We start from the raw sequence: 130328 nt of genomic DNA, 5'->3' as shown, positions 1-130328 counted from the left end.
GGAAGATTTAATCAGAATTATAAGCAATTTTTATATCACTTAATACATATTTCGAACAGTTTTTGTGAATTTTATTGAATAATTTCAGCCAAAATTAACAAAGTTAGGCTGTGATATCCGCTGAAGATTGTGAGTATAGTTCTCCAATTGCGTGCAGTGCAGCCATTCCGATTTTCATCTGAAATCAAAAAGATTTTGATTTTACATTAATAGCTTATTTTCTAAGAATATGAAGCTCAGTGCAGGTGAAAATAATGAATATTAATATGTCTGCAGGCGTTGGAACAATTTACTTCGATTTTCAGGATAGTTTTTCTCTAGTTAAGCAAAGAAAAATACCCTTGAAACCATGATATGATCTCACACGGTGGTTCAAATATATCATAATTTTATAAAGAATCATTCTACCAAATTTCATAATGATCGGTTCCGTACTTTTTGAGTTAGATTGCACGCAAATGTCAAAAAAGTCATTTCGAGATGAACGCCTTTGAAACATAAATTCTCGGAAACCAGAAATTCAAGGAAGTTAACAATAATGTAAAATGCTTTCCGAGCACTCTGCGATTCCAGCAGCAAATAGTAAACCTTACTCTTCCTCACATGCTTCGTTTTGCTCTAGCAGCTCTTCTTTCCGAGTTTTCTGACTTCTTTCGATTCCAATCAACTAAGTGTAAAATACGATGACCCCATAAAAATGCACCTATTCCTTTACTTGAGATATGTGCGTGAAAATGTACTGATGGGAAGAGCAATGCGGGACGGTAATAACTTTTCAGCGTGACTTTCGTACTGGAAATGGTGTGGATTCCTACAGCACAGAGCATTAGACGATGGAACGAACAATTGCGAGAAACAGGTTGCTTCCGTAAAGGCAAATCATCGGGACATCTGCGAGTGTCTGACACAAACGTCGAACGCATCCGCCACAGTTTCACAAGGAGGCCGCAGAAATCCGTTCGCCGTGCAGGCCGACAGCTCAACATGCCTCCGATGTCCGTCTGGCGTGTGTTGCGTAGACGTTTACACGTGAAATCGTACTTAATTGAGCCACTGCAAGCTCTTCGTGAAGGTGACAAACAACAACGTGTGTTCTGTAATTTCGTTGTCAGCGAGATGGAGGGTGACAGTTTTCTTCCACCCATAGTGTTAAGTGACGACGCAACATTCTATTTAAAGGAAAGGTGGACCGTAATGCTGCGAGAGTATGGGGTACGGAACAAAGACATGAAGTTGCACAACATGAGAGGGATTCTCGAAATTTTAATGTGTTTTGTGCAGTTAGACGGTAAAAAATGTACGGTCCATTTCGCTTTGCCGAGAACACTGTTACAGGAAGCACAAGCCTCGATATGTTTGTGAGCGATCCTATCCCACAGTTGGAGACTGGATTCGAACGACTTCGTTTACCAACAGGATGGGGCACCACCACACTGGCATCTGGAAGTGCGGGAATTTTTAAATCGAAGGACTACTGAACGATGGATCGATCGCAATGGACCAAATGATTCACCCTTACATTACTGGCATCCAGGTGTACGGTCCTGGCTGTATGTGATTATTTCTTATGGGGGTTTATAAAAGACTGTGTTTATTTGCCTCCATTACAAAGAACAATGAGGGAACTGAGACATCGCATGACAGCAGCTGTGGAGGCTGTAACTCAGGACATGCTAGCTGCAGTGAAGAACAGTTTGAATACCGGATTGACATTTGCCATTCATGTCAAGGAAAGCATATTGAACACCTACGAAAAGGTATGAAAAAGAAAGTTTTTCAGTTTCCCGTTAATGAAAAAAGGATATTCATTGTACGAGGTTCACTGAGTAAGTAATGTTCCACTTTTTTTTTTTTTTGGAAAATGCATTAATGTACAAAGACAAATATCCTTGTTGATGCTTCACATTTTATGTCTGTTATGTGCCCGGTGAAGTTTCGAACTGTTCTGGCAGATGGCAGAGCCGTAGTACAGCGTCAACATGGCGTCTACATACGACTAACGTTACAAGCAGCGTGCTGTTATTGAATTGTTGTGTGCGGAAAGACGAACTGGGGTGAACATCCATAAAATTTTGCGTACAGTCTATGGCGATGGTGCAGTTGATAGGAGTACAGTTGGTCGATGGGTAAAGAAAGTTACAGCCTCAGGAATTTCAGAAACAGAACTCCATGTTTAGCCATGCTCGGTACGTCCTGTCACAGCCACTGCTCCAGGCATGCTGAGTCGTGCGGAAGCCATTATTCGTGCCGACCGGCGCATCACAACTCAACAATTGCCTCGACAGTTGTCGGCCAGCATTGGAACTGCGTCTGCAGTGATCGAGACTCACGGATATGCAAAGAGGTGCTGACGATTGGTTGCACGAATGCTCTCAGCGGACCACAAGATTCAAAGAAAAGCCATTTCATCTGAAGTTTTGAGACCGAGGGACGGACCTTTCTGTCACGGATCGTTGCCAGTGACGAAAGCAGGGTTCGCCACTTGGCGCCGGAAACAAAAAGGCTGTCGATGGAGTGACATCATCCTCATTCACTACAAAAGAAGAAATTCAAGACAACCCCCTCTGATAGCAGTATTCTGGGATTGTGATGGCGTCATTCTGGTAGATGTGATGCCAAGGGAGTCAACCATCAATTCATTGACATACCTGAAGACTCTGAATAAAGAACCGCTTCCGACATGTCCGATCGGACAAGAATCCAGATCTTGGTCCTACACGATAATGCACGCCCGCACACAAGTGTGGGTACCCGGGAACACATCGCCAAACTGGGTTGTACATCATTGCGGCATCCATCCTGCCGTCCAGACCTGCCCCCCCCCCCCCCCACTTCCATCTCTTTGCGCCGCTTGAAGATTCTCTACGGGGAACACTGATGATGACGAAAGTGTCAATTATGCACTGAAAACGTGGCTACGCCCGCAGGACAAGAGCTTTTACCAGCGGGGAGTACATGCTCTTCCACAACATTGGGGTACAGCCAAAGATCGTGAGGGAGATTACGTAGAAAAATAGGACATGAACAAGACATGTTGATGTATATTGTCACAAAATTCTGAGTCTTAACAATATATACGTTCTGAGGAAAAAATGTAGGGTATTACTTAATGGACCAACCTCCTATATCTTTGTTAGTTTCAAAAATGTAGACGTGCCAAATCGGATGATTCTTTTTCATACACCCTGTATAATGAAAACGGCGATATAATTTGACGAGAACTGTATATTAAACATATCATAAAACTAGCATTTACGTCTTTTTCCTCATGTGCAGCGCCCTTCTTCGCAGTTTGTTTGTTGCTCAGCTGCTCTGGTGAGTAATTACTTCTCAGAAAAGAAAAAATAAACCTTGATAGCGACTGCTGGCGGTCGAGGGCAGTGGTTCACAAGCGATATGCGGCGCCTCGCCTTCGCTAAGTCGGCGGCTCCCTGCGTCACACCGACAACGCGCGGTGCACTCGAGAGGCTGTTTCAGTTCACAGAGTTACAACATGGCGAGCGAGGCAGGAACGTAGTGGAACCCATCCTCCCCCCACCACCTCCAGTGTTTGTGACATGACGTAAAAAATTTAAAAAGATTAGATTATTCAAACATATGTTCATTTTGTACTGCGCATCTTTCTCAAGGGTTTGATGAATAAAATATATATGTTCGAGGATTTGTAAGACAAGTTATTCGGTCTTACGTATGCCAAACTGGAGTGCCACGCTTCTTCACACAGCATTCGTCTATCACACGTCACTGTACTTTGCTCTGTGGAATTCGATCGTGTATATTTTGCAGTGGAAGGCATCAAACGTATATTCAGGGCAGTGGAATTTAAATTGTCCTGTAGTGTCTTTCCTGCTCCTAGTCATTCGGTTTCACATCCTGCCTCCTCCTAAGGAAGAAAAAAAAAACAGTAAAAACAAGAGACCATCAAAACAATACACATCTCTTTAATCCTTAGGTCCCAGAATTTTTTTGTGTCTAATCTTGCTACAGATTTCCATGGTGTGCCTTCCTTACTGTGAAAGAATCTACTACCTCATCAAAGTCCGTCAAACGGTCCGCTATATGCAAAATCAACATGTCGTCTTCTAATACTGTAAAAACTGTTAATACGCGTAGTACTCAAGACTTGTGTGGTTTTTCGACTTGATTATGTCTATTTTTCCACTGTCTGCTAGATAAAATGAACTGGCCTTCCTAATATTGCTGCAATTGTAACACACACCAAATAAGTGAGTCCGTTTTCGCACAAATGATCATTTTCATTTACGTCGCTTACGTAAGTAACATGACAGCATAACTCACGAAGTATCAATCTCAAATGCCTATTAGGCGTACTATAAGCAGAAAGTTTTATATTAAGAAATAGTATCACGTTTCGTTCATGAGATCGAAAAATAGTAGTACCAAATCCTTTATATAAATTTGCAGTCGTCATATTCTTCCACATAATTTGTGTGGCGTCGCCGTTTCCTCTCCTTCCTCGTTCTAACAAGAATCTTTTCATCAAATATTCTGTAAGTATTCCCTCCATTGTGAAAGCTTATTCCCTGCTTAATTTCAGTAACCCTGCCAGCACCACAGGTTCAATTATCGCGCGTTTATTCCCCGTTCAGGCGTCATTACGTATTCGTACGACTCGTTTTCCGCTCTCTACCGAGAACAGACCTTAATGCGACTGCTAACCGGGGAGTGTACAACTGGTAATGTAGCGATCTGGTAAAAATTTTCTGTCAAAATTTCCTTTTATTGGATAAGCGCAGAAATATAATATGTAATCCGTCTTACCAGTTATTTCCACTCTGATAGTCTGAATTTATGGAATTAACTAATAAAATAACGCTGATAATTCGCACTGCCAATCAACCACATAAACAAACTGCAAATAGCATTCACCCGTTCGGGTTTATTCGGCTCAGCTCGTATAGCACCGTCCTCTGTTTTTATTTCTAGACGCGAGGGAATTCCCTGGTAGAGATATCACTTAGACTATGTATACATGCGAAAACAACTTATGATTCTTTCAGATACCAACTTAGAATGTGTTCAAAAATATCCAGAAAACAACTTAGATGCATTTCAAAATCATATGAATTATTGATAGACAACATGTACTGGATGCTCAGGAGACATGTGAAACAAGGTTTCTTTTTTCAAGAATATGTACTTGGCGCCCTGTGAAATTGCCGCTCTGGGCAGACACTCCTGTCTGCCCCCCCCCCCCCCCCCAAATCCGGGCCTGAACTATTCTCGTCGAGCAGTCCTCAGGTGCGTGCAGTGTATGTTGATATTTTTCACGTTAGGTTCAAATGGTTCAAATGGCTATGATCACTATGGGACTTAACATCAGAGGTCATCAGTCCCCTAGAACTTAGAACTACTTAAACCTAACTAACCTAAGGATATCACACACATCCATGCCCGAGGCAGGATTCGAACCTGCGACCGTAACGGTCGCGCGGCTCCAGACTGTAGCGCCTAGGACCGCTCGGCCACTCTGACCGGCTTTCACGTTAGGTCGTTCGTAGTCATGTGAATTAACGAGTTTTATGAGGCTATTAACCTTGATTTTTTTCAAACGGCGTTGTCATTGGTAGGGTGTGTGAATCATGTTCTGGTTTTAGTTCTATTCTTGTCCTTCCTTTTGTTTGATGGATCAGAGCTGGCAATCTGAAGGTTATGTCACCTCAGGTTGTCTTTTGAAGATAACGCGGAGAAAAGGACTGTTCTTACTGTCAATGGCGTGCTGTTGAAAATTACAATGGCAGGAAGATGAAGAACAGCGCTGAATCCTGAACAAGAAGGACCTGTTTATCGTAGGTCGCATGGAGCAACCAAGCGTAGCTAGCGACTGAAAAGAAGCGCAGGCATTTTCATTTCGAAGAAGGTTCATAAGACCGAGGTAAATAATAATACGCCTGTATCGTTGACATCAACCAAGAATTACGGAATATGAACTACGCTCACGGAAGCCTACTGTATAAAAATCAACATGGATTCCATGTATAGAGATCTTGGGACACTCAGCTCGCTGTGTTCTTCCATGAGGGCCACTACGGTGTATACACCGGTGGCCATGTTTGTGACGTTTTCCTTGACTTCAGGGAAGCATCCGACACAGCTTCGCACTGCCGTTAGTGATAAAGCAAAATCGACGCTGTTATTGTGGGAGACCGAACACTTCTAATCTCAGACTGCACGCGCGTCTTTATAGCATCTGAAGTGAGCTGCTGAGCATTGTCATGAAGAGGGTCACTGCCCAATGCCAGGGTTCCTCTTCGCTTGTTCTGGACTGCCCCTTAAGGTCGATTTTCTCGAATAGCCTTATCCAACCAGTGAACAAGGACGTCGGCTGTCATTCGCTTCCTTCCCTGACCGCCTGAATCATGGACATACTGCTTCAAAGATCTTGCAGGACTTCCACTCTTTGCTATCACACCTGACGGCTGTGTTACATGGGCCGCATGAGATCAGGCTGAATCCCTCAGCATAAAGAGATCGAACTGCGGCACACACTTCTCACCTGGAGCGTGTCTCTATTGCTCACGCCACCAGCAGCTCTGCTCACTTTGTGCTCAGAGCTGGAAAGTGCGACGAGGCGCGACCAGAGACACTGCACAGCACAGCAAAGTTGCCTGGAGTCCATTTGACAGTGAAATCCAACAAATAACCAGCATTTCTCCGGAAATATGCGCAACCACCGTTGTGATCCTAAACAGCAGCGAACGAAAAAAAGGAAAAATAAAACCAAGTGCAGAAAAATCGTCCAAAGAAATCTTAAAGCGATTTTGTACAAGCTTCAATTATTACTGCTTACATTGATCAAAATTATGTTTGCTTCTAGATTTACGGCAGTATCAGGCCTAGGATGTATAGTTGCTGTTTCGTCCGTACGTTGGCCGTGAAATGCACTCTCCAACATTTGGTTTTCAACACAGCTTGGAACGCACAAATTGGTGTTACACTTTTTCCAGTGTGATAAACTCGGCGTTACAATATATCAGGACGGTTTTAGCGAGAGGAAAAACATCTGCGAAAGTATGTCGAATGAGGGAAACTAACATCTTGAATCGTGTTTTCAAATCCATGTGCAGAATTACAGGCTTCATCGTTCTACTTATCTAGAGCTACATTGTCGTTGAAAAGTGAAGCTAACTGTCTGCTATATGAGGATTTCACCAAACGATATGCTGTACTGCACCACACGGCTCATGCTCAAGGCATTCGTTTGTTTAATTTCTCCTATAGAGCTCAAGTGAATTAGGTTCCGGTGGAATGGAAGGAACTAGACCATTTAAAGTGAGGAAACTATTACTGCACTTACCTCTGACAAGACTAGCAACAGCACTGAATTCAGATGATGAGCGAAACGGTGACCCAACATTGCATTAGAAAACGTGTCCACACAAATAACCGATAATAACTGCAGCTCCGTCGTAGCTCTGAGAATGTTCATTACCTTTAAAAAAAATCTTTGTTCGACTTCAGCTACAGCTGTGACCTAGCGAAGTATTGGGAAGACTACAAGAAAAACTAAGGCAAAATTCGATTCACATATCCCTTTCTGTATTTTATGCGTGAGCGTCTCTGAAACAGAAGTATTCGGTTCATTCTGTGTTACATTTTACACTCCTCCAGGCACACATAAAAGCTCCTAAATTTTGCTTAAGCTGTTTATTTGTTGTATTCACAGAAAAGAAATTCAACAGTCCAGCGTTAAACCAGCTTCTTTATAGTAGAACAGTTTGAAAGCCTCTTGCGATATATGATTCAGGTGTAGGTTACTCAGTGTTATGTTCTTCTCCTGTTGCGAACTGCGGGCACAAAAACTGTGCCGCAGAGTCCCACGCACATACTAGTTAGTGCAGCCCTGCTTGAGGTTCCAAGGTTTCACCGCCTAGTTGTGGCTGCGCGGGGTAGCTGCGCGGTCAACGGGGGCGCGTTTCTACGGTTCGGGCAGTTACCCCCGTCGGAGGTTCGAGCCCTCTCATGGGCGTGGGTGTGTTTTTCTTAGCGTAACTTACTTTAAGTTAGGTTAAGTAGTGCGTAAGCCTAGGGACCATTGACCTCAGCAGTTTGGTCCCATAGGAACCTACCACCACCACCGCTTGCCTGTCCTCCTGTGAATCGGTGCTTAGTTACTATTTTTTCTAAGAATCATAAAGAAAACAGCATTTATTGAAATCTATTGTATAACATCGAATGTGATTTTACCGAATATTATGTCTGCCCCCTGTAGCTCAATGATCAGCGCGGAAAAAGGGCAATACGAAAGGCCCGGGTTCGATTCCCGGTGGAGTCGGAGATTTTTCTCCGCTCGGGGACTGGGTTTTGTGTTGTCCTAATCATCCCTATTTCATCCCCATCAACTCGCAGGTCGCCGAAGTGGTGTCAGCTCGAAAGACCAGCATCCAGCGAACAGTCTACCCGACGGGAAGCCCTAGCCACACGACATTTATAAGGAATATTATGTTATTCAGTATGTATAGCGAGCAAGCAGTAAAGCAAACGAAAGAAAAATTCGGAGTAGGAATTAAAATCCATGGAGAAGAAATAAAGACATTGAGGTTCGCCGATGACATTGTAGTTCTGTCAGAGACAGCATAGTAACAGGAAGAGCAGCTGAACGGAATGGACAGTGTCTTGAAAGGAGGATATAAACTGAGCATCAACAATAGCAAAACGAAGGTATTGGAATGTAGTCGAATTAAATCAGGTGATGCTGAGGGAATTATATTAGGAAATGAGACACTTAAAGTAGTCCGCCGGTCGTTGTGGCCGTGCGGTTCTAGGTGCTTCAGTCTGGAATGACCGCTACGGTCGCAGGTTCGAATCCTCCCTCGGGCATGGATGTGTGTGATGTCCTTATGTTAGTTAGGTTTAATTAGTTCTACGTTCTAGGGGACTGATGATCACAGAAGATAAGTCCTATAGTGCTCAGAGCCATTTGAACCATTTAAAGTAGTCCATGAGTTTTTCTATTATGGAGGCAAAATAACTGATGATGGCCCAAGCAAAGAGGATATAAAATCTAGACTTTCAATAGCAAGGAAAGCGTTTCTGAAGAGGAGAAATTTGTTAACATCGAGTATAGAATTAGTCTCGTGAAGCCTTTCCTGAAAGTAGTTGTATGGAGTGTAGCTATGTATGGAAGTGAAACATGGACGAAAAATAGTTTGGACTAGCAGAGAATAGAAGCTTTCAAAATATGGTGCTACAGAAGAATGCTGAAGATTAGATGGATAGATCACGTAACTAATGAGGAGGTACTGAATAGAATAGGAGAGAAGAGTAATTTGTTCCATAAGTTGACTAGCAGAAGTGATCGGTTGGTAGGCCATGTTCTGAGCCATGAAGGGATCATGAATTTAGTATTTGATGGCAGAGTGGAGGGTAAAAGTCGTAGAGGGAGACCATGAGATAAATACACTAAGCTGATTCAGAAGGCTGTGGGTTGCTGTAGGCACTAGGAGATGAAGAAGGTTGTACAGGAGAGAGTAGCACGGAGACCCACATCAACCCAGTCACTGGACTGAAGATCACAACAATAACAACAATACCGAATTTGTTAAACTATCTAAGGAGTGATATTAAATTCTAATTTTCGTTTTGGCTTCACCTTTGTTCAGAGTTTTAAGGTGATGGGGTGGTGGTAAGTTCCTTTGGGATCAAACTGTTGATGTCATCGGTCCCTAATTTTACACACTACTTAACCTAAGTTACACTAACTTACGCTATGGACAACACACCCACCCATGCCCGAGGGAGGACACGAACCTCCGACGGGGGGGGGGGGGGGGGGGGGGGGGAGCCGCGCGGACCGTGACTAAACGCCTGAGACCGCGCGGTGTAGCAGCCTCTCCAAGGTCCATACCTTATGTCACTTACAGAGTTAATTATGTGTGTTCCTTGTCATATTGCTTACCGTCAACAACTATTTTGTTAATTGCTGTTCTTCCTGGTGTAGCGATTTTAGAGGAAGGCAGTCAATATACCGAAGCAGAAGTTGCCTTGCCATCTGGGCAAGCGAGAACATGGTTACTGTGCATCGAGTATACTTTTCACCTAAAACAAGTTAGCCATAATAAGCATTGCCAAAACTGGGGTTTAATGTCTCTTGCATCAGGGAGAGAGGGCCGTATCTAATTCAGTGGGCAGGCTGTAGAGCTGAACTTAACAACGACCTGCAATAAACCCTAGTGCCAACGGCCTCGCCACAGTGGTAACACCGGTTCCCGTCAGATCACTGAAGTTGAGCACTGCCGGGCTGGGCTAGCACTTGGATAGGTGACCATTCGATCGGCTGATTGGTGTTGTCAAGGGGGCTCCACTCAGGCCTTGTGAGGCAAACTGAGGAGCTACTTGACTGAGAAGTAGCAGCTCCAGTCTCGTAAACTGACATACGGTCGGGAGAGCTGTGTGCTGACCACATGCCCCTCCATGTCCGTATTCAGTGACGCATGTTGGCTTACGGTGACACGGCGGCCGGTCGTTACAGTTGGACCTTCATGGCCTGTTCGGACGGAGTACAGTTTTAGTTTATAAGAATTCCTATTGTGTGTCGAGGGAACATAGATGTGTGGAGAGTATATACATACTTCATTAAATATTTTGTCGTCTTTTGACGCTGCAGGATCAGGAAGAAAAGCTATTAACAAAATATTACTAGTTGTCTTCACTTTTCTGAGCGCCTGCAGCTTTGTTGAAATGTGTGTGAAATCTTATGGGACTTTACTGCTAAAGTCATCAGTCCCTAAGCTTGCACACTATGTAACCTATATTATCCTAAGGATAAAGACACACACACACACACACACACACACACACACACTTCCATGCTCGAGGGAGGACTCAAACCTCAACTGGTACCAGCCGCACAGTCCATGACTGCAGCGCCTTAGACCGCTCGGCTAATCCCGCGCGGCCCCTGCAGCTTTGCTGTATAGTTAAATAATGAGGGCACACTGTCAGGTAAAATGTTATGGAGGTATGGTAGTCCTCAATGAGGATCTCTGGGCGGGGGAAACTCGGGAGGATGTCATCAACAGAAAAAAAAAACGAAACTGGCGTTCTAGAGGTCACAGAGGGGAATATGTTAGCCGTTTAAGTTGGTTAGAGAATTTAAAAAGAAAATGAACAGGTTCAGTTTATTTGCAGTGGGAGTAGTGAAGTGTGGTAGGACGAAGGATAGGACTTCTGGGGAAGTCAATATAGGTTTACCAATACAAAGTCAAATGGGGTAATGTACGAGGTGTGGCTAGAAAAAAACCGGACTAGTACTGGTGAAACAATAAAACGAATGCAATAAGGCTGAAAGTCGCGTGGCCTGTCACGTGACTCTCGCTCCGCCTACTGCTCGAGTTTCATCTGCCTCCTGCACTCAGTCTGCCCGTGGCGTCTGTTTTAAGTAGTTGACGTTTTGTCTGTGCGTCGGAAAATGTTGAGTGTACAGAAAGAACAGCGTGTTAACATCAAATTTTGTTTCAAACTAGGAAAATCTGCAAGTGAAACGTTTGTAATGTTACAACAAGTGTACGGCGATGATTGTTTATCGCGAACACAAGTGTTTGAGTGGTTTAAACGATTTAAAGATGGCCGCGAAGACACCAGTGATGACACTCGCACTGGCAGACCATTGTCAGCAAAAACTCATGCAAACATTGAAAAAATCGGTAAAATTGTTCGACAAGATCGCCGTTTAACAATCAGAGCAGTGTCTGAGTTAACAGAAGTTGACAAGGAAACTTGTCGAACAAGTTTACCGATTTTTTCAATGTTTGCATCAGTTTTTGCTGACAATGGTCTGCCAGTGCGAGTGTCATCACTGGTGTCTTCGCGGCCATCTTTAAATCGTTTAAACCACTCAAACACTTGTGTTCGCGATAAACAATCATCGCCGTACACTTGTTGTAACATTACAAACGTTTCACTTGCAGATTTTCCTAGTTTGAAACAAAATTTGATGTTAACACGCTGTTCTTTCTGTATACTCAACATTTTCCGACGCACAGACAAAACGTCAACTACTTAAAACAGACGCCACGGGCAGACTGAGTGCAGGAGGCAGATGAAACTCGAGCAGTAGGCGGAGCGAGAGTAACGTGACAGGCCACGCGACTTTCAGCCTTATTGCATTCGTTTTATTGTTTCACCAGTACTAGTCCGGTTTTTTTCTAGCCACACCTCGTAGATGCAGGTCTAAGAATGAAGAAGAAAACGGAAACGTGGCTAACGCACTGTAAACAGCGCAGAGAATGCATTATCATGGCGAAGATAAACAGGAAGCTAAAACCAACCAGAGCAGTACAAGTTTTATACGTCAACCAACTTCGCAAATGATACATAAAATGAAACAATTTAATATGAAACAATAGAAATTATTCATAAGTTAACGGAAAGCAAAATTTAATATTGGTAGAGGACTGGTATTCGAGTGTAGGAAAAGGAAGGGAAAAAAAATTCGCAATGTGATCAAAAGTACCCGGACACCAGCAAAAACATATGTTTTTGGTATTAGCTGCATTGTGCTGCAACGTACTACCAGGTCCTCCATACCAGAAACCACAGTAGTCATTAACCATCGTGAGAGAGCAGAATGGGGCGCTCTGCCGAACTCACAGACTACGAATGTGGTCAGGTGATTGGGGTGTCACTTGTGTCATACGTCTGTACGCTAGATTTCCCCATACCTAAACATCCCTAGGTCCACTGTTATGGATTTGATAGTGAAGTGGAAACGAGGAGGGAGACGTACAGCAGAAGAGCGTACAGGCCGACCTTTTGACTGACAGAGAGCGCCAACAGTTGAAGAGGGTCAAAATGTGTAATAGCCAGACGTTCATCCAGACCATCACACAGGAATTCCAAACTGCATCAAGATCGACTGAAAGTACTACGACAGGTATATGAGAGGTGACTGAAACTTGGATTTTGTGGTCGAGCGGCTGCTCATTAGCCACACATCACGCCGGTAAATACCAAACGACGATTCGCTTCCTGTAAGGAGCGTAAACACTCGACGATTGAACAATGGAAAAACGCTGTGTGGAGTGACGAATCACAGTACACAGTTTGGCAATCCGATGGAAGGGTGTGGTATATCGAATGCGAAGTGAACGTCTTTTTCCAGCGTGTGTCGTGCCAACAGTAAAATTCAGAGGGCCAACAGTAAACTTCTACACGTGTTAGTTGTAAATAAGCTGGAAAACAGTAACACTAGACAGAACGGTGGACGAGTATACTCCCATATCTTGTTAAGCTGGTTTCTCAGACCCCAGCTTCCATACCTCAAATTGTTCAGTGGAGCAATCTCTATGTCCTGTTGAATTTTTGTTCGGCCTTACGGAAACACCCGGTAAGTAATGTTAACAGTATCGGTCCTTCGACACGTCCTTCTGATGCGAATGAAATCACCTTTCCACTTGACGATGTAGTTCCTTTACGAGCAGCGTGCTGAATTCTGGCCGCAGGGAAGGCTTGAGCCTGGTTCCCTGACCGGCGACGTCTTGTTTCCTCAGCAAACGGAGAGCCTGCACTGTCCCAAGTGACTTCCTGAAGTCAGTAAACTAGGAGGAATCAAGCTGGCCGCCGATGTCTACAGCGCTGTGACACTCAAGGAGAGTATGTGATACGTGAGCATAAAACTTGTTCCATAACTCAACAGCAGTTTGACGTCAGCAACGATTGCTTCTAATTTAATTCTTGGAAAATGTCATGACTTGTGCTTTTTTCATTTACTTCGTTGCTCCACTTGTTCTTGTTTTAAAGCTGTTCTTTTGGTTTTTTCCATTCGAATTTTCATTAGAACGGCAACAAGAAATAAACTCTCCTTTACTTCGTGTTATCTGGTCGCAAAACGGCACGCTCTGGTGAAGACGAGGCCAGCGCTATCGCTGGCGACCCCTACGCTGTTGACCCGCGACGAGTCCAGGGAGCGCCTGAGTGTTTTCCTGGTGGACAGTCACTCATCAGTGCAGCTGGCCAGTGGTTTCAAGCAAGCTGCGAAACCACAACTAAATAATTCGACTGTCATTCTACGACGAAAGGAGTTCCACCAAACTTTCAAAAATAATTGTATCTTAATGTCTGATGATGTGTTCATTGCACTGGTATGATTTCACGTTGTTACATTTCATCTCTCTCATTCTATTAAGTCCATTCATTTCAGATAATTTATTTTACTCAAATATGATCTATTATATTTATTTTTCTCATATTAATTGAAAATATATATGGGTTTTGGGAAGATCAGCTATTAACATTACCATATCTACAGCATTTATTGCAAAATTACAAAAAGTCTTAATTGCATCATATATCCTCTAGGAGCTGAAGATACTGGTACTCCTGCATATTTTCATAGAGGGCCCCAGTGAACACGCAGAAGTGCCACAACTCGATGTGTCATGGACTCCACTATTGTCTGAAGTAGTGCTAGAGGGAGCTGACCCCATGAATCCGGCAGAGCTGTCCATAAATCCGTAAGGGTACGAACGGGTGGAAAGTTTTTCTGAACAGCACACTGCAAGGCATCCCACATATGCTCAGTAATGTTCATGTCTTGGTAGTTTAGTGGCCAGCGGAAGTGTTTACACTCAGAAGAGTGTTCCTGCAGCCACTCTGTAGCAATTCTGGACGTGTGGTGGTGTCGCATTGTCCTGCTAGAAATGCCCAAGTGCGTCAGAATGCACAATGGACAGAAATGAATGCAGGTGATCATACAAGATGCTTACATACGTGTCACTTGTCAGAGTCGTATCTATACATATCAGGAGTCCCATATCACTCCAACAGCACACGCCCCACACCATTATAGAACAGTGAACAGACCTCCTCTGACATGCAGGCCGCATGGATTCATGAGGCGGCGTCTAGACGCTAGATACAATTTCAAACGTGACTCTTCCGACCAGTCAACATGTTTCCAGTCATCAACAGTCAATATCAGTGTTGACAGGCCCAGGCGAAACATCCTCAGACCACTGGAAGAATGTGAGAGTTCCTATTTCACATAATGCAGATGCTCACAAGTGAAATTTCTACAGACTCACAAATTTAGTGAGGTACAGTCGCCATATGTTCAGACGAACTATTTACGGAAGAATGGAAAAAGTGACAAAAAACCCATGTCGGGGGAGATAAGCATATGCTCCAAGGAAATGCAGGCATACACCAGGCTGCACTTACCCTGCAACTTTCTCTAGAACAGAAAGGCAAACATTTTTTATAGCGTTTGTAGATTTAGGGAAATTTTTTGACAATGTTGATTGAAATACCTCTTCGAGTTCTCAAAGACACTGAGATGAAATATACACTCTGTGATCCAACATATCCGGACGTCCCCAAAAACGTGCGTTTTTCATATTAAGTGCATTGTGCTGTCACCTACTGCCAGGTACTCCATACCTTCGACCTCAATAGTCATTAGACATCGTGAGAGAGCAGACGGGGGGGCTCCGTGGAACTTACGAACTTCGAATGTGGTCAGGTGATAGCGTGTCACTTGTGTCACACGTCTGTACTCGAGATTTCCACGCACCTAAACGTCCCTAGGTCCACTGTTTCCCATGTGATACTGTAGTGGAAGCGTGAAGGGACTCGTAAAGCACAAAAGCGTACAGGCCGACCTCGTCTGTTGAGTTACAAAGACTGACGACAGTTTAAGAGGGTCGTAATGTGTAATAGGCAGACATTTATCCAGACCATCACACAGGGATTCCAAACTGCATCAGGATCCACTTCAAGTACTATGATAGTTAGCCGGGAGGTGAGAAAACTTGGATTTCAGGGTCGAGCGGCTGCTCGTAAGACACACATCACGCCAGTAAACGACTAACGACGCCTAGCTTGGTTTAAGGAGCGTAAACATTGAATAGTGGGAAAACGCTGTGTGGAGTGACGAATCACCGTACACAATGTGAAGATCCGATGGCAGGGTGTGGGAATGGCGAATGCCCAGTGAACGACATCTGCCAGCATGTGTAGTGTGGTGGTGTTGCGGAGTGATGGTGTTTTTCTTGGAGGGGGCTTGCACCCCTAGTTGTTTTGCGTGGCACTATCACAGCACAGGACTAAATTGATGTTTTAAGCACCGTCTTGCTTCCCACTGTTGAAGACCAATTCGGGATGTTGATTGCATCCTTGAACAAGATCGAGTAGCCGTTCATAATTGACGGCCTGTGGCGGATTGGTTACACGACAAGAACCGGGATGAACTGGCTTGCACATAGCCCTGTCCTGAATCCTATAGAACACCGTCGAGATGTTTTGGAACGCCGACTTCGTACGAGGCCTCAGCGATCGACATCGACCCCTCTCCTCGGTGCAGCACTCTGTGAAGTATGAACTGCTGTTCCCCAAGAAACCTTCTAGCACCTAACTGAAGGTATGCCCGCGAAAGTGTAAGCTGTCATCAAGGCTAAGGGGGGGCCAACACCAAAAGGAATTCCAGCATTACCGATGGAGGGCGCCGCGAACTTGTAAGTCATTATGAACCGGGTGTCTGGATAGTTTTGATCAGATACTGTTGTGATATTATTGGATTTCAGACATTTTGCATATGATAAAAGGACAGCCACCAAGTTGTAGTTTGCAGTGATATTAAGCATGACAACACGAGAGTAAAAAAAAAAAAAAAAAAACGAAATCTGTTTATAACGTTCGCCTACACCAAGACGCGCGGCCAGCGTTTAAAAGGTACTTTTAAATACTATGACTCGCTGGGCGCAGATATTTAAAATCATTGCCGCAGCGCTTGATAGCAAGAAGCTGCGAAACAGAAGAAAGAACAATTTATCATTTGTTAGGAAAATTCTAGAGTCTTTGTAGTTGGTTGTACTTCTGGTCGCCGATATGTTAACATGTACTTCATTACCTTTGATGTTTGGTTGCCGACTTGTTAAGACGTGTTGTGTAGCACCGCTACAAGTTATATTTCATTTAGTGTGAAAAACCACGTTATCATCAAGAAAGAAAACGCTTTTGTAAACCTAGTGACGATAAAAAATACTTACGCGCACGCCAGGACATTTAATTTTTACAAAATATCACACATACAAAAGCAGCGATTGTTGGACTGCTCCATGTATGAGAAAAACATAAAAATGTAAGTTTTGTATTCATTGTAAATTTGGTAATGTTTATAGTTTAACGCCTTTCTTCTTTGAGAATATACTTTTCCTCCACTGTACAGAAAATCTATGCTTATTCTTTTCTTTAAATTAACCACAAATAATGTTTATGTTTAAATGAACTTTGTTACAGGTTCGCTCTTTATCGCGGTGTGTCGATTATATTTGGGAGACCATTAACGTGTTCAATTTACGATCTGACAACTTTTTTTTTACAAAATTTCACTGTTTTGCATTCATTTCCAATTTTTTTTATTATTCAAATAGGTCCCTTAGGTAATTTCATTGAAGAGTCTGATTGCGTGAAAGCAATCCGGGTTAAGAGGTCATTTGAGAAATTATTTTCACGCAATCAATCCGTACGTCTCCCAAACACAATCGAGAACCGACGCATCATCGATCATTCATTAATTTTTCTCTTTTTCCAAGTCGTACCAAGAAACGGCCAAGGAGAACTGCCGTGAGTACGCAATCTAGTGTTAAAAGGTTGCATTCTTTATCTTGTCGGCAAACATTGCCATGAATTATCAACATCAATGTTATATTTGGTTAAATGTGAAAAGCCCTAAAAACCTTTTAACGCTAGATGTGGCGCCCGAACAGGGACCTAACTAAAAAATTAATTTGTTCTTTTTATTTTCATGCTACCATCTGGAGAAAATTGGAAGCCAAAACCAGTGATAAAAAAAGGACGCATATGCAGAAAATCGCAGCAAGAATCCAAAACAGCAATAAATAGCAGCGCGCAAGACAACTAATGTGAGTACGATTTTTCATTACGTTTGAAGCTTTGCGTACCGAGCATTCAGTCGGCTCGTGACATTCACTCTCTACGCTTTTTTCCTTTTCCTCAAGCAATTTAATTTCTAAATTTCTGTTTCCTTTTGTTATTAGATCCGCCTCCATCACATCATTTCGCTTACAATAGTTAGAAATAGTTAGCAAGAATTTCCATTGTTGTGCATTTTAGTAAATCACAATGGACGCCAGTTTCAGTGCTCTATAAGTGTTTTTCATTTATTTTATCTCTCTCGTTGCCATATTGGCATTTTCGTGTGTCAGAGTTTCAATTGTTTATAACGTGCAAGCAATATCTGAGAAATCAGGACGCGAAATCCTTGGCGCACCTGACAAGTGAAAATCATTAAAAAAAATTATTTTTTCTAGCTCGTGCAGTGTAACTACTTTAAATTTACGATGGCTGATGAGCAACCAAGGCAACTTAGACCGCGCGCGGGTGTAAACAAACCTGAATCTCGTAGTGAGGGAACAACACAGGACGAAGCGACACGTGAGCTGTCGGCGCCACAGACCGCGTCGCAGTCACGTGAATGCTCGCTGTCCGATATACTAAAATTGTTTGCTGATATGAAAACCAGTTTTGAAGCAAACATGGGTAATCTTGGAACGCAAATCAGTCAGTTAACAAACCAAAGTGATAATCTTGGAACGCAAATCAGTCAGTTAACAAACCAAAGTGACAATCTTGGAACGCAAATTAGTCAGTTAACAAACCAAAGTGACAATCTTGGAACGCAAATCAGTCAGTTAGCAAATCAAAGTGACAGCAGGTTCAGCAGTTTAGAATCAAGGATAGAGGACATCCAAGCACAAATCAAAAATTCGAATGACACCATGGAGGAAAAAATTAAAGCCATTACCACTGCTTACGCAAGCGAGCTAAACGCAAGCGTACACGCAAAAATTGATAGTGTTCTTTCGATGGTGGAATCCGCCGAGACCAATATTGGTAGCAAGTTCATAGATATGCAGGCCCAAATAGATGTGTGTAAATCAACTGCGAGTGACTCTTTGAAACATTACAGTGATGTTTCAAAGAGAGTAAGCCAACTGACAGACAGTGTCAACCACGTTGGCGAGCGAGTCGAAGACCTTGCTCAGCAAATATCCGATGTCAATATTGACAAAAAGATCGCAGATGTCAACACCGGTATAAGCAATACACTTAATAGGGAATTTGAAGAGTGGATGCAATCCAAAGAACAGTACATTGTCAGCAAGGTACACGCTGAACTAAAGGATACGGTTAAATCTGCTACAGCCGAAATCTTAACCGCTCCCGGTACTTCTGGTGACACTTTAACCAGTGAATTAGGTGAAATCAGACGAGCATTTAGCCACGATCTTCCGGAATGGAAACGTCAGCTAAGCAATGATATAGATCAACTAAAACGACAAGAGACGGAATTGCAAGGTGACAATCAAAGTGAGTATTCGCTACCGCCAGAACACGATAGTCGTCAATATCCCGCGTGTCAGGTACAATTCTCACCAACAGTAAATAATACGCGTGACGAAACTTCTACGTCACGTAGTCATGCCGATCAACTAACACTCGTTGAACTAATGCGAGACGAGAGTGTGCTAAAACACAGAGTTTTTCAGCCTTTTATACCTGAAAAACGAAATATACATCCAATGGTATTTCTAAAATCATTCACAGGCGCTTTTCCAGAATCATGGAACGACAGGCAGCGGATACAGTTCATCTTAGGCTATGTACACGGTGAAGGATCAATTTGGGGTACAGAAATAATAAACAAATGTCACACCTATGCAGATTTTGAAAAGCATTTTTTGAATAAATTCTGGAGTTCAGGTATACAACAAAGACTCCGAAAAGAGGTTTACAACGCCGAACCTTTCAACACCAAAGGAGGAGGTTTGAGACGTTATTTTGAAAAATATCTACGTAAAATTCAGTATTGGGACACGCCCATTTCAACCAAAGATGTAATCATGATCTTAAAGTCAAAACTTCCTGTGTCAATAAGAGAAAAATTAGTTAATGTGAGTGAAGAAGACCTAAAAGCCTTTCTTTCTGTTCTTGACAATTTGGATATGATCTGTGAGGATGTGCGTGCGAGCGCGCGGAATAATTATAATAACGGACCGCCCGCTCCGCAGCAGCACATAACAAATTGCGTCAATGGAATGTCGTACCAACATAACACGGGACAACCAAACGCTCAGCCTTACGGCAATCATAACAGTTTCAACCGCCGTAATGGAAAACAATATAACAAACATCCACACCAGAATAGATACAATCCGATTTATCAAAACACACAGCAACAATACGGTAATTCACCGATAAATCATAACGGTAATTACCAGTACCAGAACAACAAGACGAATAATGGAAATCGTCACAAGGGAAAGAAATGGAACAATTATAACAATCCACCACAGTACAGTCAGCCGAGTCACTTCACTCCCTCTCAGCAAATAAATTTTTCACAGCCGAAAAATGCGACATTTTCTCACCAACCCAACCAACAGTTCAGGAACAATAGTCAGGACAATTCGTCGGATGCTTTTCCTGACACCGCCGGTTATAATAGCCAAGGAAATCCGACTATTTTTTACACACAGGCGAACCAACCACCAAACGCGTTGTCAAATAACACACAATCAAGTGATGCACAGTTCGTATGGGATACGAACGCAAGTTTTCGGCCTAACATGACACAAAATATTAGTCAAGTAAAAATAACTGACATTTCAGCTCCATCCCAGTCGGAAAACTATTGGTAGCTTCTTTGTGCCTCCACGGGGAAGCTGCGGACCGAAATTACAACACCCTGAAGTAACATTAGACGACAAGTTAAGACAAGCTCTCATATCTTTAACAACTCATGCCAACCTAAGAAAAAAGGCGCATGACAAACACATTAGCAAAGTCTTATCGTATCGTATAAATGAACGAGTGCTATTAAAGACCCACTTCAAACCATCTTTGATTCATCATAAGAATCGCAAGTGGCAGCACTTGTATGAAGGACCATATATTATCTTAAGAAAGCCGCACATTGGTTGCTATCTATTAGCTGACCCTGTATCTGGACGAATAAAAGGATTGTTTCATCACGCAGACTTGAAGAAATACCGAGTCAACCATTGAAAATATATGTTAAGTTAAGCTGCTAAAATAAAACATACACACACACTATAAGTTGTCATACTATGTGTGAAGTACCAACGTATGTAAGAGTAGTGGACAAGACTAACACCCTGTCGACCTGCCACAACAAGATAAGTAATTTATATGAGCACCTTAAGTAAAACACATTTATTGTAGGAGAGCAAGATTTGCCTTAGATGTAAGTTAGTTTTAAGTTAATTGAGCCATGAACGGCCACAGCCGAAAGAGCTGACAAATAAATATTATAGTAGGGACGTGCTAAGTGCCACCTGCTACCACTAGTTTTAAGTATAGCAAAGCTCTCTCCTCTTGAATGAAATAAATTAAAATGATCATTCAGACCAGAATGATTGCTCGTAGGTAAAAAAAAAAAAAATTTAAAAAAAAAATAAAAAAAATTATCAAGGTCGCTTACTCTAATGAGGTAAATGTTATGTTATGCATAAGGAGTGTGTGACAACAAATTTTATGAGACCACATATGAAACACTGCAGGCAAAAAGCAGCAGCTAAGCATATAAGAATCAAGTAAGTCAATAACGATCCAGGTAGCAGGAAAGAAGTGCGCAACTCAATTATTTTATTATAATACGGAGAAAACCGTATATGCTCATAACAATTTTACGGCACAGTGCAGCTGAAATACCTACAAAGATCATTTATAAATAAACTAATTTAGTACTTGAAATATCTATTTCAGGTCCTCGAGATACGATGATTTTTTTTTAGGAAACCAATTTTATGATACATGGAACAGAAGATACTTAACAGAAACAGTTCACTGCTAATGCATGGTTGAAGTAATTTTAGATATGCATAGAAAATTGTTTAGAGAGCTGGATCAGACGACACTGAAACTACTGTATCGATTTAATTATACTATTTGTCATGAAAAACTAAGGTGATAATAATTTATGTTAAGCTCATCATATCATACGTCATTAACACTGTATCTTCAAATCTCTTCACTCCATAAAAGTCTTTTGTGTTTTTCTCTAACCAGTATCCTTACCATCCTACCTTATCCAGTAGAGAAGTGAATTTTACGAGCTGGTTGCATGATTGATACATACAGGCTATACGAATGGATAGTCGTGACACATTGGTTGTCGACGGGCTATGCTTATTCTTCGCAAATTGCGAGTTCAATTAAGATTTGTTATGTGCAATTGCACGACAGGGAACACCAAGCTTCCCAATTACCCTAATGGTAGTTTGAACACGAACTGTTCATCACGTAAACGAAGCCACATTGACTATGTCTTCAAACTAACGACGTAATAGAGAGAAAATAAAAAGAGCTGAACTTGAGAAAAAAGTAACCATTGTAAAAAGAAAAGAATAACAAGATTTCGAACAAAGTGTAAACCTAAAGTACCTTGGAAGTACAAACTACGAACAAGAGACACGCTTTTCGTCAGGCCTTGTAGTCACAGAGACTAAATATTTCTTTGTAAATAGTTTTTAGACATGATATGTATACTAAATGTTAACTGTACTTTGTAGTAATAATGCAGTCAGTAATAAATGGACACGTATGTGCTGCTGCGTGTGAACCGACTATAGACAAGTAATTAATGGACACGTATAAAAGTGCAGCGTGTGAACCTTAACATGACGACCAAATAAATGTGAACACGAATTAATAATAAAGTGTGAACTGAAAAGGTGATGACTCCAAGGGCACGTGTGAAATACCGCGTGTGAAGTAATGTTATAAGTACTCGTACCACGAAACCACGATGTAGAAAGCCGAAGATTGAAAGTGAATAAGTGTTGTACTTACCACAAACGGTACTGTACGCCTTTCCACGGACACATTCTTCGAAACAGCTGCGGGAGTCGCCGCATCTGGCTGCTTCCGTAATCCAGAGTCGATGAAAAACTGTGTAAAAACTCACACCACGGCTAGTAGACACCAAACGCTCTGCTTCTCGCAGAATACTGCTGCTAGCTTTGTGGAACTGTCAAGTTATTATCACGTGATTGTGACCAACGGACGTAACACTGTGTACCCTGAGCGCTCAACAATCAATTTTTCTTTGCACAACGAGCGCGGATGCCAAATGTGTTTGAAATGCATTCAAAATAAAATATGATAAAGCAATGAATTAAGCACTCATGTACCTTGTGAAATTATAAAGACACTAAACGGAAGAGTCTTAAGCTCGATTTTGACAATAGCTACCGAATTTACTGACCAGGCCGAGTAATGACGAAAACGTGTCGAACCAAGTAAAACCAGAAAAATAGATAAATATGAGAACTAAGCATTCCTAAGAGAATGAGACCTTATGTACATAAACAGTTGTTATCCTTACCTAATCCAATTTTCTTTTAGACTAAGTTATTAGTAAGTAAGCACATTCTAAACAGATTTTTTTTCTGTATTTTTCATGTACGAAAACATAAATGGAAGCACGGACAAGTGTCAAGTGAAATAGAGACCGCCACAATACGGCTCAACATGTTGCAGAACCAGTCTTCCAGTTCCTGACCCACGACGTATTTCCAACGCAACATCACACCCCGACAACTACTCCAACTTCCACAATGAAAGTGATGCCCTACTTTTCCTCCACTGTGAAAGTGTAATCAATTTCCCCACTCAAGTGCAGTGCTATCATTTATACCCGAAGTTCTACCACTCCCAGTGCAACTCATACCTACCGAAGTGTAGTGAAACTTTTTTTTTTTGCAGGTCATAAAAGCCACAAATAAGTAAAGTGCTACGTATTTACTGCAAGAAATCTTCGACGAAACAACGACAAAAATATTCCTGTAGTATGTCACTGTAAAACAAGAATGTCAATTTTTTGTAACATATTTTTCCCACGAGTGCACACAGCACCCAGACTTCCTGCGAAGTCAAGTAATTTATTTCTTTGTTTTTTTTATATTTATTATGCCATGTATAATGTATCTATGTATGTGTCTCTTTATCTTAATTTCATTATCTTTTACCGAGAAATGAACATTTGCTATCCTTGTACAATACATTAGAAAGGGCACAGTTCAATTGTCATGTAGTTACCCTATGGACAAATTACTATCAATTTCAGTCGTACGAATATACTTACCTGATACTCTGTATGTTAACCACTTTGCTTGATGTAATGCGTAAAATCTATTGTAAAGAATTTTTGCAAGTAATACTAACTTGTTTCACGAAAGCAATAATATCACGACTACGCGTGAGTCTCGATGATCCTGACGGAGTCATCGCTCCTCACGCGGGAAGCAATGTGATATTATTGGATTTCAGACATTTTGCATATGAGAAAAGGACAGCCACCAAGCTGTAGTTTGCAGTGATACTAAGCATGACAACATGAGAGTAAAAAAAAAAAAAAAAAAAAAAAACGAAATCTGTTTATAACGTTCGCCTACACCAAGACGCGCGGCCAGCGTTTAAAAGGTACTTTTAAATACTATGACTCGCTGGGCGCAGATATTTAAAATCATTGCCGCAGCGCTTGATAGCAAGAAGCTGCGAAACAGAAGAAAGAACAATTTATCATTTGTTAGGAAAATTCTAGAGTCTTTGTAGTTGGTTGTACTTCTGGTCGCCGATATGTTAACATGTACTTCATTACCTTTGATGTTTGGTTGCCGACTTGTTAAGACGTGTTGTGTAGCACCGCTACAAGTTATATTTCATTTAGTGTGAAAAACCACGTTATCATCAAGAAAGAAAACGCTTTTGTAAACCTAGTGACGATAAAAAATACTTACGCGCACGCCAGGACATTTAATTTTTACAAAATATCACACATACAAAAGCAGCGATTGTTGGACTGCTCCATGTATGAGAAAAACATAAAAATGTAAGTTTTGTATTCATTGTAAATTTGGTAATGTTTATAGTTTAACGCCTTTCTTCTTTGAGAATATACTTTTCCTCCACTGTACAGAAAATCTATGCTTATTCTTTTCTTTAAATTAACCACAAATAATGTTTATGTTTAAATGAACTTTGTTACAGGTTCGCTCTTTATCGCGGTGTGTCGATTATATTTGGGAGACCATTAACGTGTTCAATTTACGATCTGACAACTTTTTTTTTTACAAAATTTCACTGTTTTGCATTCATTTCCAATTTTTTTTATTATTCAAATAGGTCCCTTAGGTAATTTCATTGAAGAGTCTGATTGCGTGAAAGCAATCCGGGTTAAGAGGTCATTTGAGAAATTATTTTCACGCAATCAATCCGTACGTCTCCCAAACACAATCGAGAACCGACGCATCATCGATCATTCATTAATTTTTCTCTTTTTCCAAGTCGTACCAAGAAACGGCCAAGGAGAACTGCCGTGAGTACGCAATCTAGTGTTAAAAGGTTGCATTCTTTATCTTGTCGGCAAACATTGCCATGAATTATCAACATCAATGTTATATTTGGTTAAATGTGAAAAGCCCAAAAAACCTTTTAACGCTAGACTGTACGTAGTGAAAGGTTATTCACATTAAGTACAGAAACAAGAAGTGTCGAAAATGGAGAGAGACAGGATTGAAAAGAATCGCCGCTTCTATTGAGTCTGTACGTGGAGCAAGCTTTGAAGTAAAATCAGGAGATATTTTGGAAGGTAATTAAAGTTCAGGGTAAAAAAATAAAAACATTTAAGTATGGTTACGACATCCTAATGTTATAAGGCTTGCGAAGGACTTGGAAGAGCACTTGGAATAAATGGATAGTGACTTGATGATATATTATAAGATGAACATCGAGATTAGTAATCAACGACAATTAAGTGTGGCAGAATTACATGAGGCAGTGCCATGGTAATTCGATTAGGAAATGAGACACTAAAAGTAATAGATGTCTTATACTGTTTGGAGAGCAAAATAACTGATGAAGACTGTAGTGCAGAGGATATTCAGTGTAGAGTGACAATAGCAAGGATAGCTATACTGAAGAAGAAGTGTTTGTTAAGGTGTAATATCAGTTTAAGTGTTAGGGAGTATGACATGTAGATATTTGTTTGGCAGTAAATCGTGGATGATTAGCAGATCAGACAAGAAGTGAATATAAGGTTTTACAGCATGGTTCTATTTTAAAAAATGTTGAAGGTACGATGGACTGAATAACAAATGAAGAAGATAGAAGAGACAGACAAAAATTTGTACCAAGGCAGGGATTTGAAATGAGGATCCTGCGCACTACGGAGAAGCAGTAACCACTGCGCCACGCTGGCACAATGGCTTTGCACAACTCCACAGACTATCCTAGAGCACCTCCCTCCCCAAACCAAATCCATATTCACACCTGAGGCCGTTTGGTAGGAATGGGAACTTTAATTGAACATTGAGGCATGCAAGGGTAGTGCACACTGTTCTGCAAACCCACTGTAGCAGGGTGCCGTACTAACCAGCACATCTGCCTAGTGTGCAGGCCAGGCAGGTTCAGATCACGGCCTTGGTATGAATTTTCATTTCTCGCTCCAGTCTACACACACACACACACATATATATATATATACATATATATATATATATATATATATATATATATATATATTACACAGATGTTTCAGACTTGAAGAGATCTCTGGAACCATATACTTTCATTTGATTAGGTGACGAAGTACTTAACGGAATTGAGGGAAAGGAAATTTATGACGCAACTTGAGTAAAGGAAGAAGCTGGTTGATAGGAGACGTGTTGATACAATAATGAATTGTCGATTTCATTGTGGAAAGATACGCGGTCAATGGTGGTAAGAGTTGTGGAAGGAGACAGAGGCTTCAATAAAGTAAGTACGTTGAAATGGATATAGATTGCTGTAGTTATACAGAAATTAAAAGACTGACGACCTCATCAGAAACAATCAAGGGAAGTTGTATAATGAGGTAGGACTACAACTTGAATAAAGGTGGCTGATTTGAGTGTATACCAAAGCGGACTGCCCAACGTGTCTTAACGTTCACCTCCATGTAATGCGACGTGGGGACAGTGATCGTAAGAAGCAAGACGAGTGTCACACCTCGTTAATGACAGCAGGCATCAAACCTATTATTAATTGCTGCTGTCACTGTGTGTCTGGCCATTTCGACAAGTTTGCGAGTGAACTTTGCTAAGAGAACCGTATACAATGGACATTTAGCGCTAGTAGACAGCAGCACACGAGACTGCAGGTCTTCAGCTGTGTCAGACAGCACGGGAACAGGTCAGTGGCCGGCTGGAGGTGTGCCGTTTGGCCCGACGTATCACAGGTCTGCTCCCTCGTCAGATGACGCGAGGCCCTGAGTGCACCGAAGAAGCAACGAGGCGTTCTGCCCGGTACGTGTGGAGGCTGCAGTTCACGGTGGAAGCGGCTCAGTCAGCTTTTGCGGTGTTTCGCGTACCGTCACTCAGGCCCGTTCATTCAGGTTACCGTGAACGTGGACCACCGTGTGTACTTTCGTACAATCTCGGTGTCCAGGTGTTGCCGTTACTGAGCCGTGATTTCCTGCCTGCGATGCTCTTGTCAGGATAGTTTCCCTGTCGAAGTAACGCACTTTGCGGCGTCCAGGTTGGCCAGCGCCCTCTAATTAGGACGGCCGCGGCTCTGGAGGAGAGGCGGCAGCGACAGGGGGAAGGAGGCAGCGCGCGGGGCGCCGCGAGCAGTCGGCCGGCGCTCCGTGTACTGCGGGGACGCACCGTGCTGACACTCCGGCGCCTGGGTCTGGCGGCGAGCGCAACTGGAATGGAGAAGCAGTCACCGACCAACACAGGCTCTGTTTGAGAGCTGGGTCTGTCTGGAATCCTGAGCAGAGCGCGGGAATTTACCTGGCGTGCAAGTTAACGGCGATCTCCTGGACTAACTTTAAATGGTGAGCCATTTGTTGTAGAACTTTAGAATGTCATTGCTCGGTGTAGCCTCTTTGATTTTCGCTAGTCATTCCTTAAACCACTTGGACGTGGGTTCGGGATATTAGGTACTGCAAGTCCATCTAACTGCCCTGGTTCCGTTGCCTTACGAGTGTGGCCGATAATTGACGATTCCTTGTTTTATTACGGTTGCTAATTCGTTAAGTGGTCAGTTTTATGAATCAAAGTTTATTGTCAGTATAAAACTTCAGCCACCAATTTAAGTCGGAATCGCCAACTTCCTTGTCGCTTTCAATTATAACAGTTTCAACTTTGCACCGTCAAACGACGCTTTGGTATTTAAGGTTGTGTGCGGATTGTCGGATCATTATCATCTTGAACTGGTTGTGGTTTGTAAATTTATCAAGTGAAATTTGACGTCAGTCGAGATTGTGTAATCAACTATTGCTTTAACAGTAACTGCAATTGACACACTACAACGTTTAACATCTCCTCCTGCGTTTGGGGCTATCCAGTGCTCGGCTGTTAGTTTTAGTATTTTGGTGAACAGTGTATTAATACTGGGCCTGTGTGTTCTAGAAGCCGTTTTTGGCGTGCGCAGGTCCTCCTGCGTGTCGTTCTCACTTGAGCTCTCGAGCACGGAATTCACACGCGCGGCCATCGAGAATGTGCTGATTGATGTGTAAATCTTTCAGGCTATCATAACATCCTATTCCAGAACGTTTCCCATAATAGTTAAATCACGTATTTATGAGACCTTGCTGTTTGAGTATTGTTCTTGAGACCAAATACCTTTTACAAATTGTAATTTTTCATATTCACAGGTCACTAGTGAACTCAGATCTGTCGTTATGATACGGTTATATTTGTGTAAAGTAATTTTTTATGAATTTAAAGTTATGGCCATGTGGTTGTTTCTCTTTAAAATTATGTTCTGAATTATTCTCATTGTTTTATACAATTGAATAAACGCTGTAGATCATCCCAATTTGCAAATCCTAATTAAACACTGTGTTGTTAACAGTGCTCTGTTTTAATTATCGTTTTGAAAATAAATTCTTGTGTCCACAAATGAGATCAGCATTCCACTCCAGAAGCCCATGTGCCCTGCGTAGTGTTGTACCACCTTACCACTTACTTCTGCACTTCCTGCTGACCGTGCTGTAGACACTCCCGTTTGGATAGATGCCAACAGCCACATTCACAGGACTGAATGGACACGTCCCCCTCTTGACAAACGCTCAGGAACGCGATCACATCTTAATAGCCCCACTAAATAAATGGATCTTAGTCCCATAAAAATGCGAGTCTGTGAGTTCCTGGGACAGCGTGCGATCGCAGCCCATCACCGACAACTAGCTCTAGAGATGTAATCATCATTTGGTGTATATCATACAAAATCCGTGAACTTCATTAGTCGCCGAATGGAGGCCACTGTCAAGGGCACACGCAATGTTGACGGTATTTGCATCCTCAGGGCGTGCCTCTCAGGGAATGGGCTGGAACGGGCTCTGATGTGAGCAGGTACCTGGTTAACACGGAGTCGTTTTGGAAGATGCCGCGAGGTCAGAATGAGCAGCAGAGCGGTTGCCATAGTTATCACGTGCCCTTGAGGTCAGTGCTGCGAGGCGTTGCGCAACAACGCTTCCAATGTCGGATGTCAGGAAAGTTTGACGACGCTTGAGGGGGAGGGGGGGTGAGAGGGGGAGGGGTTGTGGAGCAGAGGGCAGACTGCGGATACAGTAGGTGGGAGGTGTCAGCCGAGTCCAGCAGTGGCCAAGATAAGGATAAAAGGCTGTCTTCGCGACAGCCCACTACACTGGCTGCAGTGGCACAGAGCAGAACTCACACATCTGGTAAGTCTCTACGTGTTTCTTCCAGCACTGTGGCGGAGTGCTCAGCGTATCACTTTCCTCAACTTGACGGTCTCCTGCTCTCAATGGTACCCCCCTCAAAAACGGTACCTACGACCTATAGCGCAATAGCTCTTGATATGCATTCCGTCATCGGTTCACGTCATCTACGCATTTCAGCAGCTACTGATTCTTACGGCGTAGTCTACGTAATGGCGTCACTAGCCCCACTAATTATTGGTATATGTTGTATGCCGTCGAAACAGATTCACGAAAGCATTGTACTTTCGATACAAACTTGTCAGATCAGACAATAGAAGTAGTAGAGATCTGCTGGAATACGGCTGTACAGGCCTAATTTACAGGGTTATTCACGAAGATATGAAAATACTTTAATATGTTACGCTACGTTTAAAACTAAAGAAAAAAGTTCATAGGTCCGCTAATGTTTAGTTACGGAGTTACGGGTAGTAAAAGATTTTGCCTGAAATTTAGCAACTTCGCTAATATGAAGCCATCGCAAATATATAGATGGTTAAAGTAAAGCATGATTTAAATTTATTTTGTTGTTATTGGTCTGGCGAATCTAGCAAAACATGTCCCATATGCGTATCTACAGTAGTTTTCCAGAACATCCAGAGAAGCAAAGGCATAATTTCGTAAAATTTTGAATTTATTAACTACCTGGTCTAATTTGTTCTTTAAATTCAAGACAACTGCACAAAGTTTTCAACGGAAGTGTAGAGAATTTAATTTTGGAAAGTTTATGGTAAAAGCGTTATCTGAAACCGTATGAATGTGTCACATAATCTGGTTTTATGTATACCACAGCACACGTGAATTCGTGTTAAACCGAAAAAAAAAGAAAGCTCACTGTTAAGAAACTTGTACAAAGTACATACAATTTCGCAATACAATCACAATCACAGTAAATGTTCAAAAACGTCTCCACCTAGTTCAGTGCATTTAGCTGCACGTGTACAGATTTTGTTGCTCGTTTCAGTTTCACAGGGTTGTTCTTAATTTCTTCTATTGCATTCATAATGCGACCGAGTCGTGCCTCACGTGTATTGATTTTGTCATTATAATCATTATCTTTCACCCATCCCCATACACAAAATCCGTTGGTGTTATATCGGGAAATCTGGGTGGCCACAGACGTGTAGCACCACCACCAATCCATCTCTGGGAAAAATGTTCATTTAATTGTGCAGTAACTCCGTTGGCGAAATGTGGAGGCACGCCGTCATGTTGAAAATACATTTGAATTTGCGTAGCAAGCAGAGTATCTTCGAGTAAGTGGGGCATTTCTTCTTGAAGGAATTGTAAGTACGACCCGCCAGTTAGACGTCCTGGGAAAATGAATGGTCCAATAAAGTGTTTATACCATCTCGAGTAAACTGTGCCTCATCAGAAAATAAAACGTATTTGTGTAACTGTCAATTAGTTTTTAACCAGTTGCACAACTCCAAGCGGAGGGCTGGATCTCCCGGATAACTGATGCACTTTTTGTTTATGGCAGAGACACACATTATTTTACTTCATTGTACACCATATCTTACATTGTGAAATGCCTAATAGTTGAGAGATACGCCGTGTACTGTACACAGGCTAAGTTGAACAGCATCCATAATATCCTCATAATCGTCTTGACGTATCGAGCTCTCGTACTGATTATGAAAGCTAGGTAGAGAACATGTCTCCCGTAACATCGAAATGCTCCACTAATGATTCGTCCATTTGAAAGCCATCGAGTTGAATAACGTACGCCATATTCGTTAATTTCAGCTGTATCATTGCCATAACATTTTCCATAAATGAACACCATAGTGGCGTATTCCTACGTCGTAAATTTGAAAGGCATTCCTATTTCATAAATAATCTACAAACTGCAACAGTTACTATGTGGTTTTACTTAAATACACTGTTCTTATTGTGTTCTTTCACTGAACAGTACAGAAAACTAACTCGTTTCAAGGTTAGGGAACGTCTGCAACAACTCACTAAAGGTAGCCAACAATGACACACACGTTTCTACATTCTTAATGAAAAATAAACAAATTTACTTGTATTACAACCTTTCCTCCTCTGGACGATACACTGCAGATACACGTCTGGGACATGTTTTATTATATTCAGCACACCAGTAATAACAAAATAAGTCGAAATCGTGTTTTACTTTAACCTCTTAAAGTTGTGCGATATCTTCATAATATCGAAGTTGCTAAATTTCTGGTAAAACCTTTTATTACCCGTAACTCCTTAACTGAACAATTGCGGACCTATGTTTATAAGACCTTTTTTTCTATATTGTTACATATAGAACGACATATTAAAATATTTACATATCTTCGTGAATCACCCTGTATGGAAGATGTATTTGCGATGTGGCCCAGCTTGAGACACTCAGTATTGATAACTGACCCAACATGCAAATTCTTGAGTTTTGTTTTCGAACGTCGGACGTCATTAAAGCTTGACAACGGTGCGGGAGGAGGCTTCATATCAAAGTCCCCGGGTATGTGCCACCAGTTTCTGACGTTGGACCTTTTCTCGCCAGGATACCTGCTGCATCTGAGGAAGGTTTTGCCCCCCGTAGATGCCTAATGGACTCGGGAGAGCGCACCAGACTTCTCTGCAAAGACGTTATGCACTGCAGTGAATGTGACACTCGCAATATTGAAGACATTCTGCTGTACAAAACGTAAAATGTGATTAAAAGTGTCTGGACACCTGGCTGAAAATAACATACAAGTTCGTGGCCTCTCCATCTGTAATTCTGGAATTCAATATGGTGCTGGCCCACCTTTAGCCTTGATGACAGCTAACCCTCCTGCAGACATACGTTGAATCAGGTGCTGGAAGGTTTCTTGGGAATGGCAGACAATTCTTCATGGAGTGATGCACTGAGGAGAGGTATCGATGTCGGTAGGTGAGGCCTGCCACGGCGTTCCAAAACATAGCTAAGGTGTTCTATAGGATTCAGGTCAGGAATCTGTGTAGGCCAGTTCGTTACAGGGATGTTATTGTCGTTTAATCTCTCCGCCACTGGCAGTGCATTATGAACAGGGGCTCGATCTTGCTGAAAGATGCAGTCGCCATTACCGAATTGCTCTTCAACAGCGAGAAGCAATGAGATGCTTAAAATATAAATATAGGCCTGTGCTGTGGTAGTGCCACGCAAAACAACAAGGGGTGCAGCCCCCTCTATGAAAAACAAGACCACACCATAACACCACCGCCTCAGAATTTTACTGTCGGCACTACACACACCGGCAGATGACGTTCACTAGGAATTTGCCACACCCAGACCCTCACATCTGATCTCCACATTATCTACTTTGAGTGTCACTCCACACAACGTTTTTCCACTGTTCAATCTTCCAACGTTTACACACCTTACACCAAGCGAGGCGTCGTTAGACATTTACCGGTGTGATGTGTGGCTTATGAGCAGCCGCTCGACCACGAAACCCAAGTTTTCTCACCGCCCACCTAAGTCATAGTACTTGCAGTGGATCGTACTGCAGTTTGAAATTCCTGTATGAAGATCTGGGAAGATTTCTGTTTATTATACATTACGACCCTCTTCAACTCTACGCGCTCTCTGTCAGTCAACAGAAGAAATCGGCCTGTACGCTTTTGTGCTGTATCACATTGGAAACAGTGGACCTAGTGATATTTAGGATTGTGGACATCTTGCGTGCAGGCATATGACACATGTGACACCCAATGACCGGGCCACATTCGAAGTCTATGAGTTTCGCAGAGCGCCCATTCTGCTATCTCACGGTGACTAATGACTACAGAGGTCGGTCATATGGAGTTCCTGGCAGTAGGTAGCAGAACAATTTACATAATATGAAAAACATGTGTTTATGGGGGTGTCCCGATACCTTTGTTCACGTAGTGTATGTCTATGATCTCCCATTAAATCACTGGACCCATTTCACCGAAACATGGCAAACAAACAAACTACATGACTGTACGAGCATCATCACTGCTTGTCTTGTAGCCTTCCAGCCCGACAGGAGTGGGAATAGGGACAATATCGTATTTTGTCAGCCCATGCCATATTGGCTGAGCCGTATAATAGGCAAGTTGTGTTTAAGTAGTAGTGGCTGGCCTTAGGAACCTGCTTTACTGTGAAGCCTACTAACCGAGAGTACGAAATGGTTTGACAGTGGGTAGGCTGTACTGAACGATAGTGTGTTGGGTTCAAGTAGAACCGACCTGCTTTATCGATCTTCTTTGCATGACAACTTATTTGACAGGAGCAGTGATTGGTTTCAAGCCCCTGATGTGTAAGCTGCACTTCACAATACGTATGTGGTGGGAATATTATCAGCCTGCTTTATCGACATGTTTAGTGGGGGCTACATTTGTGAGTGGGCATGGCTGAGGAATGTTGAAGTAGATAGAGGAGGTGATAGACTGAGGTAGGGACCAGGAAATGATGGACAGGGTAAGTGGAGGCAGGGGGAGATGATAGGAGGTGATGGACCGAGAGAGGAGGGGCAATAGAAAACATAAAGGGAGATGGGTGTGGGAGGGAATGAACACTGATAGGCTGGGAGTAGAAGATGAATGAGGAGAGGGGACTACAGTAGATAGGTGGGAGAGATGGGCAGGAGGAGAGGAACAAAGATGGGGAAGAAGAGTTGGTTAAAAATGGCTCTAAGCAGTATGGGACTTAACATCTGAGGTCATCAGTCCCTTAGACATAGAACTACTTAAACAAAACTAACCTAAGGACATCATACACATCCATGACCAAGGCAGGATACGAACCTGCGACCGAAGCAGCCCTGTAGTTCCAGAATGGAGTGCCTAGAACCGCTCGGCCACAATGGTCAGCGAAGAAGAGATGGGTTTGGAGAAGAGGGAGATGAGGACAGAAAGGTAGAGAGGTGTAGGTGATGATGGAAAGAGAAATGGTGGCAGAAGGAGATGGATAAGAGAAAGAGGCCAGGAGGATATGGACAGGGAAGGATGGAAGATGCGAAGGGAGAGGGTGCAAGAGGAAATGGATATAGAGTGGGGGCTGATTTAAATGGAATAACAGACTGGGGGCAGGGAGAGGGAGAGTGAGGAGAGGCTGTTGACAAAGTGGGGTGGCGGATATGTACAGTGAGAAAAGGGGAAGGAGAAAATGGAGAGAAGGGGTGGAGAATATGGACAGTGTGAGAGAGGGGAGGAGGAGATGTAGAGAGAGAAAATGGAGGAGATAATCAGAGATAGAGGGAGAATGAGATGGGGGGATGCAGGAGCCAAATGGATAGTGTAGATGAGTATTGGTAAGATGGAAAATGATGAGAGCATAGTATTAGATGGACAGACAGAGGGGTGAAGTGGAGATGGGTGAAGACAGTGAGTAGGCAGAGATGTATACAATATATGTGCCATACAGGTTCGCAAGTGAAACTGTGGGGACAGTGACATACAACTGGTCATCTAAACTGTACACATATATCACAGACATTATAGTCAGTACGATTTAGGAGCATACGGGCTGTTCCAACTTTATAAAGTACCTTGAATTATTGGCACATGGACAGCACTGACTCGGAAAATATCTTTCTTATGGAACGCTAGTGGATTTTTGTTCACACAAAGTAATTACTGCTATCGACAGAGGACCTGCAGTTGATTTCATAATTCTAGGCCTACCGATAACTATTGAAACAGTTGCTTACAACCAGCTTCTAATAAAATTACAATCCTATCTGCGACTGAACTCGTGATTTCACGCTATAAGGTTCTCATTATTCATCTCTTGGTGCTCCATCTCTCTTTCCATTCCTCTTTATCCCAATCCATCACCATCTGCCCTTGTCTCTAGCATCCCCTTTTCCATGTATTTCAACCTCCCCCGGCCATGCTCACCCAGACATGTAGCCCCTATTAAACGTGACGACAAAACAAGCCGATAATACTCCCACAACACACCTATAATACTGGGTGGCTTGAAACCAATTAATTCGCTTGACATATATGTGGTTGTGCTCTGTATGGCGTCTGCAGGGTGAACCATCTAAAGCTTGGACTGCAAATATTATGGAAATGGAAAGTGCTATTGACGTGCAGTTTTCACAGAATGAATTCGAAGCCAGGGTCTCGTACTGTTATCCAATAAACAGATTGTAATAATACTTAGAAAGTGTATTTTCTGTACCTGCGATTTTCCTAATGAAAAAATCTTATTGCCAGTAACAAACTAAAAATAGGGTAAACTAGAATTTCGGTGCTGTTTGCTGCAGAAGTCTAGTGCAAGCCAGTTGTGAAATACCACGTTGTGAGAAGTTTCCACACTGACACTTCTTTGTGCCATTCGACCTGCGTAGTTGTTAGATCGATGTTGTTATGTTCGTTTACAGTGTGCTTGTGTGTTCCTCGAGAGCACTGCTATCAGTTTTCTATGTGACAGTCTAAGCAGTAGCTCATGTGTATACAACGGGATTTATCAGTGCAGAAAAAGCTGACATGCTCATGGTGCATGGAGAGTGTAGGAAGAATGCAGTTTGTTCTTCTACAGTGCTTGCGGCAGGATCCCAATCTCGACCATCTTCTCAATCAGTTGTGTGAAAGTGATAGTGTAAGAACTAGGGAACGTAACAGAATGAAGCAAGTGATGACAGAAGAGCGGGAAATTAACGTTCTTCCTGTTGTTGCAGTTGATCAACACTTTACCTCCTGTGCAATCGCATGTGTAAGTGACATGGGTCAGGCAAGTGTCCTACACATTCCCCATCAGCCTAAATTCCATCCCCATTACATCTACCTCAATGAAGAGCTCCATGGAAACAATTATAAGAATCGTGTTAACTTCTGTACATGGGAATTGCGACTAGTACTCCATATGTATTACGTACCTTGTTTAGTGGTGAAGCCAGGTAAACCACCAAAACGTATGCTATTGGTGTGTTGACAATCCCCATTGGCTTCCTCAGGTGGAACATCAGCGCCCATGGAGTGTAAACATTGCTGTGGGATAGTAAACCGTCAGATCATAGGCATGAGTTTCATAGATAGAACACTGAATGCGTACAACTATCACAGCCTCCTAACAAACCATCTCCCACAGATACTAGAAGGCTTTCCTCTGCACACATAGAGGAACCTGTGTTACCAATATGACCGCTGTCCAGTACATAGTGCGTGGAGTATTACAGCATGTCTTCACAAATTGTTTCCAAAACGTTAGATTGGATGCAGAGGACCAGTACGTTAGGTGCCCCATTTTCCAGATTTGATGCCTGTTGACTTTTTCTGTGGGGAAAGCTGAAAGACGCTGCCTGCAAGGACATACCAACTACACCCAATGATACATAACGAAGCATAACTGCAGCCTGCTCGGAGATGTTCGACGAAACGCTAGCATGTGTGCAGCAGTCGCTCCATACCAGATAGGAAACGTGTTCTGTCACTGCTGGTGGTCATTTTGAACACAACCTGTGATGGACAGTTACCTCGTTACGGCCCAGAATGCACATAACTAGTGCATGCATTTGTGTTGTTCTTTGGTGTGTACTACTACAGGTATTGTACAAGTGACAGTGTGGCAACTTTCCAAAGTATTTATATTGTAAGCAGCTTGCACTAGAATCCTGCAACAAATCAACTAACATAATTTACGCTATTTTTAGTTTCTTAATGTCAATAAGAATTGTTCCATTCAAAAAGTGTACTTTTGCACAAAAAATACACTTTATAAATATTATTACAAACTGTTTATTGGCCAACAATAAACAGCCCCTGACTATCTGCACGTTCTGTGATAACTGCGCATCAACAGCACTTTCCATCTCCGCAATATTTTCGGTGCTAATTTTATTTTAGTCGCCCTGTATGTATACTTTAAATTTTCTTTTACACACATATCTGCAGCCAAGCTGCTGTCCTGGAAACTAGCATGAGTTTTTGCAGCGCCTATGTGACCAATCGGTACATCCGAACATTATGAAGCACCGAGAAGAAAAGGATTTATTGACACATAATCAGCACGGACTCTGAAAATATCATTATTTTAAAACACAACTAACTCTTTTTACTCACGAAGTAATAAGTGCTATCGACAGGGGATTCCTATTTTTAGATATCCAGAAGGCTTTCGACACCGTTCCTCACAAGCTTCTTCCAACCAAACTGCGTGCCTATGGAATATCGCCTGAGTTGTGCAACTGGATTCGCGATTTCCTGTCAGAAAGGTCACAGTTCGTAGTAACAGACGGAAAGACATCGAGTAACAGAGGTAATATCCGGCGTCCAACAAGGAAGTTTTATAGGCTCTCTAATGTTCCTGATCTATATTAACGACATAGGGAAAAAACTGAGTAGCCGTCTTAGGATCTTTGCAGATGATGCTGTCATTTATCGTCTTGTAATGTCATCAGATGACCAAACCGAATTGTAAAATGATTTAGATAAGATATCTGTGTGGTGTTGAAAATGGGAATCGATACTGAATAAAAAAAAACTGTAAATTTCGATTACGCGATGACTCACACAAATCAGAAGGCTGCAAATTCAAGTAAATAGTTAGGGATTACAGTTACAAATAACATAAATTGGAACGAGCACATAGATAAGGTTGTGCGTAGAGCAAACCATAGTCTGCGATTCGTTGGCAGAACACTTAGAAGGCGCAACAGGTCTTCTAAAGAGACTGCTTACACCACGCTTGTCCGCCCTATTCTGGAGTATTGCTGCGCGGTGTGGGATCCCCATCAGGTGGTACTGACAGATGACACCTGATAATTTCAAACAAGGGCTGCTCGTTTTATATTATCGCGAAATAGGGGAGATAGTGCCACAGAAATGATATGTGAATTGGAGTGGGAATCATTAAAACAAAAGTGTTTTTCGTCGCAATGGGATCTTCTTATGAAATTTCAATCATCAGCTTTTTCCTCCGATTACGAAAACATTCAGTTGGCTCCCACCTACATAGGGAGAAATGATCATCACTATAAAACAAGAGAAATTAGGGCTCACACAGAAAAATTTAAGTACTGGTTTTTCCTGCACACCGTTCGAGAGTGGAACGGTAGAGAGACATCTTGAAGGTGATTCATTGAACCCTCTGCCAGGCACTTTATTGTGAGTAGCTGAGTAATCACGTAGATGTAGATGTAGAACCCTGCATAGCATATGGGGCTCTATCTAGAAAAATCCGTTGACAGGGTACGATTTCATTCCTCTGCTGAATGTACCCCACAGCCATTTGGGAAGCTTGAGAAAGGGGTCACATGTTGCCACTGGGCGCGTCCTGTGGAGCAGAGGACACTCAAGTGTCGCCCTCTTGTGACGCAGTCGCCATGCAGAGCAGACGCTCCTGTATTTTCAGCCTTCTGTCGTAGCTGACCGCACTTTGCGGACTGTTCCCTTCTCTGCTCTCTGGTACCAGAAACCAGCTTTCTCTAAACGTGCGCTACCTTCTTCTCTCTTTCCTGCACCAGTACTTCACTAACAGACTGATGAACGACCCTCAAGTCCAGCCTGGACAAGACCTCGTGTACCCCGTAATTTTCAAAATGTACCAGAATGTTGGTTTCTCTGCCAGTGCTCTTCTCTCGCATTCTTGACACAGTGCACTTCCACAAGTGGTGCGATTTGTACAATTATTGTGAACTGGTTTTGACTTTACCACTATACAGGAAACTGGTAACATTCTGTGTAATGATGTGTAAATGCTTTGTTGTACATAAAGACAGTGAGTGAGTAATGTATGAGGGAGTGCCTGATTTTCTCTTAATATATGCGAGATGACTCATGTAAGATTTTGACCTTGAAAATACACAATGCGATCAAAAGTATTCAGACACCTGGCTGAAAATAACTTACAAGTTCGTGGCCTCTCCATCACTAATGCTGGAATATAATATGGTGTTGGCTCACCCTTTGCCTTGATGACAGCTTCCATACTCGCAGGCATACGTTCAATCAGGTGGTGGAAGGTTTCCTGGGGAATGGCAGCACATTCTTCATGGAGTGTTGCACTGAAGAGATATATCGATGTTTTTCGGTGATACCTGGCATGATGTCGGTGTTCCAAAGCATCCCAAAGGTGCTTCATAGGACTCATATCAGGACTCTGTGCAGTACAGTCCGTTACAGGGATATTATTGTCTTCTACAGACGCCTTAGACTCTGCATTATGAACAGGTGCTCGATCGTTTTAAAAGATGCAATAGCCATCCCCGAATTGCTCTACAACAGTGAGAAGCAATAAGATGCTTAAAATATCAGTGTAGGCCTCTGCTGTGATAGTACCACGCAAAAAAACAAGGGGTGCAAGCTCCCTCCATGAAAAACACGACCACACAATAACACCACCGCCTCCGAATTTTACTGTTTGCAGTACACGCGCTGGCAGATGACGTTCACTGGACATTCTCGATAACCACACCTGCCATCGGCTGGCCACATTGTGTACCGTGATTCGTCACTCCACGCAACGTTTTTCCACTGTTCAGTCGTCCAATGTTTACGCTCCTTACAGCAAGCGCGGCTTTGTTTGGCATTTACCTGCATGATGTGTGGCTTACGAGCAGCCGCTCGACTGTGAAATCCAAGTTTTCTCACCTCCCGCCTAACTGTCATAGTAGTTACAGTGGATCCTGATGCAGTTCGGAATTCCTGTGTGTTCGTCTGGATAGATGTCTGCTTGTTACACATTACGACCTTCTCCAACTGTCGGCAGTCTCTGTCAGTCAACAGACGAGGTCGGCCTGTACGCTTTTGTGCTGTATTTGGTGCTTCAATTTTCCATCTCACCATTACATGTCAAATAGTGGACCTAGGGATGTGTAGGAGTGTGGAAATCTCGCATACAGACGTATTATAAAAGTGACGTCTAATCGCCAGACGATGTTCAAAGTCCGTGAGTTTTTGTGAATGTTTTGATTGATTTCAGCCAAAAATAACAGAGTTGCTCTGTGATATCCGCTGAAGTTGTGAGTATAGTTCTGCAATTGCGTGCAGTGTAGCCATTCCGATTTTCATCTGAAATCAGAAAAGATTTGATTTTACATTACTAACTTATTTTCCAAGAATATGAGCCTCAATGCAGGTGAAAATAATGAAAATTAAAAACTGTGCAGGCGTTGGAACAATTTACTGCGATTTTCACGTTTTTTTCTCCATTTAGGCGAAGAAAAATACCCGTGCAATCGTGACATCTCCTCATAAGTTGGTTCATATAATTAGTAATTTTATACACAATCATATTATCACATTTAATAATGATCGATTCAATACTTTTTGAGTTAGACTGGACGCAAATGTCAAAATAGTCATTTGGAGATGAACGCGTTTGAGAAATCAATTCTTGGAAACTGGAAATTCAAGGAAGTCAACAATAATGTAAAATGCTTACCAATTGATCTGCGATTCCAGAGCCATATAGTAATCCTTCTTCTTTCCCAGAGGCTTCGTTTTGCGCCTGCAGCAGTGCTTTCCGAGCTATCCGACCTTCCTTCGTTTCAATGCGCTACGTCGATTCTGCCAGCATACGCGCTGGTTATCCATTTGTTCGGCATAACTGAAGCTTTACGTGTCTCCTAAAATTCCTGCCTCGTTCATGGCCATCAGAAGGGATGAATTTCCTTCATTGAATAAGCCAGCTGCTAAATACGACGCCAAATCAACCACTTTTAGTCCGGAGTGCAAGTGTTTGGGAGCTAATCACCAAATAGTGGAATTAAAAGTTTCATTAGCATTTTGTGTGTGGCCACCTACACATTTCTCCAGTAATTCATCCCCTGATAAATCTTATATGGGAAGAATTTCCTTCTGTACGAATGCGAATTTCGCTTTGAAATTTTGACAAAGTACTCTTGGATAGTTAGCTTAACGATTTCTCGAACCTCCTAGTGTGGTTTCCGCATTAACCATCGTAATCCAAATTAGGTTATTATATTAATTTAGATTTTCTGTCCAGTTTGTTGAAAGTAAATGAATGGTGGAGATATATTTACTCATAAATTTACAGATTCTCCAGCAGTTGTTTATTTGGCCTGGCAGCATTGTCCTTACATCATGTTCTGCAGAAGCGTTAGGTGGTTCATCTGCATTTTTGTCGCAGTTCTCACTGCTGCCAACTATAGCGACTCTCATCCCAGTACAGGTAAAGATTTTACTTGTACAAATTGACGTAAGTCTGCATATGATAATGAATAACCAGTTTTAGTAGGTAATGAAAAACATATCCAATATTTTCATTAAGTATTTTATATATTTGTTTTCAGGATTAGATCCCGAAGTCACAGTCTACCACTTTGGAACTGACAATATGAGTAAGTGTCATAATTTTCCATTACTTCCAGAAACTTTTCATGGTTCAAGAAAATCATGCAGTGTAAACTTATCTCATTGGTAGATGTATTTGATGGTTTAATAACTGATTTTGGTCATTTGATTATTATGCATAAAATCTCTAAGTTCACTGAGTTTCTATATTATTACTTTTGTTTTTTTAGTCGGTATGAGTTGGAATACAGTTTACATATGTGTTACATACGTGTTGGTAGACCTTGAGAGTGGTAATCATGGCCTTTTTCTAAATTATTTTCATAAAGGTTTAGTTGTCCCGTCTAGATCAATATAACACATGAATAGACGAAGCTAAACAGAATCTATTTCACATAAGTAGTCGTGATATACAGATATTTGACATGTCTTCCAGGATTACAGTAGTACATTGTACACCGCCTTCCATAAATTTATATTGACTACAGAAAAACCTTCTCACGTTCACAATATTTATATAACCAATTAAAAACAGAAATCTGATAATGGTAATCATCTCAGGAGGTATCCATCAGAAATTGTAATGCTTGTGCTGACTACGTTATATCCCTGTTTCTTATCTGTTTAAATTCATTGAGATATGGGTTCAAAATTATGGTACGTTTGCTTCCAACGTGTCCTTTCATCAGTGGCAGAGTTTTTAAATTAATAGTGGATGTCATCATTGTGGTTCAGCTGAAGATTTGCTTTCATGTAAAACATAGTTCCATAGAACCTTCACATGGACACAAACAGTAAATTTTGAAGGAGTGTTAAGTATTCCCATCTATATAGATAATTTGTAGCACTTACTCCTTCAGTTTATTTTGAACAACATACTAGTTTCTCTTTTCTTGGAAATAATGGTTATTTTAGGAAGACAGGTATGACCTTAAGAGCCCGTTACATGGCACATGCTGCAACTATACCAGTAGCATTATGATTCTCTTGTTAGTAACATTAGTAAATCAATAATAAACCATGTTCCTCTTCACAGTGTGAGATATGTCATGTTCCCTATTATGATTGCTATCTGAGTAAATGTCCATCAAATTATTGCTATTTACTTTCTGTAACAATACGTTACAGAAAGTAACTACAAGTTGGTCTACATTTTCGAAGCAGTATGTAGTTCAAAAATGGTTCAAATGGCTCTGAGCACTATGGGACTTAACATCTGTGGTCATCAGTCCCCTAGAACTTAGAACTACTTAAACCTAACTAGCCTAAGGACATCACACACATCCATGCCCGAGGCAGGATTCGAACCTGCGACCGTAGCAATGGTGCGGTTCCGGACTGAGCGCCTAGAACCGCGAGACCACCGCGGCCGGCAGTATCCAGTTGATATGTACACTGTTTCAAAGGAACCACATGGTAAACAAAATGTCATTCTAGAATGGGACGTAATTGATGTCTGTAGATCATAAATTTTAAGTAACCACGTCGGTGTCGTCTGTAAGCATTAATTTAATTTCACACATAATTAATGCCTGCTGTGTGCAGATTGTTACCAGAAATTTGAAGCATAAGGGGACGCTAGGCTATACAAAAATGTAACTCCTTGTTCTGATGTCACAGAAACTTCCTGTGATGAGACAAGTTTTTAGCCGGTTAACTGATGAGTTACTGATTTTATAATTGCTAATAGCAGGCTGAACAGCACAAAGGCTTTAGTCAAATCACGCAAGCTATTTACAGAAGAACAATTTCTGTGTCAAAGCTCTAAGGTATACACAAATACAAAGATAGGAATATTCCTCTGAAGGCCAAATTATTTTTATTCCTAATTGCAAAGAATTCAATACATTTGATTGTATGAATTAATTATTTTAATAATTTGAGGTTCTCCATATTTGTAACATCCAATTAGAGTTCCCTGGAATTTTGTGTAGGGCACCTTTTTCTAAAGAGTTCATATGATGGTGTATTTCGTTTTGATAAGACAAATACTGTGGTGAAGTGTTGCATTAAAACATGAATGAAATCTATGTATTCCATCTAGTTCCCCAGAGTAGGTTTTCAGCTGTTTACATGATGTACTGCCACATCATGTGATGTATATTTCTGGAAGGCAGGATGGTTTGGTTGAGTTACCCAGTGGTTACAGACAGGTGACTCATAACTTTCATGTAAAATATTGGGAGTTAGTTGTTGTAGGATATACACTGCAAGTCTAATGTCAGTGACATTTGAGCATCTCATGTACCTGTTCAGTTTGTGTCATTTACCTTCTGCCTAGTCTGATGCACTGTCGCAACTTCCTCCCTGTGCCAACCTCTTACCTTCAGAGTAGAACTGGTTATCTCACGTTCCATGTTGAAAATTCGTACCAGGACGTAAAATCTTAGAAATATTTTCCTTATGTTTGGTTGTAGTAGATACCTTCGACGGAGGAAAGCCATCTTTCCCTCTGCATGTCTGCCTCTGAAATCCGCCTTACTTTGTCCTTCATCTGTAATTTTGCTTTCAAGGAAGCAAAATTCCTTCATCTATTTTGTGATCCCAGACTTTGACGTTAAATTTAACGCTAATATCGTTTCTGGTATTCCTCATTACGTTAATCGTTCATTTGTTCACACTAAGTACATATTTGCATTCATTTGAATCCCCATTCCACACAACAGACCTAATAATTCTTCCTGATCTTCACTGACAGTAATGTTTTCAGCGAATCTTCCCCATGGCACTTATAACCATGACTGTTAATCCAACTCCTACGTTTGTCTTTTATTTTATTACGGTTTCCTAAATGTACAGATTAGACAGTGGCGGAGAAACACCGTTTCATTAATTTACACCCTCATTAAGCACATCTCCTTTTCATAGTCTTCCGTTCTTATAGCTTCTTTTGTGTTCCTATATATATTATTGTATACCCAAATTTCCCAGTATTTCTAGTCACTTCACGCTGTAGAACGCTTTTCCTAGGTAGAAGAATTCTATACAAGTATCTAGATTCTTATTAACTCTTGAACACATTACGAAGTGGAATGCAGCACATGTGTTTTGGGTTCTGTCGTGTTTCCTATGCACTTACGCTACATCTGTTCTCCAGAACAGAGCTTTCTTTGTGGACCAAAGTCTCCTCCAGCCACTCACCCTCCCACTGATGCAAGACTCTTAAGCTCAACATCGAGGTGATAGCATACAGGAGGATGGCACGCTGTAATACTTGAGGATCGAGACAATACTCTTGGCGGCCAGATCTGTCCTTTCATTCCTCACAATTCCGATGTGTTTTTGTACCCAGCAAAAAGACACCTAAATCCCCAGTCGTTGTGGATGGAGCAGGAACTAGCTTCCCTGCTGAGTACAAACGTCTCACAGAGTGAAGGGAACATAGAAAATCGGATGAGACAAGAAATTTATCACTGGAAGAACGTCTCACCTACTCCAATGACCGCAAGATCGCATAAAATTCTGCATAAAAGACAGTAAACGCTTAAGGCAGTCTGATCTTGAGGACAGGATCTGTCAAAAAAACATAGCAACCAACAGGATCCCCCTGTAGCGATACGTGCATAAAAACAGCTATATTGTTGCGGTGCCCAGGTAAAATGTCAGAAAATATGTCATTAAAAGCGGAAGCAGGAGTGTAATCTCTCTTGTAGCGCCCCAAATCTAAAATCACTCTGGGTCTCTCCAGTAACCATGGCAGCAGGCAGTTAAAACCCTGGATTTGGGGCAGTACAGGCTCCTCACTGAGGGACTCCAGCACATGGTGCACATGGATCGCAAATGGCATTGTGGCTCTTAAACGGTTGGAAATAAGGGGGATGAGCAACGTTATAGAGTGTGAGTGAAGTTGGAGCTGTGAGGAACTTGCATGCCTGATGCAGTAGGTAGAGCTGCTGGTGACCCCCCCCCCCACCCCCAGCCTCAGCACATAGGCTGGGTATGGGACTGGTCCTATAGCGACCTGTGGCCAACTGGAGACCCTCAAGGTGGACAGTGTCAATTCAAATCAAAAGGCCTCGTCAATGCATAAACCATGCACCCATAGTCCAGCCATGAATGCATGAAAGCCGTATAAAACTTCAGTGCTCAGATACACATTGCTGCGGCTCAATGCAAGTTCTTTAGCTGTCAGAATCTACATTCCTAAATCAATAGCTAGGGTCCGGGGTCTCTCCCAGGAATGCTGGTCCCCATGTGCCAAAATGCATCCCTTGTGCATCAGCTCTCATCTGTGACTAGATTTTAGCTCACTTTCCTGATGAAAACCTCCAATAGAATCTTCTGAACCTCAAAGATCCATTGCTCATCTCATGACTTCCTATCATTCGACTTCTGAGCAGGCTGCCACAGCAGCAGCTTTTATCGAAGACCCAATTCTGGTATTTGCCACATAACCCAAATTGGAAGAACATTGGTTGTAGCACAAGTCTGGGACAGTCCTCAATGCCATTTCCACAAGGTGAATTGTGTTACTAGGTGTTAGTGTGCCCACAAAGCTGAAATTTGCCACACCTCCACTTCTATGTCTATGGACTGGTGACTGGGCGACACCAAGGAATATTCTTCCCAACCATATTTTACAGAAGCGGCGCTGGTACCTATCTATACTCTTGCAGTCCACTCAGTTGCTGTCTATACAAGTCAAGTTGTAAAGCAAGCCAGTCACCTTCCAGACTAACACTGTGTCATCAGCTACAGTAATCGACTGGGCTACACAAGCCATTAAGTCTCCTCCAGGCACCCCTTCACAACATAGTTATGTAGTTTTAGTAAAAACACCATTTCTGTTACAGGACATACCTCTTAGAGGACTTTTCCAAAGCAAACGCTACTGTGGCGTTACAGTAACTCCAGCTTAGATTCTGATGGTTGTGGCCCCTCAGGTCTCTAACCTGTCCAGCATAGACTTATTCCATGCCTTGGGGCTTGAGTTCTGCGCCAATTCTGATGCAGTCCAAGCACTGGACCTCTCCCTACACCACCTACATCTTGGTTAAATTAGGACCAGTGTTCTGCCAGCGAGCATCCTGGGGATCCAGTCGCATATATCCCTTACACCTACTGCAGCTCCAAACTCCAAAATTATTTAAGGTCCGTAGCGTCGAGTTTGCATACCAGGATAAGTATCAACAGGACTTGCAACATCTTCAGGATGAGGGCGTCTTCATCCCAGTAACACACAGCCAAAGGGCCCTTCCTATTTGACTGTGGAGAAACCATCAGGCGCTGGCTGCATTGGTGGTGACTTCCCAGACACTGTGAATGCCCAATCTGTAGTCGTCAGATATACCACTCCCATGCTTCAGGACACTGTTTACATCTCGCTGGGTCTATAGTATTTGCCAAAAATGACCTTCATTATGCTTATTTGCCCAAAATGATCTTCATGATGCGTATCTACACCTCACACTGCGTAACGGCTCCCAGGAGACTGAAATCATAAACACCATAGCCACTCCTTTTGGATTGCTCCAATATACATAGCTTCCATTTGGCATCGCCAAAGTTACATCAATTTTTTGGAGGTACTATGTTGTTGGTGTGGTCTTCAGTCCTGAGACTGGTTTGATTCAGCTCTCCATGCTACTCTACCCTGTGCAAGCTTCTTCATCTCCCAGTACTTACTGCAACCTCCATCCTTCTGAATCTGCTTAGTGTATTCATCTGTTGGTCTCCCTCTACGATTTTTACCCTACACACTGCCCTCCAATGCTAAATTTATGATCCCCTGATGCCACAGAACTAGTCCTATCAACCGGTCCCTTCTTCTTGTCAAGTTGTGCCACAAACTTCTCTTCTCCCCAATTCTATTCTATACTTCCTCATTAGATATGTGATCTACCAATCTTCAGCATTCTTCTGTAGCACTACATTTCGAAAACTTCTGTTCTCTTCTTGTCCAAACTATTTATCGTTCATGTTTCAATTAAATACATGGCTATACTCCATACAAATACTTTCAGAAACGACTTCCTGACGCTTATATCAATACTCGATGTTAACAAATTTCTCTTCTTCACAAACGCTTTCCTAGCCATTGCCAGTCTACATTTTATATCCTCTCTATTGCGACCATCATCAGTTATTTTGCTCACCAAATAGCAAAATCCTTTACTACTTTAAGTGTCTCATTGCCTAATCTAATTCCATCAGCATCACCCGACTTAATTCGACTACATTCCATTATCCTCGTTTTGCTTGGTTGTTTTTCATCTTATATCCTCCTTTCAAGACACTATCCATTCTGTTCAACTGCTCTTCCAAATCCTTTGCTGTCTCTGACAGAATTAGAATGTCATCGGTGAACCTCAAAGTTTCTATTTCTTCTCCATATATTTTAATACCTACTTCGAATTTTTCTTTTGTTTCCTTTACTGCTTGCTCAATATACAGATTGAATAACATCGGGGAGAGGCTACAACCCTGTCTCACTCCCTTCCCAACCACTGCTTCCCTTTCGTGCCCCTCAACTCTTATAACTGCCTTCTGGTTTTTGTACAAATTGTAAATAGCCTTTCAATCCCTGTATTTTACCCCTGCCACCTTTAGTATTTGATAGAGAGTATTCCAGTTAACATTGTCAAAAGGTTTCTCTAAGTCCACAAATGCTAGAAAAGTAGGTTTGCTTTTCATCTAAGATAAGTCATGAGGTCAGTATTGCCTCATGTGTTCCAACATTTCTATGGAATCCAAACTCATCTTCCCCGAGGTCTGCTTCTACCAGTATTTCCATCCGCCTGTAAAGAATTCGTGTTAGTATTTTGCAGCTGTGACTTATTAAACTGATAGTTCGGTAATTTTCACATCTGTCAACAAGTGCATTCTTTGGGATTGGAATTACTATGTTCTTCTTTAAGTATGAGGGCATTTCGCCTGTCTCATACATCTTGCTCACCAGATGGTAGAGTTTTGTAAGGACTGGCTCTCCCAAGGCCGTCAGTTGTTCTAATGGAATGTTGGCTACTCCTGGGGCCTTGTTTCGAATCAGGTCTTTCAGTGCTCTGTCAAACTCTTCACACAGTATCGTACCTCTCATTTCATCTTCATCTACATCCTCTTCCATTTCCATAATATTGTCCTCAAGTACATCGCCCTTGTATAGACCCTCTATATACCCCTTCCACCTTTCTGCTTTCCCTTCTTTGCCTAGAACTGGCTTTCCATTTGAGCTCTTGATATTCATACAAGTGGCTCTCTTTTCTCCAAAGGTCTCTTTAATTTTCCCGTAGGCAGTATCTATCTTACCCCTAGTGAGATAAGCCTCTACATCCTTACATTTGTCCTCTAGCCATCCCTGCTTAGCAATTTTGCACTTCCTGTCGATCTCATTTTTGAGACCTTTGTATTCCTTTTTGCCTGCTTCATTTACTGCATTTTTATATTTTCTCCTTTCATCAATTAAATTCAATATGTCTTCTGTTACCCAAGGATTTCTACTAGTCCTCGTCTTTTTACCTACTTGATTCTCTGCTGGCTTCACTACTTCGTCCCTCAGAGCTACCCATTCTTCTTCTACTGTATTTCTTTCCCCCATTCCCGTCAACCCTTCGCTTATGCCGTCCCTGAAGCTCTGGAAAACCTCTGGTTTAGTCGGTTTATCCAGGTCCCATCTCCATAAATTCCCACCTTTTTGCAGTTTCTACAGTTTCAATCTACAGTTTATAACCTATGGATTGCGGTCAGAGTCCATATCCGCTCCTGGAAATGTCTTACAATTTAAAACCTGGTTCCTAAATCTCTGTCTTGCCATTTTATATCCTATCTAATACCTCCTAGTATCTCCCGGATGATTCCATGTATATAACCTTCTTTTATGATTCTTGAACCAAGTGTTAGCTATGATTAAGTTATGATCTGTGCAAAATTCTACCAGACAGCTTCCTCTTTCTTTTCTAATCCCCAATCCATATTCACCTACTATGTTTCCTTCTCTCCCTTTTCCTATTCTCGAATTCCAGTCACCCATGACTATTAAATATTCGTCTCCCTCCACTACCTGAATAATTTCTTTTATCTCATCATACAGTTCATCAATTTCTCCATCATCTGCAGAGCTAGTGGGCATATAAACTTGTACTACTGTGGTAGTCATGGGCTGCATGTCTATCTTGGCCACAATAAGGCTTTCACTACACTGTTTGTTGTAGCTTACTTGCACTCCTATTTCTTTATTCATTATTAAACCTACTCCTGCATTACCCCTCTTTGATTTTGTATTTATAACCCTGTATTTAGTTGACCAAAAGTCTTGATCCTCCTGCCACCGAACTTCACTAATTCCCACTATATCTAACTTTAACCTATCCATTTCCCTATTTAAATTCTCTAATCTACCTGCCCATTTAAGGGATTTGACATTCCGCACTCCGATCTGTAGAACGCCAATTTTCTTTCTTCTGATACCGACAGCCTGTTGAGTAATCCCTGATCGGAGATCCGAATGGGGGACTATTTTACCACTGGAATATTTTACCCAAGAGGACGCCATCATCGTTAACCATACAGTAAAGCTGCATGCCCTCGGGCAAAATTACGGCTGTAGTTTCCCATTGCTTTCAGCTGTTCACGGTACCAGCACAGCAAGGCCGTTTTGGTTAGTGTTACAAGGGCAGATCAGTCAGTCATCCAGATTGTGGCCTCTGCAAGTACTGAAAAGGCAGCTGCCCCTCTTCAGGAACCACACATTTGTCTGGCCTCTCAACAGATACCCCTCCATTGTGTTTGCACCTACGATATGGCCATCTGTATTGCTGAGTCACGCATGCCTCCCCACCAACAGCAAGGTCCATGGTTCAGGGGGGGGGGGGGCGATGAGCAACACTTAAAGGACGTCTCAGGGACCATGAGCTACCTTGACAATTTTCTGGTTGTAGGAAAGTATACAGCTGATATGAAACTTCCTGGCAGATTAAAACTGTGTGCCCGACCGAGACTCGAACTCGGGACCTTTGCCTTTCGCGGGCAAGTGCTCTACCATCTGAGCTACCGAAGCACGACTCACGCCCGGTACTCACAGCTTTACTTCTGCCAGTATCTCGTCTCCTACCTTCCAAACTTTACAGAAGCTCTTCTGCGAACCTTGCAGAACTAGCACTCCTGAAAGAAAGGATATAGCGGAGACATGGCTTAGCCACAGCCTGGGGGATGTTTCCAGAATGAGATTTTCACTCTGCAGCGGAGTGTGCGCTGATATGAAACTTCCTGGCAGATTAAAACTGTGTGCCCGACCGAGACTCGAACTCGGGACCTTTGCCTTTCGCGGGCAAGTGCTCTACCATCTGAGCTACCGAAGCACGACTCACGCCCGGTACTCACAGCTTTACTTCTGCCAGTATCTCGTCTCCTACCTTCCAAACTTTACAGAAGCTCTTCTGCGAACCTTGCAGAACTAGCACTCCTGAAAGAAAGGATATAGCGGAGACATGGCTTAGCCACAGCCTGGGGGATGTTTCCAGAATGAGATTTTCACTCTGCAGCGGAGTGTGCGCTGATATGAAACTTCCTGGCAGATTAAAACTGTGTGCCCGACCGAGACTCGAACTCGGGACCTTTGCCTTTCGCGGGCAAGTGCTCTACCATCTGAGCTACCGAAGCACGACTCACGCCCGGTACTCACAGCTTTACTTCTGCCAGTATCTCGTCTCCTACCTTCCAAACTTTACAGAAGCTCTTCTGCGAACCTTGCAGAACTAGCACTCCTGAAAGAAAGGATATAGCGGAGACATGGCTTAGCCACAGCCTGGGGGATGTTTCCAGAATGAGATTTTCACTCTGCAGCGGAGTGTGCGCTGATATGAAACTTCCTGGCAGATTAAAACTGTGTGCCCGACCGAGACTCGAACTCGGGACCTTTGCCTTTCGCGGGCAAGTGCTCTACCATCTGAGCTACCGAAGCACGACTCACGCCCGGTACTCACAGCTTTACTTCTGCCAGTATCTCGTCTCCTACCTTCCAAACTTTACAGAAGCTCTTCTGCGAACCTTGCAGAATCTCATTCTGGAAACATCCCCCAGGCTGTGGCTAAGCCATGTCTCCGCTATATCCTTTCTTTCAGGAGTGCTAGTTCTGCAAGGTTCGCAGAAGAGCTTCTGTAAAGTTTGGAAGGTAGGAGACGAGATACTGGCAGAAGTAAAGCTGTGAGTACCGGGCGTGAGTCGTGCTTCGGTAGCTCAGATGGTAGAGCACTTGCCCGCGAAAGGCAAAGGTCCCGAGTTCGAGTCTCGGTCGGGCACACAGTTTTAATCTGCCAGGAAGTTTCATATCAGCGCACACTCCGCTGCAGAGTGAAAATCTCATTCTGGAAACATCCCCCAGGCTGTGGCTAAGCCATGTCTCCGCTATATCCTTTCTTTCAGGAGTGCTAGTTCTGCAAGGTTCGCAGAAGAGCTTCTGTAAAGTTTGGAATGTAGGAGACGAGATACTGGCAGAAGTAAAGCTGTGAGTACCGGGCGTGAGTCGTGCTTCGGTAGCTCAGATGGTAGAGCACTTGCCCGCGAAAGACAAAGGTCCCGAGTTCGAGTCTCGGTCGGGCACACAGTTTTAATCTGCCAGGAAGTTTCATATCAGCGCACACTCCGCTGCAGAGTGAAAATCTCATTCTGCATACAGCTGATGTTGCTCTTCTCCCCATTCACAGAAGCTTACCTTTGTTGTAAACTTGGCATATGTTATTTTTCCATCCACCAGATCGAATATTTAGGACACATTTTCAGGACATCAGGCATATGGCTCACACCACATTGTGTGCCTACCATCCAAAAATTACTAGCCTCGATAGATGCATTCCAGCCGAAGTCAGCCAAACTGTTATAGACCATTCATGCCCCATGCTTCAGCGATGCTGGCACCACTCGCTCTGTAACAGAGTTCCCTGGAAGTGGCCATCCTAATGTAATAAGTTGTTCCAAAACCTGAAGAAGGCCCTCTTCGACCTACCTGTCTCATGGCATACAATCCAACGAAACCATTGGTATTAGTGGCCGATGCTGACTGGCAGACTTTTGTCCCATATTGAGAATATCGTGGAGCGACCCACTGCATTTGTATCCAAGACACTTACAGCAGGATAGCGGAACTACATAGAAAAGGAGGCTTTGGTCATCATCTTTGGCAGCAAACGCTTCCCTACCTGCATCTATAGCCACCGTTTCACACTCATGACATATCATAAGCCTCTAATGCGTCTCTTCAAGTATTCAGCAACTTGCTACTGTGGGCCCCGTTTCTCTCAGGATATGCCTATTGTATCCAATATCACCCCAATGCCGCCCATGCCAATGCCGATATCCTATCGCGATTTCATTTAGTCACAACCCAGAATTTCATGAGGATCCAGAAGTCTGTTTTCATGACGACAGTGAGACTGTCATCATCAAAGACCCATCTTCCAAGTGATGCACGCTTTGTGGGATATCACACAGTGACAGGCCATGTCCTCCAGGAGGATTTGCATTATACAACAGAAAGACAGCCTGTTGACAAAGTAATGTCTCATGTACCCAGACCTCCAAGCATTCTGTAGCATGCAGCAAAAAAATGGTTCAAATGGCTCTGAGCACTATGGGACTTAACATCTTAGGTCATCAGTCCCCTAGAACTTAGAACTACTTAAACCTAACTAACCTAAAGACATCACACACATCCATGCCCGAGACAGGAGTCCAACCTGCGACCATAGCAGTCCCACAGTTCCGGACTGCAGCGCCTAGAACTGCACGGCCACCGCGGCCGGCACGCAGCAAAAGTCTTTATCCTTGCATCACATTGCGCTGATAAAGGTCGCGATGGGCCATGCTCAGATCCTCATTCCCAGAACCCTATGGCATTGGGAAGTCATTTTGACTCTCCTAGCAATACATCCACTGGAAGGGTATGGAGTCATTTAATGCGAGAATGGTGCCTCACATGTCAAAACAAGCAAGCTGTGCCCTCCTGTCAGTATTTTCCATGGCCTCCTATGGTGACTCATTGGTCCTGTCTTCATTTGGACTTTGCTGGCCCATTCCTTGGATCTGTGTGGCGTCTGATTTTGATTGTGAGCAATGGGTTCTGCTTTGTGTTTTTCATGCCATTCACAACCTCAGCGAAGACGATCCAGATTGTTGCATGGTTGTTCGCCCTTAAAGGCGTCACACAAGCCTTTGTCACTGACAATGGCCCCAATTATCATCAGCAGAATTCTGATTCTTGCTATTCAATTTAATTTCATCAGTCCACATGGTCATCCTCACAAATCACCATTTTCCCTAGAATCAGAACAGCCACATACCTTCTTGTATCAATGGATTGTGTAGGTTTTCTTTGCAGGATCCAGTGCAGCTGTGGACGCCCTCCATTTAGTCTCCATTTGATTTGGCAGGCAATGTTTGAATTCCAGTTGCTGCAAAGAGGCTGTTGCTGCTGGCATATGTATGATGTATGGGCCCATCATGGATACAAACCACTAATTGGTGCACTCCAGATGCCTTTAATGCGACTCTCTTTGCGCCATATACCATTTCCCCCAACCCAAGACCTCCTGTGGCCAGCCACAATTCGTCACGCTCTCATCCCATATGAATAGAAGAGGATCCAGTCCCCCCCCCCCCCCCCCCCCAGAATGGTGAATGCTCCAACACGGTCGAGGCCTCCAGGGACTGCTGTGGCCTAGATGCACTTTTGGGGGAGAATGGCGGGCAGTGGCAACATGAATTATGGTTGTACCATGTATGCCACAGAATGTAACACTCATGCAGTCCATAGCAGCCACGCAAGATTTTCAGAAGGCGCACCAAGAACTACAGACCAATAGATATCTCGACAGGCAAAAGTAAGAGGTCGCTGGCCTTATCGCAAACCATGCCCGTATACGGTCACGAGTTAGAGTGGGACAGCACGGTTCTTCCTGGAGAATAACTATTTAAGGAAACCCAGGGATCACTGTGGACAGTTCCCATCGACGAGAGTTGGCCGATTCATGCTACTGTCTCTACGCTATCGATGACGACAATTTAGCGGTGAGAAGTAGGCTTCTGATTTGGAAAACAGCTCTCACTGATTGTTGGTCATTTCAATGTTGAGTTCCGGCTCCAGGGATCTAGGTGGAGCCAAATCCACTGAATTGTATTTTGTTCGGAAGCGCAGAGGAGGTATAGTCTGATTGTAATTATAAATTGTGACAGTTAATTTTCCTTTCAAACAGACAATAATGGAACTAAGAAATTTTTTTGCTTCAACTGGGATACTCAATAACGAAAAACAGATGGATTTTGCAGAAATTATGAGCTCCACAGTGAGAATAAACAGCTAAATGGTAGTTCTGTTGTATGAATGCATAAGGCCCACAGGAATTCCCCCACATAGATGCAGCACAGCCACAGGCCTGTCCTCAGAAACGTGCTTTATAATTGCACGAAAGTTACCCATGTACTTGTCATCTTGTTTATCAACTTCAGTAGGATCTAAGTCATTAAGGGGGCCTTAATGCAATCTCCTGACATCCACAGATAATCACCACATCGATGAAAGGGTCTAGCCCTTTTCTGTTTCCTTCCCACCTGCTCCACCAAGCCTTAGTCCTGGCGATGTTTCCTATCTTTTGCCTTGTTCATCATCATGTGAACAAAATTTTGACAATGGATTAGAGTAGCTATATAGTAAGTACTGCACGCCTGGATGTTGAAATATTGAAGATCATGCTTCCACACCAGAAACCTGGAGTTTTCCAGGGCTGTAACATTTTGATTACTACCTTTACCAGACTCGTCATAACGAAAAACAAACAGTACTTACAGAAGACACCGTCCTCTTTGGCAGAGTATACTAAAAAAAGTTGAATGTACGATATTGGCAAATTTGCAAAGTGAGGGGAAATATATAAATTGCATTAGGCACAGAAAAGTTTTGGAATTGTTGTAGCTTCATGTGGTAATTAATTTTTTTTATGCTTAGCGAACAAATACTTATCTCATAGTTACAGCCCGATCGTGTATTGTCTCCACGCAGCCAAACATAACCATTTCCAGCCAATGATCGTCTCAGTTGGACCAGAGGACCCAGTCCACTCCATGTAATCACAGTCCACACCAGTATGAAGCTAGCACCAGCTTGCACTGTGTCTTGTTGACAACTTGCGCCATGACTTCGTCGGGGTCTGCACCATCCTCGAACTCTACAATCAGATCTTACCAACTTTAATCGGGACTCATCCAATCAGACCACCGTCTTCCAGTCGTCTAGGGTCCAACCAGTGGGATCACGAGCACAGGAGAAGGGCTACAGGGGAAGTCCCGCCGTTATGCAAATGCACTCACGTTGGTCACGTGCTGTGATAGCCCATTTACGTAATTTCGCTGCACTGTCCTAACGGATACGCTTATCGTCCGTATCACACTGATTTTTGCGGTTGTTTCGCGTAGTGTTGCTCGCCTGTTAGTGCTGACTGACAAACGCCGCTGCTCTCGGCCTCTAAATGAACGCCGTCGACCACTGCCTTGTTTGTGGTCAGAGGTACTCTTGACGCCGTGGATCTCCAAATGTTGAATTGTCTAACGATTTCAGAAATGGAATGACCCATTTGTCTACCTCCTCCCCCTAATCAGCGTTCAAAGTTTATTAATCTCCGTCGTGCGGCTATAATCAAGCTGGAAACCTTTTCATGTGAATCACCTGAATACAATCGACAGCTCGGCCAATAAACTGCCGCTTCATACCTTTTGTAGGCTGGACTACCGCCATATGTGAAAGTGCATACCGCTATCCCATGATTTTGCCACCTGTGTGTGGCTGTAGCAGCTGGCATCTCTCGTAGTTTGATTCTCGAACTTCAACCGTGGACTTCCTCTGGTATTTTTCTGATGATATATATATGTATATCCATTTCACCTAAACAGATAATCAACAAATCCCTTCTAGCCAGCATTATTTTATTGATTTCGTTGTTTGTTATCTTATTAGTCCCTTTGACTTCTCACGGTGTGCCTTTAACAACGCATTTCAAAAGTATTCCGTTTTTCAGTTCCTTACATCACAGAGTCCAGGTCACACATTTACAAGATGCAACACAACAAACGCGCTTTTGGAAGCATTTTTCTGGCGTGTTAGCAGTCAGTTTTAGAGGCTAACATCTTTTTTCTATGTTTTGTTCGGATTATTACTTTTTCCTCGCTTTTTACTCCTCCAGCGATTTTATTTCCTAAATCAGCAACAAAGTGTCGGAGTACGTGGCCATTCACGACAGGTACATGGACGCTGATTTGTCGCCGTTTTGTCATAAACCATTAGTAATACAGTTTCGTCATGACTTTGTCCACTTCATTGAAGGTGGAATCTAAGATGTGCTGGATCAAATGGTGTCGTTAAGAATATGTGGGTATTCACGTGACTTGTTATTTTGACACAGGAAGAATGTCGTATTGTTGTACAGACTTGTGAAGAACAATATTTCTACTAGGAGTACTATGTGGGTAATTTTTGACCCACAATGGATTTACGAGGCCGTTACCCGCCTCTATAATCATCGCACGACTAAACGTTCTCGTGACTTTTCATCATTTATGGGGTTGTACAACTTACCAAAATTTCATCCCCCCCTAGCTTACCCACCTAGAAGTATGAAAAATTTATCTGTTATACCAGTAGTACGATGTGGGTCATTTTTGACCCATACCTATTTAACGCACAGTTTGATATGAGGTAACACCGGTTTGCTGTCACTAAATATGATCTGGGCACGCCTCGACGTTATTCACGAGCTGTTAGAGTATATTATACTTTGGGCCAAAAAGAACATTAAATACGAAGTATTCGGTTGTCGAATGATACATTATATCAGCGAGGCTTTCCGTTTTCTATGGACTGGCGACATCCAGAACTACGCGGAGTAACATTGCAAAACTACAGAATAACATGTGACATATTATACTTCATTACTTTTATCGTGGCAGCGACAGGTAGGGGCGGAGGACATACGTTGCCATATGTAATTTTATTTATGTTCGAAACAGGCTTATGTGTCTTGAGACTATTTTATTGGTCTTGACACAGCTGCTGGTCTAAGACATTATTCATTTATTTGTGTGTATGAGTTTTGAAGGCGGCTATATTATTATAGCAGAAACCTTGGTCTAGATTTAAAATAAACAAAATTTTGAGCAACTGTGGGCTGTTTTTCATTCGAGACAACATATTATACAGTGCAGAATCCCACCGTCCCCCCTCCCTACACTACTGTCTGGAGCACTGCTAACAGTTCTCTTACACTACAGCAGATGTCAGTCGCGTCGCCCTTACGGAACGTCACGACTGACAGCTTCTTCACCTCCATTAAACAGGCAGATGAGCGCTGAAGTGGAGACGACACACTGTATGCAACACACTCACAAGTCAGGCGACCATCTCCTCACAGATTACGATGGGAAATGGTAAAAGATATCCGTATCCTGCGTAACATGCATGCTGGACGTCAGAAGACTGAGAATACTGAGAAGTAACTTCCAGAAACAGTGAAGTTTTATAATGACACCAAGGATGGAGTAGATGTTTTTGACCAAATCGCTAGATACTACAGTCTCCGAGTTGTTACCCAACGATGCCCTGTAAGTGTCTTTTCCTTGACCTCGCCATGATTAACGCTCGCACAGTTTTTAAGTTACGTACCTCTAGGATTAGATTACATCATGATCAGACAGAGATTCCGAAATCAGATACTGGATTGTAAGGCGTACCCAGGAGCAGATATAGGCTGAAATTCTAGACATTAGTCAGGAAGAATCAATACGCAAAGAAGTGTGATACGGAAGTACTAAGGAATGACGAGATACGTTTGAAGTTCTCTAACGATATAGATACAGCAATAAGGAATAGTGCAGTAGGCAGTACAGTTGAAGAGGAATGGACATCTCTAAAAAGGGCCATCATAGAAGTTGGGAAGGAAAACATAGGTACAAAAAAGGTACCTGCGAGGAAACCATGGGTAACAGAAGATATACTTCAGTTGATTGATGAAAGGAGGAAGTACAAACATATTCCAGGAAAATCAGGAATGCAGAAATACAAGTAGCTGCGGAATGAAATCAATAGGAAGACGAAATGGCTGCAGGAAATATGTGAAGACATCGAAAAAGATATGATTGTCGGAAGGACAGACTCAGCATACAGGAAAGTCAAAACAACCCTTGGTGACATTAAAAGCAACGGTGGTAACATTAAGAGTGCAAGGCGAATTCCACTGTTAAATGCAGAGGAGAGAGCAGGTAGGTGAAAGAATACATAGAGAGCCTCTATGAGGGTGAAGATTTGTCTGACGTGATAGAAGAAGAAACAGGAGTCGATTTAGTAGAGATAGGGGATCCAGTATTAGAATCGGAATTTAAAAGAGGTTTGGAGGACTTACGGTCAAATAAGGCAGAAGGGATAGATAACATTCCGTCAGAATTTCTAAAACGACTACTCACGTTGGTGTGTAGAACATATGAGTCTGGCGATATACCATGTGACTTTCTGAAAAGCATCATCCACACAATTCCGAAGACGGCAAGAGCTGACAAGTGCGAGAATTATCGCACAATCAGCTTAACAGCTCATGTATCGAAGCTGCTTACAAAAATAATATACAGAAGAATGGAAAAGAAAATGGAGAATGCGCTAGGTGACGATCAGTTTGGCTTTAGGAAAAGTAAAGGGACGAGAGAGGCAATTCTGACGTTACGGCTAATAATGGAAGCAAGGCTAAAGAAAAATCAAGACACTGTCATAGGATTTGTCGACCTGGAAAAAGCGTTCGACAATATAAAATGGTGCAAGCTGTTCGAGATTCTGAAAAAAGTAGGGGTATGCTATAGGGAGAGACGGGTCATATACAATATGTACAACAACCAAGAGGGAATAATAAGAGTGGACGAGCAAGAACGAAGTGCTCGTATTAAGAAGGGTGTAAGAAAAGGCTGTAGCCTTTCGCCCCTACTCTTCAATCTGTACATCGAGGAAGCAATGATGGAAATAAAAGAAAGGTTCAGGAGTGGAATTAAAATACAAGGTGAAACGATATCAATGATACTATTCGCTGATGACATTGCTGTCCTGAGTAAATCGGAGAAAGACGAAGGTAATGAGAAGTAGTAGAAATGAGAACAGCGAGAAACTTAACATCAGAACTCATGGTCACGAAGTCAACGAAGTTCAGGAATTCTGCTACCTAGGCAGTAAAATAACCAATGACGGACAGAGCAAGGAGGACATCAAAAGCAGACTCGCTATGGCAAAAAAGGCATTTCTGGCCAAGAGAATTCTACTAATATCAAATACCGGCTTTAATTTGAGGAAGAAATGTCTGAGGATGTACGTCTGCAGTACAGCATTGTATGGTAGTGAAACATGGACTGTGGGAAAACCGGAACACAATAGAATCGAAGCATTTGAGATGTGGTGTTATAGACGAATGTTGAAAATTAGGTGGACTGATAAGGTAAGGATTTAGGAGGTTCTACGCAGAATCGGAGAGGAAAGGAATATGTGGAAAACACTGATAAGGAGAAGGGACAGGATGATAGGACATCTGCTAAGACATGAGGGAATGACTTCCATGGTACTAGAGGGAGCTGTAGAGGGCAAAAACTGTAGAGGAAGACAGAGATTGGAATACGTCAAGCAAATAATTGAGGACGTAGGTTGCAAGTGCTTCTCTGAGATGAAGAGTTTAGCACAGGGAAGGTATTCGTGGCGGGCTGCATCAAACCAGTCAGTAGACTAATGACCAAAAAAAAAAACCTCTAAGAAGATTTCACGGCGGGACCTTATCCTCAGAGTAGCAGATGACCTCGCTGCCTCTTACACACTTCAGACAAAACTCAGTCTCCCCTTACAGGCACTCCATACTGGCATTGGCCAATAAGGAGTTCGAAGGTCTTCTCAAATTCAGGTTTCCTGCAGACAACAAAACTACAAAGGGAAATAAAACGTCAAGTGCAACAAGTATGTGTGCAAAAGATGCCGAACAAAAACTGTTGTCGGCTTTCTGAATCCCAAAGTAGGCAATTCTGTCACGTCCTTTTTCTTAAATATACTTAAATATTTATAATTATAAGCTGAAGTAATTTGTTCTTATGTTTTATTTCCTTCATTGCAATAACTACAAAAAATGCAGAGCATTTTAGTCACCTACTGCTTTTTAGAATGTTTCACTAATATTTGGTGCTTATCTTATTCTTCTACAAAAGGAAAAATACTATTAATACTCGCATAAACAATATGTTTTGATTCAGTTGCAATCTCTTTATAAAGAAAAACATTACAACATTGCTTTACCAAATTTACGAAATATTGTGGAATTTCTTCTGTAACATTTAAAATAAAAAAAATGTTTACTTAGAGAAAATTCATATTTGACCGTGTACTATTCATTTTAGAGACGAATTGTCAACATGAAGACACTCATAATACCACCCAGATACGAACAAAATGGTGGTTTTCTACTGCGGGTAAAAATGACCCACATGGTATTACCAGGGGTATGGCGAAGTCTAGTTCATTTAGTGTTAGGAAGTGGTGGTTGACGCAGATCCACTTGTGGCTCAAGCATGTTCTCACACGGAGGGTGCTCTGCAAGGGGAAGGGTCTACTCAGTGACGCTGTGTTTCAGAATCGCCCACAGCAGGACAGGTCCAGGAGGGGAAAGAGGCTCCCACTGTGGACCTGGGCACCCTGCTGGACGCTGGAGGCGGCGCCGTGGTGACTCTGGTGGCGGGCGACACCCGTCTGGCAGCGCACAGGGCCGTCCTGGCCGCCAGGAGTCCCGTGTTCGCCGCTGTTTTCAGCCACGGCACGCTGGAGGCCACAGTCCCAGACGTGGGGGGCCAGTTGCTGCGCCACCTCGTGGCCTACATGTATACCCTGCAGGCCCCGCAGCTGGCCAGAATGGCCCCCCAGCTGCTGGTCGTGGCTGATAAGTACGGCTTGTCAGGCCTGAAGGCACAGTGCGAGCAGCAGTTGGCCGCACAGCTGTCTGTTGAGACTGCGGTGACCACAGCTGTGCTCGCTATTCGGAACTCCTGTAGCAGCCTTAAGAAGGCCGCCGCCGCCTTCATAAAGACTCATATTTTACACGTGATGGCCACGAAGGGCTGGACAGATGCGCTACATTGTCAGCCTGAAGATCTGATTGAAGTGCTCAAGCTGCTGTCTGAGCCAGCAGCAGAAACCGGGTAAGCACAAGACAAGCTACATGCCTACGTTGTCCAGTCCTGTGTAGTTCTGTGTGTGTGCGTGTATTTCCAGCCCCTGAGTATCTTTACGTGTATGTGTGCTGCAAAATACACCATCACTGACAGACATTTTCTGATATCTCGCTATGCTTTCATTGATTTCTCATGTTAGATTAATGTTGTTGTTGTGGTCTTCAGTCCAAAGACTGGTTCGAAGGAGCTTTCCATGCTACTCTATCGTGTGCAGTACCTACTGCAACCAACATCCTACTGAACCAGCTTAATATATTCATGTCTGGGTCTCCCTCTACAGTTTTTAACCTCCCCCCCCCCCCCCCCCACGCTGCCCTGCAATACTGAATCAGTGATCCCTTGATGCCTCAGAATATGTCCAACTAACGGATCCCTTCCTTTAGTCAAGTGCTACAAATTCCTCTTCTCCCCAATTCTATTCAATACATCCTCATTAGTTATGTGATGTACCAATCTAATCGCCAGCATTTTTCTGTAGCACCACATTTCGAAAGCTTCTATTGTCTAAACTATTTATCATCCATCTTTCACTTCCATACATGGCTACACTCCATACAAATACTTTCAGAAAAGGGTTCCTGACGCTTGAACCTATACTCGATGTTAACAAATATCTCTTCTTCAGAAACGCTATCCTTGCCACTGCTGGTCTACATTTTATATCCCCTCTACTTCAACTATCTTCAGTTACTTTGCTCCCCAAATAGCAAAACTCTTCAACTACTTTAAGTTTGTCATTTCCTAATCTAATTCCTTCAGCATCACCTGATTTAATTCAACTAAATTCCATAATCCGCCTTTTGCTTTTGTTGATGTCCATCTTATATCCTCCTTTCAAGACACTGTCCATTTCTTTCAACTGCTCTTCCAGGTCCTTTGCTGTCTGTGACAAAATTGCAATGTTTTCGCCAAACCTCAGAGTCTTTATTTCATCTCCATGGATTTTAATTCCTACTCCTAATTTTTCTTTTTTTTTCCCTTTACTGCTTGCTCAATATATAGATTGAATAACATCAGGGATAGGCTACAGCTCTGTCTCAGTCCCTTCCCAAACACTGCTTCCCTGTCATGCCTGTCAATTGTTATAGCTGCCATCTGGTTTCTGTGCTAATTGTAAATAGCCTTTCGCTCCCTGTATTTGACCCCTGCCACCTTCAAAATTTGAAAAAGAGTATTCCTCTCAACATTCTCAAAAGCTTTCTCTATGTCCCCAAATCTTACAAACGTAGGTTTACCTACCGTTAATCTATCTTATAAGTCGTAGGGTCAGTATTGCCTCACGTCTTGCAACATTTCTATGGAATCCAGACTGGTCTTCCCGTGCTCGCTTTCTACCATTTCCATTCGTCTGTAAAGAATTCGTGTTTAATATTATGCAGTCTTGACTTGTTAAACTGTAATATTCACACCTGTTTGATTTAGAGAAGTACTAGATCCAACTGGGTTTATTAACGGATAGGTTAGGCTAAAAAAGTCATCTTAGAACTAAATTATTCGTTGATTTATAAGTGGTTTTAACATTATTTGCGGTCATTACTTGTACTGAACTGCATATGTGGAACAGCCTTATAGGTTCTGGTGTAAAGTATCTGAATAAGTGGTAAATTTGCTGTGAAGACGGCAGGAGCCATTTCAGTGGTGGACACAGTGATGTGCTGCTCACAGCAGATGTACTGTGGACACAAGATGTGTAGTGCGAGCAGCCAGGGTAGCGAGCCTACAGGCTTTATTCTGTTTGCTGTGCAATTCACCATAAATCTCTTTACTCAGTGTTACATATATTGTTCTCTGCTGTCTCTGCTGGTGTTCACAATGAGATACTTACAAGTGACATATGCTGCATAAAGGAAAGATAGCGTTGATCAACAAGCGTGTAGTCCGACATTAACACCAGGAACTCTGCAGCGCAGTTCAAAGAGATCAGAAAAGAATTTAAAACTTTCCATCTCTGATGTTGTCATGACATAAATATTAAACCCTGGGAAAAAATAGGTGCTGTACAGAAAACGGTCAGACTGATCGCTATTTCCACATTACTACTGCAGTTTGATTTCTATGTTTCTCCTTCACTTTCTATGTTCATTTCTGAAATATACCTATGGTTACAGAACAAACTTTGTTTATTCTCCCCAAGTAGTACAGTGTTATAAGATACACGTCTTAAGATGTGTGCTAGGTTCCAAGAAGAAGGGTGCGGGGTGAATAGAATCATGAGGAAGACTTCCGTTGCAGGAAGTGACACATGTACGTCTGCAGGAAGCTGTAGGTACTTACTCCTCAAACAGCCTGCGTCCACTTCAGGAGACAACAGACCACTCTCTACAACTCAGAAAGATCCACAAAATTCGCAGATCCACACAACGCTTCCCATTTCCTTTCGCATTTTGTTCAGTTGTTCCAAAGGATATATGCTGTAATCTGGACATTCCCATTCTCTAGCATATTAGGAGAGGTGGTTTTATTAGTCAAAACGCTGTATGTGCTTCTTGGTGGAACATCTGTCGGTTGTCTAGCAACCTGCCGGCCTTGCTTGTACTTCTCTATGCTGTTTCTAAAGGCTGCCCAAAGAACTTCACAGTGTTAGGACCTTCCCTAGCCCATACATTGCAGTTACAGATACATCTCACACAATATGAGTATTCATAAGACCTTTTGTCTCATTATCATTTTTATATGCTATATCACTTAACAAATGCACCATTAAATCCTAATGCCCAATAGTTTTCAATTATATATATATATATATATATATATATATATATATATATATATATATATACACTCCTGGAAATTGAAATAAGAACACCGTGAATTCATTGTCCCAGGAAGGGGAAACTTTATTGACACATTCCTGGGGTCAGATACATCACATGATCACACTGACAGAACCACAGGCACATAGACACAGGCAACAGAGCATGCACAATGTCGGCACTAGTATAGTGTATATCCACCTTTCGCAGCAATGCAGGCTGCTATTCTCCCATGGAGACGATCGTAGAGATGCTGGATGTAGTCCTGTGGAACGGCTTGCCATGCCATTTCCACCTGGTGCCTCAGTTGGACCAGCGTTCGTGCTGGACGTGCAGACCGCGTGAGACGACGCTTCATCCAGTCTCAAACATGCTCAATGGGGGACAGATCCGGAGATCTTGCTGGCCAGGGTAGTTGACTTACACCTTCTAGAGCACGTTGGGTGGCACGGGATACATGCGGACGTGCATTGTCCTGTTGGAACAGCAAGTTCCCTTGCCGGTCTAGGAATGGTAGAACGATGGGTTCGATGACGGTTTGGATGTACCGTGCACTATTCAGTGTCCCCTCGACGATCACCAGTGGTGTACGGCCAGTGTAGGAGATCGCTCCCCACACCATGATGCCGGGTGTTGGCCCTGTGTGCCTCGGTCGTATGCAGTCCTGATTGTGGCGCTCACCTGCACGGCGCCAAACACGCATACGACCATCATTGGCACCAAGGCAGAAGCGACTCTCATCGCTGAAGACGACACGTCTCCATTCGTCCCTCCATTCACGCCTGTCGCGACACCACTGGAGGCGGGCTGCACGATGGTGGGGCGTGAGCGGAAGACGGCCTAACGGTGTGCGGGACCGTAGCCCAGCTTCATGGAGACGGTTGCGAATGGTCCTCGCCGATACCCCAGGAGCAACAGTGTCCCTAATTTGCTGGGAAGTGGCGGTGCGATCCCCTATGGCACTGCGTAGGATCCTACGGTCTTGGCGTGCATCCGTGCGTCGCTGCGGTCCGGTCCCAGGTCGACGTGCACGTGCACCTTCCGCCGACCACTGGCGACAACATCGATGTACTGTGGAGACCTCACGCCCCACGTGTTGAGCAATTCGGCGGTACGTCCACCCGGCCTCCCGCATGCCCACTATACGCCCTCGCTCAAAGTACGTCAACTGCACATACGGTTCACGTCCACGCTGTCGCGGCATGCTACCAGTGTTAAAGACTGCAATGGAGCTCCGTATGCCACGGCAAACTGGCTGACACTGACGGCGGCGGTGCACAAATGCTGCGCAGCTAGCGCCATTCGACGGCCAACACAGCGGTTCCTGGTGTGTCCGCTGTGCCGTGCGTGTGATCATTGCTTGTACAGCCCTCTCGCAGTGTCCGGAGCAAGTATGGTGGGTCTGACACACCGGTGTCAATGTGTTCTTTTTTCCATTTCCAGGAGTATATATATATATATATATATATATATATATATATATGTGTGTGTGTGTGTGTGTGTGTGTGTGTGTGTGTGTTCAGAAATTTCCTTTAGAGACTTATATGATTTGTAGAGGGGAGTGAGAACTGGAATCCATGTCCAGAAACATACCGTTTCCCTCCTACGGCGGTCTCAGTTCAGATGTTTAACTCATCCAGTTCTGCTTGAGCAGCTGAGTTGGGTGTGATGCACTACAGTTATTAGATAACAATTCGAAAGAAACACAGCGAAAGATCCCATTATCAGCTAAGCCTCTTGTTTGTATTATCACTTAAATATTGTGTGTTCACATTACCCCAAAACAAGAAATCAACCTAGCATACTGTACATGCAGAAGGTAATGTTTAAGTTTTAATGAAAACAAATGTGCGGAACTGATAAATGGATGCTTCGTTATGTTTACTTTCGGACTGTTACCTAATAACTGTTCTACATCATGCCTAATTCAGTTCCTGAAGCAGAATTGCATGATTTAAACATGTGAACTCAAACTGTCGTAGAATGCATACAGTACGTTTCCAGACGGGGTTCCTGTACAAAATACTACGTACTCTCTCCCCTTTAAAAGTCCTAGTAGTTTGTAAAGAGAATTTCCGAACACCCTATGTATGCTTCCATCACTGATAGAGTTTCCACTTATCAAGCTGTATTTTCTCCTCACTTGTAGCAACCACAGTTTACTTTAGCCACATGTACTGACTAATAATGATTTAATGCGTCTTTACACAACATTACATTGTCTCCTGTGTTATGTAACCCATGTCTCCTTAATTTAAATCCAACTCTTTCCTTCGTTCTACAGCAAATCTCCTTATCACAGTCTCATAGAACTGTATATATAGAATATAAGAATTAAACAGAATTTCTATTTTCATTCGAATAACAACTTCCGATTACATATCCTGCATAAGTGTATGTATAGAGTACTTTGCCTTTTTTTATCTTAATGCTCAATGTTCGCTAGTTTATTGAGAATGCTCGTTGGCCAATGTGAAACAAATTTATTTACTTGCCTATTTTGGTGACAGTTAAACGTATTAAGGGAATAGCTGCTCAGTATCACACATTCTGTAACCCTTGCTTCTCTAAATTTCTTTTGGTGCACAGTTCAGAATCTACTCTTCTGTAGTTTACCAACTGTGCATCCTACAGCCAAGTCGCTAACAGCTACCGATACTATCTGATGATAATGGTACAAGTTGAACATGTAAAGATTACTTCCATTTTTATTTCTGTGGGAATGTTGTTTTTATGTGTTTAGACTACGCTGATGACTAGTTGTCATATCAGTTCTACCTAAATGTTGACCTTAGCATGTATCTTTTATTTGTACTTTAATTTATTCAGCCTGTTGTTTGCTATGCGATGCTACTAGTGTGGGGGCTAAACCGATTAGCACAGGGGTAAGTCCTTCGTCTCAGAGGACCCAGTACTGATGTTGAAAGTGTGTGTTCTATTAGTTGTGTCTGGACAAACTCTCAGCAGCATTGTCTGCAGTGGGCTGCCCTCTGTCCTCCGTGTGTACGGAGTGACCACACCCTGTGTCTCTGCACAGCACTCCAGCCACTGGAGACAGCGAGGTCACCCCGACCAGTCAGCTGCACATGGGCCACAAAAACTGCAGCAGGGCTCCTGTTCCAGCTGCAAAGCACACAGCTACCTGCCCCACTCCCACATTTGACGATGCTTCCGTCTCTTTCCTGAGGTGAGTACTGTCGCTATACATGCACGATTTCCACATTCATTATACCACTTATGAGGGCGTTAGCCAAGTGATCTTATCCAAACACAGAATTTCACTTTATTGTATTTCTCGATAAAATAGAAGTTATAATTGTCAAGGATCGGAATTTTATTTGTTAATTTTTGATGTTTGTGTAAGCATGTATCATAGTGTTTCTCGAGATATTTTTGTGGGAACAGAGTGTGAATTACAACCTGTTCAGACCACAATTGGTCCACTCATGCAGTTATTTGACAAAGGTACCATAAACAACTTCTGCTCTCCAAGTGTAGTGAATGAATAGGTGTGTCGGGTGAAAGCTATCATTTCAGTGGTGGTTTCCCATCTCCTAAAGTAAATTTGTATCAAATTGGTGTTACAGCTACATCTATGCATTGTAACTAAAATATTACTTTAATGCGAATAAATAATTATGTACAAGTTCGTTATGGTCGTCAAAAGGAAATGATGATGGGTCATTATGAAGGAAAAGATGTAAAAATAGTATCCATCAGGAGAATAAGGTTATGGAATGTTGTAGAGTGAAGTTTAATTTTTATGTAATTTCCTGCACTTTTTCTTCAAATTAGTTTTTGACGTTTCAGTATTTAGTAACAGCTGAAAACTTGCGCCATACTGGATGTACAATACTTGTTTAACATTTGCAACAAGCGGCCTTAACTAGTAGGTCATCCTATCAAACGACCTCACTTGGCTCAAACTTTCAGCTGTCAGTTTTATTTCCATGTTTGTTTTGCAGACACTCTAATTACGTTTCACGGGATGAGCCGGAATAGCACCATTGAATGAATGGCGTCTGTAAGAGACGGAGATTCAGTCTGCCACGAGAGCTGAATATGAGGTCGTCTAGCAGTAGTTGTTGGAAATCATTTGTTGGAACATCAGCCTCAACGAAACTGGGAGTCACACGTGCATCGTGTGGCGAGGCAGCCTAGTAGTAAAGGCGACTGCTTGTGATGAGCGAGAAATATGTATTCGACATCCTGTATGGAACAAATTTTCGGTGGTCACTACATAATGGTCAAGATGGCTGGTCATGTTAATCAGGCAATCCTCCTGCACGTGTGGTCAGGTCGAGTCGTGTGTAGTGGCGTACGACGTCTTCTGTAAACAAATCCCTGCAATTGACAGTGTGTCACAGGTGTTGTGGGTACAGATCTTGACTCAGCATGGGGAAATTTCTGCGTAAATGGATCCTGATATCGACTTATATTTATGCTAATCGATTGTCGATGGTAGCAGATAATGGTTGATGACTTTACGAAAAACTGTGAGTGCACATTGCATTACATTTGTTGTATATTTAAAGACCTGCTACCTGACATTTCAAAAAGCATGTCGTGCATTATGCAATTTTACATATAATACTGCATTGTTCTACATCACTAGTAAAATTAGTTTTGAGCTATAAAAGGAGGGTAATAACACTGAATTACAAAGTAAATTAAATTAGTTGTAGGAAATAGAGTATTAATAAATAATAGTAATTAGAACAGAAAATAGAAACATGGGAAAGGAATGCTCTCCAAATATTATTTTACTGTTAAAACAAAATATAACATATAAATTATGATTTGTGTGGTTGCCATTCCCTGTGGGAGGGCCTTGGCAGAAACCTTACTAAATGAAGTACACCATGAGTGACTGCGAGTGTATTTGTTTATACTGTCTATGGAGTAGTGACACTAATTAGATCTTATCTAGGGCATACTATTGCACTATTTGTGTTGCCATGGCTAGATGTAGTTACCCATATACATGTCGTATGTGTGCTGTTATCTTGTATGTCTCTGAGCATGATGTTTTTATCTTTAAGCAATGTCATAGGCTGGAGTGGAACCACAGTACCTAAAGATTCGCCTCACCATATAGCATATTCCTTAGATGTAATGAGTGTCTCAGTTCTTCAATTAGTCGTTTTCCTTCCCCATTTTAACTGTTGCATTGAAAATGCATATCATGTAAATGAAAAAATCACATGTGATGCCTCCTTTCTTATAGTTATCTTTTTTTGTCTGTTTTAGGTATTGAACCTCTTATGAGTCTTTGTCTGATGTTGTTGCTGTGCTTGTGTCATTTTCTGTTCCCGCATCTACGTCAATGTCTGTGGTGTGTCTGAATTTGTGTCCTCCCAAGGATCGTGTTGTTGTGGTTGTTATGTGCTTGTCTGAGATCTGCCTTATGAGTTTCCTCGTCTGTAGATTTCGTGCAGTGTTCTTGAAACATTAACAGTTGCGCTGCTTAGAGCACACTATTTGTCTGGGTCTCGTAGCATTTCTTTGATGTCGTTATGCTCTGTTACAGACCTTATATGTGTGAGGGTGTTGAATGTAATGTCACATGTTCAGGAGACCCTTACGCCACACATGTGCGTGTAGTACTCTAGCTAAGGCCCACTCTGTTCAAGCGCAGTCGCAATATGAACAACGGCACGGCTTGGATCCGTATGCTTCTGATGAAGCTGTACCTGTAAATTGTGGAAGAAGGAGAAAACACGATGGCCTTTGTCGGTCATCTCCCAGTCCATTTTTCAGGTCTCAAGGTGGCTGTTATTTAATTGACTCATGTCTGCAAAGTTTGCCCCTGTTATTAGTGGAATCTTGTAGTGTGTACCCCTCATGACCCAGCACACCGCCGCTCTGTGGTGGATAATGACGTCAATGCGGCAAGACCCCAGAACCACACACAAGGCCTCTACTGACGTGGTGCCAAAAGCACGCAGCATTCTGAGTAGCATGCTCCTCTGTCCTAGCCTCACTGTGCTTCCATAGGCCACTGGACACAGGCAGTGTGTTTATGCACCTGCTGCGAAGCATAGTAAGGCTCCCAAGAGAGCTGCATTATATGTTTGTAGTGAATGCACAGGACCATATAGTGATTTCATTGCTAATGCACTTACTGTTAAAGTCATAAAGACTACGTATTTTGCACGTGAACAATACGTATACATGCCCTCAATTAGCAACAATGACAGTATTCAACATGGTTTCTTAATATAATTAAGGCGTAATAAAATAAGCTATTGTGTGACATACGAATTTCTTTATTATTCAAGCGGATATATGGGAGGGAAAGAAGAATTGTAAAGTTTATATTTTGGTACAAAGTCCATACTTGAATTTAAGGAAACACAACGCCTGCTCCACAGAGATTCCAGTACTTCGTGCTTTGGTGAACCAGGACAGTCAGCCATGGGCATGCATAAACTGTAGATTCAATTTACATTTAAAAGCCTCGTACGCCATAGGTGGACAATACAATTCACACACAGTGATACATAATCATGGAAAACAGAACACTTATTCTGAAGTTATATCACGTACTGGTAACTGACAAGCATTTGCCAAGTGTCGTGCATAAAAGTAATGCAGGTGATGTAACACAAGAAGAGGTGCATGCTAACAGCCAACGAGAAGAAAGTATACAAAAAAGTTATTAAAGAGACAGAACACAGCGGGAATCTGTAGAAATGCCAGGTACCTCTCTGCTTGAGGTGACAAGCAAACATGCACACCGCAAAACATACGACATCGTTAAGCACAGTGTACATACTGTTGAGGAAAAAGTTTAAAACATATTGTATGTAGTATATTCAAAATTAGTGAATCTCAGTAAAGTACGTGACAGAAAAGGAATTATACCAATTTATGGAGTTACGAAAACTGAGGGACGCAATCCTAATAAAATATCAAAAAGCGATGAGGGAACTACTGGAGAAGGAAATAAATGTTAGAACAGAACACAAAACAAACTACGACAGTATTTAAAAGACTGGTCGAGAATTATGTTAGTAAAGATAACAAGAAGAGAGCAGAACGTGTGTCGAGAAAGACTTTTGTTATGTATGGTTCCAATAAGCACATCGATGTACAGGTAGAAGAAAGTTAAGACCTTCCTCGCTGACGGCTGTGCGAAGGCGTAAAACAACTTACATAAAAGATCACAAGTTATGAAAGACTAAGTGCCTACGAATGATAGCCTCAGAAACGGAGAGGCTTCGAACGTGCCAGTGTCGTCGGCATCTAGAGAAAGTGGCTGGAGACCAGTAAAACCACGAGCAGACAGTGATGTGTTGAGCGCCCACATCCCATCTCAGAACACTGAGGTCAGAGTTTTGTACAGCAGGGCAGGTGGTGGTCTGGCGGCACAGTAGAATTCTGGTGCCAACACAAGTGGTTCACAGCAAAAACCTGGCACACGTTGTTGAATGTGAATATGCATACTGCATGATCTGATACAAGTTTGCATGTGGACAGATTAAATCATCATTGTTGGATCTTGCCCACTCGTCTCGTATAGGGTGCCTAATGGATGCTGCATTCTCAGAATTCTACACAATAACTTAAGCTTAAAACGTTAGTAGTTTTATTTCTATAAAGCAGATTGACAATACTTAACTTTAATGTAAAAAGGTGTCACAAGCGATGGGCGACATGCAATATAAAGTAGTCTAGTGCAATATGCAATGTTCAAGAAAGTCTGTCTCTCAGTTTGTGGATCACAACTATCAGTTCTCGTAGCACTCTCTGCTAGGCCATGCTAATGCTGTCCACTAATGTCTGGCCGCGGCTGGCAGGAGCGGCGCCTATATTCATTTCTCGCAGGTGTCAATCCAGTCATGGTGCGGTCCTAATCAGTGCACCATTGGCCCATGTCGTTTCACTGCCTTCTCTGGTCTTGCGTTCTTCGTCTTGGTTAAAGGGGTCTTGTATTGAGTGCGACCATGGTGGGGGATGAATGAGTGTAGGCGCAACGACGGGCCGAAAGCTGTGGCTGCAGGGGACACCAAGCTTCCAGCCGTACTCCGCCATCCGGCCTGTGCTCTGGCAAAAATGGCCCCCCTGGACACCACCAGAAGGGTATGCGTCCACCTCCTGGTGTAGAACATGTAGAAGGCGGCGACTGTTGTGTTGTGGGCGGATCCAGCTCTATAGGTAGGACGAGAGGGGACGGAGGAGGCGAAGGCTCCACCTCAATGGGGTCGTCCTGCAGTGTCTTGATGTGCTGTGGCCACTTTGCTCTCTGGACCCGTGAATCAGGGGGAAGAGACACTCAAAAATCGTTGTGTACACGACAGTGGCGAAGTTGATTTTGATGGCGGCACTGCAAAGCATCTGGAACTTAAAAAAGATACATGCAAGCGCCAAGTCGATGGACCATCCCATCCTTGTCGCCCACTGTTGGGTCTTGCCCACTCGCCTCGTATAGGTTGCTGCCTTCTCGGAATTCTATATAACAATTCAAGTTAATAACTTTAATAGTTTCACTTCGTTAAAGCAGATTGACAATGCATAATTTTAATGTACAAAGGTGTCGCAAACGATGAGGGACACGCAATATAAATCAGAGTCTTGTGTAACATGCAGTGTTTAGGCAAGTCTGTGACAAAGTTTGTGGATCACAACTATCAGTTCTCGTAGCACTCTCTGCTATGCCATGCTAATTCTGTCCACAAATGTCCAGGCGAGGCTGTCAGGAGCGGCGCTTATATACACTTCTTGCAGGTATGGTGCGGCCCTAATCAGTGCACCATTGGCCCATGTCGTTTCACTGCCTTCTCTGGTCTTGAGTTCTTTTTCTTCGTTCTGGCGCTCGTGGTTATGCCAGAACCGTCACTACCACTGTAGTGGCAGCAGGCTCATCGAGACTGGACAGTGGATCACTGGAAACGTATGTTCTAGTAGGATGAATCATGTTCTTTTGGTTACATTATGCTGATGGCCATGTCCAGACATGCCATCGTCCAGGTGGACAGTTACCCAAAAGATGCACAGGTCCATATATGCTGCACAGTGAGAGCCGGAGTATGTGGTGGGTGTTATCACCTGGGCTTACATGACATCTGTCACCGATGCCACCATGACAGCTGAGGATTACCTGTACACTAATGCGGATAACCTGTACATTTTCATGCTTTATGTCTTCCTCAACGACTATGAACCTGTCACGAAGACAGGATTGTGGTACAGTGACTGGAGGAGAATGATACTGAACTCCTCTTGTCTCGTCCACATAATTTGCAGCGTGTGAACCTGATGGAACACATTTAGCTCGCTATCAGACGTCACCTCCACGAATACAAAGCAGTAGTCCATAATTTTCGAGAGCACAGTGTTGTGTAAATGTAGAGATAACACACACATAAATTTAATCAGAATTATGAACAGAAAGGCTAAATAAGGGTGACAGCTACACTGAATCTGATTCTTTGGCATTACACATTGCACACTACAAGCAAAGCAAAGTAGGTGCCAACAGAACAGTTAGTGGCCGAGGACGGAACGCAACAGCAGGCATAGTAAGGAATTACACAACATGTCCCCACTGTCCTCTTTCATCCCCCTCACCATAGAGGATTTCTCTGCATCTACTATCCAGCATGGTAGCCATCCATCTTGGGCAGCTGTCAGGTACCCTCTTGGTCCTAGCCCCCTAACAACACAGGGATCGCACTGCTGATGTCTGAGCTGCAAACTCCCCACATTTGCCAAGCACTACATGCCCATCTTCTTGGGGAATCAGGACTCCTGGTCACAGCCATCATGCCAGGTGGCCTTTGCTGTGGCTGGGTGGCGCCTGTGGAGAGACCCTCTGATCAGAGTGCGTGGCATCAGGGCGCACGACCTGCAATAAAGTGCACCAAGTCATCTCTTGTTGGTGACTGGCGCCAGCAATCTCTAAGAAGGGCAGGGTAAACTACAATGTTGACAGATATGATCCTGAATTGTTCTCCTCCGTAGTTACACCATGAGACGAAGAAAGGAGTATGGAAAAGAGAGAACATCGTTCGCCAAGTTATTTAGTCTGCAGCAGAATAGATGGGCACTGCTTTCTGGCTATAAAGCCTCTATTTTCTTTATCAAGAACCTGGAGGACGAGTTTGACGAAGTGGCTGTATTATCGAAAATGAGAAATGCGGCAGTCCTAAACTAGACAGTATCCTGAGCCCAGCCCTGGGCGTTGCTCGCCTGTGACCTGCTCAGTCATATTCCTCTTCCTGTCATCCCCCATCAACATGGTCCCCCACAACATGGTCGAGGGGATTATTTTCCACCAGGACCTTCTCTTGCAATCTGACGACAAGCACCACACCAATTTAGAACAGTGGGGTGTTCACCTCATTCAGCATATCTATACGGGACTGAAAAACAATATGGTTGCTACTGGTGCCTACATCTTGCCCTTTGAAGTTGGTTCATTTCCCAAAAAATCAAGGTGATGGTATATCGATGTGATGTAAAACCATACGTCCTACCCCCTATATGGTGCTTGAACTGCTGGTAATTTGGGAATATGTTTTCCCACAGCAATTCCAGCACCACATGTTGAGACTTGCAAACCGTAACAACATTCTCCTTTCAAGGCAACAATTTCTACCCGTAATGAAATGGCAAACTTTTGCATGGTAAGAAAACACACTCATAACCAACTAACTGTAAACACGTAAGCACGTTGAGTAAAAGCCTTAAAAGGTACTGAATAGAAAAAACACACAACAGTTCTTGCTGGCTATAAACAATATAAAATAATCCACTACGGCATACATTTACAACCTTGCTTGATTATAGCCATATATACATAAACACAAATTTACGTAAGTTAGAGCTTCCAGATGAGCAGGAATTCCTTATGCAATTGACTAGTTCTTACTACGAGGAAAAAGGAATTTTTTCTTCTTTCTTGGAGTACCTTTTACATGTGAGTCTAGTAATACCAGTTATGGTAGGCGAGAGAATGGATCACTCTTAGTGCCTTGCATTTTAAACAGTACAACCATTGGTGCCTTAGACTTTCACAGACATAGCAGAGGCTAACAGTCCAGAACCGCGCGACTGCTACAGTCGCAGGTTTGAATCCTGCCTCGGGCATGGATGTGTGATGTCCTTAGGTTAGTTAGGTTTAAGTAGTTATATGTTCTAGGGGCCTGATGACCTGATGTTAAGTCTCATAGTGCTCAGAGCCATTTGAACCAAACCCGTAGGTAAGCTGGGAGAGGAAAGAAGCAATCCGAACCACAGATGTACTCTGACTCGCTCCCCTTTGGTCCTCAAAAGGGGACAAACGGACCACCCTTTCTAATATTACCACCTTCCCGCAGGTGGGCAGACGAGAATGAATGGCGGGAAACCCCCAAAATATACGGTTGATATAATTAACATGAATAAGTACATTGAATTCAATTAAACTTCAGAAAATCTGTAACAATCAATACTCAACTTCTGGTGCGTTACGACTCCCAGGCTGAACCAACGCAACACCTCTGCCGAGCCGCCCGCTGCCAGGCATTTCAACGGACGCAGGAAGGCGCGCCGATTTTCAGAACCTCCTCGCCGGTCGACAGCATACTGCCGAACTGCAAATTAGGCCCCTCGCAGACCCACGCTCAGGAAGACTCCTTTCGCGACGAGCAGTTAATGCCGCATACCATGGAGCCGCTGTTCGCGTCGCTTACGCTGATGCCGCGGTCTGCGCGCTGTCCCTCTGGCACCAGCAGAGAAGTCGCTTCTTCATGCCGCAACTGCAAACTCTCCACAAGAGCCCACACAGCCAAATCATAAACCCTCGCGAACAGCCCACTTTTCCCCTTTCCCTCTAGAGGGAGACACCGAAGCCTTCAATTGCGACAACAGCACCACCGTCAGAGAAAGGAGGGCGACTGCTTCACGCTACGTGCTGTGGCGCGCTTTTCAAAGCTAACTTTACTATGGCTCACCAGTGGTCCCAACACCACCAGTCCCTAGCAGTTCCAGGTCTGAGGACGAGGTGGAGATCGTAGAATCCCTCAAGGTCCTAGATCTTGCTGACGCTTCAGACGCAACAGTCCTGGATACCAGCACTCATGGTGACACTGAGGCATAAACTTTCTCCTTGATCCCTTCATGCATTCCCAAATGACTGACTACCTATTGCTCCAGTGGAACTGCGGCGGTTTTTTGTCCCACCTCGCTGAATTATGACAACTTTTGAGCATTACATTTGCGTTTTGCATTGCTTTTCAGGAAACGTGGTTTCCTGTGATGTCGACCCCAGCCCTTTCTGCCTGACATGGGTACTACAAAAAATGTACTGACTGTGACAGACTGCAAGGTGGAGTCTGCATCTATCTATGTCTGTAGCGAACCTATGCTCTTTGAAACACTTTTGGGAGTTGTGAGGACAATGCAGGAAATTACCATCAGCAATATATACGTCCCTCCAGACGATGAAGTTTTGCACCATGTATTAGCTGCCCTAATTTCTCAAGTCCCACCCCCACCCCCACTTTTCCTACTTCTGGGTGATTTTAATGCCCCTAACTTTGTTTGGGGTGGAACCAAGATTGCTGCTGTGGTAAGGTTTTCAATGATCTACTAACTCACCTCAGTTTTTGCCTCCTCATTACAGGTGCCCCCATTCACTTTAGTGTGGCATATGACACATACTGAGCCGTTGATCCCTTGGTTTGCAGTCCTGGTCTGCTCCTTTATATCCACTGGAGATCTCACGACGAATTGTGTGGTAGTGACCACTTTCCACTCTTTCTGTCCCTACCCCAGCATCGCCTGGACACTTGCCCATATGGGCTCTTACCAAGGCTGAATGGGATGCTTTCAAGTGCACTACAACTGTAGAATCTCCTTTTTATAGGACCACCATTACTACCATTGTTGCCCAAGCTGAATCTTGAATCTCTAATTCCTCAGGTTGCCCCAGTGGAAGTCAGTGCCTTGGTGGTCACTCAAAATCGCTGTGGCCATTAGAGACTGTAGGTGGGCCCTTCAACATCATAAGCACCATGGATTTCTAGAGCACGTCATTGCCTTCAAACAGCATCGTGTCCAGGTATGTCAGCTCATTGCATGATGGTAGTATTGGGGACGATACAACTCCACCATTGGCACAAGAACCTCTGCTTCCCAGGTCTGGACCAAGTTCAGATGCCTTTACGGATATGAGACTCATGCAGGTATACATGGAATTTCGAGATGGAGCTGTATATGCCGATCCACACATAATTGGAGAATGTCTCGTGGATCATTATCTTCGCACCTCAGCATCTGAGAATTAAACAATGGTGAAACGACAATTCCTATCTCTCGCTCCACACCAATCCGAGACATATGGTGCTCCCTTCAGTGAGTGGGAATTGCTCAGTGCCCTTGCCAATTCTCCTGACTCAACCCCTGGGGCAGACCACATCAATTCCCAAAAGCTTAAACGTCTGTCAGTGGATTATCAGTGCCACATCCTTGTCATCATCAACTGAATCTTGAGCGATGGCGACTCCCCATCGCAGTGCCAGGAGAGTATGATCATCCCAGTGCTAAAGCCTGGTAAGAACTTGCTAGATTTGGACTATTATCGTCCTATCAGCCTCACCAACGTTCTGGGCAAGCTGCTTGAATGTATGGTGAGCTGGCCGTTGTGTTGGCTCCTCAAGTCTCAGCGTCTTCTGGCTCCCTCCCAGGGCGGTTTTTGGCGAGTTCGCTCTACCACTGACAACTTACTCTACCCGGAGACTGCGATCTGAATGGTCTTTTCCCGGCGTCAGCACCTCATTTCCACCTTTTTTGGTCTGACGAAAGCCTACAATATCACTTGGCGACATCACATCTTCTCTACTCTGCATGAGTGGTGTCTTTGGGGCCCGCTCCAGATTTTTATACGGAACTTTTTGTCGCTACGCATTTCAGAGCTCGAGCTGGTGCCTCACACTGTTTGCCTCACATCCAAGGGAATGGGGTCCCACACGGCTCTGTCCTGAGCGTTCCAATCTTTTTAATCATCGTTAATGGTCCTCAATATCTCCTTATGATTTTTGTATTTCCCTTTGCTCCTCTTCTGTTGGTGTGGCTGAACGTCGACTGCTGGAAGTTATACAAAAGGTGCAGCAGTGGGTCCTCACTCACAGGTTTCAGTGTTCAGCTGCCAAGACTTGTCATGCCCTTCTGTTTTTGTTGTACTGCCATCTCCATCTGTAACTTTACCTTGATGACCAACTACTTAATGTAGTGGAGACATTCTGCTTTTTGGGACTGGTCTTTGATACTTGCTTAACTTGGCTTCCCCATCTTCGTCAGCTTAAGGAAATGTGCTGGCAGCATGTTAATGTTATTCAGTGCCTGCACCACAACGAATGGGGTGCTAATCGCCCTACACTGCTGCAGCTGTGCAAAGCACTTTGCAGTCCCTTCTTTCATATAGATGCCTGGTGTGTGGTTCTGCTTTGCCATCAGCATTCCAGCTGCTGGACTCTATACACCACTGTGCGACAGGAGCTTCCCAAACCAGCGTCCTTGTAAAGGCTGGTGTTCCTCCATTGCGAATTAGGTGACAGCAGTTGCTTGCAAATTATACTTCCCATATTCATTATTCGCCTTACCATTCAAATTATGATCTCCTTTCCCTAATATGGCTAACCATCCCTGACAAGCCGGCTGCGGTGGTCTAGCGGTTCTGGCGCTGTAGTCCGGAACCGCGGGGCTGCTAGGTCGCAGGTTCGAATCCTGCCTCGGGCATGGGTGTGTGTGATGTCCTTAGGTTGGTTAGGTTTAAGTAGTTCTAAGTTCTAGGGGACTTATGACCTAAGATGTTGAGTCCCATAGTGCTCAGAGCCATTTGAACCATCCCTGACAACAGCAGCGCACATTGGGGATGCCAATTGCAATTTGTGTTTGCTTCTTACTGATCTCGACACTTTCCTTCTATCACTTTTCTATGTACAAAATTGTTAAGGCTTTCGTGGCCACTTGTTGACAAACTGCCTATTGGCTTCTGTCTCGGGTTCTTCGGCCGACGTTCATCTAATGATTTTTCTGGAGTTTCGCCAGCGCGAGTGGCTGGCATTGTCAAAGCTTCACCCTCCATTGCCGGTGGTGAACTGTTTGTCAACAAGTGACCACCAAAGCCTTAACAATTTTGTATTATGCCTCTACGGGGAGGAGATTTGCAGATTGTACCGACGCCTTGAGTACGACGGAAGAAGAAAGCGCGACTGATGTCCTCTCTCGCCTTTCTGTCACGGTGCCGAGATGAATGTGCTACACCGAAGTTCTTGAGATGCAAGCGCCTATTCACCACCGCCCAAGCACATCGTATCTACGACAGAATGGAACGAGCTTTTCTTCGTGAGCGAGTACATACAACACGGAGAGACTTGGCAAGAACGGATCGGGAACTTCTGAACATTTTCTATCCACTAAGTAGCAGAATGCATCGAGACGACTGGGACAAGATCGACAGCATCACTCACAGGAGCATGCAGAACGAACTCGAGCTCTGCACTGAGCGGCAAAAGAAAAAGTTTGAAAGATGCCGGAAGCAGACCGACAAGGCGATTCCCGACATGTCACACACAGTGGTCAACCTCACTGAACGACAATTGACCGAAGAGGAAGTGTCTGTTCTTCAAAAAGGAGGGAATTTCGCTATCATCCCGAGAACTATACCTATGGAGGACATCATTGCCAACACCGAAGCAGCCATTCGGACCCTTCCTTGTGAAAGGGCAGAGGAAATACGCACTGTAACAGCCAGGATACTGCACCGAGCAAAACCACCAGCTTGCAACATGAAGAAAGAAGAGGTACAAGCCATTAAGAATCTCATCGCCGACAAGAGTGTATTGGTACTGCCTGCCGATAAGGGGAATGCGACCGTCGTAATGAAGACCGAAAATTATGAGCAAAAGATCCGAGACCTATTAGATCCGACGACGTACCGAAAACTAAGCGCAGATCCAACGCAGCGTATCACTCGGAATACGAATCGATTAATCAAGGCGTCTTCTCTGCCGGCGGACATACAGAGAAACCTGCGCAACACAGAAGCCCAACCGCCTCGGCTGTATGGATTACCCAAGATTCATAAGAACAACGTTCCACTGAGACCGATTGTTAGCGCTCCTGGCTCACCAACGTATAAACTGGCGAAACACTTGGCCTCTCTGCTCCAGCCACACGTGGGGAAGACCGACACATACATTAAGGACTCAGGACATTTCATTGAGAAGCTGAAGAAACTGAAACTTTCGCCAAACGACATCCTGGTCAGTTTTGATGTTGTTTCGTTATTTACGAAAGTGCCATTCAGTGACGCTCTGGAGCACATCGGTTCCATGTTCCCGCAAGACATCAAAAAGCTCTTCCATGCATGTCTCACCACGAGCTATTTCACGTGGAATGGCGATTTCTACGAACAGCTGGAAGGTGTCGCCATGGGTAGTCCTCTCAGTCCAGTGGTGGCCAACTTCTTCATGGAACAATTCGAAGCACAGGCACTGGACTCGGCGACTTGCAAACCTAAGGTGTGGTACAGGTACGTCGATGATACTTTCGTGGTGTGGAAACCACTCGGTGAATTCCTAAGACACTTGAACAGCCTCCATGCCAACATAACATTTACCATGGAAGTAGAAAAGGACAAGAAACTGCCATTTCTAGATGTGCTGGTCACAAGGGACGGCGAAAACCTGGGACACAGCGTGTATCGGAAACCGACACACACGGACCGATACCTACTCAATCTGTCAAACCACCACCCGAGCCAGAGAAGAGGCATGATTAGTACGCTCGTAACGAGAACAGGACGAATATGTGAACCTCAACACCTCAAACGAGAAATGCAACACCTGGAAACTGCTCTGCGGAGCAATGGGTACTCCACAAATTACATTAGCAGTGTAACAGAGCCAAACACTCGGCGAAGTAAGGAACCAGAAAAAGAAATGTCGGGCACGGCCTTTCTGCCATACATTCCCAGAGTGACGGACAGAATCGGCCGTATATTGCGCAAACACGGCGTAAAGACGATTTTCAAACCGACAAGGAAGATCAAAGAGTGTCTTAGATCGGCGAAGGAGAAAAGAGACCCACTTGCAATGCCGGGAATATACCGTATACCATGCACATGCGGAAAAGTTTATGTCGGAATGACTGGACGATCAATTAACACCAGGATCAAAGAGCATAAGCGACATTGCAGGTTGGGGCAGGTGGAGAAATCGACCATGGCAGAGCATGCACTGAATGAGACCGACCACGTAATAAAATTCTCCGACACGCAAGTTCTGGCTGTAGAGAAGCACTACCACACGCGCTTGTTTAGAGAAGCTGTAGAAATACAAAAACACGATGATAGTTTCAACAAGAAAGAGGAAAGCCTTAAGGTAAACGGATCCTGGCTGCCCGTACTGCAGCGAACGACCGTCGCAGGTAGCAAGAGGAGAACCGCACCGGAAATGACGGCGGAGAAGCCCTGGGACGTTGGCGCGCCATGTACATATAGTCTGCGGCCGCGAGCTCGGCTCCAGTTCACCACCGGCAATGGAGGGTGAAGCTTTGACAATGCCAGCCACTCGTGCTGGCGGAACGTCAGAAAAATCACTTTTCTATGTGTTCACTTTGTGGTCCATACCACAGCCACTGGTTCGTCTGGACCTATCGCAAAGCCCAAAAGGCTCAGTTCTACCTGTGGCCTCCACTGGCAGTTTTTCTCTATTGTTGGTGAGTTTCAGGACTCAGAAACAGTCTACACAGATGGCTCAATGGCTCTTGTTGGCTTCACTTACGCTCACATTGGAGATGCTGAACAGAGCTCCTAGCTGGATTGCGTCAGTGTTTTCACTGCACAGTTGGTAGCTATCTCGCGCACTCTTCAGCATATCCATTCTTGCACAGGTGAGTCCTTTGTCATCTCTAGTGACTGTTTAAGTAGCGTACAAGCTCTCTATCAGTACTTCCCTCACCACCCTTTGCTGTTAACTATCCAGCAGTCTCTTTGTGCGCTCGGCGACAGCGGACATTCGGTGACCTACATTAGGACCCCAGGACATGCTGGGATCCTGGGCAATGAACTTGCTGGCAGGCTGACCAAACATGCTACCAGTAAACCAACTCTGGAAATCTTCGCACTGGAGACTGATCTCCAGTTGGTCTTATGCTGTAAGGTTTTCAGGATCTGGGATGCTTAATGACACACGGTCAGTACACCAAATAAACTATGTGTTGTCAAGGAGAATACAAATCTGTGATAATTATCCATGCAAGCCACTCGCAGGGAGTCTGTTGTCCTTTGCTAACTCCACATCAGCCGCACCTGGCTGACACATAGACACCTCCTCCGTCACTAGGACGTACCTCAGTGTTGCTGTAGGTCCCACTTGACTGTCGTCCTCATCTTACTGGACTGCCCTAGTTTAGTTGCTCTGCAGTGGACTTTTAACCTACCCATCACACTGTTAACGGTGTTGGGAGTCAATGTCTTAACAGTTGACATCGTTTTACGTTTTATTTGTGAGGGGAATTTTTATCACACAATCTAATGGTGAGCGTCTGGCTTTTTCTATCTTTATTTTAACTCTTCCTCACTCTTTCTTTGCTGTTTTTTAGCCTTAGTGTTCGTATTTTCCCTGTTCAAGTTCGTCTAGCCTTGTCTTTAAGGCTGGAGGTTTTAGTGTGTTGCAGAGTGGCTCGCTCATCCTTTATTCCTGTCGTGATCACCCAGTCCTGGCCATCTGCTGCATTGTTCTGATACCATCCACTGTTTTTTCTTTTAGTTTACGTTGTCCACTTTTGTTAGCCTTTTTTGTTTCCTTCTTCAGTGTGGTTTCGAGTCAGTCTTTCGCCTTTTACTTTCCCGAAATCGTTTTGGTAATGTTTTTAACCTGAGAGCTGTTTGAATGTTGGGTAATGGACAGATGACAGCGTAGTTTGATCCCTTTACTCACCACACCAACCAACCAATTAAAACTGCTTCTCATAAAGAATCGAGCTCAATGCAGTTTTCGTAGTACTATAGCTAGGAACATGTCAGATCTATTGCCAGAATGTACAAATATATTTTATATCAGACCTCAGCTTGTAAATCACATCCAGCGAAAGTGATAGTTGGGTTTGACAATGCATATGACTGAGTGAAAAACAATTTTTAATATGACTGTGAGCAAAATGCGATTTAACGGATGAGTGACTAACATGATATACAGTGTTATAATTAACGAGGCATCCACAGTCATCGTTAGTCAGCATCTTATGACAACACTATACCCAGATTAGTATGGGATGGCTGCTGCCAGCAACATCACATGCTTCTGATTTTAAATCACATCTCGTAATATGACAAGGACTTCAGGTTTCCAAGATGAAGAAGATATGAAAGGAAAATGCTCATAAATCAGTTTGCAGTTCAACAAGAACTAAAATTTGCAGAAAACTGCACACGTTTGAACAGCAAGACCAGTAATTGACTACGAAACAGTTCCAGCTCATAAAACTAGCCTAAATATCATCTCCATAAATGCTTGCGGATCTTATGTATTTTCCCACAATTTACAATATGGTTTGAGTTAGTTAGGAACATAGCCGTATGTCAGTGCTTCAAAGGCTAGACGGCTGTGACACAAAAATTACTTATAAGATACAAGTGGTAACTTTCATGAAGACTTATACCATTGGTAAAAGCATTTAGCAGTAGTATTTCCACTGTTCACAACATTTCCAAACAGAACACAGGCAGTGGTGTATTCCTTCATGTGTAATGACAGCACCTTCAAGACCATCTTTAGTGTCACAATGCTACAGGACTTGCAGATGTTGGATCTCAAGCCACGGAACTGAACGTCACGAAAGGCAAGAAATTACTGCTATGTCCAAATGCATTCTCATTCCATATGAAGCATCTAGCAGATACACTTCGATCAATGTAGATCTAATAAATCACAAGCTAGATTCTGTTTCCGAGTATTAGTTGGACACAGTTTTTTTTCAGGGAATAATCTAAATAATCCCTTGCTGGCCACAAAACTCAGAACCAGCAGGTAGGAGGTAATTTGTGATAATGTTCCCATCACAGATAAATTATACAGTTTCCTATCCCTCCAAGTTTACTTTGCCTGCAATTCTGAATAGTAGACAAACGATGAATGGAGCTGCATGGTGGAAAAAACATGTTCACCAACAGAGCAACTTACAAACACACGGAATTCAAGTGCATTCCTAAACCGAAATATACTGATCACCAATGCACTAAATCACTATTTTAAAGAAAAGAAATCCTATTAACTGTCTCTCAAAGTGAAAGATTAAAAAATCTGTTAAAGTCCTTGTTCATGCTAAGCAGGAAATCTAACTTGCGGTTGTGATGTGAAACAAAATTTAAACTGTCACTAATGTTCATTACATTACTTTGCAAATTCAACTTTTCTGAGTGGTTTTCCAGGGTATCATTTCACTTCAGTGCATGTTCATTGTTTTCAGTGTGATTGGCTTCTTCTTTCTTAGTGCATTAGATTAATTTCACTTCAATTATTGTTTATGGCACATACTGTCTCTCAAATGGTTCAAATGGCTCTGAGCACTATGGGACTTAACTTCTAAGGTCATCAGTTCCCTAGAACTTAGAACTACTTAGACCGATCTAACCTAAGGACATCACACATATCCATGCCCATGGCAGGATTCGAACCTGCGAACGTAGCGGTCGCGCGGTTCCAGTCTGTAGCGCCTAGAACCGCTCGGCCACCCTGGCCGGGGGCCTCTCAAAACATCTTATTATAAGTGAATTATATTTTTATAGTAGGTTTGTGTTCCTGCTACTTTCATGAGGTGAAACATTATTTTTCATCACTAGAGAGGAAAAATTGTGCGCCAAAATTATAAATGAAAAACACTGTTTTGAGAATCATTCGGCTAAAAGTCCGTTAAGTATAACAAATATTTTATAAAGTCATTCTTACATTTCAGAGTGAATCATAAGTTACCCCATTTCCTGTTAGTATTTTACGTACAGTAATCCATATGCAGAGAGCGAACTTTTAATTTATGGGAGCACAGTCAGTCCCATGGTTTGAGATCCTACATCTGCATGTACTGTAGCATTGTGACACTAAAGGCAGTCTTGAAGATGCTGTCATTACATAGAAAGTGACACACCACTGGCTGTGTTCTGTTAGGAAATTTATTGGGCAGTGGAAGGACTGCTGCTAAATACTGAAAGAATTGGGAGTGACTCATTATTACTAACAAAGTTTATATGTATGTAATATTTGTCAAAAATATGGGAGAAAATGCTAGGAAAGCTTATGGCGTGTAGTTTTCATTTTCATGCATGCAATTTTGGGCATGGTTTGCAGGTCTCCACCAAATCCATTGTACATCAGTGCTAGAAACACGACTCAATAAATTGCCTGCTACACCACACCCCATCAGAGATCACTCGTGTACAGAAGGTGGCTATCATCGGTTCACAGTTGAGGCACGCCCATGCTGGGTGGTACCAATACCAGCCCCAATAACCACACATATGAAAGGCAAAGACTCATCGCTCTGTAGAAATTGTGTGTGGCTGCTTCAGCAAGAGATTTAGAGTACAGAGTAGCGGATCATTTTTTAACAGCGATAAACTTTGTGGCCCAGAAGCCCACATACGACTGATCTAACAGAATATAGACTTGCAGCATCTTGTCCACCCAGTAAATCTGTTCGGTTGGAGGAGAGGGGATCATGCACTGGGTGTACTCATGAGGCAACGAGCTGTAATTAAAGTGGGGATTCCATAAAATATTCAGTCGTAATGAGAAACCGTAGTAGATCAAGTGTCTTAAATTGTCACTGATTCTGGTCAGGTTATAAATGATTACCATTAAAGTACCAGTAATGATAGTTTAACGCCTGTTTGTGAAGCAGCTTCCATAGCTCCGTATTAAATTGCCCAAACAGCTCAGAGACTGGCTCTCATCTGTAGGAGTTTTTTGAATCTGGAGATGTGACTTTGACTCTGTCAGTGATCTGTGCATTTAAAAACTAAGTAGCACTATTTCAAACATTCAGTGTCACACCGTGGGTACACCTTCACCAGACTACACACACACACACACAAAACACACACGCACAAAACACACATACACTCAAACATGTGTGCGAGGCAAACATAAATACACTGCCTTCACCGGGACCACACCAAGTGAAACACTGTGGAAGTCAAAAGAGCTTCAGAGCTGTTGGTTCCTGTACAGTAATTCAGGATTCACGTTTGTTTCTCTCTATATAGAAAAGAACCATTATTATCTCATGCAGTTATCACAACTATAAAATGAGTTTTGAGTATGTCAGCTGTATGATTTTCAATAGAATCAGCAACATTTGCAAATCTGTCTGCCCAAAATATTTCTAGAAAAAGGAATTATATATTTTATCGATCAGCGGATATTGGATTCATTAATTTAATACGTCATTTACCATTACTTCTTAATTGACTTTAGTTTCAGAAAATGTTACGAAATTCTTCTCCTGAACACATGTCGCACAGTGTATCAGCATGTAGGTATTTTCGTTTAGACCCATCCTAGCGAGATTGTCGCATGTAAATTACATACTGCAGCACTTTTCCACGAAACAAGATTTACTTTCCAACGGTTGTCATATCGAGACAAGTACATTAAACTTTAATTTACTCTCATGATCTCGCTGTCGCCTTAAGGCGCATCACGGCCAGAGGAATATAAGACGAAAGTTTCTCTTTCTCTCTATCTCTCTCTCTCTCTCTCTTTGTCTCCCTCCCTCCCTCCCTCTCTCTCTCTCTCTCTCTCTCTCTCTCTTTCTCTATGTGTATGTTTCTGTGCGTGTGTGTGTGTGTGTGTGTGTGTGTGTGTGTGTGTGTGTGTGTGTGTGTGTGTTTGTGTTTGTTTGTTTGTTTGTTTGTGTTGGTTCTTGTGTGTATGTGCATCTGTCAATGAGTGTGATTGTGTGTAGGGGTAGAGGAGTCCAGTTTGGTATCATTGCTGTACCCTAAACGTCACTACTAAATGGTTTCCTGGTTAACAGTAGCTTTCTCTGTTTGACGAGTTTGTGTCAAGAAACTTGTTGATAATTGGGTTTACTTTTGCTCCTGTAATAACAGAAACTTATCTTTAAATAGCAGGAGACGTCATTAGCATTATTTGTCACATTTGCAAGTGTCAGAGAGGACTGCTGCACACAGAGACGTAGTAATGGCTGAACGAAGTGGAAGGCAACAACTTCTATAATGACTGAATTCTAAGGTCAAAAAACTAACGATCACGAATTAAAGTGACAAAATGTGATAACTTTGTATCTTGAGAGTTGGAGTGTAGGAATTTTTTGTGGAGAGTGCATGAAGAATTTGAGAGGATGACGTAACTGTGCATCTGTACGTTAATATAAAACAACTTTCTCAGTGTTCTGTATCACAGATGGGAGATTTATCAGTTGTCAGAGATATGAGTTTTAGAATTGGTTACAGTTGTACCACTCCGATACGCTTCTTCATCAGAAGTGTGTGTCTGAAGGAGAGTATGAGAGTTTCTGTGTTTTGTGTAGGGCCCTCTCTGCAGCGGAGAAAGGCAGGAGGCTGATCAAGGCAGCTAACGATGGGACAGTGCAAGAGCTGCAAATGCTGCTGGCAGCTGGGGCTGATGTGGGTGCGACGGATGGGAACAAGAACACTGCGCTGCACTGGGCAGCCTGGGAGGGTCACGTGGAAGCGGCGAGCTGTCTGGTGGGGGCTGGCGCGGAGGTGAGCGCCGGGAACTGGGTCCAGAACACGCCGCTGCACTGGGCTGCATGGGGCGGCCGGCCGGCCGTGGTGCGGCTGCTGGCGGCGTTCTCTGCAGACCCCAATGCCAGGAACGTGGACGGGGACACGCCGCTGCACTTCGCGGCTGAGCATGGCCGCACGGAGGAGGCGACTGCACTACTCGATGCAGGGGCTGACAGCGGGGCCAGGAATCACAAGGGGAAAACCCCAGTGGACCGCGCCAGGCAGTTCAACCACCAACACTGGATAGACAGGATAACACGAGACTGGCACTACAATACACGCCTCTGAAGTAAATAGAACACTGCTCTAGTAAAATCACCACAGTAGCGACAATGTGAGATTCATATACACTAATGTGTGTAGCAAGAAGCGAGTTTCCTTCCATGAAAACTCAACAATAATTGAAACGTATATCATTAATAATAAACATGTTTTTAACTAAATTCATTATTGTAAAGTAATTGGTAAAAATATGCTATTACACATAACACCACAGCCAGTGTGGTAGTAAGGCGCTGTACTGTTGCGGTAAGTTGCTGGACTACAGTAACAATAAATCTTCAATTTAATCAACAACAATTTATTTATTCAGCCAACTGCACAGTTTGCAAACACTGCTAGTGAGTGTCCGTCAAGTATGACTTTAAGTAAACAGTTATGATGAAAGTCCAAAGACAGTCATCTGAACAGAAAAAGAGCACGTTGTATTGAGCAGGAACATCAGTCATCCCCAAGGAAACCATAGAAGCTTAGTTTGTGTCTCAGAATACTGTGATACAGTATCACATTAGCTGTGGAAAAAATAACAATGATTACTAAAACAAACCATTCCTCTTACAATACCATAAAGATATTACAGCACTTCTTAAAAACATCAAGAATTTTCTTACTTGCGAAGGATAAGCATTTACAAGAGAAACACACTCACTAATTATGTCCATGTCTTGCGGAGATGCAAATGTGTTCACAATGCAACAATTTCCAAAATTTATGATAAGGCATACACCCACAGAAATTTTCATTGAAGGAGTCCATGTACATGAAAATAAATCATCTTTGGTAAAACAATTACTGACTGGTTCTTCCGTGTAGTATGCTGCACAAAGTGGAAGCCGTAAGATAACGACAACTTAAAGAAATAAAGGGTAAAATATTATTAATCTGGCCTTAAGAGTCAGTGTAACAATCTATCAAACAATGCTCAGAGCTGTATCTCATCTAGAGTAATTTAAGATTATGTTTACATGTTATTCTAAGCCAATTACATACATGAAAAACAGTTTTGCATCACCCCAGTTCCCAGAACTCCTGAAAATAGATGTTGACTTTGGCTACTGTATCACGGAAACAGTCTATTTTACTGTTCAGAGTTGTCTATACCCACCCAAAGATGTAAATAACCATGTATGAGCAGCGCCTATTAGATGGAGGGAGTCCGACAGCTGATCAGTTCCAGTCATTCCACCAAGAAGGAGGTGCATGGCTAGTGTTGTCTGTAGTTCAACCCTGCCTAGACGGTCAGTACTACGGTCTGATTGCGTTCGCATTGTTTGTGTCAGGAAGGGCTCTCAAGAAGGGAAGTGTCCTGGCGTCTCAGAGTGAATCAAAGTGATGTTGTTCAGACATGGAGGAGATAAAGAGTGAGAGGAACTGTCGATGACATCCCTCGCTCAGGCTGCCCAAGGGCCAGTAATGCAGTGGATGATCGCTTCCCATGGATTATGGCTCGGAGTAACCCTGACAGCAACGCCATCATGTTGCACAATGCTTTTTGTGGAGCCACAGGACATCGTATTACAACATAAACTGTGTGGAATAGGCTGCATGATGCACAACCTCACTCCAGATGTCGATGGTGAGGTCCATCTTTGCAACCACAACACCATGCAGTGTGGTACAGGTGGGCCCAACAATATGTGAATGCATCCCTCAGGACTGGCATCAAGTTCTCTTCACCGATAACAGTCGTATATGCCATCAGTCAGACAACTGTCAGAGATGTGTTTGGAGGTGACCCAGTCAGGATGAACGCATTAGATACACTGCCCAGCGAGTGCAGCAAGATGGAAGTTCCCTGCTCTTTTGGGGTGGCATTATGTGGGGCCGACGTACGCCACTGGTGGTCATGGAAGGGGCCATTATGGCAGCACGATACGTGAATTCCATCCTCTGAACAATAGTGCAACTATATTGGCAGCGTATTAGCGAGGCATTCGTCTTCATGGACCATAATTTGCGCTCCCATCGTGCACATCTTGTAACGATTTCCTTCAGCATAACGACATCGCTTGACTAGAGTGGCCAGCATGTTCTCCAGATATGAACCCAATCGCTCATGCCTGGGATAGGTAGTGCGGTTTATGGACGACGTGACCCTTGAACCACTCTGAGGCATCTACGCCGAATCGCCATTGAGGAGTGGGACAATCTGGAGCAACAGTGCCTTGATGAACTTGTGGGTAGTGTGCCACGACGAATACAGGCACGCATCAATGCAAGAGGACGTGCTACTGGGGATGAGAGGTACCGGTGTGTACAGCAATCTGGATCACCATCTCTGAACGTCTCGCTCTATGGTGGTTCAACATGCAGTGTGTAGTTTTTATGGGCAATAAAAAGGGAGGAAATGATGTTTATGTTGAGCTCTATTCCAGATTCTGTACATATTGCGAAACTCTCCGAACCGAGTTGATGCAAAACTTTTCTTGATGTGTGCGTTTTAGCTGGTCAAGAGGCATCAGATAAGGCGCTCTTGCTTAACTTCTCTTTGTAAATAAATGAATGTATGAAAAGGAACTTCATATATGTCGGTCAAATGTGACCATACATATAATTTGGAATAAACTTCTACCTATTGTGTGAAACTAGTAGATAAAAAGAAGACGAAAATGAACTTAAGTAACCAATTGCTCTAACTGGAACGACTTAGCAGAAGTCTTGTTGGGCAGAGTAGTGCCCAACAGCCAACAGCGTTCCACAGGTTACAAACAGAGTAAAGTTAACACTACGCTGGATACCTGTAGGAGGCTCACGAGGAAGAGTAAATAAGCTTACCTTGCAATTAATACACACTGGCCTACGGTTACTATTAAAGGAAACGTAACATATCCAAATACCTCAATAAACGATACGAACGAAGAATGAGTGACGATGGATAAACAGTGTTACGTGGATTAGTACAATTTTGAACTTAGCCAGACTCCCCTTTAAGACAAGTAGTGACCTTGGTCACAAAACCTGGCTTTGGCCTGTACTATTCGTATTTTTATCTAATAATGGACATTTATACTAGATCTTAAGTCACTGGCAAGAATAGTAGGAATTAGTACACAACAACAAAAATAAATAACAAGCAGCCAAATCAGTAGTTTTCTCAGAAGAGTCCATCAGTTGAGTCACACTAAAACAGAGCATAGGTCTGTAAGAGAAGCGCGGAATACTAACACAAATCAATCACAACTAACGAAATCTGCAGTTAACACCGAAGATCAGTTACTCTCACAGCCCATGAATTGACCACACAGAAATGTATCTGAAGTTCCACCACTGCACGCAATATATAACTGCCCAACTCTGTACAAATTGACCAGGTAAAGGTGCCAGCAAAATCATAGAGGAGAACATTAACTGAACAAAGATAGAGGTGGAACCAGAATGCGATGGATTACTGCGATGTGAAGCCAGTACTTGGTGAGACATATCAAGTGTCACGGTTAATTACAAGAATCGCAGTATCGGGCAGTCCAAACCATTTTCCTTCCGCCTAAGGCCTGATTTATTAATCACGCAGCTCCATTGGTCATCTACAATCCAAGACTCTGCAAAGTCCAACAACCGCAAACACAGCAATAATAGGTCCCTGTCAGCGCCTATGACTCTGACCACGAAATTCTCCATCGGCCATGTAAAATTGTCCTTCATGTGCCCAAAATACCCTGTGCTCGGGCACCTACAGCTGACCGGCGGAGCTAGGAACTCTTAGCTTCGCTGGAACCAAAGAGTGCGCGTGAGCTACTGATACACACTGGTACCAAGGAAACAGAACACGTGTGTGGCAGATCCATATTACTGGCATATGAACTCTAGGGATAGAATGCATTTTCACTTCAAATCTAAGACTGCTTCTGTGTGTGCAGACGATGCATTAATTGGCGACCTCTGTTATAATATGACATTAATAGCAATATTCACACCACTTAGTTCTGATCCCAGACTAAATTTACTCATGTGTCAGCAGTAGAGATGGTTTGAAAGCTAGTGTGTTTATAGCATGGCGTTAGTACCAATATTTGCACCATATCGTTTGCGCATGATATGACACAATATAATAGGATTACGTTTATTTACAATGAATTGTAGAAAACCGTTAGTAACACATGTCCCAACAGAGCTGTAAAACTGTAGTTCCACAACACATTACGATGTGTGGGGTAAAATAGACCTTCACGGTGACATTACAGGGTGCTGCAGCATATTTTCCCTTTTTCAATTTTTGCCTTCCATCAGTCGTCTGTGCATCTCCCTGCACCAGGCGTCACAGCGGCAGAGCGCCTGCAGGTGCCGAAACTCTGGCAGGGCGGGTGCCCTAGTCAGCAGTGTGATGAACTGCAGAAAATGTACCGCTTGTTCAATATGCAGATTGAATAACATTTGGGATAGACTACAACCCTGTCTCACTCCCTTCTCAACCACTGCGAGGGCTTTGTGTGTATCTTGGCTACAATAATGAATTCAATATGCTTTTCGTAGTTGCTTACCCGCACTCCTTTTCTTTAAATCATCATTAATCCTATTCCTGCATTACCTCTATAACCCTGTATTCACCTTACCAGAAGTTTTGTTTCTCCTGCCAAAGAACGTCGTTAATTCCCACTATATCCAGCTTTAACCTGTCCATTTCCCTTTCTAAATTTTCTAATCTACCAGCCCGATTAATGGATCTGACATTCCACGCACCGATCTGCAGAACGCCAGTTTTCTGTCTCCTGATAAAAATGTCCTCCTAAGTAGTTCCTGTCTAGAGATCCGAACGGGGGACTTTTTTACCTACAGAATATTTTACCCAAGAGGGCGCCATAATCATTTAACCATACAGTAAAGCGGTGCCCTCGGAAAAATTACGGCTGTAGTTTCCCCTTGCTTCCAGCCGTTCGCAGTGCCAGAGCAACAAGGCCGTTGTGGTTAATTTTACAAGGCCAGGTCAGTCAATCATCCAGACTGTTGCCCGTGCAACTACTGAAAAAGCTGCTGCCCGTCTTCAGGAACCACACGATTGTCTGGCCTCTCAACAGATACCCCTCCATCGTGGTGGCAACTACGGTACTGCTATCTGTATCGCTGAGGCAAGCAAACCTCCGCGCCAACGGCAAGGTCTATGGTCCATGGATGGGAAATGGAATATATTACACACCAAAAATGAAATTGATAGCATCTTCATTGCATCATGCACTCATTTCATCATCCAAATAAAGTTGTCAAAAGGGTAGACGTTCCCATGCTGACAAAAGTGAAACTGCGACCTATGAACACAAGACAGTCAAACAAATTTCACAAAGATAGACATGAAATGGAACCCACCCTAGGCAGAATGGTGCAACTGAGGTGGTAATTCAAATAACACAAGTACAGGGAATAATTTACTACTTTTTCTATAATTCAAGTAAATAATTGTGATTAAGTTAGTGATCGTCAGCTGAGTTGCTGATATCCATATTGATGGAAGCTAAACAGCTTCTTTGACTCTCCGTGAATGATAAAGCATAATATGTCTATCAAACGTTTGTAAATGTTAAGCTATCAGTACCTATAGATAATGAGGAATTCATACTTCAGCTGCACAGCTATTGACCTTCACTTGGGGAGTATCAACAACATATACATCTACATGAATTCTCTGCAAATGACATTTAAGTGCCTGGCAGAGGGTTCATCGAGCCACCTCCACAATTCTCTATTATTCCAATCTCGTATAACGTGTAATGAACGAGCAACTGTATCTCTCTGTACGAGCTCTAAGTACCCTTATTTTGTCGTGATCATCGTTTCTCCCTATGTAGGTCTGTATCAACAAAATAATTTCGCATTCGGAGGAAAAGTTGGTGATTGAAATTTCGTTAGAATATTCCGTCGCATAGAAAAATGCCCTTGTTTCAATGATGTCCAGCCCAAATCCTGCATCATTTCAGTGACACTCTCTCCCATATCTCGAGATACACTCCTGAAAATTGAAATAAGAACACCGTGAATTCATTGTCCCAGGAAGGGGAAACTTTATTGACACATTCCTGGGGTCAGATACATCACATGATCACACTGACAGAACCACAGGCACATAGACACAGGCAACAGAGCATGCACAATGTCGGCACTAGTACAGTGTATATCCACCTTTCGCAGCAATGCAGGCTGCTGTTCTCCCATGGAGACGATCGTAGAGATGCTGGATGTAGTCCTGTGGAACGGCTTGCCATGCCATTTCCACCTGGCGCCTCAGCTGGACCAGCGTTCGTGCTGGACGTGCAGACCGCGTGAGACGACGCTTCATCCAGTCCCAAACATGCTCAATGGGGGACAGATCCGGAGATCTTGCTGGCCAGGGTAGTTGACTTACACCTTCTAGAGCACGTTGGGTGGCACGGGATACATGCGGACGTGCATTGTCCTGTTGGAACAGCAAGTTCCCTTCCCGGTCTAGGAATGGTAGAACGATGGGTTCGATGACGGTTTGGATGTACCGTGCACTATTCAGTGTCCCCTCGACGATCACCAGTGGTGTACGGCCAGTGTAGGAGATCGCTCCCCACACCATGATGCCGGGTGTTGGCCCTGTGTGCCTCGGTCGTATGCAGTCCTGATTGTGGCGCTCACCTGCACGGCGCCAAACACGCATACGACCATCATTGGCACCAAGGCAGAAGCGACTCTCATCGCTGAAGACGACACGTCTCCATTCGTCCCTCCATTCACGCCTGTCGCGACACCACTGGAGGCGGGCTGCATGATGTTGGGGCGTGAGCGGAAGACGGCCTAACGGTGTGCGGGACCGTAGCCCAGCTTCATGGAGACGGTTGCGAATGGTCCTCGCCGATACCCCAGGAGCAACAGTGTCCCTAATTTGCTGGGAAGTGGCGGTGCGGTCCCCTACGGCACTGCGTAGGATCCTACGGTCTTGGCGTGCATCCGTGCGTCGCTGCGGTCCGGTCCCAGGTCGACGGGCACGTGCACCTTCCGCCGACCACTGGCGACAACATCGATGTACTGTGGAGACCTCACGCCCCACGTGTTGAGCAATTCGGCGGTACGTCCACCCGGCCTCCCGCATGCCCACTATACGCCCTCGCTCAAAGTCCGTCAACTGCACATACGGTTCACGTCCACGCTGTCGCGGCATGCTACCAGTGTTAAAGACTGCGATGGAGCTCCGTATGCCACGGCAAACTGGCTGACACTGACGGCGGCGGTGCACAAATGCTGCGCAGCTAGCGCCATTCGACGGCCAACACCGCGGTTCCTGGTGTGTCTGCTGTGCCGTGCGTGTGATCATTGCTTGTACAGCCCTCTCGCAGTGTCCGGAGCAAGTATGGTGGGTCTGACACACCGGTGTCAATGTGTTCTTTTTTCCATTTCCAGGAGTGTAATATAAAACGTGCTGTCCTTCTTTCAATTGTTTCGATGTACTCCATCAATCCTATCTGGTAAGGATCCAACACCGTGCAGCAGTGTTCTAAAAGGGGACGGACAAGCGTAGTGTAGGCCGTCTCCTTAGTAGGTCTGTTACATTTTCTAAGTGTCCTGCCAATAAAACGCAGTCTTCAGTTAGCCTTCCCCACAATATTGTCTGTATGTTCCTTGCAATTTCAGTTTTTCGTAATTGTAATTCCTAGATATTTAGCTGAATTTACGGCCTTTAGATTTCACTGATTTATCGTGTAACCGAAGTTTAACGGATTTCTTTTAGCACTCATGTGGATAACTTCCCACTTTTCTTTATTTAGGGTCAACTGCCAATTTTCGAAGCATTCAGATGTTTCTTCTAAAGTGTTTTGCGATTTGTGTTGATCTTCTGATGACTTTATTAGTCGATAAACGACAGCGTCGTCTGCAAACAACCTAGCATGCCTGCTCAGATTATCTCCCAAATGTCTATATAGATAAGGAACAGCAAAGGGTCTATAACACTACCTTGGGGAACGCCAGATATCACTTCTGTTTTACTCGATGACTTTCCGTCAGTTACTACGAACGGTGACCTCTTTGACAGAAAATCACAAATCCAGTCACATAACTGAGACGATATTCCCTAAGCACGCAATTTTACTACGAGCCGCTTGTGTGGTACAGTGTCAAAAGCCTTCCGGAAATCCAGAAATAGGGAATCAATCTCAAATCCCTTGTGAATAGCACTCACCTCTTCATGCCAATAAAGAGCTAGTTGTGTTTAACAAGAACGATGTTTTGTAAATCATTGTTGACTGTGTGTCAATAGACTCTTTGCTTCGAGGTAATTCATAATGTTCGAATACAATACATGTTCCAAAATCCTGCTGCATATTCAATCCTCAGTGCGATTTCATTTAAAACCTACACATGAGTTGTTTTAGCGTAGACGAGTTAGAATTTTTTTTTTTTTTTTTTTTTGGCCGCCAGCATAGCCGAATAGTTATCGTCATTGCCTTCAGTGTGGGAGGACGAGAGTTCGAATTCTGGAACCACCTCATCTTTTCTATGCGGCCAGGAAGTCTGGAGAAGGTTCCACCCAGCCCTGTGGGGCCAGTGGAGTAGCTGCTCGAATGAAGAACTGGTGATACCATCAGGATACATCTGTGGCAGTAGCAGGTGGAATTATTGGCTGTATGGCGATGACAAGGACCACGGTCATAGACAGCTCATCAGTCTGATTTGTAGGCATAAGTTGCCCAGACTGAACAGACCTAAGGCTTAACCTCTTAATGGTTTACGTTCTACATCCAATATTTTGTACCTACAGTGTACAGGTCACTAGGACAGAATGTACACTTTTACACGATTTAACACTATGAGGTAACAAAAGTCTTGAGATACCTGCTAATACCGTGTCAAACCACCATTTGCTCGCCGGCGAGTAGCAACTCGACGTCGCATTGACTCAACAAGTCGCTGGAAGGCCCCTGCCGAAATACTGAACCATGCTCCCTCTACAGCCGTCACTAACTTGTAAGGAGTGGGTCAGAACTCTCCACTACAAGAAACAATATATCCAACTCAACGCTATTCTTCCCATTGTGTAAGCACTCAGATATCGGTAGTAACAATATGAGGACGAAAGATGGGAGCGCATTGTTGTGGGACGAGGTGTGTCTGCAGGAGTGGAAGCAGTGGTGTCGGTCGAGACCTCGGAGACAGAAGGCGTGTCACGGTGCCCTCATGGCTGTGACGGCGGATCTCACCAAACTCGAGGCCTGATGTCATTTATACAGCCAGGAGAGATTTAGATGGCTTAACTATGCTTGGAGATGGAATTCCAGGTAAAATTCGCAAGCCTAGCGCAAAAGCAATTACAAGGTTAGACTCGTGATTGTTAGTCCGAGTTTGCAATAATCCCATGTTTCGCTTGTCAGTGAAAGAAGGCTCCTTATCTTCCAAATAATAATAAATATTCTCCACATATAAATAATATGCTGTGGTTACTAAATGTTAACGCAATTATGAAACTGAAATAATTAGTTAATCTGGCACTCAGCCATTATTGACACATACGTCATTTGTCATTGTCACTATTAATACTTGTTCATGATGATTCTGAAGTTTACAATAGAGTTAATTGATAAAATCTGTTCTCACAAGTTATTTAGTAGTCAACAGGGCCCGAGCAAACTACTTTTTATTAAATTTACTCTTAGTAACAATAAGCTTTAGCCGCTGCTGCTGCATACTGCTGAGAATTGCTGTAAACGACATGGAAAAAGACAGTCATCTAAAGAGGTGAGTGCAGAACTTAGGGCCAAAACAGAGACACTGACTCACCACAACATGTCATGTACTCTAATCCAGTGAGTTCCGTTGCACAAGTCAGATTCTGTATCACCTGTAAATTCTGGTTCAAAAACGCAGTCAGATAATTTGGGTACTGTTTCAGGTTCATTTGTTCCTGTAGTTTTTCATATTAAAATACGCATACAGATAGCTTATCCAAATGTTAGTTTTAAGGTTTTATGTAACGATCTGCTGAGGGCTGATATGACAGTGAATATGACACTCATACAACACGCACACAGCGTAATGAAGGTTAGATTCCGCTTACTGATAGCCCACGTTGCTTACCGAGTCCAGTTTCACAGATGAACATAGGCAATTTTGGCTATAGCTACGTTACATATATTAGTTGAATATACGTTACAAACTTCAGAAATGTTGCCATTGGAAGATTTTATGACAAAGTGACGTCTCGATTATGTTCCATATTTTTTTCCACTCATGTCGGCCGATCTGGGAGGGCAGTTAATCGCGCGAACTGTGCAGAAAATTCTTAAAACCAGTCGTGAACTTTTGTGGCCCGGTGACATGGGACACCGTCATCCATAAAAATTCCGTTGTTGTTAGGCAACATGAAGTTCGTGAATGGCTGCAAATGGTCTGCAAACAGCACAACATAGCAGTTTCCAGGCAACGATCGGCTCAGTTGGACGAGAGGAGCCAATACGCTCTATGCAAACACAGCCCACAACATTGTGGAGCCGTCCCCGACTTGGACAGCGGCTTGCTGTCAACCTGGGCCCATAATTACGTAGGGTTCGCTCTTAGCAACTGAAATCTGGACTCATGTGATCAATTCGCGGATTTCCAGAAGTCTAATGTCAATATTCCAACAGAGGTGGTGCAGGCGATATCGAGTTGTTTACAGAGGTACCTGCGTCGGTCGTCTACTGGTACAGCCCATTCACGCTAAATTCTGCTCCCCTGTCCTAACAGATACGTTCATCGTACGTCTCACAATGACTTCTGCAGTCGTTTAACGCAGGTTAGCTTGGCTGATAATACTGACAACTCTAGGCTGCTGCTGACAAACGCTGTTGTTCTCGGTCGTTAAGTGAAGGCCGCGACCACTGCGTTGTCCGTGGTGAGAGATAATGCCTAAAATTTGGTATTCTCGGCCCAGTCTTGACGATTTGGATTTCGCCATATTGAATCACCTAACGATTTCCGAAATATAATGTCCCATGACTCTAGCTGCAACTACTATTCCGCATTCAAAGTCTGTTAATTAACGCCGTGGGGCCAATCACGACAAGAACCTTTCCACATGAATCACCTGAGTATAAAAGACAGCTCTGACAATGCGCTGTCCTGTCATACACTGTGTGATCATATGTGTCCGGACACCCCCAAAACCAATCGTTTTTCATATTAGGCGCATTGTGCTGCCACCTACTGCCAGGTACTCCATATCAGCGACCTCAGTAGTCATTAGACATCGTGAGAGAGCAGAATGGGGCGCCCCGCGAAACTCACAGACTTCGAACGTGGTCAGGTGATTGGCTGTCACTTGTGTCATACGTCTGTAAGCGGGAGTTCCACACTCCCAATTATCCCTAGGTCCACTTTTTCCGATGTGATAGTCCGATGGCAGGGTGTGGGTATGGCGGATGCCTCAGTGAACATCTGCATCATCTGTAGTGCCAACAGTAAAATTTGGAGGTGGTGCTGATATGGTGTGGTCGTGAATTTCATGGATGGCGTTTGCACACCTTCTTATTTTGCGTGGCACTACCATAGCACTTTTCCAGATTGGTGTTTTAAGTACCTTCTTGTTTCCCACTGTTAAAGAGAAATTCGGGGATGGCGATTGCACCTTTCAACACGATTGAGCACCTGTTCCTAACGCACGGCCTGTGTCGGAGTGATTACACCAAGAAACATCCCCGTAATTGAGTGGCCTGCACAGAGTCCTGACCTGAACCCTATAGAACACCATTGGGATGGTTTGGAAAGCCGACTTCGTGCCAGGCCTCACCCACCGACCTCTGCCCAGTGCAGCACTCCATGAAGAATAGGCTACCATTCCCGAAGTAACCTTCCAGCACCTGATTGAACAGTGGAAGGTGTCATCAAGGCTAAGGTTGGTGCAATACCATATTGAATTCCAGCATTACCGATGGAGGGATCCACTAACTTTTAAGTCATTTTCAGCTAGGTGTCCGGATACTTTTGATCACATAGTGTACTTTGTGTACGCGATACTACCGCCACCTAATATATGCATATCGCTATCCCATGACACTTGTCGCCTCAGTGTATTCTCATTGAATGATTATCAACGAAGTAAGACCTCATACATGGCAACCAGAACGGATTTCCATCACGCATTTCTCCCAGAATACCCCGACAGCAATGGATTAACGGCCGCACGATGTCGTACAATGGGAAGCATATACTGCCATGTAGTTCAACATTTTTTAGAGTGCGGATATTGCTGGAGAAATGTTGATAATCCCAAAAGCACAATGTATAGTAAAACACCATACAAGTACTGATTCAATTTATAGCCTTTTGTACCTGCTGCATTGAGTATGTCATTCAAGGACAATATGTAATTATATTTCTAAAAGCGATGCTACAGGAGATCGTTTTATTCGTCACAATAGGCCTGCTATGATAAATAGCTATCGTCAGATTATCTGCAAGTACCTGGTACATAGTTTTGGTACAATGCTCCTAGAATTACAGGTAAATATTAACTAGAATACATTATTATAATTATTTTTGCATACGTCAGAGAGGTTTGACAACCATAAATTATCGTATTTCTATCACTGTCTCTTGGTTTTAATTATATTCCATTAGTGCTCTTGGAGTAATACCGGTCGGTTGTACTAGATGTGAATTATTATCTGACGCAATTTTCCAATTGTCTTCCACTTCTGAGTAACAATTATCTGACAGCATATTTAGCAGACGTATCAGCGTTATTGTATGGTTACTATCAGTTTATCATGCTGTAACTGCAGTAGCCTTTACTACCGGTATCATGAGAGGACAGCAAAAAGAAAATAGTCCCACTATCGTATTCCAGGGATCTCTGCACTGATAAAGAAAGCAGCCACATGAAGTGTAGCACAATTTACCTTCAATACCGGTTTTTATATTTATCCAAATTGGGTTTACGGAAAATTTGTGTAGTGAGGTTCTCAACGGCATAGCTATGAGCGCCCAATCTTTTCGCTGTTTGGTCGCGCTATTTCCCGGATGATGATGAAATGATGAGGACAACACAAACAACCAGTACCGGGCCAAAGAAAATCCCCGACCTGGCTGGGAATCGAACCCAAGACTCCGTGATCCAAGGACAGCAACGTTAACACCAAGAACTGCGGATTTTTTTACAAATAGTGCCATCGAACTTCCCTAAAACTCGTTTCCTGCCTACCGACACGTCTGCCTGATAATGACTCCAACCAGTGGTTCACTGCCCTAGAATACGAGTAAGTTGCAGTTCAAATAGTTCAAATGGCTCTAAGCACTATGGGACTTAACATCTGAGGTCATCAGTCCCCTAGACTTAGAACTACTTGAATCTAACTAACCTGAGGACGTCACACATATCCATGCCTGAGGCAGGATTCGAACCTGCGACCATAGCAGCAGTGCCTAGAACCACTTGGCCACATCGGCGGGCTAGGTTGCAATAGTCTGTTGTATGCGAATTATTATTGATATGCACAACACTTTGAAGGAACCTTCCAAACAAACGTAATCGACCCACGCCGCATGGTGTGTATACAATGACGAAGTTGATAACAGATAGTGTGACATTAATTTGCAGCCCAAAGTAGTGTCACAGTTTTGACGACTAAAAATTTGAAAGGTGGGAAGTGAAAATACATCCAAAATTCCAAGGAAGTGGCTGTACCAGTTATTTGTACAAAACATTGTGACACACAAGGCAGAAGAATGGACACTGACAATGTGAATAAAAGAAAGGGTCCACTCAGTACAAATGATATGTTTGATGAGGTGTTGTTGTAGACAGAAAAAGAGAACAGACCATGTGATGAGGATATCAGACAAGTTATGGAAAGAGATTAGTATGTATACTGATGCACCCATACTCTTGGGATAGCATCTATGATTAGTAATCAAACTGTCGTCGGTCCCTGGTTAGAAACACGCCATCACTCTAGTTTTGATTAATGATCAGCATTGGCGGCCAAAGACTTCTGGCATAAGAAGTCAACCTCATTCTGCCAACGGCCTTGTCAAAGAGGGCGCAGGAGTGGACAGAGGTTCATGGTACTCTCTTGTCCTTGATGTGGGAAACTGCCCCTAAAGGCGGAACAATCAGCAATGATCAACGGCATGAGGATGCAGAAGGTATAGAACTTGTGAACTGTAATTGATAAAGTGTCGTGATGATCTCTCCATTGGCAAAATAATTCATAATAGTCCCCCATTTGGATCTCTAGGACGGGGGTGTGGGGAATATACTGAATAAGTGACTGTTATGGGGCCCTCTGTAGTGGAGGGTTGCTACCGAATATGCTGAATAGGTGGTGCCGGAATAGTCCATGGTAAAGAGGGTTGTTGGCCAGGGCCATCGTCAGAGGGGTCGGGCCACGTTCTTTAACGTGGGAATCACTAGTAACCGAGAGCCTTTTGGCCACGATGTTACCCTGTCAACTGCATGGCAACTACCCTTAGAACTGTCATGTTTCTACCCAATCCCTAGCTCACATGAGTTAGGTCGTAACGGGCGAGACTGGCAGATCGTCAGTGCAGTAGAGGATCGCGTCGGCGACCTCGGCGGTAACTCGTCACGCGCTGCAAGAGGAGTCTTGCTAACACGAGTAGCGTGGTGGTAAAATACCATGCGAACAAGCGGTAAACGCTGGGATAGCCGTCTGAGGTGTCGGTTCACGTGGTGGCGTGAACTAGTATCCGAACCCTGTGTGGTAACGGCGATGTCCCTTGGCAGACCACACGGCGTTTACTCACAAAACTGCCGGAAGCTACCCAATCCCGCGCCTCAAAAGGTAGAACCCACGGGCAACGGGCGCTCTCTGGTATGTAGGAGAGGTGTGGTAGAGTTTCGCGATCGCGAAGCGACCTCGGACAGTAACTCGTCAATGTGACAAGAGAAATCTTGTTGAAACGAGTACCCTTTAAAGGGGAGCTATGGGGTAGCTGCTGGGGTAGTCGTCTGAGGTGTCGGTTCACGCGTGAACTAGTATCCGAGTTCTCCTACGGGAGATACGATGAGCCCCTTGGCAGACCGCACGGCAGTTACCCGTAAAACTGCTTGTTTTCTACCTCATCCCTGGGTATCGCGTTTATCCAGGGCAACGGGCGACTCAGGCAGTATGAGATGTGCGGTAGAGGACCCGAACTAAAATGTCCTCGGCGGTTACTCGTCTAACGTGGCGGGACTAATACGCCAACACGAGTAGTAAGTAAGTAGTAAGTAAGGGAGGGGAGGCGGACTGCCAAGGGGGAGGTGACTATGAGGGAAATACTGAATAAGCAAGTAAACGATAACGTTCCACGAGGCTTGGAAAGGAATGTCAGGAGCTTTATTGTGGTAGAATGCTAGAAAATCAGAAAAGGGAAATATAAAGTCTCAATCTAGATATAGATGGTATCAGTGAAGTTAAATGGAAAGAAGACAAGAATTTCTGGTCAGATGGGTATAGAGCAATATCACCAGCAACAAATGGTATAACGGGAGTAGGATCTGTTATGAGTAGGAAGGTATGGGAAAGAGTGTGTTACAATCAACATATCAGTGATAGGGCTGTTCTTATCAGAATCGATAGCAAACGAATATTGACAACGATAGTTGAGGTATACATGCCGACATCGCAAGTTGAAGATGAAGATAGAGTAAGATATGAAGATTCTGAAAGTGTAATGCAGTATATACACGGAGATGGAAATATAATAGTCATTGGGGACTGGAATTCAGTTGTAGGGGAAGGAGTAGAAGAAAATGTTAAAGGAGAATAGGGACTTGGGACAAATAATGAGGGGGTGGGAAGACAAACTGACATCTGTATTAAATTTCAGCTAGTAATAGCGAATACTATGTCCAATAACCACAGGAGGAGGCAGTGTACTTGGAAAAGAATGTGTGATACAGGAATATTTCAGCTAGATTGCATCATAGACAGAGATTCCGAAGTCAGATACTGGATTGTAAGGCGTACCCAGGCGCAGATATAGACTAGATCACAGTATACTAGTGATTAAGAGGAAGCTGAAGTTCAAGAGATTAGTAAGGAAGAACCAATACACCAAGAAGTGGGATACGGAAGTACTAAGGGATGACGAAACACTCTTGAAGTTCTTTAAGACTACAGATACAGCAATAAGGAATAGCTCAGTAGGCAGTACAGTTGAACACGGATGCACGTCTCTAAAACGGATAAGCACAGAAGTTGGAATGAAAAATGTAGATTCAAAGAAGGTAAGTGCGAAGAAACCATGGGTAACAGAGAAAATACTTCATGAAAGAAGGAAGTACAAAAATGTTCAGAAAAATTCAAGAATACAGAAATACAAGTTGCTGAGGAATGAAATAAACAGAAAGTCCAGGAAAGTTAAGACGAAATGGATGCATGAAAAATGCGAAGAAATCGAAAAAGAAATGGTTGTTGGAAGGACTAACTCAGAATGTAGGAACATCAAAACAACTTTCGGTGACCTTAAAAGCAAGGGTGATAGCATAAAGAGTGCAATGAGAATTATTATTATTTTGAGCTTTTCCTCATTACAGAGGCTTATCTCCAACATAATAATTTACTTGGAAATTACAACACAAACAATAAACGTTCTTAAACTATAATCTCAAAATATTTCTCCAGGTGTTTCGATCTTGTGCGTCCTCTTCCTCTGCGCCCATTTGTAGATTTTGGAGCCAGGCTGTCATAGGTCGTCCTCTTCTTCTTCTCCCCTCCGGTTCCCACTCCAGTATCAATTTTGGTATTCTGGTTTTCTCCATTCGTCGTATATGCCCGTACAACTGTAATTTCTTCCTATCCATTACGTCATATATTCTTTCTTTTATTTCCATTCTCCTTATTACTTCGGTGTTCTTTATCTTTTCTTTCCTGGAGATTCTTGCCGATCTTCTCCAAAAGTCCATCTCTAGAGCTTGTAATTTTTTAATGTGCTTCATGTTAATTGTCCAGGTCTCCATTCCGTACAGAACCACACTCTCTAATATGGATTTGTATATTAGTTTTTTAGTTCTGCTCATTACATTCCTGCTCCATAAGACTGAGTTAAGCATCCCAATGACCCTCCGTCCGCTACTAATTCTTTTATTGATTTCTGACTCTGATTTTCCCTCGATTTCTAAAATGGATCCTAAATAACAGAAAGTGTTTATCTTTTTGATTTTCTTTCCTTCAATGTATAGCTCATCTGAATCATTAGTCAAGTATTCTGTTTTTTCGTAATTAATCTTCAAACCCCAAGTTTTGTATGCTACTGCTAGTTGATTGCACATATAGTTAGCATCCTCCCCATCTTGTGCTACGACTACTTGATCATCAGCAAATAATAAATGATGTAGGTAAACTCCATCTCTTATTTCTAATCCCATACTATTACATTTACGAGACCATGTTCTAAGGCTAATATCTATATAGATTTTAAATAATGATGGTGACATGGGACAGCCTTGTAAAAGGCCTTTGCTTGTTCTAAATTTCTGTGAAAGTTTATTACCAACTTTCATTTGGCAAATGTTATCTTTATACATCTGTTGTATTATTTTAATCAAGGGAGGGTTTATGTTTGCCATATGTAGTGCTCTCCAAAGTAATTTTCTTGGAACAGTATCATATGCTTTTTCTAGATCTATGAAAATTAATCCTATATTTTTTGATTTTTCCCTATGTTTCTCCAAAATCTGTCGTAATGTGAAAATATGGTCTACACATGATCTCCCAGCCGTGAATCCACATTGTTCTTCTTGGGTTCTAAAATTTTTTTCCAGTTTGTTTTTAATTACTTTCGCAAAAATTCTCATTAATGTGTTTGTAACACAAATTCCTCGATAGTTTGAACAAATTTTGCGATCCCCTTTCTTAAATATTGTATTAATGTAACCTAGCTTTATCTCGTTGGGTATTGAATCTCCATGTATCATTTTGTTGAAGAGCTGTGTTATCAGTTTCACAATTTTGTCACCACCATATTTCAGACACTCCAGATTGATATTGCCTGGTCCCGGTGATTTACCATTCTTTCCTGTTCTCAACGCCTGAAGTACTTCACTTTCTAAAATCTGGATCTCATCATCTTCATGTCCTTTATCTTCCCCTGTTCCTTCTCCTAGATATTCTTCTCTGTCCTCATTTAATAATTTTTGGAAATACTCTTCCCATTCCTTTTGTGTTATCAGTTGGAGATTAGTTTTGCTTTTTGTATCCTGTCGAAGCCCTTTCAATACTGACCACGCTTCTTTTGCTCTCCCAAATCCTAATTTGCTATTCACCTTGGCACATGTTCTTTCCCATGCTTCATTTTTTGCCATCCTTATTTTTTTCATCACTTCATTCTTCTTTTCCTTGTATATTGATCTTGTTTCTTCTGATTTATCATTCAACCACTGAAGGAACGCATTTCGTTTTTCTCTAACTAGGACCTCTAGTTCCTCTGACCACCACTATGCTGCACGGTTGTGGTTGCTATCTTTTTTACCCAACACCTCCGTTGCTATGATTTTCACATTAGCTTTTATATAGTCATATATTTCCTCTGTACTTCCTTCAAATGATTCAACCAGTTTCCTTTCCATCCTGGCCGCAAAGAGTGTTCTGATACTTTCGTCTTGTAGGCTGTCAATATTAAAAGGTAAATTTTCATCTTTCTCAATGTGGTTTGTTTTATTTATGTTACTTGTGTCACTCCTTGCATTCTTCCATGGCCAGAAAGACTTCATTTTAACTAGATAGTGGTCTGATCCACACTGGGCTCCCCTATAAGATCTGACGTCTACTGCTTTGAAACTACTTGTTTGCCTAATGATAATATAATCTATTATAGAACGAAGGTCTTTGGTGTTCTGTTGCCAAGTATATTTATGAATGTCCTTATGTTTGAAAAATGTGTTGGTAATTTTTAGATCAAATTGTTCACAAATTGCAATCAATCGTTCCCCATTGTCATTACATTCGTCCTCTCCATGTTTTCCTACTATTCTACAAGATTCTCTAATTCCTACCCTTCCATTCAGATCTCCCATGATAATCAGTTCCTTTCTTCTTGGGATTTTTTCAATAGTCTCCCTGAGGGTGTCCCAAAATGTATCTTTCTCCTTATCTTTTGTGTCGTTCGTGGGTGCATATACGCCAATAATCACAACTTCCCTAGCAAATAATGCCATTTCAACGGTTATAATACGTTGATTGATGAATGTCCAATTTGTGATTCTTTCTTTCCATGATTTCTTTATCATAATGGAGACTCCTGCTTTGGCTCTTACTGCTTTTGATACCTCACTCCAGATATGTAAATAATTATCCAGTTCTTCTTCTCCTTGGCCTTTCTTCTTTGTTTCAGAGAGTACGACAACATCCATGTTGAACATGTCAAGTTCTGCAAGTAGTAAATTTATTTTAGTGGAAACATTTGCACATTCCAGCATCCAAACATAATTTTCCGTTTCTCATCGCCAGTTCGTCGTCCAAAGTTCCAATTTTTCCGAGGCATATTATTAGGTTTTTTAGCATTTTTATGTTTTTATGTGAGTGAGGAGCTGGCCCACTGCACAACCCCCAACCCAGAGGACCAGGTAATTTTTACTCAAGGTTTTCTTCCTTTAGCCTTTGATAAGCCAATATCATACTACAAGGCAGCAGTTGCTAGTTTTGGTCCACCCCGGGTATTTTATTTCCCCGGTACCCACCATATCTGGTGAGCATTCCCCTATCCGCCACCTGGGGAGGCGCCCGATGGGAGACCAGCAAACTCCACACGGGGCAATGAGAATCCCCTATCTCTTCTAAATCGACTCCTGATTCTTCTTCTATCACATTAGACGAATCTTTCCCCTCTGCATTTAACAGTGCAATGAGAATTCCACAGTTAAATGCAGAGGGGAAAGATTCGTCTGATGTGATAGAAGAAGAATCAGGAGTCGATTTAGAAGAGATAGGGGATCCAGTACCAGAAAAAGAATTTAAGAGAGCTAAGGTAGAAAGGGTAGATAACATTCCATCAGAATTTCTAAAATCACCATCAACAAAACGACTCTTGACGTTGGTGTGCAGAATGTATGAGTGTGGGGACATGCCATCTGGCTTTCGGAAAAACATCATACACATAATTTCGAAGACAGCAAGAGCTGACAAGTGTGAGAATTATCGTACGATCAGCCTAACAGCTCATGCATCCAAGTTGCTAACAAGGATAGTACATAGAAGAATGGAAAAGAAAATTGAGCATGCGCTAAATGACGATCTATTTGGCCTTGTAAAAGGTAAAGGTAAATGACAGGTAATTCTGACATTGCGATTGGTTCTGGAAGGAAGATTAAAGGAATATCAAGACACATTCATAGGATTTGTCGACCTATAAAAAGCGTTCGACAATGTAAAATGGTGCAAGATGTGGGAAATTCTGAGAAAAATTGGGGTAAGGTATAGGGAGAGACGGGTAATATACAATATATAAAAGAGCCAAGAGGGAAAAATTAGAGTGGACGAACAAGAACGAAGCGTTCTAACCGAAACGGATGTAAGACAGGGATGTAGACTTGCCCCACGACTGTTCAATCTGTACATCGAAGAAGCAATGATGAAAATAAAAGAAGGGTTGAGGAGTGGTATTAAAATTCAGTGTGAAAGGGTATCGACGACACGAATCGCTGACGACACTGCTACCCTCAGTGAAATTGAAGAAGAATTACAAGGTATGCTGAATGCAATGAACAATCTGATGAGTACAGAATATAGACTGAGAGTAAATCGAAGAAAAACGAAAGTAATGACAAACAGCAGAAAAGGGAACAGCGTGAAACTTAACATCAGGATTGATGAAGCTGATGAAGTTAAGGAAATCTGTTAGCTAGGCAGCAAAATAACCAATGATGGCTCTAGCAAGGAGGACATCAAAAGCAGACCAGCACTGGCAAAAGGGGCATTCCTGGCTAAGTGAAGTCTACTGGTATCAAGCATATGCCTTCATTTGAGGAAGAAATTTTTGAGAATGTATGTCTGAAGCACAGCACTGTATGGTACTGAAAGATTGACTTTGGGAAAACCGGAACAGAAGAGAATCGAAGCATTTCAGATGTGGTGCTACAGACGAATGTTGAAAATTAGGTAGACTGATAGGGTAAGAAAAGAGGAGGTTCTGCGCAAAATCGGAGAGGAAAGGAATAGGTAGAAAACACTGACAAAAAGAGAGGACGGGATTATAGGACATCCGTTAAGACATGAAGGAATGACTTCCATGGTACTGTGAAGAGCAAAAACTGTAGAGGAAGCCAGAGACTGGAATACGCCCAGACGTAGGTTGCAAGTGCTACTCTGAGATAAAACGGTTGCAGAGGAGAGGAATTCGTGACGGCCGCATCAAAGCAGTCAGAAGACTGATGGCACCCCCCCCCCCCCCCCATAAAAAATTTTCCTGATTATATGAAAGAAACAACTGAAGCAATAGGACCACTTTAGACACGTGGATGGTAACCTGTGGCATGGTGGCTGTATTAAGCTTCCTGTAACTGTGCTTATTTAGGCCTGTGCGTTCCACAAATACAGTCTCTCGTCTAGGGCGACGAACATTAATTCGGTCAAGAAAAGATGTAGAAAAATCAACTGAAGCATTCGTGTCATAAAACTGTATAATATTGAGTGTTGATCTGCTGTAGGTTTGTTTCACATGTCGGATTTAGATTCACTAAGTAACTGAAGTAAGCACTTTGGAAAACATATGTTTCATGTGTTGGCATAAAGTCACAAAAACTGTCACCAAGCTTGTAACACGCAATGCACAGTACTTGCTACAAATGTCAACGTTAGTTTAAAGCAATCAGTCCTTACGCTCTAACCCACCATTCAACTGAAGACTATCTTCATAGTGCCCTACATGGCGATTGGAAAGGCTAGATAATGGACGAGAATAAGAAGGAGAATACCGTTCAGTAATAATGGTCATGCAGCAGGATGACTTTCCGTATCATCCAATAGTGTCAGTTACAGTGCAGAGGCTATAGTTTTTATTTACAAAATTCAATTTTCATAACAATTTTCTGTGCTTGAGTCTCTTTATTTGGCAGGAATAGCTCATCATACTCTGCATTTTATTCAGTTTTGGAAGGTGCAAGTGTAGTAAAACACTTTGAGAATGTAATTAAATACGCAAATAGATCGGATATTATTATCGGGTGCGCAGTACCACCACAAACCTCACCATAAATCACCACATGTAGCTAGACTGCTATAGATCGCAATCCCAATCTAGCAATAAATATAGTCAGTCCAGCCATATGTGACAAAACAACAGTTTCTTTTGACGACGCATTAAACGAGGGTCATTCAATAATTATAGAGACAAATTGGTCTGGAGAAAATAACGTTTATTTTTTCGCAACAATACTTTTTCTACTTTTCAAATATAATTCCCTTGAAAATCTAAGCACATGTGCCATTGGGCTACAAGCTTTTTCATGCCGGCTCCCAAGAACTATTTACCTACATGTTTCAACCAATCTCCCAAAAACTTTTTCATGTCCTCGTTGTCCTCGAACATCTTCCCATGTAATGCCTGATTCAGTGCACCCAACAAATGGAAATCACTAATCACTAGGTCCTAAATCAGAACTGTAAGGGGGGTGAGGCTGTACTTCCCAGCCTATTTTGTCGATGGTTTCATGTGTTAGTTGAGCAATATGAGGACGTGCGTTGTCTTACTGGAGAATCACACCTCTCCTTTGAGATCCACGACCTCTCTCTCTCATGGCTGGCTTCACCTCATTTAAAAGCAAATCCGAGTAGTATTAGCTGTTGATTGTACGCTAATCGTTGAGATAATCACAAAAAACTGGACCTTCAGCATCCCAAAACTCCGTCAACACGACTTTTCCTGCTGATGCTTTGGTTTTTAATTTTTTCTTGACAGGTGAGTTGATGTTCTTCCAATCCGTGCTTTGTCTTTTTGATTCTGGCTCACAACAGTGAACCCAAGTTTCATCACAAGTTAAAACTTTGTTGAGGAAGTGCTCACCTTCTCTTTCATAACGTTCCTTTAGCTCTGTCCACACTCTCAACCTTGTTTTCTTGCGTAGCCGCGTCAACTCCTCTGGGGCCCATCTTGCACATGTTTTACGGTACTTCAGCTTGTTACCGATAATGTTATGAACTGTACCAGTAGTAACTGGAACCTCATCGACTATAGTTTCCACAGTCACACGGCGGTCGGTACGAGTAATGTCTTCGATTCGACTTTCAAGTGAGGGAGTTGAAACAGTGTTCGTCAGTAACTGAGTAGTGACCATTTTTTAACTTCTCTGTCTGAGAAAGTATCAAGGGCGGGTATTAATTTCGAATCTGGTCCTTGTATCATTTTCTAGACTTACTCCAGATGCAACCAAAAAGTTATAGAGAAAACCTAAGTTCACTAGTACATAAGTTTCCAAGTCATACTCTCATTGCTGAAGTAGATGTTAATTGTGCAACAGTCAATTGGCAAAATGACAGTTCTGTAAGAGGTGGGCGAGACAAGACGTTTGGTGAAACATTTCTAAATGTTACCGTATTCAGCAGCCACTGATGAAGTGAAAGCACTTCTCAACCATCGGTATTACGGCAAGAGGTACAAATCTGACTTTGGAGATGAATATGAATGAGCGACTGCAACATGATGCATTTGTTGAACGTTGTGCTGCACAGTTGTTTTATATTTGGAATGGGAGAATAACAACCGATAAATCATCACACTGTATCACATTGCCAACAAACGTCCACAAAGTCAGAGCAATCACATACAAAATGATCCTCCAATTTCTCGAAATATCCCACAGAATTTTAAAAAGATCGTTAGACATTTTGTACGCAAATACTCCTTTAGAGATATTTCTTCCTATTGAATTAGTTCGATCAACCATTTCAAATTAGTTACATAATTAATTTTTATGTAAAGGGGTCAAGAAACAAGAGCACTAATAAATGCCTACAAGCTAATAATTTGAAAGCAAAATTTAATAATTTCATTGCCTACAAAACTGAATAAAATGATGATGCATGTGGCCAGGCCAGGAGACCCACTTGGCAGAGTACAGCGACTTGTTGCAAGGTATTTCAGCTGAAGCCACTTTGGCGACTGCGTGTCAATGTGGATGAAATGATGGTGAAGTCAACACAACAACCAATCTCTGAGTGGAGAAAATATCAGCTACGCTGTACTGACCACATTTTTTACCACATTCCTCACATTCCTTACTACACCTAGGCCTACAAAGGAAAAGAAGCCAATGGTATCGCCACTGTTACCTTAAACTTAATAAGAAGCATCCCCCCCCCCCCCAAAACCAAATAATATCCACCACTTCATGTGTAGGCCCCAATCAGTAAGACACCATTAACATCTACCATCTCTTTTTTTTAGTCATCTCTGTCGCACCAACACATCCTCACAAAGACATCACCTTGAACATCACTGGGAGATGTATTTATAGGTCACTGATGCTTATCTCTTCACAAGTGTGTATAAATAACTGCTGTGGGAATCTCTGTACAATGGAGGAAAGAAAGGTATGTCAGATGCTTGTAGTATGGGTGATCCAGCTACAAGGGTTGTTGCAGGAAGTGCTCTGAAGAAATTTCGATTAATATCGTTGGTACTTACGGTTGTTCAAAACTTCACACTGTTGGTCGTTAAGGTATTTCCAGATACTGAGAGATCATTTTTCACCACCACCTGACAGGTAGTGGACAGTGTGTCCACGAATCCAAATTACTGAGTAGATCTTAGTCCACAAATAATAGTCCGTGCCAGGGATGAGAATCATTTGTGCTGTAATGATGTCAAGATTCATGCATGAGATGATATCAACATCTGGTGGACCAAAGGCTAAACATCACTCGCCTCGCTTAGATGGCCGTCGTTGTACTCCACATGTGGTACATAATGGCGATGCTACCAGATGTATCTGGTAGAGACGCGTCTTTCATACTTGCTTTCCACTGACAGTCATGTATCAGGTGGACTGAACATCTGACATGAGCATAGGGGTCTGCACTTTCCTCCACACTGAATTCCACCAGAAGAGGTCATATGTTTTCTCAGGTATATTTGGTGAAAGGTGCGATTGCAGCAACGCATACACTACGCTAGGCTGTGGAGGGGGAAGCAGGATCTGGATGTAGCTGTATTCAAGAAAGAAATAGCATAAGTAGGAAAAAGGTGCTGCGACATCTGTCAGTGGCTCTGTAGCAATGAGAGAGATTGGGGTAAGGGTCCTCTCAATAGACTGGTGAGGCAAGTCAGAATACGTAGCCGCATCTTGACATGCAAGATTGTTCTTTGATCTAGGAGCTGACAGATATTGAGGCCTCCTTTGCCCTTCACAAGTATGAGGAACTCATAGCTGACCTTAAACAACATGCCTCGACTCACAATTGATGGCAGAATTGGAAAGTCTGGGCCATGTGCAGGATTTGTAATGTGACATAAATGTTTGCATAGCACGTCCTTTGCAGCAAGCCCACAGTTCAGAGTTGATGGTCAAAGAGCTCTGGCCGGATCTAACATAATACATGCCTACTGTTAAGGTCCATAGATCAATACCTAGATATGTTGTCATGCCACAGACCTGCACGGGTGTGACACAATCAGTAGGCAGCCCATGTACTATAGGTAGTGCACAAGATTTGGTGAATGTAATGACGCTACTGAAGGAGTATGATACCTCCCCACCCACCCCATTGCTGCTTCAACAACGTTGCTGTTGCGTAGGTGGACGACCAGGCCACCCCCCTAGGCCATGGAACGAGAAGTGTCGGTGCCAAGAGTCAATAAAGTGTCGGCAGACGCAGCAAAGTAACAGATCTATGGTGCCAACGTACAGGACTGGGGAAACAGGGCATCCATTCCATACCAGTCCTTGGACCAGGATAGATGGTATAAGACGACCGACGACCATGGTACATAATCCAAGATGTCGTATCCCAGAGCTGTCTGGGAATTCCATGTTCTGGATCTTCACTGCCAGATAAGAGTGATCAACCCCATCAAAGTCCTCGCTGGAGTAAAATGAGGCCGAGAGTACCATCATGCACCATGTCTGCATAAATGCAGTCCTGTCACAGTATCGACTTAAAGAAGTCCAGAAGTTGTAATTACCTCATGATGATGCCTAGTTGTGGTGTACCACTAAGCAGGTAACACTTTTCAAATTGGCTGCCAAAGGCCAGTGAAGATCTTCATGTCAGAGTTCATGGAAGACAGAGCCAATAGTCACTGACACTAGATCCTCTGTTTGGTTTATCAACAGAATCAAGCAACCCTAAAAGGAAGCCAGGAGGATGCAGGATGTCCACTAGGCTCCCATTAGCTGTTGACATTCAAGAAAATGTAGTTGAGACACATTCAAGTTCCAGTGGCCTCGCCCATGCCATACCATCTGGCACTGAAAGGTGAAAGTACCTATACAGGCTGCATGATAGGAAAAGCCAATGAGCCATGTTTAAGTGACTTGTTTGCCCCAAACATTGGAGCATGTGAGATAGTTACGATCTATGTGGCTGGAGGAGTGGCTGATATGGTGTGTGAAACCCTCCCTATCGACATGTACATTTTCACACACATCAGTGAATTGTAGGGTGATTCCGATGGTGGAGAGGGCTACACATAGAGTGTAGTGTGGCAGTTGGCCCTTAGCTACCTGGATGTAGTTAAAATCACCACCGAAAATGAAATCCTGACACCCATCAAGAGTGGCATGAAGGCATCCTGAAATAAGGAGACCATTCTCCATGATGGCCTAATCCGGAGGGTGTGTAGATGTTTATGGATTTGGTGCTATGAAGAGTGTACGCAATGATGCTCCTGCCAAGGAGAATAGTGATGTATTTGGCACTTAAGCCATCAATAGAAGAACCCCATGCCACTGCCAGTGCCAGATGTGTGGGTGATGTGTGTGTCGTATTCGAAACGCTCTATAAAATCCCTGACATATACCTCCTGAAGGATGGCTATGTCTATATCTGCTGTGTTCAGTGTATTATGTAACCTCGTCAGTTTATGCTCCACATGGATGTTATTGACGTTGAGCATGGCCTGTCGGTACTGCTGAGTTCCCATGTCTACCTGGAATGTGATAATGCACTCTGTCAGTAGCTGTCTCGGGTGTACCAGCTGTGGCATCCACAGTGTGGTCAGTAACTCTGTCGTTGCTCTGCCCAGTACCTCCTTCAGGACATTATCTTTTGTGGTACAAGGTGGTAGTATGGTGTCATCCTATACCTTATATGCCCAGAAGCTCATTAGTACAGATATTCTGTCGTTTGGTGGGTCGTCTACTGTACACACAAGTGGAGTTGGTGTCACAAGACGGAAGTCATGTGGGATGAGCCACTGTGTTACTATTACATGAAGCATTTGTGGGCCAAGGTGACAGAGGAATTTGCGTCATCGAACATTTTATTGCCATCATACAGCCATTTGTTGAAGGTAATCATCTAAGTGTCACGTTTCCACTTCTGGCGCTTCCATGGCAACCTTTGTTTCGAACATGCAGCTCAGATTTAAAATGGTAGCAATTGTTTGTTGACTCATTGCCCAATGGAAGGAAGGCAGAAGTCGCTACAACACTAGGTGCTCTTTCTGTATTGTTGCCATCAGTACTAGGCAGGAGAGTTCTCCCCTCATTGAAAACTCTGGTAACAGTGATGTTACAAGTGCCGGATCAGTCACTGTGATGGCAGTCTTTGTTTGTAATGGATCACGTAAGTTGTGCTGAAGATCGTGTGGTGACCACGGCATAGGTCGCGGGATGGACAGTGGACGTCGCAATGGGGGCAGAGTCGTTGAGTGGTGTCTCTCTAAGCTGGCGTCAGAGACAGTTATGGCGGAATGTCCTTCCTAGTTACAGCCTATCATATGTGATGATGACCCTCCGTCGTCCTATAACCAGGTATAATGGCACATGTTTCACTAATTCAGTTTTCAGTTAATGGACACTATAGAGAGAAGTATAGGTATCAAAGATTTTCCATTTGTCGACCTGGTGATTGAGTACATTGGCATATGACTTGGAAACCAACATGACGATGTCTGGTGGGACCTCAAATGGAAGGTCAAAGACACTGATCGAATGGAGGCCTCTACATGTCCGTCAGGTTGAGGTGTTGCACGTGCTGATTCTCAATATCGGTACACAATTATGATACCTACAACGTTTCCGATAATGGGAAAGTGAATGCCAGTCACGTCCCGTGGGTCCAGGCAAACATCATCCCGAGCAAAGTTCTCGATTCAAAAGGTCGTAATTATGCATATTCAACTTGAAATGTTATTTTGATCGCTACCCAGTGTTATGTGTGCGCCATGGCTCGCCCATAAGAGGGACGCAGTACTCGAAACCGCGGCAAGAGGTAAACAAGGAAATGGCGCGTGTGCACTCCAGAACAGGCGGGGCGCGAGCAGACGTCCGCATCACACGGCTGCGCGAGCCGAACTCAGCGATAGAGGCGGGGTACCAAACTGAATGACTTTCAGAAACAAACCAGAGTGCACATTTCTACGACTTTTTTACATGCAATCTTTTTCACACACATGGCTGAGCGTTTTTAGTTTTAACCTAGGCCTTTACTTGGGAACCGGGGATGTGGGAGGCATTGAAGATGGAAGTATTCTCCTTGCCACCAAGAGTGAGTATCTGCTTTCTAATTTTCTTATCTAACAAGCCCTAGAAATAGAAAAAACTAGCTCTTATTAAATATATAAGTCTTAACACAGGAAAGAAATGTTTACATACAGGTACTGTAGACTGAGGTGAACTAAGTGAACTAAGGGAACAGTTTCTCTCTTCTATCCTACACAGTTGGCACAGTTCGGAAATGGAGCCTGAACTTAAGTAACAGAACTTCTAACCGTGTCCTCCTCTAGCATTTCGTTTTCCTCAACAGTATTTGTCGATACCAGTATTATTTTCCGAATTTAGGACAGGTCAGTATTATCTCAGTTGGTTTTCTGAAAACTTTCAGATAATTTTATATACAGTATGTTATATTTCGAGCTAAAATTTACGAAAAGTAACTATTTTCATACGATATTTTAGTTTCGATGTTATAACCGATACGTACTACTTCTGGATATATAGTTAAAATAATTTTTTTGCAAACACTTCAAATTGATAATTATTGGCACACTTAAAATTTCTATACTTAATTACATAGCCCTGTACTTTTTACTGTATTTGTTTCTGGATTCATTTATGAAATAATAATACAAATTAATAATGTAAATAAAACTACAAGGGATTCATTTGTTAAGAAAAGTAGTAAAACATTTGAAATATTGTTATTTCCTCAGGGTAAGAGAGTCGTAAGCATGCCTATGACGTGATGGGAGGTATTTTTGTGCGAACAATTTAATTTCGGCTTTGTTAAGGTGAAAACTCAAAATACTGTATGATATACTTAAATGTGAGAAAATACATCTACATACAAAAATTTTTCCAACAACAATATTCAAATTTATTTGGTTTAAACCAACCGAGAGGATCTGATTTGACATTTACATCTTAAAGAATCAGACCCCAAGACAAGAAGAACTGGAGCCAACTCAACATGGCACGCTAAGCATACTAGAAAGATTATTGTAAACTACGCACGTCTCAACTCCTGATAAAAAACTTTGCTTAATGTGGATAATAAATGGAAAGGGAAAGGGAAAGGAGGGGTGAGATTGCAAACTGACGGAATGGTTTCAGTCTTCCAGTCAGATGCCGTCCGCACAGTCCACCATTAGGATGTCAGGACTAAGGACACCTAGGTCCTGGGAGTCGGCTGCGCTCAGTATCGAGGGAGGGGAAATTCGTTCTCACGGATTCTAATTTCCAATATGTAGGGGAAGGCAGAAGTAAACGAACTACATGTTAGTAAGAGAAAGGACACTTCTAACAGATCCTTTCTCAGAATAGTTCATTTTAACTAGTTCTTTCATGAACTACGGATCCCTAAACATACCTATTCATCGATGTCAGTGCCGTCAACTTCCGCGTTTAAAACAAAGTATCAGGCGAAGCGACTGTATTTCTATGTATTGATACTGCAATGAATCAGAATTAAGTTCTTAAAAATTCAATCAAGTTCCTGAATTTATTGATTTGCCAGGCCTTTCGCTGCACGGCTTAAATCTGAAAATTTGCTTGGCTGTCATTCCTCTTCGAAACATAAAGAAACTACGATTTTGCTGCGGCACCACGTTTTCTGCAAAAAACGATGATAATATCATTGAAGCCACTATGTTAAATGGGAGCATGGCAGGAAAAGATATACTGCTACGACGCATCCCAACGATCCCAGCAGATATGCCGTTCAAGCTGAAAGGTTTGCTGTTCCCGATGCGTCTCACATTTTCAGAGACCACCAACAAAGCACAGGGATGTTCGCTACAAGTCTGAGTACTAAATTTTGGCGAATCCATGCTTCTCAAATGCTGCAGGTGGCCTGATGAGACGTTGGAATGTGTTCTGATTTATTCGTGTGTGCACCAGACAGAAAAGGAGAAAAAATTCAGTGACCAAAATATTTGACTGCACAGAATTTAAACAGAAATACTTCCTCTGTTTTGAGCGGCATGAATCACATGCCCAGTACTCGGTATAACTCGAAAATTCAGTCTTAAGTAATTAACGTGGCTGAAATAAAAGTATTGCGTTGGTCTGTGTATATCAAACGATAAATATGAAAAGAAGACGATTGTCTGTGATCAGTACTTTTAAAGGAGTACGTGTGTGTTCACAGGAAGACATATGAGAAGAACATTTAATGACTAAGCCTGGTAAGTTATGTCTGGATATAAATACGAAGCTACATAACCACCGGAACGTTTTTCGCGTTGTTACAAGTGTATGAAAGGAAAAGCCAACGGGCAATACGCAAAGAACGTACTGGAGTACCAAAGAAATTGATATAGTCCTGCGTAATCTAATACAGAGACATATAAACTGGCAGAACACGACGATGTGGTCGGCAACGCCTACAAAGGCAACAAGTGTCTGGCACACTTGATAAATCGGTTCCTACTGCTACAATGGCAGGTTATCAAGAGGTAAATCAGTCTGAACGTGGTGTTACTGTCGGCTCAGGAGCGACAGGACACAGCATCTCCGAAGTAGCGATGAAGTGGGGACTTTCCCGTACAACCATTTCGTTGAAAGTGACAGAAGTGCAACGCTTCCGCAAATTGCTATATATTTTAATGCTGGGCCATCAACAAGAATCAGGATGCAAACCATTCAAGGAAACATCATCGATATCGGCTTTCGGAGCCGAAGGCCCACTCGTGTACCCTTGATGGCTGCATGACCCAAATCTTCACGCCTCGCCTGGGCCCGTCAACACTGACGTTGGACTGTTGATGACTGGAAACATATTGCCGGGCCGGGTGAGTCGTTTCAAATTGTATCGAGTGGATGGAGGAGTACGAGTATGGAAACAACCTCATCAATCTGTGGATGCTGCATGTCGGCAGGAGACGGGTCAACCTGGTGAAGGCTCTGTAATGGTGTGGGGCGTATGCTGTTGGAGTGATATGGGTCCCCTGATCCGTCCAGATACGACTCCGACAGATGACGCAAACATAAGCATGCTGCCTGATCACCTGCATCCATTCGTGTCCACTGTGCATTCCGACGGACTTGGGCAATTCCAGCAGGACAATGCACCACGCCACACGTCCAGAATTGCTACAGAGTGGCTCCAGGAGCAGTCTTCAGAATTTAATCACTTCCACTGGTCACCAGACTCACCAGACATGAACATTACTGAGCATATCTGGGATACCTTGCATTGTGCTTTTCAGAAGAGGTCTCCAACCCCTTCGTACTCTTACGGACTTATGGACAGCCCTGCAGGATTCATGGTGTCAGTACCCTCCAGCACTACTTCAGACATTAGTCGAGGCCGTGCCACGTCGTCTTGTCTTGCGGCACTCCTGCATGATCGGGAGGGGGGCGGGAGGGGGGGGCGCTATACGAAATTCCTTTGGTTCTTCAGTGTATATAACATGCAAATGCTTAGTGTGTGTAGTTAGTTATACGTCCAAATCATATAACTTCCTACAGCCGGCCGGAGTGGCCGTGCGGTTCTAGGCTCTATAGTCTGGAACCGAGCGATCGCTACGGTCGCAGGTTCGAATCCTGCCTCGGGCATGGATGTGTGTGATGTCCTTAGGTTAGTTAGGTTTAATTAGTTCTAAGTTCTAGGCGACTGATGACCTCAGAAGTTAAATCGCATAGTGCTCAGAGCCATTTAACTTCCTACATATAGACAGACACACATCGTGCAAGGTGTATAAGTACAGATATTTCTGTCGGTGAGTGAGAACAGTCTACTAAACAATACTATATCAGTACTTACACCATTTGCAGACTTATAATTATAGCTGTTACAGAGCGTATGTTTTTATACCTGTTAGCATTTGCAAGTACGGATGGCACAAGCAAGTCATTAAAAATGTACCTTCCTGTGGTCAGTAGGTCAGGTGCTGAAGTGTGGATGCATAGAGGCGAAAAGAAAGTTTGTAGCGACAGGGGTAGTCCACTTTGAGGTACAATTACGATGGTGCAGTACGTAAAATATATAAAAATCTAGACATGGTTCCTAAATACTTAAATGCCTATACAAGTAACGTTAATCCTATTAATCTTTAAATTCTGTGTCAGAAATCCTTAACATTGTGTCAGAAAAATCTGGCAACAAACAGAGGTAATATGTATACAGCAGAGACATCCGTCGTTATTCAGGAATGAGACCAGATATTATAGATAAATCCTAGAGAATTAATAAAATGCATATAACAATATAGTGTTCACTGACGAATGAAAGGCGTAGACTGATGCAATCGCCTGATCTGTGCTGACCCCCCCCCCCCGGTGCAGAAACCCCAAAGGAGGAACGTAAGAGAAGAATTGTGAGTGCATTTTGAGCATCGAGGAACACGATCTGTAGTCTCCAGACAGACTTGCATAGAGAGCAAAACAACTCTCCAACCTTGATTCCGCGGCGACCAAATTGTTTTGACATGCAATACGACGATCGTGGTGCACTATAGATCGACGTTCTCAGTAGGGAGTAGTGTATCACCTGTCCTGTAGGTGTGGCGGCCGTAGGGAGACATAAGAGAATAACATTTAATGACTAGGCACTGTCCGTTGTGTGTGGATATTCGTACAAAGTGACATAACCACCTAAATGTTTGACAGAACACAAAATATAAACGTTCTGCGTGTGGTTACAAATGTGTGAAAGGAAAAGCTAACAGGCAATGCACGAAAGATGTGTATGTGTGTATGCAGTGATTCTGTATACCTGTTTCAAAATTGCCTATATGTGAAAAGGAAGTCCATGGTATAAGCTGTTCTGAATCAGCAGCTTAAATGTCCAAACACCACCTTTATTAACCCTTTAGCGACAGGTAGACGCGAGTGCATATTTCGTCCAAGCAACCCCTTTCCATGGTCGTAGACTTCGCGCACGGATCAGCTCCAGAAACAGGTGTTCCTCCAGCAGCAGTGCGGCCAATCGTTGGCACTGAAGACAGTTGACGGTGATCAAGGACAGCGACAGGTCATACATAAAGCACGCCAGTGGCGAGACGTAATCAATACCTTCACTGCACGATAACAACGGGGAAGTCATTGATGACAGTGCCACTAAAGCGGAGTTATTAAACACGGTTTTCCGAAACTTCACCAAAGAAGACGAAGTAAATATTCCTGAATTCCAATAAATAACAACTGCCAAGATGATAAACATAGAAGTAGACATCCAGGTTGTAGCAAAGCAGCTTAAATTAATTAATAAATGCAAGGCTTCCGGTCCAGATTGTATAGCAGTCAGGTTCCCATCAGATTATGCTCATGCTATTCCTCCATATTTAGGAATTATATACAGCCTCTCTTTCACAGGGAGTTCCGTACCGAAAAGCTGGAAAATTGCTCAGGTCACACCAATACCCCAAAACGGAAGTAGGAGTAATCCGTTGAATTACAGGACCATATCAGTAACGTCGATTTCCAGTAGGGTTTTGGAACATATATGTGTTCGAACATTATGAATTATCTCAAAGAAAACGATTTATTGACACATAGTCACCTTGGATTCTGACAATATTGTTCTTATGAAACACAACTAGCTCTTTATACTCATGAAGTAATGAGTAATGGGGGCAAGTGACAGGGGATGGCAAATTGATTCTATACTTTTAGATTTCCAGAAGACTTTCGGTAGCATTCCTCGTAAGTGTCTTCTAACCAAACTACATGCCTATGGCATATCGCCTCAGTTGTGCTACTGGTTTCTTGATTTCCTGTCAGAAAGGTAACAGTTCGTAGTAATAGACTGAAAGTCATCGAGTAAAACAGAAGTTATACCTGGCGTTCCCCAAGGAAGTGTTATAAGCCCTCTATTGTTTCTGATCTATATTAACGATTTAGGAGACAGTCCGAGTAGCCGTCTTTAGATTATTTGCAGATGATACTGTCATTTACCGTCTTGTAAAGTTATCAGATGACCAAAGCGAATTGCAAAATGATTTAGATAAGATAGCTGTATGGTGTGAAAAGTGACAATTGACCCTGAATAAAGAAGAGTGAAGTTATTTACATGAGTACTAAAAGAAATCCGCTAAATTTCGATTACGCGATAAGTCACACAAAACTCAAGTAAGTAAATTCAACTAAATACTTAGTGATTAAAATTACAAATAACCTAAATTGGAACGATGACATAGATAATGTTGTGAGTAGAGCAAACCAAAGACTGCCATTCATTGGCAGAACACTTAGAAATTGCAATAGGTCTACTAAAGAGACTGCTTACACCACGATTGTCCCCCCTGTTCTGGAGTATTGCTGTGTTGTGTGGGTTGGACATCAGGTGGAACTGACGGATAACATCGAAAAAGTTCATAGAAGGACAGTTTGGTTTGTATTATCGAGAAATAGGGGAGATAGTGTCACAGACGTGATACGTGAATTGGAGTGGCAATCATTAAATCAAAGGCGTTTTTTGTTGCGACGGGATCTCATGAAATTTCAGTCATCAGTTTTCTCCCCCGATTGCTAAAACATTCTGTTGGTGCCCACCTACATAGGGAGAAATTATCATCAAGATAAAATAAGATAAATCATGGCTTGCACAGAGAAATTTAAGTGCTCGTTTTTCCCCCGCGCCTTTCGAGAGTGGAACGGGAGAGAGACAGCTTGAAGGTGGTTCATTGAATCCTCTGCCAGGCAGTTTGTTGTGAGTAGCATAGTAATCACGCAAATTTTGATGTAGACATGGACCTTGCAGCAGCAAGAATTAACGACCAGCCCCATGCATCCTTCCATCGCCCATTTGTTCTAGGTTCCAGGCATCGCCATTGCAAGCCAGGTGGCTCCCTCCAAAAGGACCCACAGGTAGTGACACGATCTGCCTCCCTCACCCCTTGTGTTTCTTACGAACTACACCCTGGCTGTCAATTCTGTGAGCCTGTTTCAAAGGTATCTGTATGCGATAGCTCTGTAGTTAACAAAGGAACACTATCCATGGAAGTAAGACAGACAATGGTTGCGTCAAGGCTGCTCCTGCTACCACTGGGTAGTTGTGGTAACCTGTTTTTCCGGCAGACTTATGCTCTCCTGTCCTGCACTCACAACCCTACGTTCGTTTTTCATTTATAGTTGTGTCTTGCCTTCCAAAGTTGAAGAAAGTGTATTTCCCTAAGGTGAATGATGTAAGAGCAAGACACTGGCGTATGTTTATGATTATATGGTTTATTAACGAAAGGCAAAACCTACGTTTCTAGCATTTGTAGACTTAGAGAAAGCTCTAGACTATGTTGGCTGGCATACTCTCCTTCAAATTCTGAACCTGGCAGGGGTCAAATACAGGGAGCGAAAGGCTATTTACAATTTGTACAGAAACCAGATGCCAGTTATAGAACTCCAGGGCATAAAAGGGAAACAGTGGTGACGAGGGGAGCGAGACAGGGTTGCAGCCTATCCCCGATGTCATTCAATCTATATATTGAGCAAGCAGTAAAGAAAACAAAAGAAAAATTCGGAGTAGGAATGAAAATCCATGGAGAAGAAATAAAAACTTTGAGGTTTGCCGATCACATTCTAATTCTGTCAGAGACAGCAAAGGACCTGAAAGAGCAGTTGAATGGAATTCACAGTGTCTTGAAGGAGGATATAAGATGAACCTCAAGAAAATCAAACCGAGAATAATGGAATGTAGTCGAATAAATCGGGTGATGCTGAGGGAATTAGATTAGGGAATGAGACACTTAAAGTAGTAAATTAGTTTGTAACTTGGGGAGCAAAATAACTGATGATGGTCGAGAGGATATAAAATGTACACTGGCGGTGGAGACGAAAGCGTTTCTGAAGAAGAGAAATTTGTTAACATCGAGTACAGATTTAAGTGTCAGGGAGTCGTTTCTGAAAGTATTTGTATGGAGTGTAGCAATGTATGGAGGTGAAACATGGTAATAAATATTTTAGACAAGAAGAGAATAGAAGGTGTCGAAATGTGGTGCTACAGAAGAATGCTGAAGATTAGATAGATCACGTGACTAATGAGGAGGTACTGAATAGAATTGTTGAGAAGAGAAATTTATGACACAACTTGACTAGAATAAGGGATCGGTTGGTAGGACATGTTCTCAGGCATCAAGGCATCACCAATATAGTAGTTTGCGGTAGGTAGTTGGAGATGAAGAAACTTGCTCAGGATAGAGTATTATGGAGAGCTGCATCAAAGCAGTCTCCGGACTGGAGACCACAACAACAGCAGCAACATGTTTATGATGGAAATCAGGAATTTACGTTATTCATACCGGATGACAATTTTTGATCTACATGAAAAGAAGCCAGCCGCGGTGGTCTCGCGGTTCTAGGCGCTCACTCCGGAACCGCGCAACTGCTACGGTCGCATGTTCGAATCCTGCCTCGGGCATGGATGTGTGTGATTTCCTTAGGTTAGTTAGGTTTAAGTAGTTCTAAGCTCTAGGGGACTGATGACCACAGATGTTAAGTCCCATAGTGCTCAGAGCCATTTGAACCTTGAAAAGAAATCGTCATAGCTTCTGAATGCTTTGCGTTATGACGTTCAAACTGTACGGTTAGCCGCGGGGCGTGATTGTAATTGGTACGTGTATGCGCGCGCGCCTTTTTGTTGTCGTCTATTTGCGCGAGAAAACGTCACGGTACAGCGTACCTGAACATGGAGCGCTTGTGAAGGCCTGCTGTGCTAGCAATAACAGCCCAACTGCGGCTCAGAGGAAGTGTTGCGACCGAGTTCAAGCTGAAGACAACCGGTCCAAGTGTGCTAACGATCGAGAATATGATTCGCAAGTTTGAGAGACGGGTAGCGTTCGTGCTGACTGAGTTCGCAATGTCGGTCGTCGAAATAGGATGAAAACGCCTGAAAACACCAAGAAGACGCTTGCATTGTTTCAAACTAGCCCCAGGAAATCGGTGAAACGAGCTGCGTAACAACTTTGAATCAACTGGGACATACTGAAAGAAATTGTTGTTGAAGACGTGCATTTCTTCCCATATAAAATTCAGACCTATCAGCCATTTTTAGGTCCCAGGGCCATTGGACAGCCGTTATGTTTCGCCAACACGATTGTCTACAGAATTAACGAACAGTGCTTTGATGTGAATACAGTCTGGTTTAGCGGCTAAGCTCACTTCCAGTTGGGTGGATTCGTCAATAAGCGTAATTGGCGCAATTGGGTGACTGAGAGTCTACATTTGGCGGTCGAAAAGTCTCTTCACTCTCAACAGGAGATTGTGTGGTTTGCAATTTCCATTCACCGAATAATCGGTGGATATTCCTTTGGTGACTACGGAATGATACATGGAGGTGTTGAAAAATTATTTCATCCCCATTATCGAAAGTGCCAGTGATTTCGACGAGATGTGATTTGTGCAAGAATGGGCTCGACCCATATCGAAGCAGTAGAGCGTTTGATGTCCTCGAGAAGCACTTTGGAGACTGCATTCTGGCTCTGGGGCACTCAGATTCAACTGGCATGGGCCTCGATTGGATTCACTTTCAGATAAAACAGCTGTGTCATGCTTACTTGTACATGTAAAACCACTCTCACTTTCTACCTATTCGTTGAATAGATTAAGAATAATTGTTTATAGCACACTTCCTCGCTAGACTCATTTCTGAACATGTGTATAACCTGTGTAGAGCGCACACCAATAAAAGTCCTTTCTTTTTGTATACAGCTTCCACAGAACATATCAGTGTCTGTGCATATTCCTACATTCTTCTATAACTCAAAGTTTATTTAGCCATTTTACGTTATGAAACATTTTCTGCATACCTAAATAAGCTGCCTATTTACATTTTAAAATTAAGTTTAAAGATATTATTCCTCCTTCGATACTTCGGGTTTTCCTGAATCCAAACTGACTCTGATAATATTATGTCAACTGTTCGAAGATTCGATGACAATGGAAGCCTTTATTTTATGAGGCACTTACCACTAAGCTAAGACTTCGGCAATTTTAGTATTTTAAGACATTCCTCCTTTTAGGATTAATATTATGATGTTTCTCTAGAATCTAAGGACAGTTTTCCCTCTTCACATATGTTACACTTAGGAGTATATAACACACTTCTGATTTCGATTCCTCCGGGTTCGAGAAATTCAGCAGGAATGTTGTCTTTCCCTTGTGCTTTCTTGTTTCTCAGGATTCTCAGAGCTAGTTGATACAAAATAACTGCAATAAATAATAATCATTTAACATGTCATTTAAAGGATCAACCTGATCGTCTAATGTAGTAACTGGAACTATGACTATCTTCAGCACTAATTATACCGTGTAATAAAGAACTTATATCAAGAAAGATTAGTTATCAATACCACCTGGAACAATGTGGTAGCATGACATCAGTTATGAAATGATGGCAAATATGTTAGTTGAAAAGGTGGCATATTCTCCATAACTGGCCCTGACATATCGCCCTGCAGTAATAGCTTCCAACCATAGTACCATAGTGCAACCAGATACTAGCTAGGACTTGCAAACACATACACACACACCAAATCATCATCTTTACCGATTAACTGAACTTTACAACGAAGAATATTTTCTTTGGTAATTTTTGTTTCCCAAATGATGAAACATAAATTATACTCAGCTTTTGTAGACGCTTTATTAAACCTCAGACTAATGAGTCAATGACACAATTTGCACTTCTTATTTGTAACAACCATTTTTCATAGACTGATGTAGCCTTTCTCACTGCATTTACTACTCCTCAAAAACGAAAGTTAACTAACGGTCTGCACTGACGGTATACACTTGTTAGAAAACATGTTTCCTCTACACCACTTCTCTCTCTCATGACAGTTGCTTCACCCTCTCGCTGCAGCCTTACTTAAAATGGATGAAGCTAAAATCCGCGCACTATACTTACTGCTTCTAAAGCACATGATTGCGGGAAACCTTACTTCTGAACTATTAGAAATCGAACGATTTCAACTTGCCAATGCTTTTCGGATGAAGTGAGAAATGAAGAAATTTCTGGTGTATTGCAAGAACCTTTATGAGATATTTAAGCATACATGATTTATATGTCTCGATTTATCTATCACAGGTGCATGGTAAAAAGTACAAACTATTCTGTATAACAGGAGGATTATGTGTGGAAGATGAGGTTCATACATTCATTTGACTAGCTCTGTCTTCACCACATTGTGTCATTCGTTAATGCTATTATTTGAAAGTAAAAGTTAATTAATGGTAACCTATGTAATAACTATTATACTTTTATGAAGCAGTAAGAATAAGCGCGACGTTTTTTTAAATAATTTAGTATTGTGATCGAAACACAGATAGACACATTTGTCTTTATCCCACACGAAATTTAATTTTATGCATTACGGGTGGGGGTAGGGGGTGTAACAATGCCACTACTGTACACGACGTTGTGTGTTGTGATATTGGACTATGTCAGAAGCTGCCATCCAGCAATGCCGCCACCTTGATGTAATGTTTCTAGAAAGTCATTCCAGACTGTGATAGCAGTTAGTTGATCCCCTGTGGGTATCAGTTCCTGCAGAGAAACATGCTGGATTGGCGGTTAAGGACAGTGTGATACAGATTTCAGGCGTAAAATATCATTTTTTTCTTAAATAACTTTAGAAATCGGAACTTTGTGTTGAATAAATTACGAATTCAGTACTTTCTGACGCTCTTAGTAATCTGATAGATCTCCATTTTGATATTCTGAGCAAATAATTGTAGAAAGAGACTAACGATAAGAGGTCTCTATTCCTTCTGGGGCTTTTTGTACTAGCAAATAGGGAAGTTTTAAGGGGAGATTTTGGTCCAAAAAATCGATTTTTCAAAAATATCATTCTGTTGATCTACACACTTTAATCTATGTTGTGTGCGAATTTTATCGTGATAGCAGTTTTAGAAATGCCTTTATACTGTTAAACTGATTAAATCTGCACTGCAGGCCACTCCCACCTCTCCCGACAATTGGGGAATTGGTGCCTTCAGCGGAATTTTTGTCAGTGTTGAAGCTATTTTCTTTCGATATCTTTGGTTGACATCTATATCTTTGCCTGAAAACTTGGTTTTATGTGGTTTATTTACGTTTTGACAATACTAACACATATTAGTAGGTGGAAAGTTGAATTCGCAAACCTTTATGTGGAAGTCTAGATTTATGCACAATGGGTGGCGGAAAAATTGTGTTTAGCTGATGGAAGTTTCATGGAAATCGGTTCACCAACAAAAAAGAATAAATAGCTAGAAATGAAGAATATAAGCTCTCAGCTTATCCACTGACCAAGCACCAATGCACAATCTGTGTCCGAAAGGCGATTGGTGTAAGTTAAACAACAGAAATGAGACGTATTTACGTAAACACTGATAACCAGAACATGTTATGAATGCATTTAAACCCACATTCAGGTTTGTTGTAAAACCTTCTTTATTTAGGAAGTGTCTTCATGGAGAGACACAAAATGAAAATGAAAGCCTCAATTATTTAATTTGGATTAGATGCTCAAAAGGGACATTCTGTGGACTTGAAGTACTCAAAATAGGTGTCTATTATGCAGTTATATGTCACAATAACGGAAATAATGGCAGAATTGAAGTTCTGAAGAGTGTTGGTATATATCTTGATGTGTTTACAAGAAAAGCATTTTACACCATCGAGAAAGCTAACAGATCAGTGTCTTAGCTGCAAATGCAGGCCAGGCAGATTCGAAGAGGAGAGAAGAGAAACCTGAAGGATGAGGAATATCAGTATGGAGGATTTTAAAATTGAGGTAAGATTATTGCATGTTTAAATATGAGAAGATAAACGTTGAACATCATTTCCTCTGTTTCACAATTTTTACTTTATTAGAAGCCTTTTATCAAAAAGTATATGCTCTAATG

General features: G+C 42.9%; 1 protein-coding gene across 1 annotated transcript; it reads left to right on the top strand.

The window, feature by feature from the left end:
- Positions 1 to 29635: 29635 nt before the first annotated feature.
- Positions 29636 to 89148, top strand: LOC126443338 (ankyrin-3-like). The gene is made up of 6 exons (XM_050090931.1): positions 29636 to 29734; positions 41724 to 41858; positions 41980 to 42027; positions 61597 to 62158; positions 67982 to 68131; positions 88486 to 89148. Exons 2-6 carry the CDS (start codon positions 41771 to 41773, stop codon positions 88991 to 88993), a joined length of 1356 nt encoding a protein of 451 aa, XP_049946888.1. The 5' UTR covers positions 29636 to 29734; positions 41724 to 41770; the 3' UTR covers positions 88994 to 89148.
- Positions 89149 to 130328: the final 41180 nt, after the last annotated feature.

Source organism: Schistocerca serialis, unplaced genomic scaffold (genome assembly GCF_023864345.2).
Source record: "Schistocerca serialis cubense isolate TAMUIC-IGC-003099 unplaced genomic scaffold, iqSchSeri2.2 HiC_scaffold_1458, whole genome shotgun sequence".
Lineage (NCBI taxonomy): Eukaryota > Metazoa > Arthropoda > Insecta > Orthoptera > Acrididae > Schistocerca > Schistocerca serialis.
This window is presented reverse-complemented; position numbering and strand designations above follow the sequence as displayed.

Bases quoted from the DNA above. Each gene is read 5' to 3' on its own strand.
- LOC126443338 (XM_050090931.1), top strand. From the start codon at position 41,771: ATGTTCTGCAGAAGCGTTAGGTGGTTCATCTGCATTTTTGTCGCAGTT. The intron at 42,028-61,596 runs GTAAGTGTCATA...GCTGTGTTTCAG, and splicing joins CTTTGGAACTGACAATATGA to AATCGCCCACAGCAGGACAG. The intron at 68,132-88,485 runs GTGAGTACTGTC...TGTTTTGTGTAG, and splicing joins GCTTCCGTCTCTTTCCTGAG to GGCCCTCTCTGCAGCGGAGA.